General features: G+C 45.6%; 3 protein-coding genes across 8 annotated transcripts; 1 reads left to right on the top strand and 2 right to left on the bottom strand.

The window, feature by feature from the left end:
- Nucleotides 1-29,760: 29,760 nt before the first annotated feature.
- MED8 (mediator complex subunit 8) lies at nt 29,761-37,555 on the bottom strand. The gene is made up of 7 exons (XM_066625321.1): nt 37,368-37,555; nt 35,311-35,429; nt 34,431-34,575; nt 32,410-32,550; nt 31,670-31,751; nt 31,252-31,500; nt 29,761-30,236 (listed from the first exon to the last, which is right to left on the bottom strand). The coding sequence occupies exons 1-7, from the start codon at nt 37,371-37,373 to the stop codon at nt 30,172-30,174; spliced, it is 807 nt and encodes a 268-aa protein (XP_066481418.1). The 5' UTR covers nt 37,374-37,555; the 3' UTR covers nt 29,761-30,171.
- On the top strand, nt 37,490-132,182 carry SZT2 (SZT2 subunit of KICSTOR complex). 5 transcript variants are annotated; one of them, XM_066625313.1, is made up of 72 exons: nt 37,490-37,529; nt 44,615-44,740; nt 44,929-45,102; nt 45,455-45,625; nt 54,633-54,764; nt 58,215-58,374; nt 58,717-58,823; nt 60,111-60,321; nt 61,769-61,939; nt 65,448-65,679; nt 66,350-66,479; nt 67,260-67,402; nt 67,651-67,803; nt 68,623-68,737; nt 69,988-70,193; nt 72,226-72,450; nt 76,108-76,186; nt 76,965-77,056; nt 82,443-82,611; nt 83,055-83,175; nt 83,251-83,364; nt 83,799-83,999; nt 84,077-84,177; nt 84,674-84,815; nt 85,400-85,528; nt 88,365-88,569; nt 88,858-88,970; nt 89,279-89,507; nt 95,488-95,641; nt 95,735-95,827; nt 95,974-96,055; nt 98,390-98,668; nt 98,898-99,033; nt 99,159-99,275; nt 99,366-99,429; nt 99,645-99,830; nt 100,063-100,356; nt 100,487-100,673; nt 103,951-104,028; nt 104,273-104,411; nt 104,889-104,994; nt 105,398-105,521; nt 105,952-106,104; nt 106,775-106,877; nt 107,059-107,176; nt 107,322-107,433; nt 108,092-108,210; nt 108,380-108,544; nt 109,233-109,320; nt 112,094-112,267; nt 112,445-112,627; nt 113,117-113,277; nt 113,878-114,035; nt 114,388-114,485; nt 115,603-115,735; nt 115,889-116,016; nt 116,132-116,241; nt 116,371-116,553; nt 116,646-116,916; nt 117,281-117,360; nt 122,107-122,232; nt 122,604-122,806; nt 123,100-123,193; nt 123,383-123,463; nt 124,100-124,174; nt 125,769-125,982; nt 127,751-127,934; nt 129,594-129,716; nt 129,986-130,475; nt 130,697-130,813; nt 131,232-131,300; nt 131,582-132,182. In XM_066625313.1, the coding sequence occupies exons 1-72, from the start codon at nt 37,500-37,502 to the stop codon at nt 131,723-131,725; spliced, it is 10,677 nt and encodes a 3,558-aa protein (XP_066481410.1). In that variant the 5' UTR covers nt 37,490-37,499; the 3' UTR covers nt 131,726-132,182. The 5 variants fall into 5 exon arrangements, with proteins under 5 accessions (XP_066481410.1, XP_066481411.1, XP_066481413.1 ...); XM_066625314.1 differs by lacking the exon at nt 131,232-131,300; XM_066625316.1 differs by lacking the exons at nt 125,769-125,982; nt 129,594-129,716; nt 129,986-130,475; ... (1 more) ...; nt 131,232-131,300; nt 131,582-132,182 and having other exon boundaries at nt 127,751-127,901.
- On the bottom strand, nt 129,011-139,483 carry HYI (hydroxypyruvate isomerase (putative)). 2 transcript variants are annotated; one of them, XM_066625319.1, is made up of 8 exons: nt 139,246-139,483; nt 136,277-136,382; nt 134,642-134,756; nt 134,167-134,245; nt 133,944-133,993; nt 133,645-133,714; nt 133,252-133,386; nt 129,011-132,999 (listed from the first exon to the last, which is right to left on the bottom strand). In XM_066625319.1, exons 1-8 carry the CDS (start codon nt 139,442-139,444, stop codon nt 132,926-132,928), a joined length of 828 nt encoding a protein of 275 aa, XP_066481416.1. In that variant the 5' UTR covers nt 139,445-139,483; the 3' UTR covers nt 129,011-132,925. The 2 variants fall into 2 exon arrangements, with proteins under 2 accessions (XP_066481416.1, XP_066481417.1); XM_066625320.1 differs by having other exon boundaries at nt 132,921-132,999; nt 133,270-133,386.
- Between the last annotated feature and the right edge of the window lie 2,898 nt (nt 139,484-142,381).

The raw sequence follows: 142,381 nt of genomic DNA, 5'->3' as shown, positions 1-142,381 counted from the left end.
GACACCATGCAAGAAGCACAGTTAGGAGCTTTTCTGCAGCACCATGGCAGAGGTAGCTGTGGGAGTGTCACATGAGGTGGTACTCTAAGTGACATCTCTGCTGCTGAGATGTAGGGAAGCTAAGGACAGGAAGCTCAGATGCAAGGAAGATGAATGATGGGTACAGAGTAGGCAATGGACTGAACAAGAGAATTCTGTAGGAAGGCTAAGTAGAAGTTGAGGCTTGAGGAAAAGGAGACATCATATTGTTGCAAGAAGAGGTTAATCAAAGGAGGCTATGAGGAAAGTTCACAGCACTTAACTAAGAGTGCCTGCTTGTGTAGTAGAGTGCTGGGAACTCTTGAAAATGAGGCTAGGTAAGCAAACACAATAGTATGCTCTGGTAGGAGAAAGGTGTGTAAGGAATGTCATGTATGCTAGAAAACCCAGAGATTCAGAATTGGTGCTTTCTGAACCTATTGGATTCTTGTAGCTGTCTTGTAGAGATGAGTGGTTGGAGTTTTATTCCAGACATTTTAAGTAGGAATAAAGCGATGTCACATTGAGGAGGTCTGCTTGATCATTGCCTGTTCTGCTTCCCAACACAACACATTAGCTGGTGACAAGGGTACAGTTGTGTAGCTAGGCCAGGGTTGCAGGGATGCTGTGACCCCAGGCAGCACTCTGTGGGGGGCAACAGTGTTGCCCCTGCCACAGTGAGGCCACCTACTTTGCCCACATTTTTTCCAAAGTGGACAAAGCAGCCGGCATCTCAGAGTGGCACGCAACCACTTGGGGTTGTTGCACACTATCCCAGAAGCCAAACACTTCATCCACTTAAAAAAAAATGTGGACCAAGTGAGTGGCCTTGCCCCCACCCCACCCCACCCCCGCAGCCATTCACTCCATCTGAATGTCTGTAAGGGGGCAGGAACCAGAAGAAATTGTTGCGGCATCATCACGTCACTGCAATTACTTCCTCCTGGGAGGCGAGGCAGCAGATGTGACTTAGGGCAGCAGGGTCCTAAACGATGCCACTGCAAGGGTGGATTACTGCTGGGAGCTGAACTGTCAGCAGGAAGTATTGCTTCACTATCAAGTACTGCTGGTAAGCAGCCTGAATGTGGCCTCCATCCTGGAATTTGAGCAGAGCCTATGCTTAAAATTGCAGCTTTGAAGCATATTAGGGAGTTTTAATATCAATCAACTTTCTTCTTAGCATATAAGAGACTTCCATTTTGGCACATATAAACAGAATGATCTGGACAGAAGTGAGCCCTTCTCCTGACAGTCTGTGGGGTCCAGACATTTGCCATATCATCATCATCATCATCATCATCATCATCCAGGTATTTCTATACCGCCTTTCTTGGTCCTCAGATTTCTCCTCGGATTTTATTCAAGGCGGTTTACATGGGCAGGCAATTTTTAAATCCCTGTAGGGATTTTTACAATTTGAAAGGTTCTATCTTTCAAGAAACCACAACATTCAGATGTTTCTTTCATTTATCTGGTCGCACATGATGTTATCCGTTTCACTCAACACTCAGAAACGTGTTCGAGAAACTTGTGGAGTTACTGAAGGCCCATTTCTCACCAGCACGATAGATCATTGTTTAGATATCCTAATTTCACCAATGAAATCAACTGATTGGTAAGGGCACTGTAGTTCATATAGAGCTGTACCATGTCTCCCAGTACTTTCATTTATTTATTACACTTACATCCTTCCTTTATTCTATCATGGAACTTATAGAGCATTCCCTAGATGACATATTGCCAGTAGCATCGCTAGGGGGGTGCAGGAGGTGTGGACTGCACGAGGTGATACCCTCGGGGGGTTGATACCACTTTTCGCCAAAGTTATGAAAACCTTGGTATTTATGAAGAATACTGTCATGCTACATATCAACGGGGAGGTAATTTCATGCAGAATGTAAGGAAACAAACCATGTTGAATTGTCTGTATTCTTTCAAACGTTATGGTCAATGAACTAGAAAAAGAAAACACAACTGCCTTATGTAACAAAAAGTGGATTTTCACTCAAAATTGATCAATGAGACTGATTGTTCTAAGAGCCAATGAATTGTTGTTATGACACAGCAGGAAACCAAGTAGTTGTTAATGCAGGTGAGGCCTCTGTATCTACAGATTGTTTATCCGCGGATCTGGCTCAATGCAGGGCCTCCAGACCCACATTGAACCAGCCTTGGCCCCACGTGAGCCCTCCAGAGCTGCACTCCGGTTGCCTCCGGAGGGCTTTCAGAAGCCTCTGCCCGCTGCCTCTGTGGGCTTTAGAATGGCCATTTCGGCCAAAAAAAACAACTACTTCTGGTTTCCTGAGAGAAACCAGAAAACGGAAAGAAAACTAGTTTCCTAAGAGAAATGGAAATGACATTTTTACACTATGTAAGGCATTCTGAGGTCCCTAAGGAAACTGCAAGTAGCTTTTCTTTGTGGTCAAAATGGTCATTCTGAAGTCCGCAGAGGCAGCAGGTGGGCACACACTGCCTCCGCGGGCTTCAAAAACCTCTCCAGAGGGGACCAGAGTGCAGCTCTTGTGCCCTTCGGAAGGCTTATGCAGATCTGATCATTCACAATTTTAACTGGGCTGGCCAATCTCAGAAGGGTATTCCATGGGGCAAGTGGTTTAACAGAAAAGGGCTTGGCTCTGATAGTTATTTGTAGTGGTGTCATTAGGGAGCACTGGGCCACACGGATAGGGGGCTGACACCACCACTACTGGCCAAAATTTTTAAAATCTTGGTATTTTTGAATAATATCATCATGTTATATATCAATCAATGTGTAATTTCATGCAGAATACAATGAAACAATTCACACTGAAATATCTCTATTCTATCAAACGTTATAACCAAAAATCCAGCAAGGGCGGGGCAATGGTACATCACCTTGCCCACTAGGGCATTGCCCCACCCACTGCATGGGAGGAAGTCCATAGGAGTGATGTGCTGGCCTCCCACACCGGAAGGACCTTAGTTATGCCACTGGCTATTGGATATACAGGGGCAACAGAATGCACCAGACTACTTCCAAGGACGATTTATTGCTTATAACTTGCTGAAAAAGTCCAAGGCAGAAAAACTTGTACTTTTTATTTCTCCAGTTTAACTGAAGAAAGAACTGTCACTGACCTGTCTATGGGGCCTCTCTAGGTAACCTCAGTGCATGTAAGGAAGCAGCATATGCCTTCAGGAATTTGCGACCCAGACTATTATTATTGTACAGTATTTCTATACTACTTTTCTTACTGACTCTCACAATGAGTGAGAGTCTTGCAGACAGAAGGCAGATCACATAAGCAGCCTGTCACTCAACCCCCATCTTTACAAATGGGGTTTTTACCACTGATGTTCAATGAGAAACTCATAGAGCTCTTCTCTTCAAGATGTTTTCCTTCCTGTGTGGTCATCATTCTTTCTCAAGCCTCACATTCACACCCCAGCCTCCTCCACCTCGCCCAAGGGAGGGGGCCTCCCCAGCCTCACACTGGGCAAAGATCTAAGATGGCACCCCCCCATGCTGCCCCCCACTCCTGGTGCAAAACCAGCCACTCACCTGAGGCTCCTCATTCTTCAAGGGAGGTCCACCATCCAGTGATGAACAGCAACTCACGGCTCTGTTTTCTCACAAAATTGTATCAACTGTGACAGTCTCCCTTCCAAATCATGGCCGGGATTACTCCTCTTCAGGCAAGGCACAGCTTTAACCTCCAGACCAGACCTTTTGCCCTGGTGTGTCTTGTTTTTAAATGTTAAACCTGAGTTTGGAAACTAATTGCTAACTCATATTATGCTTTGAATCAGTGTTATGTGGTCCTTTAGGCCAATCCCTATCAGGAGTTTCATAGCTACATTCCAGACCAACTGCAATTACCAAATGCTCTTCAAAAGTAGCCATACTTTGAGTGCATTGCAGTAATCCGATTTTGAGGTCACCAACAATGATTGCTTGTATCACTGTGACCAGGTCCTCGTTTCGCAGGAGAGAGTGCAGCTTGCATACCAGGTTGTTGGAAAAAGGCATTTTGGGCCACAGATGTCACCTGAAAATCAAATAACAACACCAGGTCCAGGAGTGCAACCTAGCTATAGACCTGATTTCTTTGGGTGGAGTGACTTCCTAAATCTCTTCTCAGCCATGACTTTGTTAGGTTGCCTCACATGAGCCATGACTTTTCAGGCTCAGACACTGTCTGAGTATCAGGATAATTGTGTTATATAGCACAATTACTATTTAGCAGTGATCTTCAACCTTTTTCATGCCACGACACAAACAAACAAAGAAACAAAGTAGGAGACTGGGGACACACCACTGATCCTGCCCCCCACCTGATCCACCTACCCCCCTGCCATTGATACTGGTTGTGTTAAGGCTCAATTTTTTATAATTTCTCTTTAATGAATGCCTATGCAATGCCCTTATATATGCAAATATATAATGTTGCTTTCTTAATGTTCTTTTCTTAATGTTCTTAATGTTGCAACACAACCACTTGCTTTATGTGCCAACATATACAGATACCAGCCTAGCATGATGAACTATTTTGCTCAGAACTCATACACACCAAATGGACACCAGAACACTGCCTTTCTGAGCATCAAGGTAAGTTCCAGAGGTACTCTAGCCAAGGCTTAGACTGTTCTGTTCCTTCCAGTCACACCCTGAAGATTATCCAATTTGTGTGACTTCCTGTCTGTATTGTCCCCATTGAATGTAACCTTGAGAAGAGGGCTGCTATCCAGTGTACAGTTTTTAAAAGGACCCCTAAATAAAACAACAACAACAACAACAACAACAAAAAAGCTATGCAGTCAGACAGCCAGCAGCAGGGTGGGGGCTATCCAGTGTTCTGCATCGAGTGCCACATGTATGATTATATGCCTCTGGGGCATAAGTCATGGGTGTGTCCTCGGTGCAAGGAGCTCCAGGCTCTCAGGGAACGCGTCCGCTCCCTTGAAGCCTTGGTGGCCGACCTGGAGAAGCGCAGGCAGCCAGAGGAGGACCGTGGGGAGACTTCCGGGGACGATCAGGCTTCCTCCCAACCTCAGGCGTGCAGCTCCTCGGCTGCCCGGGTGGGAAATCTCGGGACTGGAGGACGTCATCCTGGAGAGGGAAACAATCCCCTAGGGGGGATCCCTTCTCCAGGGGATGGGCCCGTATCCGAGCGCACTCGGGATACTCCTCGGCGGGAGGGGGGTCGGGGGCTTCTTGTAGTGGGGGATTCGATTATTAGAAACATAGAGAGGGGGGTTTGCGACGGATGTGAGGACCGCATGGTGACTTGCCTGCCTGGTGCGAAGGTTGCGGACATCACTTCTCGTCTAGACAGGCTGGTAGACAGTGCTGGGGGAGAGGTAGCGGCTGTGGTGCATGTCGGCACCAACGACGTGGGCAAGTGTAGCTGGGAGGTCCTGGAGGCCAAATTTAGGCTTTTAGGCAGGAAGCTGAAAGCCAGGACCTCAAAGGTAGCGTTCTCTGAAGTGCTACCTGTTCCACGCGCAGGGCCAGCTAGGCAGGCGGAGATCAGGGGTCTCAATGCGTGGATGAGACGGTGGTGTAGGGAGGAGGGGTTTAGATTCGTTAGGCACTGGGGAACGTTTTGGGACAAGCGGGGCCTGTACAAGAGGGACGGGCTCCATTTGAACCAGAATGGAACCAGACTGCTGGCGCATAACATTAAAAAGGTGGCAGAGCAGCTTTTAAACTGATCCCTGGGGGAAGGCCGACAGGAGCCGAGGGGCATCCGGTTTGGGACTCCTCATCCCTATGGGATGAGGATGGGGAGGTTAGAGAACAACAAGACAAAGGCAGGGTAGGAGAAGAAATTGGGAAAGGTAGGGTGATGGGATGTGATAGACGGTTTGGCACAATGAGAGGATGCGGGGACAAAGGAGCGAATAAGCAGCCCATCCTGGGGCATTCCGTGTATAAATGCTTTTATGCGAATGCCCGAAGTCTACGAGCAAAGGTGGGAGAACTGGAATGTCTGGTGACAAGGGAAAATATTGACATAGTGGGCATAACGGAAACCTGGTGGAATGCGGAGAATCAGTGGGATACCGCAATCCCGGGCTATAAACTCTACAGGAGGGACAGGCAGGGGCGTGTTGGAGGTGGGGTGGCCCTTTATGTTAAGGAAGGGATAGAATCCAGCAAAGTAGAGATTGAAGGTGGGTCCGACTCCACCGTAGAATCTCTGTGGGTTAAATTACCAGGCTTGTGCAGCAATGTAATACTGGGGGCGTGCTATCGTCCTCCAGACCAGAAATCGGATGGGGACCTTGAAATGAGGAAACAGATCAGGGAGGTGACAAGGAAGGACAGGGTTGTAATCATGGGGGACTTCAATTATCCTCATATTGACTGGGTCAATTTGTGTTCTGGTCACGATAAGGAAACCGGATTTCTTGACGTGCTAAATGACTGTGGCTTAGATCAGCTAGTCAAGGAGCCCACCAGAGGACAGGTGACTCTGGATTTAATTTTGTGCGGTACGCAGGACCTGGTTAGAGATGTAAACGTTACTGAGCCATTGGGGAACAGTGATCATGCTGCGATCCGTTTTGACGTGCACGTTGGGGGAAGAATACCAGGCAAATCTCTAACAAAAACCCTTGACTTCCGACGGGCGGACTTCCCTCAAATGAGGAGGCTGGTTAGAAGGAGGTTGAAAGGGAGGGTAAAAAGAGTCCAATCTCTCCAGAGTGCATGGAGGCTGCTTAAAACAACAGTAATAGAGGCCCAGCAGAGGTGTATACCGCAAAGAAAGAAGGGTTCCACTAAATCCAGGAGAGTGCCCGCATGGCTAACCAGCCAAGTTAGAGAGGCTGTGAAGGGCAAGGAAGCTTCCTTCCGTAAATGGAAGTCTTGCCCTAATGAAGAGAATAAAAAGGAACATAAACTGTGGCAAAAGAAATGTAAGAAGGTGATAGGGGAGGCCAAGCGAGACTATGAGGAACGCATGGCCAGCAACATTAAGGGGAATAATAAAAGCTTCTTCAAATATGTTAGAAGCAGGAAACCCGCCAGAGAAGCGGTTGGCCCTCTGGATGGTGAGGGAGGGAAAGGGGAGATAAAAGGAGACTTAGAGATGGCAGAGAAATTAAATGAGTTCTTTGCATCTGTCTTCACGGCAGAAGACCTCGGGCAGATACCGCTGCCCGAACGGCCCCTCCTAACCGAGGAGTTAAGTCAGATAGAGGTTAAAAGAGAAGATGTTTCAGACCTCATTGATAAATTAAAGATCAATAAGTCACCGGGCCCTGATGGCATACACCCAAGGGTTATTAAGGAATTGAAGAATGAAGTTGCAGATCTCTTGACTAAGGTATGCAACTTGTCCCTCAAAACAGCCACGGTACCAGAAGATTGGAGGATAGCAAATGTCACGCCTATTTTTAAAAAGGGAAAGAGGGGGGACCCGGGAAACTATAGGCCGGTCAGCCTAACATCCATACCGGGTAAGATGGTGGAATGCCTCATCAAAGATAGGATCTCAAAACACATAGACGAACAGGCCTTGCTGAGGGAGAGTCAGCATGGCTTCTGTAAGGGTAAGTCTTGCCTCACAAACCTTATAGAATTCTTTGAAAAGGTCAACAGGCATGTGGATGCGGGAGAACCCGTGGACATTATATATCTGGACTTTCAGAAGGCGTTTGACACGGTCCCTCACCAAAGGCTACTGAAAAAACTCCACAGTCAGGGAATTAGAGGACAGGTCCTCTCGTGGATTGAGAACTGGTTGGAGGCCAGGAAGCAGAGAGTGGGTGTCAATGGGCAATTTTCACAATGGAGAGAGGTGAAAAGCGGTGTGCCCCAAGGATCTGTCCTGGGACCGGTGCTTTTCAACCTCTTCATAAATGACCTGGAGACAGGGTTGAGCAGTGAAGTGGCTAAGTTTGCAGACGACACCAAACTTTTCCGAGTGGTAAAGACCAGAAGTGATTGTGAGGAGCTCCAGAAGGATCTCTCCAGACTGGCAGAATGGGCAGCAAAATGGCAGATGCGCTTCAATGTCAGTAAGTGTAAAGTCATGCACATTGGGGCAAAAAATCAAAACTTCACATATAGGCTGATGGGTTCTGAGCTGTCTGTGACAGATCAGGAGAGAGATCTTGGGGTGGTGGTGGACAGGTCGATGAAAGTGTCGACCCAATGTGCGGCGGCAGTGAAGAAGGCCAATTCTATGCTTGGGATCATTAGGAAGGGTATTGAGAACAAAACGGCTAATATTATAATGCCGTTGTACAAATCGATGGTAAGGCCACACCTGGAGTATTGTGTCCAGTTCTGGTCGCCGCATCTCAAAAAAGACATAGTGGAAATGGAAAAGGTGCAAAAGAGAGCGACTAAGCTGATTACGGGGCTGGGGCACCTTCCTTATGAGGAAAGGCTACGGCGTTTGGGCCTCTTCAGCCTAGAAAAGAGACGCTTGAGGGGGGACATGATTGAGACATACAAAATTATGCAGGGGATGGACAGAGTGGATAGGGAGATGCTCTTTACACTCTCACATAATACCAGAACCAGGGGACATCCACTAAAATTGAGTGTTGGGCGGGTTAGGACAGACAAAAGAAAATATTTCTTTACTCAGCGCGTGGTCGGTCTGTGGAACTCCTTGCCACAGGATGTGGTGCTGGCGTCTAGCCTAGACGCCTTTAAAAGGGGATTGGACAAGTTTCTGGAGGAAAAATCCATTATGGGGTACAAGCCATGATGTGTATGCGCAACCTCCTGATTTTAGGAATGGGTTAAGTCAGAATGCCAGATGCAAGGGAGCGCACCAGGATGAGGTCTCTTGTTATCAGGTGTGCTCCCTGGGCATTTGGTGGGCCGCTGTGAGATACAGGAAGCTGGACTAGATGGGCCTATGGCCTGATCCAGTGGGGCTGTTCTTATGTTCTTATGTTCTTATGTTTCCCTGTATCACCTCCTGCTTGTATTTGTATCTCCCCCCCATTGAAAGCTATGTCTGCATTTTGCTTGTTATACTGTAAACATCTGTATTTTATCTGTTTGTATGTCACAATGTAACCTCCTACTTGTACCTGCTTTTGTTATTATGCAAAATCCCATGCATCCCATACATCTCAGGATCTAGCCTTGGGTAACATCCCATCATTCCACAGTCTGGTTTCCCTTAATTGTGGGCCAAGAACAAGCACATTAGCCTCTACTCCAAAACCATTTAGCCACCAAATCATATATCTGCACTCTTAAACACTCTTAAACTCAAATCATATATCTGCACTCTTCCCCTGGGGGCTGGGGATAAGAATAGGCCCTCAGTTTGGCTGTACTTGTCATAAGAGGCGACTAAACAGCCACCGGGTAGATGGGACTCGTTAGCCTGGGAAGGCAGCTCATCTGAGAGAAGGAAAACTCTGATGCCAAACCCCCACTGCCTTGTGGCTACATCCAGTTATGGAAAAGGCTTCAGGAGTCAACCTCGAGGCAAAATCCGGAGCCGGAGTCCCTGAGGCAGTTCATGGCTGAACACAGTCATGTTCTGGCAACTCCTGCGACGCCGCTGGAACCAACCGTATTGGCCTCTGCCTTTCCATTGGACCATTTCAGTGACATGCAGAGGGGGAATTTGCTGCATGGGTAACAGCCTATCCTCCATACCTACTTTACCCAGGCTTCGTGCACTGGAGAGGACACTCTGTTCCAGAACCACCATTCAGAGCGTGACACCATAGTCTTCCAAGACTGAAGGATGCCAACATACACTCTTAAACAGGCTACTCTAGATCCCATTCTTCCTTCCTGATAGCATAGTTAATGAACCTATCCCCAGAGCTGCAGTCATGTCGTGAGAATGGATGATGGCTGGATCCCAGAGGATCTCCTCTATGGAGAACTCGTGCAAGGAAAGCGCCCTACAGGTAGACCACAGCTGCAATACAAGGACATCTGCAAGAGGGATCTGAAGGCCTTAGGAGTGGGCCTCAACAAGTGGGAAACCCTGGCCTCTGAGCGGCCCGCTTGGAGGCAGGCTGTGCAGTATGGCCTTTCCCAGTTTGAAGAGACACTTGGCCAACAGTCTGAGGCAAAGAAGGAAGGCCCATAGCCAGGGAGAAAGACCAGGGACAGACTGCACTTGCTCCCGGTGTGGAAGGGATTGTCACTCCCGAATTGGCCTTTTCAGCCACACTAGCCGCTGTTCCAGAACCACCTTTCAGAGCGCGATACCATAGTCTTTCGAGACTGAAGATTGCCAACACTACCCCAGAGCTGCACATAGCAGAACTCTTAACACTCCTTAAATATAAGAGGATTTAAAACAGAAAGTTGTTACTCTTCTGTATACAATTGTGTTGTAACTGGACAGTCTCTACACTACTCAGAAACCTCTGAACTTCTGCAAAAAAGCTCCAAATTCCTCTTCAGAAAGCAGGTAGCTATACATTGCACTTGGAGATATTTTGCTATCCCTCTTTGCCACTTTCCCCCCCCCCCCCTCATTTCCCATTCTCTCTCCCTGTCTCAAGTGGATGGCTGCTGGGGTGGAAGAGCAGGATTCTTAAAGTTCTTTCCTCTAAAGTGACCTTTTTCCTTATTTCTTCAGATTGCACCGAATATACTCTGCATTACAAGTGACCACCACTGTACTTTTTGGGGAAATAAACCTACTTTTATCATACAACATTTCTATGTTTGTTCTTTATAATAAAACTGTAATCTCTGAGTAAAGTTTTCTATCTCTTTCTTAAGGGAGGCGGAGGGGGACTGTATTTCTGCAGTACAATCATTTGTTACCTAGTCAGATTCCTTGTTCCAATGGAATTGTAGAGTTCACTAATTCCCCTAAAATTAGTGTTACTCCATTGGTAACACCTGCCCCATTTCTCCCCACCTCTTGTGTCTTCACAATAACCCTGTGAGGTAGCAACCCTGAGCAGGGCCAACATTAGGAGCTGCAGGGAAAGACAGTGAGAAGAGGCTGTGCAGGATTATATCAAGAATTCAGTTTTGATAAGGCAGTACAATTATTGGATTGGATCCAAGACCTCTCTTGAAAGATCTGCACTACCCCTCCCCTGGAACTCCTACTTGCTTCCTGATGGTGCACTGCATATTACCAGTGCCACTGATCCTGAGGGTTCTGGCTCTGCCTGGTCAGTTGGGCCCTATGATGCACTGAGGACCCACACCTGTGCGGTACCTGACTCTTGCCACCCGTGACTGAACTGCAGGGGTTTGCAATACTAAATGAGTCAGAAAAGCCCCAAAATGCTTGGCTGTCTTGGGAATCAAAGGGTTAAATGAAGATAATGAAGAGAAAATTCCCAGAGAGGCATTACTTTTCCTGCAGGATGCCACAGGCCAGGACTGGGAAAGAATTTCAATTTAACTGAATCTACAATTTTGTGAAAGGGCAGGCTGGGAACCCATACACAGAGAAAGAGGAAAGTACAGAGGAGTAGAACAGTTTACTTGAGGTGGTGTCTGGTGGTTTTCACAGCACAGTGGACCCCTGCCTCTCAGCAGCGAGACCAGGAATGCAATACTTCCAACAATAGTAGGAGGTTTGGCTCAGTGGGCAGAGTTCCAAAGCAGGCTTTTCCACACTTGATAAAGCCCTCCTGCCCGCCCTGAGCCTCTCACTGGTGTTTGTTGCCTCACATCTGACCTCCCAACCCAGAAGTAACTGGCGATGGTGTCATTGCCAGTTACTTCTGGTGGTACTTCAAATAGGTGAACCATGTGAAGTAGCATGGCAGAGGACAAACCTTGAGAAACACTGGAATAGAACAAATGGAAAGATTTGAGCCTGACAGAGAGAGAGTGAGACAATGGTCTCGCTGTTGTGGACAGAAGACTCCAAATTTCTCCTGCATCCTAAACAATGTAATTCAGGGCATCCTTTTTGAGAAGTAAACCCCACTGAGTCAGTATAACTTTCTCCCAGGAAAATGTACATACTGTAACATTTTGTCACCATAACCCTTATGTAATATAAAATGCAAAGCATGTGTTTATTTCAAGCGTATCCTCCTACACTTTCTATGGGGCTACTGGCTTTGCCCCTTCCATCCCACAGTTCCTATATTACAAGTGCTATTCTGTAGTCTTCTGTGTTTAGTGCTAGTCCAGATGGTGACAGTGTCCTTTACATAAATGCAAAAGCAATAAGGTATAGCAGTCCCCTCCTAAATAGTCCTGGCCACTGAGAAAGCTGCAGGCGCTCAGTATATGCTGACAAAACGAGGTCAAAGCTCAAACAGAGTGTAGGATGCCAGGACTTGATTTCACGAAGAAACAACCAATGTATTGTGTAACCAGAGAAATTACTGTTGGGACAATACTCCCTCTGTCCTGCCAAAATACGCTCAAAGCCAGCAGCCTTTTCAGGTCTCAGGCTGCTTGTCAGTAGCAAATATTGAAACCCCTTTCCCTCTCCTACTGGTTTGCCCCAATAGGGAAGTGCTCAGAAAATCCCGCCATTTTCAAAAAGCATGTTATTTACTTTTGCTTCCTCTCAGGTCCTATACTACAACCTTATCTGGTGTGCCATGATTTCAAAAACTGGAGAAGCCCGTCAAGGCTCTTGCTTCATTGAGGCACGAAATAAATTATACCTGCCTCAAAAAAAAAGTTTTGTATTGTTTGCTGTAAGAGTGCCATGCACCAGGGGTGTATCCAGTCTGGCTTACTACCAGTCTGACTGGCAGTCAGGAACTGTCACAAGGAAGCTAGGGAACCACTCCTTCACCCAGTTTCTTTCTGATGCCATTTTTCTCATAAGGCAAATGCATGTATCAGAGCTAGCAACAAAAAGTAAGCATTATGGCATAGCAAATTCTGCAGCTGTAAACAGTGTAATGTAAATATTTGACAATGTCTGTGGCTGCAGTACATTGAACAGTAGGATTTCAAGCTGCTGCAGGCTGAGGTGAAACTGGCCTGCAGCTGGGACTGGGAGTACTACCTGCAGCTGGGACTGGGAGTAGACTTTATGGAAATTTGGAGTTTCATCTGTTAATGAAGGGCCCAATCCTGAACCCTTGCAGCATCAGCACTGATAGCACCAGCACTGGATGCTGTAAACGTGCCATAAAACACATTTACGGCACCAGGAGAGTAGGGAGCACTGGCGCTGGGCTGTGCCAGTTAGGCACTGGCAGGAGGAGGACATGGAGTCCCCAACATGGAGTCTCTCAAGTCTGCACTGGCAAAATAGCTGAACATATGCAATGGCAGAATCAACCACCAACTGTTGGAATTATTGGACAAAGCCCTTTTCCCCCAGCAAGAATAGCGGTCTTGGTTAATTATAGACATCAGATATGGATGCTGTTTAGATGCCTTATGCACAGTGCTCTTGCAATCTCCACAGAAGTTTCATCTTACATTATTATTATTATTATTAACAGTATTTATATACTGCTTTTCAACTAAAAGTTCACAAAGCGGTTTACAGAGAAAAATCAAATAACTAAATGGCTCCCTGTCCCAAAAGGGCTCACAATCTAAAAAGATGCAAAAGAATACCAGCAGACAGCCACCAGAACAGACACTGCTGGGGTGAGGTGGGCCAGTTACTCTCCCCCTGCTAAAAAAAAAGGAGCACCCACTTGAAAAAGTGCCTCTTACCCAATTAGCAGGGGTTAATCTTACCATTAGGTTTTAGTATTGGCACAATTGGCATAGTCCTCTGCATCTCTTGAACTAGTTAAATAACTTGTTTGATTAGATGTTCAAGTTCTTCCTCAATTTTTTTTCCTGCAGGACCGAACGCACCTCTCAGGCTGGCAAGTGAATTGGTGCAATGGTTGAGTTCAGATACTGAATGACACTGAATTCATTCTATTATAATTCTGTTCGTTCGCTATAATGAATGAACAGTTTCTCAGGAAACATCCTGGGAAATTCACGGACACTGACAATTCACCAACAGCTTGTTCACTTGTACCCAGGGCATGAATGCCTTACAGAGGAATCCTAACCTGCGCCAGTACAGCATAAGAACATAAGAACATAAAAACAGCCCCACTGGATCAGGCCATAGGCCCATCTAGTCCAGCTTCCTGTATCTCACAGCAGCCCACCAAAAGCCCCAGGGAGCACACCAGATAACAAGAGACCTCATCCTGGTGCCCTCCCTTGCATCTGGCATTCTGACATAGCCCATTTCTAAAATCAGGAGGTTGCGCATAGAAACTTGTCCAATCCCCTTTTAAAGGCGTCCAGGCCAGTCGCCATCACCACATCCTGTGGCAAAGAGTTCCACAGACCAACCACACGCTGAGTAAAGAAATATTTTCTTTTGTCTGTCCTAACTCTCCCAACACTCAATTTTAGTGGATGTCCCCTGGTTCTGGTGTTATGTGAGAGTGTAAAGAGCATCTCCCTATCCACTCTGTCCATCCCCTGCATAATTTTGTAAGCAAAGCCACATGGATGGCACTGTATCCAGTGCAGGTTAGGAGCAGGCTGGAGGTCACTTCAGAGTAAAGGTATATTTTTCCCTTTACCCCGAGTAAGTCCATTACCCTCCCCAATGGGGCTACTCAGATCTGCGCCAGCTATTTACAAATTTGGGGGATGCTCCTGTGAGAAAATATGATGGTAGAAACTGACATCCCAGAACCAAAGTCGATTTCTGTGTTGCACTCATGGCCATTAATGAGAACTGTTGCAATGTTTCAGAACCCTGAAGCTCTTCGTTATGGACATTCAGAATGTAATACAACTTCTGTGGTCATGTGAATAGCCAAGAACATAGGATGCTGGTTGATGCCGGTTCCTTACAGATCCTTGAACACTAATGGATTTTGACTGCCATGCTCCCTGACAATGGCACTTTGCAAATGAAGCACTGATTAAACCCTTCACAGTCTGTTGGCACTGTCTGCTCATAATGAGTGGTTAGTATTCTGCTGCCCCTTTGCTAAGAGCTCTGTGCCTGGGTGATAAATGGATAACAACTGCATTAGTACCTCCACTACTAATTTCTGTGGCATGTGGTGATGCAGGTTCACTTGCCAAAGTCCTTTTTCGAGTTCTTGCAAAATGTCTAAGGGTGCAATCCTAACCCCTTATATCAGTGCTTTGCAGCACTGGCATAGTGGTGCCAATGGGACATGTGGTGCATCCTGCAGTTAGGTGTCACTCACGGAGGTCTCCTCAAAGTAAGGGAGTGTTTGTTCCCTTACCTCAGAGCTGCATTGCCCTTATGTCAGTGCTGGAAAGCACCGACATAAGGGGTTAGGATTGTGCCCTCATTTGACACAGACAGGAGTGTCATTAGAGTGTTTCATCAGGAGCTCCACACAGAAAGTGATCTTCAAAACACAGATGTATCAGTAGGGTTTGCATCATCTGGTGCAAGAGCTCATTGCATCACCTCCATGATGAACCTTCTCCCATAACAGACCATACAAAATAAATTAGAATACCATAAGTACAGTCTAAACGCAGTGGCATTGCTAGGGTTGCTGTAGCCCCTATTCACTTTATTATATTATATTAAAGATTACCCAACAAATAAGTAACCAACAAAAAACCAATGGCCAACTTGATGACACACACAACTGAATAGGTGTTCTTGTATTAGCTCTGATACATGGAAATGAGAGTTGACTTAGGGCCCAATCTTTGCGAGCCCTTACTGCGGGCCCAGCACCAGTGAAGGGCCTGTGTTCTGCCACACAGCAGTCGCACGGACCTCTGGGCAGCAGAGAGGTGAGTTGGGGTGTGGGGAGAGGTGGGGAGGAGGCATTCTGGGGCAGGGGGGTTAGGTGGAGGGTGGGAGGGAGGTGTATCGGGAGAAAGAGCAGGGAGGGGGGAGGGCGGAACTGGCAGAGCTCAGCTCCACCAGATCCTGAGCCAGGCTGTGCAGTATGATACAACTCTCCGATTCTGTGCCGGCTGAACAGCTGCCGCAGTATCGAGTAGCCCCATTGCAGGGCTACTTCCCTTACTCGGGGGAAGGGGATGAAAGTTGCCTGCTCCCAAGGAGACAGCAGCAACTGCCCAGGGCGTGTTGGATACTGCAGCAGCCATTTTGGCACTGTGGCAGCTCCAAGCTCTGGGCAGCTCTGGATTGGGCTGTTATACAGGTGGGGCCCTGGTATCCACAGAGGATCCATTCTCAGACCCCCATGGATACTGAAAATTGTGAATGATCAAATCTGCATAAGCCTTCCGAAGGGCACAAGAGCTGCACTCTGGTCCCTTCTGGAAAGGTTTTTGAAGCCCGCAGAGGCAGTGTGTGCTCCTACTTTTTAGAAAATTAGAAGGTCTACTGGGACAGGCTTGTGGTATTTATAATTGAAATATGATAAAGATGGTTATGTGGACACAGTCTTCTGTCTTATCCATCTCCTTGCATTTGTCCTTGAATTTTTAAGTTTGTCATTTGTTAGAATATTTGTACTGATATGTTTTAATTTTGTAAGCTATTTTTGAGGCCACTGTGGCTGAAAGCAGCCTATAACTGAGAAAGACAGAAAAAAGAGCCGAACTGGAGATTTCCCAACCCATGCAGTTCATAGCCAACCACTCCATTACACCAGTTCTTGCACACAGCTCTCAAGGCATGCACGTGAGCTCACTGCAGGGCAGATATTTAATGTGAAAATAAGAAGGAAGGGCAAGGAGGAGTTCCAGTTTCCAAAGACTGTTGCTCACAGATAATTGCTGGGAACAAAGCAATGTTTGTTTCACACTTATGAAATTGTTTCCTGATAAAGAAACATACACTATACAGTACTCACTCAAGAAAGATAGACAAGGAGATACTGTTGTGATGGTTGCATGGGGGCCGGCCCCTCCATACGACAGACTGCAGCAAACTGCAGTGAGCTTCAGGCATCCTTCAAGCCACCCCCCCCCCCAACTCAACTGCACAGTCACACATAGGCTCACCACAAACCTAATCCTATTGGCAGCACTCCTCTCCTCCATTTCCTCTTCTGCTTGCTCCTCCTCCTCTTGGAAGCAGCTTTGGGGGAGGGGGAGCAGCAGCAACCATTCACTGCTGCTGGCTGGATGCAACATGTCCAGAAGGACATCTTGCTGTCTCGTTGCACAAGAATTTGGATTCTTCTAATAAAACAGACAGAAAAGGCTTGGGCCACACAAAAACAGGTATTTTGCTATACAACAAACTTAAGCAATTTATTACCTCTGGCTAAAATTACAGTCTCTCTTGCTAGTTACATCGCCCAAGGAATCCTGGGTCCCAACACTTACTGTACAGTAAGTGGTGTCTTCTGTGTACCAGCACAAGGTTTCTATAGACCAGGCAAGAAACCTCAGAGCTTGAACTTAAGTAATCTGGTTTTGATGATGTCATCGTTACCCGACTGGAGGAGTGAAACCCACCTGGCTTCTCGGTCAAACCCCCTTTACCTAGACAGCGACTGGGCACCCAAACCTGTCTAAGTGCATGTCAGTCTCAGTTCTTCAGACAGGAAGAAGGACTCTGAATACACATGGCTGGCTGATAATAGTTTTTCAGACAAAGAACAAGAATGCTGCAGAAAGATTTGCTAACAGCTCTAAGACTGCTGGACTTAACGCAGAAGCTTCTGGGGTCCAAAGAGTGCAAAGATAGGAAAAATTAGGCAAAAAGTAGGGGGAAAGGGGCATTCTTCAAAGGAAACGTGTTCAAATAGACAGTTTCTCTTAAATTCCAGATCACTAGAAGTGAAAAAATTCCCAGCACAATCATTTATGTGTCTGTTTTTTTTTGGGGGGGGGGGGGGAATTAGCCTTTGCTATGTGGGAGACAGAATATTGGGCTAGATAGCAGTTTCTTGTCTAAGGCCTAATACCTGTGGGTCATGCAAACAACAATAAGCACATTATTATCCAACCTCATTGTCAGATAAGATGAAATCGGCCCCCAACCACATGCAAAATTCTTAGTACTGCTGCCAATGCTTCACTTGTGGAAAATTATATCCCCACTCCTAAAAGACAAGAGATGTTTAATTTAAAGTTTCTGTCCTATCAATTCAGCTCAAATGGGCTGCCAAGACAGTTTGCAAACTAAGAGTACAATTTTCATAAAACAACCGACATAATAGGAAATGTAAAAATAGACTAAGGGTGGAGTCCTAACCTACTTTCCAGCACTAAGGTAATGCAGTTAATGCAGCTCCCTTACCTTGAGGTTACCTCTTGGCTGCCACCCAACTGCAGGGTGAAGCACATGCCCCATTGGCACAGCTATGTCAGTGCTGGGAAGTTGGTTACGATTTGGGCCTTATCCAGATAAACCCAAAAATAAATTGTAATCCTAACAACAGCAGCTAAAATATCCACTCAGTATAAAAACAGTTGATTGGTCAACAGTACTCAAATGCTGGGGGTGTGGGAGAGAAATTGGGCTCTCCAGAGCTAACTGGATTATTTACAAGTCAGTGTTCAGTCAGCTCAAGTTTACAAGCAACTGTTCATTATACTTCAAATAGTAGATGGGCAGAGCAATCCTAGCTGACCCCTGATCCCACGCAAGTCCCTTGCGCTGCTTCCCGAGTTTCACGTGTACCGTAAAGCACGTTCATGGTTATTTGGGAGCAGGCTAGGCCAGCACATGTGCTAGCCTAGCAGCGCCAGATTCATGCATGGATGGGGTAAGTTTGTGCCAGCCTGGGCATGCTGGAGCAGGAGGTGAGAGAGGGTGGCGGGAAGACAGAATGAAGGTAGGGGGCATTTTGGGGCAGGGGAGGGTGGCCCGGAAGGTGGATCGGGCCTAGGAGAGGAGTGGGACCAGCCATGGCAGCGCAGGTCTGATCTTAACCCCAGTCCCTGGCCAGATCAGTGTTTCCCGGCCAGTCGGATTTTTGCTTGTGAAACTGCAGTCACAAATCTAAGTAGCCCCATGGGGCTGGCTGGTGCATGACACAGGGTAAAAGGACAAAAATTCCCTTACCCTGAGTTGCACTCTAGCATGCACCAATCTTGCACTGGATACAACACAGGCAACTCAACCTGCCTGTTTCATTGCAAGTTAAGATTGCACCCTAAATGCACAGTCTTCCAATACAAGAAAGACATATATAGGTAGTTCTACAAACATTTACCCCCATTCAGAGGCGTAGCTAGGTCATTTGACACCCAGGGCCCATAAATATTTGTCACCCCATACAACATAATTAATTAATAATTATACTTAGAGGAGGTGTGGCATTAAAATATGAATTAATTAATTAATTCACATTTTAATACCAGCCTTCCTCTAAGCAGCTCAAGGTGGTGTACATGGTTTCTCCCCTTATTTTGTCCTCACAACAACCCTGTGAGGTAGGTGACACAGAGATAGTAATAGTCATGACATGAAATGAATAATAATAATGGCAAAAAATAAATGCAGTGAATATTTACCCACAAGCAATGGTTGAAATTCTACATCAAATGGTATATAACATGATGGCATTATTCCTCAAAGCCATGATTTCCAGAATTTTGGTCTCTAAGGTGTCACGTCACCCTCCGGATGTCTCATTGGCTTGTTTTGAGTTAAGGCAGTGGTTCTCAAACTTTTAACCCTGGGACCCACTTTTTAGAATAACAATCTGTCCAGGACCCACTGGAAGTGATGTCATGACTGGAAGTGACATCATCAAGCAAAATAAAATAATTATAAATAATTAAATTAAAGAAAAACAGATAATTGACTAAGGGGAAGCCAGCCCTGTTTCACCATTTGAATTTTTCTGTAGCTTGCCTGCAATAATACCCCCCCCCCCAAAAAAAAAACTCAGTGAGATTTTCAGCCCTCCCCAGTGCCTACCTTACCAGCTCAAGCCTCTGTTTTATTCACATTGGGACCATGCAGCCAGCCTTGCATTCCCCTTTGCCTGATTTGACCAGCAGCCAAGGCACGTTTGCTTACCTACGATAAAACGCGACAGTGTGGCTTACTTTCGCTTTCCGTAGTGTTGGAGAGAGGGACTTTCCATCTGCTTGCAGGGAGGAACTTCCTTCTTGAGTGTTTTTTTGGGATTGCTTTCTTTGGATTGGAACCATTCTGGTGTTGTTGGATTCCTGTCAACCTGCCCTTTCTGATGCACTAAGGCAGGTTCGCCAACTCATGAGTAAACACACAATATGACTCAGTTTCATTTTCCATAGTGCTCCATGCATATTTTTTTTTGTTTCTGGTTTCTTGGTCATAACTTTTGATGCAAAGGAGATATTTTACCCCGGATTTTTGCATTGCATTCTTCTGGAAATTCCACATGCAATGGTATATAGCATGATGGGGTTATTCGTTACCTCCGTGATCTCAGCAATGTTGGCTCATTTGTGGTGTCATCCTCCCAAGGCTTGTACCTGGGGTGGACCCCCCGCCCCTCGCTAGCTACGCCACCGCCCCCATTTAGTTCAGCAACCTTTCAAATGCTTGGTTACTTGGTATTGTATTGGCAACCTTCAGTCTCGAAAGACTATGGTATCGCGCTCTGGAAGGTGGTTCTGGCACAGCGTCTAGTGTGGCTGAAAAGGCCAATCCGGGAGTGACAATCCCTTCCACACCGGGAGCAAGTGCAGTCTGTCCCTGGTCTTTCTCCCTGGCTATGGGCCTTCCTTCTTTGCCTCTTTGCCTCAGACTGTTGGCCAAGTGTCTCTTCGAACTGGGAAAGGCCATGCTGCACAGCCTGCCTCCAAGCGGACTGCTCAGAGGCCAGGGTTTCCCACTTGTTGAGGTCCATTCCTAAGGCCTTCAGATCCCTCTTGCAGATGTCCTTGTATCGCAGCTGTGGTCTACCTGTAGGGCGCTTTCCTTGCACGAGTTCTCCATAGAGGAGATCCTTTGGGATCCGGCCATCATCCATTCTCACGACATGACCGAGCCAACGCAGGCGTCTCTGTTTCAGCAATGCATACATGCTAGGGATTCCAGCACGTTCCAGGACTGTGTTGTTAGGAACTTTGTCCTGCCAGGTGATGCCGAGAATGCGTCGGAGGCAGCGCATGTGGAAAGCGTTCAGTTTCCTCTCCTGTTGTGAGCAGAGAGTCCATGACTCGCTGCAGTACAGAAGTGTACTCAGGATGCAAGCTCTGTAGACCTGGATCTTGGTATGTTCTGTCAGCTTCTTGTTGGACCAGACTCTCTTTGTGATGCGTTTGTTTAGCTCAGTACATGGGCAACATCAAGGGGATGTATGACGGTATCAAGCAGGCCCTAGGTCCAACGCAGAAGAAAATTGCCCCTCTGAAGTCTGCCACAGGTCATCCTCTGAGGTCATCCAGGATCGGGTGCAGCAGATGGAACGCTGGGTGCAGCACTACTCTGAGCTATATTCCAGAGAAAATGTAGTCACCGAAGAAGCGCTGAACAACATTGAGTGCCTGCCTTTGCTGGAGGAGCTTGACAGTGAACCAACCCTAGAAGAACTTCACGTGGCACTGGACTCCCTTGACTTTGGCAAGTCACCTGGAAAAGACAGCATCCCTGCTGAAGTCCTAAAGTGCTGCAAAGAGATCATCGTCACTGAGCTGCATGAAATCCTCTGTCTCTGCTGGAGAGAAGGCGGAGTACCTCAAGACATGAGGGATGCAAACATCATCACGCTGTACAAGAACAAAGGCGACAGGGGTGACTGCAACAACTACCATAGCATCTCTTTCCTTAGCATTGTAGGAAAGTTGTTTGCCCGAGTTGCACTAAAGAGGCTCCAGGTACTTGCAGAGAGCATTTATCCAGAATCACAGTGCGGATTCCGAGCCAGCAGGTCCACCACTGATATGGTATTCTCCCAACTGCAGGAGAAATGCAGGGAACAAGGACAGCCACTCTTTATAGTCTTCATAGATCTCACGAAGGCTTTTGACCTGGTTACTTGGTAATATCATGTTTAAGGATGATAAATAACGTTTTAATTTTTTTCAAATTCATACTGAGGGAGCTTTTTTCATTCTGAAGGCCACTCTGGCTAACTCATTTCTTACAAAACTAGTACCTAGCAAGATAGGAATGAAGCTCAAGCTTTAGCATGCTAATCAGATCAGCAATAACTCAATTAAAGAAAAGTATTTTCCTTCTTTTATTAAGATGTCCTCATGTTACCCTAATCCAGCTCTCAGGGAGTTTGAAAACTACTGTAAGTCCTTGCGGGGGCGGGGAAGGCAGTGGCAGGATCCCCAGGATCACGCTGCTCAGAGGGCTGCAGGGGTGAGGGTGCACTTACCAGAGCCTCCTGCAGCCTGTGGGGAGCCCTGCATGAGTGTCTGCAGGGCTCCCCGAAGCTGCAAAGTGAAAGTGGAACAATTGTGCCCTGTCTCTGCTAAACTGGAAGTGGAGCGTGATTGCTCCACTTTCACTTTTGCAGCTTCAGGGAGCCCTGCAGACACTCATGCAGGGCTCCCCACACACCCAGGAGGCTGCAGGAGGCTCTGATAAGCATACTGAAGCCCCTGCAGCCCCCTGAGTGGTGGGATCCTGGGGATTGCATCACTGCCTCGTCCCTGCCACCTGGCTGCCCCCGCCTCTTAAGGGGGCAGAGGCCAGGATTCACAGGCTGGGGTGTCACAACACCCCAGTTTGAAAAACCCTGCCCTAATCAAAGTGGAACTATAGGCAATGTAAAAGCCATTAGATGTAAACCAAACCCAGATACAGGCACTTGGTTTCCAGAGCAAAATAAATGGGACCTACATCTGCCTACCACTGCAACTATAGCTAAATATGTACACTGCACTGTTAGCAGATAAGGGGACATAGGGCCTGAAGCCTCATTTTTGAGTAAATGCCTAAGTGCAGTGGAGACACAGGACATGCTCCTATCTAGTACATTGAACTAAGAAGCAAATAATCGAATGGAAGAGCACCATTCTTCAGCAATTGCTGGATCAGCTCAGGAATCAGCCCTTCCAGCAGATACAGGAAACTGTCAGCATTTCACTAGTAGGGTGGTAAGATATTTGAGGAGGGGGTGTGGCAGAGTATCCCCTACTATGTTTTGCTGCTTTCTGATGCCAACTTCTCCTGTGAACTTTGCTGGGTTCAGTATTCACTCAGCTGATATGCAGGGGGCTTATTAATGCTGTTTCCTGACAATACACCAGTTCAGCCTGATGTGGTTTATCTCCCTAACATCTCTTCTAGAATTCAAGGATGGATATAGCCATGGAGATTAGAGAAAATGGAAGGGGCAAGAGCCAATTGGAAAGATTCTTCTGGAAGTCCTTACAGTCTGTGTGGGATTTCACCATTCTGAATAATTTGGTGTCATCTACACCTTTCACTCTTCACTGCTCAAATTATTTATATGGTAGCAACATTTTCATTGTTATGATGGAGTGAATATGTAGAAGGAGGTTTTGTATTTGCAAGTATCTCTTAAATACAAGTGTGCAGTGAGCTCTGTGAACAAAGGCACAGGTCTATACACACTGTGTTGATCCTGTGATTTGTGCCCAGGTCACCCAGTGCAAGGACAGGAGGACAAATATGCCCTCATTGCAGCAGTGTCCCCAAGTGTATGTGTTACTTCTTCCCTGTTGAAACTAATGGCAGCTATTCACTTACATAGGATAAAGAGAGGCACTCAAGGCAATAATTGAGCAATTGAGCAATAATTGAGCAACTGACTAATACCGTATTTTTCGCTCCATAAGACTCACCTGACCATAAGACGCACCTAGTTTTTAGAGGAGGAAAACAGGAAAAAAAAATATTCTGAACCAAATATAGTTTATTAAATATTTTATTACACTAACAGAATAATATTTAACCATGTAAAGTGAACAGCAGTCAACAGTGGCATTAAGAACCATTATCACCGTCATTAACAAATGGAGAGACTTAAAGGTTTGAGTACTCTAGTTTTCTGGAAACCCCAAGAACTCAGAATTTATGAAGCTCACAAAAGCAGGTGCACACAAATAGGGGATCACATTATCTTTCTGCTACAATGATGTTCTGCTAAATTCCAATCCACTGGGCCTTGTGCCCGCTTAAGGCTGATCAGTCCCCCTTGTGCAACTCACCAGTGCAGCAAGCAAAAGTGAGTCCAGTTCCAGTCCACAGATGCCAAGTAAATTAGTCCCATCAATCAGAGTTGCCAAATCAGAGTCCAGAGCCAATAAGCCAAATTACAGTCCAAGGTCAGGTTCCAGGTACGGTAGGTCAGTCAAATCCATCACGGTATCCAAGTCCAGTCACAATCCACAGTCAGATTCCAAATTCAATAAAGTCAGTCTTCTCTCCTACCTCCAACCTGCATTCCTTCAAAACCCACAAACCCTTTCTGCCTCAGGTACTCCTTATATCCCTGAGGGCCCTATTGCCTTCCAGTGGCTGCAGCTGTGCAACACACTCCGCTGGATGCCCAGGCCTTACCCTTAAAGGGGCCACTGCTGACACCACATCTACCTCCTGGCCAGTTCCCATACAATACAATACAAATGAACAAGTGGAAAGTCCAACCACAACTTGAATTCTCAAGACACAACAAACCTCTGGATTTATGGTGAGAACCGAGCCTTACCTGGGGCTTGTGCAATAAGCAAACACTGGCATTCTGACCAAGGAGACAGTTTTTTCTTTGTGGGGGGGGGGGGGGCCTTACATTCAGATGCTGGATGAGGTGAGTGAAAGCACCCCTCCCCTGCTATGTGAGTGTGGAGGGGGGGCAGAGCATCTGTGTGTGTAAGAGAAGGGGGCAACCTGTGTGTGTGAGAGAGGGGGGAAAGTGTTTGTGTTGCAGAGAAGTTGTGATGCTCCAGGCTTGGGGGGGGAAGAGTCTGTGATGCTCCAGGCTTGGGGGGGGAAGAGTCTGTGATGCTCTAGGCTTGGGGGGGGAGCAAGAGTCTGTGATGCTCCAGGCTTGGGGGGGAAGAGAGAAGCTGTGATGCTCCAGGTTTGGGGGGCAGAAGAGAGAAGCTGTGATGCTCCAGGCTTGGGGGGAGAGAGGCTGTGATGCTCCAGGCTTGGGGGGGGGAGAGAGAGGCTTTCCTGGGAGTAAGCCCCCCTGACTCTAATGAGACTTACTTCAGAGTAGGCATGCACAGGATTGGGCAGCGAGACTGCCACCCCACCCACACTTTCCTGGGAGTGAGCCCCAGTGACTCTGAGACTTACTTCTGAGTAGACATGCGGGCTTGCGAGGCTCAGGCTCTGGCGGGCTGCAGCGCCTTGGAGCCCTGCTCATCGCCCTCGCGCTCCGTCCGGCGCTGCTACAGTCCGCGCGGGCGCTGAGGGAAGCTCAGCCTCTGACTGCCTGGGGAAGCCGAGCAGAGCGGGCAGGGGGCGGGGCTGGGGGCGGAGTTTTTTATTTTTTAGTATTCGCTCCATAAGACGCACACACTTTCCCCCCCACTTTTTTGGGGGGGAAAAGTGCGTCTTATGGAGCGAAAAATAAGGTAATTCAATTTCTCAGGTGTGACAGTGTTTGGAATTGACATTATCAGAGAATCACAAGAACAATTTAGTCATGACACGTTCACTGCTAAACAAAAAATTAAAAAAAAATAAAACAGATAATTTCAGGGGGAAGTTAGAAAATGTTCAGATTTCAGAGGATTAGGTTGAAAGATGATGTACAGCTGTTTAAAAAATGGTGTCAGGAGGTTTTCTTCCCCTTTATTTAATGGGAAAATAATTTAAATGCATCTGTCTGAAACAGGGCATGTTTTTGAAAGTGAGTGTACTGCCAAGACACACTTTCCATTTGTGAAAATCCACTGTGAACTTTTAATGATGTTTTCCATTTCCCATGTTACTCAATACAGACAAAAGGAGACAGCACTTATTGCAGAACTATATTATTAAAGCATGTCACCTTATCAGTTAAAACTACAAGTATGTTATTCCTTCTTTGAGCATACTCAATATAGCAATGATACAGTCAACACAGACTCCAGAGCATGGGCAATGCTGCAGGCTCCTTCCCAGCTCCCTTCTTTGATCTCTAGATGGCTGGCAGCAGGTGATGGCAAGACATCAAAGGGTGGGGAGCATTCTTTTCATGGCAAGTGGTTTATAAATAAATAGGGGGAAAGTTGTGAAGGATGGATGGTGTGTTCTCAGGGACAAGGCTTGAATGCCAATCCCACAGCAGATCCGGAGGCAGGTGAGTGTCTGGGAGGAGGGCTGAGGCATGGGAAGACTGCATGTATCCTCCTTGTGCCTCAGGGCTCCTGAAGAACTCAGAAAAGCATTTCTAGTTTTCACAAAAGCCAAAGTTCCTTTCTGATGGCCCAGGAGGTCTTCTGAGACACAGGGAGGCCACATGCGGCCTCCCTGTGCCTCAGACAACCTCCTGGATGCCCCCAGGGAGTGTTAAAAATTTTTGTGCCTGATCTCTTAGCTATGCCACTTTTACATTTCAACATATTAATCAATCCTTATTAAACATTTCTTAGCACTGACATCAACTTCTGTGCGGTCCCCAACTTTTGGAGACAAAGAATTGGAACAGAAAATCAGCGATGACATGTAGTTGCATGAAATTTAAGTTGTAACATACACAGTATTTGAGACTGTTCTGCTTATGTGGTGCTCAAGTTATAGCAAGAGTCTTATACATTTCCAAGGTTTTTTCAACCGTGACTGACTGTGTAAGGGCACAATCCTAACCCCCTATGTCAGTGCTTTCCAGCACTGGCATAGCGGTGCCAATGGGACATGTGCTGCATCCTGTAGATGGGTGTCACTTACGGAGGCCTCCTCAAAGTAAGGAAATGTTTGTTCCCGTACCTCAGGGCTGCATTGCCCTTATATCAGTGCTGGAAAGCACTGATATAAGGGGTTAGGATTGTGCCCTAAGAGACTCAACTCTTTTCTTCAAACGAAGGGGATTTTGATCCTGGGGGAAAAAAGAGAAGGCACACCAGTTTCATTAATATTGGCATACCACTTTTCAACTAAAAGGTTCACAAAGCAGTTTACAGAGAAAATCAACTAAATACATAGTTGCCTGTCCCAAAAGGGCTCACTAATACAGATTTTGTAGATGCCGGGGGGGGGGGGGCTCTGTTAAAGGGTTTCTGAAAATCCAGTATAGAGAGGTCCACCGTACATGCTGATAGCTTCAAAAAATTCTAAAAATTGGCAAGGCAAAACTTCCAACATGTAAGTTAGACACTCTATGACCTATATACGAAAGTGTTGAACGGTGACACATCCCTGTCAGCCAAGGCAGTTCCTCTTAGTAGTTAAGCTGGTTTCACACCAATTTCTTCCACTCCTTGAAACATAACATAGGCTGAATGGATTTACAGTTAGTGTAACAGTCATAAAATTATGTGTCTCATCCCAAATCGGATTGCTTTGTTGGACAGGTGGGAGGAAGAAGCTGGGAGTACAATATAATTTCTTGCTAGGTTTTCACAATTGCTGTGAATGCACTGGAGAAAAACTTTTTACTTGACAGTATATTTGAGTAGGAAGAGCACAGGGAAAGGCAGGTAAGTCTGTATTAAACCTAAAAAGCTAGTAAAATTGATGCTGTAATAATGCCTAGTTCAGGAGAAATGCATTGTAAAGTTGGCTCTTGTGCTGTTACAATATGCTTTAGCACTGTAGATTCTCCTGGCTGACTAGCTCAGTAAGTAGGCAGAAGTTTAATAGCTAGTGGGCAGGGAGTTATGGGAGACTTACAGTGGCCCTGGTTACAGTGGCTACTCTTTCAGAGTAGCATGGAGTATTAATTTTCCCAGTGACAATAGTCCAGAGATACCATGCACTTTGTGAATCCTTATGCACCGAATGCTTAATTACACTGACTGAATTACACTTAATTCTTGCTCTTCTGTAGAACAATACTCTACACAGGAACTCTCTCCAGGGCAGCATGTATCTTTATGTCCCAGCTTTAAGTCCAATGAAGGACCTACAACCTTGGTGTGTTAAGCTGTACTGAAAAGAGATGAAAGGATTATTATTAATGTTTAAATACCACCTGTCAACAACAGTTCATAAAGTGATTTACAAAGTGAAATAAGATCAGTTGTTCTGTGTCCCCAAAATCTTCCAAAAAAAAAAAAAGGCACTAGCCAACAGCCACTGGAAAAGATACCATGCAGAGCCGAAGAGGGACAATTGTTCTTCCCGTTAAATAAAAGAGAACACCACTTTAAAAGATGCAAAGACCTTGCAGAGTGGATCATATTGTTGGGAAGACTTCATCTGAAACTACAAAGCATCTTGGAGCCTACCGAACAAAACTGTACTGAAGTCAGCAGTAAAAACTATTTCTATATCAAGCCCCACTTGTGCTTCACCCTTCACCTGTCAGTTTATTTTCTCATCAAGTAGACTACTATCCTTCTGGATAGCCTTGGATTCAAGCCCTCACATCTGGAATACTTTAGTGAGCGACACCAATAATAATATGGTGCTTACTTGAAGCAAAAGTTGTAGCAGGATGTCAGAAACAACCAGCCCCTCTGGTGAAATTTGGTGCTGGACCTCTACAACTACACACAACTTGATCAGTCAAATGCTGCAACCCCAACCTCCCAAAGTTGGGAGGAATTAGAATAAATTAATCAGGAATTAAAATAAATTAAGCAAACTGGGCAATCTACTGGTATATACTGTGCATGTTTGGGCTGAAAATCAGGTTTCTATCATATATAAGATGCTCTGTAAAAGTCTCCAAAACAACAGTTATGAGTGTTTCCCAAATTGTGGGTCATGACCACATGATGTCATGACCTGATTTATGGTGGGTTGTGAAACTGACAAGCTGATAGTTGACAAGGAAAATGTTTAGAGTCCTATGAAAAGTGAAACTAGGTTGCATGTGTGTATTTACTCATGAGTAAGCAAAAATGCGTCAGTTAACTTTGAAGGGCAGGCTGAAGAGAATGCAAGGCCACCAGAATGATCCTGATCTGATGAACATGGAGCTCAACAAATGCTCCAGAAGGTGCTTCCCCCCACCATAGTAAAAATAGTGGCTTGAACAGCTGGTAAGGTGAAACATTTTTTTAGTCTCGTAAAACTAGGTGGGTCTTGATAAGAGTGACATTTTTTTAAAAGTAAAGCCTGGTGCAAAAAAGCTGGGAACCACTGGATTAGATTAATTATAATTAGATTTGAGTGGAAGTGGAATGTGAGAGACTTATGAGTGGTATCCAATGAATGACCGCATAATCCATAGGTTCCCAAACTCGGGTGTTGCAATGCTCCAACCAGGGAAGCCTTGTTTTTGTCGCAAAACCAGGAGGTGAGTTAAAATCACTTTTGGGAGCTGTTCTGAGGTGTGCGAAGGGCTACAGAGGGGGCTGTGGGCTCTCTGCACTCTCCAGGGAGGCAGAGCAACCCCCAGGTATGTTAAATAAACCCCTCATTTCATGGCAATGGCAAGATCATGGAGGTCTTGTCGCCCACCACCACCAAGACTTACAACAGTCCCTACTTTCTTCTAAAGTTTGGGAACCGCTGACCCAATCCAATGATTCAATAAGAATGAATGTTTTCCTCACAGATGGAGAATACTCATTGATAGACTGCAGGGCTGAAATCGCTGAAGATTTTACCTTTATTTTGCACAGTAAGGGTCATGGCTGCTTTTCTTTCTGTTCGCTAGGTAGCTCCCTCAATCACAGTGAGTTCTCCCATTAAGTAGAACTCCTGCCCTTCCTGCAGAAGAGATTTAATATTTGGGTTTATCTTATTAATGGCTGGAGGGAGTCGTCATTACCTGCCATGATCAAACCAGGATCAAACCAAGATTGGTGAGCTTTCCCAAAGGCAGTATTGTTAAGCAATCTATCCAAAAGACAATCACAGATAAATTCTTGATCTCCAGTGACTCAATAAAGAAACACAAAACCCAAGGTTATGCAAGGCAGAGCAACTGATTTTTTTTAATTAAACATCAAACTTCTTAAGAGTGCATGTTATGCTCTCCATCTTCCAGAACTAAGTTCAAAAGAGATGAACTCTAAAAGGCAACCAGACTTATCAGACTTTTTGTACAAGAATAAAAAGTAAAGATCTGTTCTTCCTTCAGATGTCGCCAGGCTGCAGATGAATTGTTTCCCAAGGCAAATGTCTCTGTTACTCTATATGAAGAATATACCATACTTTCTCAAGTCCCAAATGATACGCGCAACCAATTAAATAAATGAACTCAATGTCATCTCAGGTGACAGAGAACTTCAGCCATGGATCTCACTGTTGAGAGTGGGATGAAGAAATGACTCTGAAAGGAAGTCCTGGAGCAATAAGGGACTAGAATACTACCCATTCACCTTTGATAGGGATGCATTGAAGCAGATTTGATATTTGTTTTTATGCCACTGGGCATCTTACCTGGAGAAAGAAAAGTAGGAGTTAGCAACATGATAAGGAAAAGGCTTACACTTCAGGAGACACATTCAAAGCTCTGAGAGATCCCCTCCAGTCTGTCCCCCGGAATCAAGCCAGATTCCTCCTTGCATGCACTTTATGGGGGAAATGGAGCCACTCTCACTGGTCAGAATAATTTCCATCTGTGCAATCGCTTCCCCATCTTCATTGTGTGCAAGTGCATCTGATCTTTTTTAATTAATAAGCATGTAACCATATTCCATTCAAAGCTCACAGCTTTCTGAGAAACTACAGCATAAATGCTAATCAGTAGCCACCTCCTGCCCACTGGTGGTTTCATCAGCCTTCGTGTAGGCTTACAGATAGCAGCCAAGTCAGCAGACAGTATACATACTCACATATCCTGTCTAGAGTTTCCCCAAATGGCTTTATTTCTCCAAAATATACATTTATATAAAATGCACGTTTAGTTTTCCTCAAATATCTCTAATTCCTATTAATACATACTCTCCTACCCATTTCCTCTCTTGCACTCCGAGGATTCTCTAATACAACATTTCTCAAATTGTGGGTTGCAAGCCGATTTCAGGTGGGTAGCACCTAGCTCAGCTGCTGTCGAAAATACAGAGCTTAAAATACAGGGTACAGAGCTGCTGGGCAAGGCGGGCTCCCAGTGAAAGAGAGGCATGGTGCTTTGCCCTGAATAGATGGGAAGATGGGACACTGGAAAGGGGTAAGGGCTGTGTGGTTGGAGATGGATACAAGTCTGCATTCTACTTTGACTTCCGAGCTGGAATGTTTGAATTCTGAGCTATACAAAATACGCGTAACACCCCAAGCGCGCTATGTAATGGGAGCTTTGGTTGATTGCAGCTAAGGATTGAAGCCTAAACTGATGATGTCACTTCCAGCACTGATATCACTACTGGTGGGTCTCAACAGATGGTTATTCTAAAAAGTGGGTCCCAGTGCTAAAACATTTGAAAACAGCTGCTCTAATATCTAATGCCATATTTACCTTGCTGACCTGCTTGTGCCATCTGAACTCCTCCAAGCATGGGCTGTGACTGATTTGGTGCTCCAGATATTTGTACCTGCTGCATGGCAGAAGCACCTGCTAGGATACTGCTGGTACCTGGCTGACCAGACTGAACAGGCCCCGCTACACCTGGTGGACGTCTGTTTGACAAACCTTTTCCAAAGGCCACAGCTGCAACCAGTGCATTGGTATCAGCAGGGTTGAATGTCTGCTTGTTCTGTCGCAAACCTGTGGGATAGAAGATGTTTCACAGAGTTTCATCAGCCACCATATTATTTCAGTATACAATCTTTCCATCTTCCCTTGTTATCATTGTACTGGCTTTTTGTTGTAAGATCTATTGGCTCTGGACTGGGACCCAATGCTCCCTGCCATCCCACTTCTCCCAATGACCTACCTCCACTATCAGATTCTCGATCTTCTTTACTGATCTTCTCCAGTAGGTTCAAACACATTTTGTTTAGGCATTGGATCTGTTTCTGCAAAAGACTTGCAAAGTGAACTACAGTCTGGAGATTTTATATTACCTCCCCTCACCTAATTTCAGCAGTTCCCAAACTTACTGGGGTCATGGTGACCTTCTTTTGTGGCAGCCTCTTCTTCCCAGCTTTCTCAGGCTCTGCCATCCTGGATCGCATGAGATCTCATGCAACCCAAGATGACAGCACCGGGGAGAGCCAGAGGAGGCTGGGGGGGGGGCAATCATCCCACAGCACCCCTGTGAGTTTGCCATGGCATCCTCAGGTGCCAACAGCACACAGTTTAGGAACCACTGCCCAACCTTCTTCAGAATTACAGCAAAACTTTTTCAAGCTCCATATTTTCAAGAACACAGAGACATCCATTTATATCCGGTATCCAACAGTATCCAACTGTTACCACCAGTTTGATAACATCTAAGATATGATGGACACTATCTAATAAGACGTATCCAGTATAATCTTGTTCTTGGTTTTGATGTTTCTTATGAGGGTCACTATAATTCTACTTCTGTTCCATCTAACAATCTAACTTGAACAGATTTCATTTCGTCTCAAAAAATCTTCCCAGGAGACACACTGGATGTGGTCTATGCCCTTCTGAAACATGCATGCAGCAGCAACATGTTGTTATGCATAAACAGTAAGGACTCCTTACCTGTGCCACATCAGTGCCAATACGAGCTGCATCTGTGCTCAGCTGCTTCTCTTGCTCTTCCACTTCTGGATCAGGCTTGGTTCGCAGATGATCAGGTACAACCTCATGGCTGAACACTGGTACTCGTCCTTCTGTCTGCCGCTGAAATACTCAGACTTTCAGTGTTAAGTCATATTTAGTGGCAAAGCCCCATAACAGAACAATGATCTTGCAGGGCCTGGTGGAACCTAGAGAGCTACTACTGGAAATTTTGATTCAGAGTGCCTGTACCAGGAGGTCTGGTCTAGAGGGTAGAGCCTCCATCTGCCTGAAGATAACATCCACAAGGTCGCCAGTTCGAGGCCACCGGCACCGCGCGACCTTGAAGCAGCTGACAAGCTGAAGCCGAGCAATTCCATCTGCTCTGAGCGTGGGAGGATGGAGGCCAGAATGTGAAGCCAGATCGGAATGAAACACCTGAATGTAGCGGTTCTTGAAAGAAAGAACCTTCTTTCAATTGTAAAAATCCCTATTTAATAAGGGATTTAAATAAAGCCTGCCTATGTAAACTGCCTTGAATAAAGTCTTGAATAAAGACCAAGAAAGGCGGTATATAAATACCTGTTATTATTATTATTATTACCTGCAAGATTTACATTGTTCAATTTCCCACTCATAACAAGACTAAGCAATGAAGATTTTGTGAACAACTTCATACTTGGGTTTTTCATCAGTCTGAACTAGAAATCTGTAAGCTACCTGATGCTATAGTTTGTGGAGAACTGATCGGACAAGGATGTTTTAAGACAAGTTCTAAAAATGTCAGTTTCAGAAATCCCTGAAATCCAGAAAGTGTGTGCCTTAGAATATCACACTCACACATCACTTCTGGACTGTATAGTCTTGACATTCTCACATTTGATATACAACAGGAGTCATCAGTACAGTGCATGTGGATGCATGTTTACACAGAGTTATCTGGCAGCACTCACCTGCTGCCATTATCACCTGATATTGCCTGAAGATTTGTACTGTGAAAGGGGATGATGGAGAACAGATAAGAACGAAAGGTGCAGCATTTTCCACTCCTCTTGTCCATGCTTTCTTTACGGCTTCCTCCCCTTGAAACATTAGTGGGCACTGAGCCAAGCACAGCTTTAAAGAGCAGTCCACTGAGCATGATAAGCAGACACAAGGTGAGGAAATTATGGCAGTGGTGGAAGAAGCCACAGAGAACGACAGGGTGAATGGTGGTGGGTGGGTGCAAGGTCTGTGCCTGCATATAGATGTATGGAAGAGGTGTGCATCTGTGCATAAAGATGAAAGGTGTGTGCAAACATATAGGGGGAAGGTGTGTGCATGTGTTCGAGATCTCATTTTGTGCCTGTTCCTTCCCCCTCAGCAGCCATTTTAAGGCAGCCATTCATTCTAATTCACATACTCATTAAAGTTACTCATGCAGTTTTTGAGGGTTTTGTCTTTCCACAGCAGCCCCCCAGGTTGCATGTCAGACTATTCCTGAGGGGCCCCCAACCCCCAGGAGCAGTTTTTGAGGGCATGGGGAGCTGTCGTAGCAGGGAAGATACTTGTGCAAGAGCTGTTGCACTTACTCTTCTTAGGATGCAAGTGTTTTTAAGCAAGGAAGCAATGAAAATATGATACACCTCCTGCAGTTTGAAGTAGTACAGTTCACTCTCACACTTCATTCTGCTATCAGGCCTCTCATAACAGAGCACAGAGGGACACAGCAAATCTCAGAGAGTGATGAGACAGGTGTTCTAGTTCCACTAATTTCCACAATCCAGAAAAGCTGAGGAAACTCAACACTTGTCTAGTTTATATATAATTCACATCTGAATTCTAATTAAAGCTATCAATGAACCTAAGAAATGCTTTTGATATATGGCAAGGATGATACTACATATATTTGTTTTGCTGCTATTTTAATTTCACCAGGCTCATCCTGTCACTCCCCTTTATCCAATGGAGCTACGAAAGAATTCATAAAATTGAAAAACTGGAGTTATCAGTCAGATTCTTACCATAATCTCTTCATCTCGATCTGGAGACAGCACTAAGGGAATTATGACCTGATTGCGCAGCAGTGGAGTCTTCTCATGCTTCAACACTTTATTCAGGGTGTTCAGCTGCCCAGAGAGTAGTGCAAAGTTATCAAGCACTGAGGGCCTGAGGCAGGGAAAAGAACAGAAGGCATCTCCATCTATGGTTCAGGAGAATTACAATCTAGATAGCTTTAGCCATCAATAACAGTCACAAATGATTATATCAATATAAACCATAGTCTGACAGATCAACAAAGCAGAATACCACAATTCCCTCTAATTTTAGCAGATACTGCAGCAAACTAAACTAAGAGCATATGTTTATACTCCCATACACAGGATATCTTTGAGAGTTGTTGGAGTATGTGTATGCCATCAGGCAGGCCGTAGAGATCCCATCACATGACTAGGTGGGAGGTTTCAAAGCACCCTGATTCCAGGACACCAGCCAAATTGCAGTGTAGTCTGACCAATATAATAGCTCTTCACAAACACTTCCATTCATGGCAAATATCAAGCCAAGTGGAAGATACTGGGGCTCCATACAGTCCTTGACAGCATGCCTCAGACAAGGCTGATTCAAAATAGACTGCTTTGTATCCCACTCAGAAGTTGTGCTACTGAATTCTGTAAGGCTTACTCCCAGGTAACTTAGATTGATACAAACTCAAGGTCAAAATCTGAAGTTTGTGCTCACCACTCAAATACACACAACCAGGGTGTCCTACAGGGAGCCATGGTGAATCTGTGCAACATAAAGCCTCAGCTGTATGTTGAAACATGACCTCAGTTATCTGGGATGCTCCAACAAAGGGCCCTAACCATGACTGGCCATGTAACCTCCCTCTCAATTTCTTACCAGGTAAGACGGTCATATTCATTTTCTAGCTTGTAAATGAAGCTGACTAAGGAATTCTTCAGGTCAGCCACTTGACTGATAAGAGCCTCCAGAGATAGTTCAAGCTGCTTCTCCTCCCTCTGGAAAAAAAAGAAGACGTTTAGCTCATCAACTACAATTACAAGAGTTAACAGCCCCTCAGTTATATGGCTACTCATCTCTCCAGTGACTATCTCTGTAGCATCCCTGACCAAACAAATTTTTTTGTAACTTAAAAAAGAATGTTTTTACTCATTGAGGCTTAATTCTTAGTAAACACGTTCAGAATTCCCACAGACAATAACAGATCATCCATTTAAACAAACACCTCATAAGTAGATGTTACGTCATATCTATTCAAAAAACCCCTTCTAATACATATGACTGCTTTTGCCTAGAACTGTAAAGCATAATCTAATCAAGTAAAAGGGGTGACTAGGAAGATTTTTAAACACTATTTTTAATATATACGTACAAAAACGATGGTGACAGTCACCACCACCTAAAAAAATACTGCTCTTCTTTTGGGGGAACACCTCTTCTAGAAACAATACTTCCTTTGATCTATACCAGGGGTGCCCAAACCCCTGGCCTGGGGGCCACTTGTGGCCCTCAGGTACTCCCAATCTGGCCCATGGGGAGCCCCCAGTCTCCAATGAGCTTCTGGCCCTTTGGAGACTTGCTGGAGCCCATACAGGCCCGACGCAACTGCTCTCAGAGTGACGGTGACTGTTCGACCTTTTTTTTCCCCAGCCCCCGACACAGTGTCAGAGAGATGATGTGGCCCTCCTGCCAAAAAGTTTGGACATCCCTAATCTATACTCATGTTATTTAAAAACAAATGAAGAATGCTTTTTAAGAACAATATAACCCAGAGCTGCAGAAAAGCTCCAACACATAGAAATCTATACCATTGGAGAGAATTTTCTTCACGCCCTGTTAAAAAGGCCATCTCACCAAAACACACATGGCTTTTGTATTAAATTCTATCTTCCCCTACACTTTTTGGAGTTCACTTTTCACCCAAGGTTGCAATCCTGTGTGAGCTCCATTAACTCAATGGGTTCTGTTTCTGAGGAGACACGCATAGGCTTGCACTGCAAGTCAGTTAATGCTCTAGCTAGCCCAGCATTGTCTGTTCTGGCTGGTGACAACTCTCCAGGAACTCCAGTTAAAATGTTCCCCACCTCCGTGACTCAAAAAAAGATATAATGCTCTTATATAAAAGATATATATAAAAAGATATAATGTTTTTTGTTCATCTCAAAAAAAGATATAACGGAAGTGGAAAAGGTGCAGAAGAGAGTGACCAAAATGGTTACTGGGCTGGGGCCCCTGCCTTATGAAGAAAGGCTACAGCGTTTGGGGCTCTTCTGCCCAGAAAAAAGGCACCTTAGCAGGAACATAACTGAGACAATTATGCAGATTATGCATAATCTGTAGATTATGCAGACGATTATGCAGAGAGATATTCTTTTCCCTCTCAACACCAGAGCCAGGGACATCCATTAAAGTTGAGTGTTGGGAGAGTTAGGTCAGACAAAAGAAAATTTATTTCCCCAGCGTGTGGTCGGTCTGTGGAACTCCTTGCCACAGGATGTGGTGAGGGCGTCTGGTCTAGATGCCTTTAAAAGGGGATTGGACAGATTTCTGGAGGAAAAGTTGACCACAGGTTACAGGCTGTGATGGGCATGTGCAACCCGGCTTTAGAAGTAGGCTGCCTCAGAATGCCAGATGCAAGGGAGGGCACAAGGGCGGTCTGTCGCTGTCCTGTGGCTCCCTCAGACACCTGGTGGAACACTGTGATGCAGGAAGCTGGACGAGGTGGGCCTTTGGACTCAGCCAGCAGGGCTCTTCTCATGTTCTTAGATGCTTTAAGCAAGAGACACTGGAGCTGAACCCAGAATCTTAGGCTGCAGCCCTGGCCACACTCCTGGGAGTAAGGCCCATTGACTAGAATGGGGCTTACTTCTGAGTAGACCAGAACCCCATAGCCGGGAGACCTCCACAGAAAGCCCCCCCACCCCCGCTCACTTCACCTGCATGGCAACGGAGGCCGAAGACACCCAGGCGCTGCTTTCCCGGGGGCGGGACCTGGCGAACACTGCTTGCTTCCTCTTCCGGGTCAGGCGGCGCGAGGTGGAAGGTCAGGCGGCGGGAAGGCAGCGGCTATGGCGGCCTCTGAGACAGCCGACTCGGAGGTACCGGCCGCTCCCTCTGCGGGGGCTGCGGGACGCCCTTGGGCTGCGCGCGTGGGCGGCGGGTGAGGGCTTCCCGGGCGCGGCCTGCAGGGGCACCGGCGAGCGCGGCAGGAGGCAGGCAGGGCGGGGAGCGGACGTCCTCCTGCTCCGGTCCTGACCCTCCTGCGAGTCGGACGGAGGGAGGAGGCGGGAAGGGGCAGCACGCGCAGTCCTGAGGGCCCGATCCTGCCCTGTGCCTCAGAGGCCGGTCCCATTGGAGTCAGTGGGGCTTCCTCCCAGGAAAGTGTGGACAGGGCTGCAGCCTCAGTCCTCTGCCTGTCTACTCAGAAGAAAGCCCCATTCTAGTCAATGGGCCTTACTCCCGGGAAAGTGTGGACAGGGCTGCAGCCCGAGACCAGTGCTTCTCTGCCAGGGGTGCGGGTACCACCAGTAGTGCTTGAGGTGGTGCCTGGTGGGACGTGAGGCAGGCCCAGAGTCAGGCTTCTGGAGGTGGGTAGGTGACTTTTCCAGGGTGGGTAGTTGTGCTGGGTGTACCTGCTGCTGTGCAAAATTAAAGGGTATGTTTGGAGAAACATCCAAGACCCATGAATGAGTGTGGGCAATATCCACCCTGGCCCCCCCCCTCTAGCCACGGCCCTGACTTGAGGGACTCCAGGACAGGGTATCTGCTGCTCGGCAGAAAGACAAACAAGCAACATGATGTGACCGACATTGTTAGGAGCCTTGGCTTGGTGGGCACAGCTCCAAAGCAGGCTTTTCATGCACTCTAAAAATTCCTCCTGTCCACTCAGAGCCTCTTTCTGGTGTTCCTCATGTCCCATCTGGCTCAGATGTCTTCTGATGATGACATCACCACCCATTACTTCCAGTGGTGGTTCCAATAGGTGGATCACACAGAGTGGTGCAGCAGGGGATAAACATTGAGAAATGCTGATTGAGAGCCCAATCCTGTGCATGTCTGCTCAGAGACAAGTCCCACTATAGTCCATGGGGCTTACTCCCAGGTAAGCGTGGATAGGACTGAAGTCTTAAACCAGTTCTCTGCCTCAGATCAGGCCATTTATTCTCCGACCTTTCATGTACTCGGCCTTGGCCATAGGGCATTATAAGCAGAAATCATCTTCATCACAGGCAACAGTCAAAAAAACTCAATACTGGGGGGCAGGGAAAGTGTTTCAGTGTAATAATAATAATAACTTTATTTTTACCCCGCCTTTCTCCCCGAAGGGACTCAAGGCGGCTTACAACACATTAAAAACATAATCTAAAAACAAATAAAAACATATTAACACATCATAAAAAACAGCAGTCAGAATAAAAACTAGGTAAAAAGAGCATAGAGCAGCAGCAAGTCATAAAAGAATCAGGCCTGTAAAAATATTAAAAGATGTTAAAAAGATGTTAAAAGGCCGAGAACTCAGAAGGCTTGTTTAAACAGAAGGGTCTTCAGGCCTCACCGAAAGGTCTCAAGAGAGGGAGCCATTCTTAAGTCAAGGGGAAGGGAGTTCCATAGCATTGGTGCCACTACTGAGAAGGCCCTATTTCTTGCAGCCACCCCACGTACCTCCCTAGGCAGCGGCACTTGTAAAAAGGCCTTCTCTGATGACCTAAGAGGACGAGCCGGATTGTACGGGAGTAGGCGATCTCTAAGATACCCTGGTCCAGAGCAGTATAGGGCTTTAAAGGTCAATACCAGCACCTTGAATTGGGCCCGGAAACGAATGGGCAGCCAATGCAGCCGCTGGAGAAGCGGACTGACAGAGTCGAACCGCCTACCTCCAGTAACCACACGGGCCGCTGCATTCTGCACTAGTTGCAGTTTCCAAACCGTCTTCAAGGGCAGCCCCACATAGAGCGCATTACAGTAATCTAATCTCGATGTCACCGAGGCATGGATCACCGTGGCCAGGTCTGCATGATCCAAGTACGGCCGCAGCTGGCGCACCAGCCGAAGCTGAGCAAAGGCCCCCCTAGCCACAGCTGCCACCTGGGAATCCAGGAGCAGCTGCGAGTCCAGGTGGACCCCCAAGCTGCGGACCTGCTCCTTCAGAGGGAGTGCAACCCCATTCAGCGCAAGCCGATAGTCCAGCACCTGCATCAAGGATTTCCGAACCAAGAGAGCCTCTGTCTTATCTGGATTTAATTTCAGCTTGTTAGCCCCCATCCAGATCCTCACTGCCTCCAGATAGCGCTCCAGGCCCTCAACCGCCACCCTGGAGTCTGGAGAAAAGGAGAGATAGAGCTGGGTGTCATCGGCATATTGATGGCACCCCACTCCAAAGCCCCGGATGACCTCTCCCAGCGGTTTCATGTAGATGTTAAATAGCATGGAGGACAGAATTGAGCCCTGTGGCACCCCGCATCTCAAGGGCCAGGGTGTCGAACAGGCATCCCCCAGCACCACCATCTGGGACCGACCCTCCAAGTAGGAGCGGAACCACCGCAAAACAGTGCCTCCAGCTCCCAACTCGGCCAATCGGCCCAGAAGGATACCATGGTCGATGGTATCGAAAGCCGCTGAGAGGTCCAGCAGGACCAACAGGGACGCACTCCCCCTGTCCAGTCCCCGGCGTAAGTCATCCACCAAGGCGACCAAGGCGGTTTCCGTCCCAAAGCCCGGCCTGAAGCCAGATTGAAAAGGATCCAGATAATCCGCTTCATCCAAGACCCTCTGGAGTTGGGACGCCACCACCCGCTCAATTACCTTGCCCAGAAACGGGATGTTGGAGACTGGCCGGTAGTTATCCAACACAGTGGAATCCAGGGAGGGCTTCTTCAGGAGGGGGCGAACCACTGCCCGTTTCAAAGCAAGTGGTAACATCCCCTCCATCAAGGAAGAGTTGACCACCCTCCCTGTCCACTCAGCCAGCCAGAGAACTTCTGCCTAGATAAATCCTAGTTGTAGGGGAAATGTATGTTCTTGGCTGTGAGTAAACAAGAGAAATGCTTAGTTATGGGTGCCTCAAGGCTGTTGGTATCTTGGACTCAGTGTCACTGCACCATGTCGTCCTAATACTCTCTTTGTACACAGTGTTGGGATAGTTGATGCTTATGGCATATGTTCAAGTTAACCTGCAGCTCTATCCCTTGTGTGTTTTACCATTAAGCAAGACTTGTTGACTTAGGGCCCAATCCTATCCAACTTTCCAGTGCCAGTGCAACTGCAGTGTAGCCCCGCGGTAGGGGAACAAACCTCTTACCTTGAGAAGGCCTCCATGACTCACCCCTGACTGCATGATGCAGCGCACACCCTGTTGACATGGCTGCATCAGCGCTGGAAAGCTGGATAGGATTGGGCCCTCAGACAGTCATTCAACCCAGTAGTCTGCCTCTAACAGTAAGGTGGCACTCTTGAGGAATATTGGTAATGCTGTAAGAAATTGGGTACTATGATATGTTTATTGGTCCACCTTTTGTCTAAGAATGTGCAAATATTACAGTTCCAAGAACTGTCAGACTACAATCCCATGTATCCTAATTTTATTATGAATAAAGAAATAATTCATTGCAATAATGTGGACATAGTCTATTACATAGCCTTCAACATTTACAGTAACTGTAGTGATTAACATACTTTCCCCCACTGTTTAAAGAGAAAATACACTGTAATAACCCCTGCCAACTGGGTAAGAGGCACTTTTTCAAGTGGGTGCTCTTCTTTTATTTAGCAGGGGGAGAGTAACTGGCCCTCCTCACCCCAGCAGTGTCTTTTCTAGTGGCTGTCTACTGGTGTTCTTTTGCATACGTTAGATTGTGAGCCCTTTTGGGACAGGGAGCCATTTATTTGATTTTCTCTGTAAACCACTTTATGAACTTTCCATTGAAAAGCAGTATATAAATATTGTTATTAATAATAATAGTAATAATAATAATAGTAATAAAGTAAAAAAAACTGATAACACAAAGAGCCAGTGTGACATGGTGGTTAGATTATGGAACCCTTAGGAGCTAGGAGACGCAGGTTCAGTTCCCCACTTGGCTGTGGAGCTCACCATGGGCAAGTCACTCTGTCTCAGTCTAACCTCACAGGGTGGTTGTGAGGATAAGAGAGAGTGGTTGTGAAGAGCAACATGTGCTATTAAATAACATTAAACACTCACAAAATCTTTAAAATACTGTATGATTGTGCATGAGAAGATTTTTTAAAAAGCCCTGCTGGATCAGAACAACAGTTCATAAAGTTAAGCATCCTGCCTTCCACAGTGACCAGTTATATATCTAGACGTCTCTGGAAAAGCTCACTACCATAAAGGTAGTCATCTTCTCCCAGTGTTGCTTCTCAGCAACTGATATTCAGAGGTATACTGCCTTTGAAGTTAAAGGATAAATCAATAAATTGTCATTCATAAATTACAGCACAGTCCTATGTATGCCTACTTGGATGTAAGCTTCATTGAGTTAAATGAGATTTGTACCCAGGTAAGTGTAAACAGGATTGCAGTCTTAGTGTAATTCCCTTTAAAGAATCTGTCTCCTAGTCCTACATCAAAATTTCTCCAGTCGCATTCTCTGTCTTTTTCTACTAGCCTGCCAGGTATGTCAGTTTTTCCATTTCAGCAACCTGGGGACTTGTGAGTGTACATGTGTAGGACAGTTGGCACCCTTCAGTCTCAGAAGACTGGTATCGTGCTCTGAATAGTGGTTCTGGAACAGTGTCCTCTCCAGTGCGCGAAGCCTGGGTAAGTTAGATATGGAGGATAGACTGTTAACCCATGCAGCAAATCCCCCCTCTCCACATTGCTGAAATGGTCCAATGGAAAGGCAGAAGCCAATACGGTTGGTTCCAGCGGTGTTGCAGGAGTTGCCAGAACGTGACTGTGTTCAGCCATGAACTGCCTCAGGGGCTCCGGCTCTGGATTTTGCCTCGATTTGCCTCCTGAAGCCTTTTCCATAACTGCATGTAGCCACAAGGCAGTGGAGGTTTGGGATCAGAGTTTTCCTTCTCTCAGATGAGCTGCCTTCCCAGGCTAACGAGTCCCATCTACCCGGATCCTACATGTCTAGGATCATGCTGTAAATTGTCACACAATGGCAGCTCCAGTCAAAAATGCCATGTTCCCTATTCTGTATTTTTTGCTCTTTCGTTTCTTAAAGAAGTTGTGGAGTGATGCAATCTTCATTCTGTTCTGGCAGTATGACAGAACAATTTGGGTAGACTAAATTCCCTGAGAATTTTAGCTAGTTGTGGCACTGAGTATTTAGTTTTGAACTTCGTTACTGGGCTACCCATATTTATGTACTGTCCTAGCTAGTACTATTGTGTGAGGATTTTGAATTTCTTTTTAAAATCCAGTCCTTTCAGGGGGGCGGGGCGAATGCAGTGAACTGAACAGGCATGATTTTTGGAGCTCTGTTTCTCACCTCTAATCTGCAGATCTAGGAGATCTGATGACTTTGCCAGGAGAGGATTTGTCATCCTGACAGTATACCTGAGTAGGTTGGAGTCCGGCGGGGGTGGGGGCTTGCTTCTCAGGAGTTGACCGTTCAAGGCATAACTGTGAAACCCCTGTGGAGATACCATCTAATGAAAGAAGATACTTGGAAGAACAAAGTAAGTGCTGATTGTGTTATGCAAATCCCGGCTTTAAACAACTGACTTTGGGAAAAGGAGAAAGGGAGGGAGGATTCCTCCACCTCACCGTTGATTTTTAAATCTGAGAAGAGACATTTGAGTTTTTGGCACTTTATGAAGTATAATTTTATCAATATAAATTTACAAATCTGCAACCATGTATGAGATATAAACTTTATTGGATGTTGGATTTTGGACTATTTTGATTGCGGAAGGACTTCTTATCATTGAGTTGTGAGTCGACTATTGTTTGGTCGGTGTCTGGGAAATTAAATGTTTGCATTCCATAGCAAAGTGATTGCCTATGGCATCTAGTGGACGAAAAGAAAACTGCAAGGGGAAAATTATGGATTCATCAAGAACAGATTGGGAAAATTTAATACAACAAAAGCTGGAATATTTGCTTGATATGAGTCGACAACAAGTGATCCAAACTTTACAAATCCAAATTAGCGTGGAAATCCTAAGCCAACAGATAAATAAACTTAATGAAACGGAAGTTAAAGCTACAACAACGAAGAATAATGATCTACAATTTGAAAAGACAATTCTAATTCTAAGTACCCAAAAGTTATTGGACCAGAACCGAGAAGAGATGTCAACTAATAAGCATAGCTGACCAAGAGATTGACCAAGAGAAGGAGATGACCGGCCAGGATCTGGATTTATTGGCAGGAATAAGAAGACTAAGAAGAGGATGTATATCAAAGCATGAATTCTTAAGAGACATTCTTGTGAAGTTTACCAGGAAAAAAAGATGGAAAAGAGAGGGGGGAAAAAGTTTAGAGATGATATGCGAGAGTTGAATTGCTATTCAAGATAATGACATGATTTGGTAGTGGTGTAATTTATTTGAGAGAAGAAAAAATATATCTAGGTATTTTATAGGTCAATTTTGATGAACTAGTTTTAAATTTGTTTGATATTGTTTTGGATTTTATAGATGGGGAAATGATATGAAAGTAGAAAGTTAAGTTTAGAAAGTAATGGATATGTAATATATGAGTGGTTTGGTAGATTTGTTTATAATTAGATTTATGATGTTAGTAGTAATTTGTATTAGAATAAGTTGTATTAATAAAAGAGTTTAAAATTTTATTGAAAGAAGGAATGTAAAGAATGATGGGAAAAGAAGGAGAGAGATAATTATGATGATGAAATGGTGAAGTACACAGAATATGAATACAGGGTTTTTAGAAATGAATATGTATTTTTTGTATATGTATTTATTTTTATAATTGTTTTCTTTCTTTTTGATTATATTAAGAGATATAAGAAATTATTGGTAGAATGAATTATTAATTAATTGGTATATGGTATCCTGCAACCTCAATGTTTGTATGTATGTGTTTTTGTATGTGCGTTTGTTTATGTGTTTATGGAAAAATAAAATTTTTTTTAAAAAAAATCCAGTCCTTTCAAAGGCTTTCTTAACAAATTATAGGACAACATTGGTGTCCTTAACTTTTTGCAGTCCTGCAAGATGACAGTTCTCTTTCTTTGTTCCTTCAAGGTAGAGGAGGCTAGGCAGGTCTTCCTCTTAATGAAGAAGGACTATCGGATTTCACGTAATGTGCGCCTGGCTTGGTTTCTCAATCGCCTGCATCAAGTTATATGGGCACTACCTGAATCAGAACTGGTAAGTGAGTTTCTACAGACTGGTTTTTGAACGACGAGCCCACCAGTGGGGCAAGTATGAATTATTTCAGTTGATGTCTCTTCAGGAAGCAAAATGGGAAAAGACTACTTGATTTTTACTTAGCATTTGCTTTAGTTTGCTTTTAGACCTCCCTCTTTTCAGTTGTGTGGTTTTCCCTTCTTTTGAAGGTGAAATCAGACAGTGAACTGGATGTTCTCAGCATACTGCCAAACAGCTGGCAACCTGATGAGCCTGTGCAGCCCAGGCCTTACCTCCTAGTGCCTTCCACACAGGTCACCTTCCTTGCACGCCAGTACCGTTTTGTGATTGAACTGGATCTGAGTCCTTCTACAGGAATTGTGGTGAGTGTGCAACAGAGTTCATACTGCTTGTGTGTTCCTGTGACCGGTTTCCTTTCTCTTGTGCTAGGAGTGTTTTGTCCTCCTAGGTCTGTTCAAGAATGATATCTGTTTTCAAGAAGAGCTCTTAGGAACTGTTTTGTATCCTGATCATGCATGAACTTTTGGGCATTTTGACTCAGTGATTTCTAGAACTGAGAGTATTGTATGTTCACTTTATAAGAGTTTTCAAAATACAGCATACAATGCTTGTTTATTTAAAAATATTTCTATCCCACTTTTCCACAGCTCAGTATGTCTCCAAGACATAAGTCTGGCAGAAGGTTTAATTTTCCTTCTATTTTCTCTTCTTTAGGATGATTCTACAGGAGAGATAATTTTTGATGAAGTATTCTATGCCCTTTCCCGGTGCTTAGTGGGGCTGTTAAAACCCTTTCAAATCCCAGGCTCTGATATTATCTACCAACCTGAGATCTTCATCACTATCCAAGCATACTCTTCCATCATTGGCCTACAGACACACCAGGTAGATCTTCTGTTTCTCCGGCATTTGAGAGATTGATTTCCTAGCTGCAAGCAATAACCTTGCATAGGGAGCTTGAGGTATCCTGTAATTATTTGCTTTAATACTGAACTTGCATGGTTGAGTGCCTATCATTGGAAGTGAAATGGAACCACTAAGATAGTGGTTTCTATATACTTTGGGGACTCCCTAGATATGCAGATATTTATTTGTGTATTATTTAAAAGGAAAATAAATATTTAAAGTCTGCCGAAGTGGCCCAGCAAGGACCTCTGGGGTTCTAGGATGTACAGGATGTTGAGGATACCAGTTGAAGGTATTTTAAAAAATACTTTTCGAGATGGGAGGAGAAGAAAGGGAATTGGTCCATTTGAGCTTCTAAAGTTTGTATTAAAATTCCCTGAGGTGGGGACAGGGCAGGGGAATACATGGATGTCATGAGGTTTGAAGACATCCCTGCTTGTATTATAAACTGGCCCACTTCACGCCAGCACTGTCTGTTCTAGTGGCTGTCTGCTGGTATTCCTTGGCATCTTTTTAGATTGTGAGTCCTTTTGGGACAGGGAGCCATTTAGTTATTTGATTTTTCTCTGTAAACCGCTTTGTGAACTTTTAGTTGAAAAGCGGTATATAAATACTGTTGTTAATAATAATAATAATAATAATAATAATAATAATAATAATAATAATAATAATAATACAGGTAGTTTCAAGTGACAGAAAAAAGAATGTTTCCCTTTCCTACTGTCCAGAAAACTTCTCTCTTTGTTGCCAGCTGCCCTGCTATCAATGAAGTGTTCAGGTTTTGGATTGGCAGCTAACCCTGAGAAGACTAACTGGTTTCATGTTATATAGTACAGAAGGCAACATTTTCAGAACTTGGGAAAGGGAAGAAAAATAGGTGTGTCTTTGCCTCCCTTCCTTCCAGCCTCAAAGAGCACACTGTGTCTGAGGCTGAGTGGAGCCATGAACAGGAACACTTGTGATAGGGGCTGAGCAGGGGTGGCCTGTGCCTCTCCAATGCCTGAATACCCCCCTCCGTAGTTTTGCCACCTGTGTGCTCTTACAACCCCATAGAGGGAGCGGGGGGGGCACTCTCTTGTCTGCTTGCTCATCCACTCCTTATCTACAGGGAAGACAAGCAAATGAGTGCTGCCCTACCCCATGATAGGCAGGGAGGGGATGCCCTTGCCCCCCCCAAACTTAAAGTGCAGTCTCCCTCCTCTGCACTACTTCTGTTTCAAATGAGCATCTTGGGTACCAAGAATGCACTGTTTCTGTTCATTTGCAACAGAAGCAGCATGGAGGAGGGAGGCTGTATGCTTAGGGCATTGTAGGTTGTGGGAAGGGGGATGGCTCTAGATAATCTCTTCCTGCCAAATTGATGCTTCATAAGCACCATGTGGGTGGGGAGGGATGAACTGGAGCTGCAGCAGCTTTTTCTTCCCCCTTCCTCCTCCAGCAGTGATAGAGGAGGAAGAGGGCTGCTGCAATCCTCTTCCAACTTGCTCTCAGTGATTGGAGCCCCAACAGTGTGGAAGGCTGGAGAGGTCATCAAATTGACAAACTTGGGGCTCTTCGGGCCATCTGTTGAACTTTGCTGCTCTATGCAATTGTTTCAGTTTGCTTCACGGTAAGGCTAGCTCTGAGACTGAGGATAAAATGCAGCATTTTCTTGAGGTTGCCCACTTCTTGCTGCTAGGAAGTGTTGCACAGAGTACAACTATAGTCTAGAGTCTGCAACCCTCTATAATGAAGAAAAAGCTTATCAAAGTTAATCCAACTGATAGTGTAGACAAGACCAGAAACCTTTATTGGCATGTTTAAAATACAAACAGTGTAAAGCACAAAATTGGCTGGAGGGCAACATAAATCAAACAGTTCACCTTCAACCAGGCCTTGCTGCATCAATTCAGCCATTTGGGACCAACATAGTAATACGTCTCTTAATAATCATTTTTATATATTTGGCCACCCCCCCCCCCCCAGAAAGCTCTTCATTAATCCCACCCAGTATGTATATAATTGTGTTCTGGTTATCCCAACCCCAGATAGTGGCCAAGATTGGTGCTAAGTAGCATATTCGAAGATCTTGGTATAGTGTGCAATATAATAACATGTGGGAAAGAGTTTCTAAATTTCCCATCCTACATGGGCAAACTCTATCTGCAGCTGGAATGCCTCTATATCTGCCAAATAACTGCTCGGATTGGATGACATTGCATGCCGCTCAGGTAAATGCCCTCTGTTCTTGGGGGCATTCCAAGAAGTCAAAATATTTAGGCCTCCTTCCAGGTAGAATAGCAAGATGGAGATGTACTGGAGAGCAGGTTTTGTGGGCATTGCTATAAAGGTCCTGTTGCTCGATGTCAAAGAGCCTTGGTTGGTTGTTTCAGGGTTCTGTAGGCCTGATCCTAGCAAGTCTAAGGAGAGTCCCATAGAACAGATTTTCTTACCCAAAAGAGCTAAGCTTGGAAAGAGAGGAGGATCGGGTAAGAGGACCCAAATCAGGCCATCTTGATCTGACAGGTGATACACTCTGAGCCAATATCTAAAAGTCCTAAGCCATGCCAGGGTATCCACTCTGTGTTGGCCAGCTTCCAAACAAAGAGTTGCATAGGCTAAACAACGTGGCACCCCTAGTATCTTACGTAAGAACATCGCCTGCACTCTCTCAATTGTGCAGTCGAAGGCCGATGACCAGACAGGGCTTCCATATAAGAGCTGGGAGATAGTTTTTGCGTTAAAGGCCAACAGTGCAGCAGGAATGTAGGAGTTACCCCTGGTGCAATGGAAACGCAAGATTGCTTGGGTCGAAACTTTGGCTAGATTTGCTGCCATTTCACGATGCATCACCCAAGAATGCTTGTGATGGAAATAGATCCTTAAATATTTAAACTCTCTTACCTGTTCAGTTACCTTCCCTTTGAATCACCAATAGAGAAGTTTCCAAGATTTGCCAAATACTACTATCTTAGATTTATCAAAATTTAGAAATAGCTCATTTTTCTTTAGGTAGTCAATACAGCCAGTTATCAAACATTTCAGACCTACCCTCGAAGTTGACAGTAAAACCATATTGTCAGTATATAGTAAGAGCGGGATGTGATTGGGGCCAAATTTAGGGCTGTGAGCATTGATCTCTTTAAGATGAGTATTGAGTTCATTTAGAAATAAGTTGAACAAGGTTGGAGCAAGAATACAGCCCTGCTTCACTCCCTTGTTAACAGGGATTGGCTCTGAGAGGTTACCTCTAAGGGAGACTCTAACCTGGCAGCTATTATCTGTATATAGCTTCCTAATTAGGATGAGGAGTCATCTGTCCATCCCCATATGTGAAAGTTTATGCCATAGAATGTCTCTAACCACTGTGTCAAAAGCGCCCTTGAGGTCCAAAAAGGCTACAAAGAGCTGTCCATTAGCCCGGGCTAGCTGTTTGTTAATGAGATGAGAAAGGACCATACAGTGATCTAAAATGGATTTACCCTTTCTGAAACCTACCTGTTCCGGGCCCAGAATATTGTTCACCTCGATCCAATCCAATAATCTTGATAATAAATGTTTTGCGTACATTTTACCGATAATTGAGAGCAAACTAACTGGCCTGCAACTTCCTGGTGTTCTTGTATCCCCCTTTTTAAAAATTGGTACTATAATAGCTTTGGACCAGGCCTTAGGTATTTGGGTTGTTTTTTGTTGGTTCACCATGGTTCACCATGGTGAAGAGTTGGGCAAGAAGAGGAGCCCACAAATCTGGCTGGGCTTTTATCAGGTCAGGGGGTAGTACATCAGGGCCAGGTGTCTTACGCGGATTTAATTGACTGATAAGCTCCAAGATTTCCACGATGGAGACTGGAGGCCACTTGGGTATATTGTCAAGGGCAAGCCCATTGGGATAGGTGGGTACCCTAGGGCTCTCATAAAAAACCGCAAGAAAGTGCTGTTGCCAGGTCTGATGGGGAATCACTGATGGATTATGCACTTCTTTTCGAGAAGCCCCCGCCATGACCTTCCAGAATTGTTTGCTATTGTTTGATCGAATGGCCTGCAAAAGATAATTCCATTGATCTTGAACAAAAGTCCTTCTTTTATCTCTAATAGCTGTGATTAAATGTTGTTTCAATGTAAAGTACTGGGCAGGCATCACTGCTTGCTCCGAGTCCCTGAATTCCCTATAAAGTTTCCTACAATTAGCCTTTAGGGCAAGGCATTCTTTGTCAAGCATGAATTGGCAGTCAGGAGAGTGCCCAGGTTCGTGCTGCTTTGGTGCCTGTCCCAAGGACGCCACTATGTCCTCGATAAGTTCCTCAAACAGTGCAATCTTTCCACCAGGGTCAGCTAAGTCTGATAAAATAGATCCCACTGTGCCCCCTAATACTGTCTTGAGTAACTTCTTCTGATTACTTGTGTGGTTAGGCTGGATTTTTGGGAGGATTTTTAGAGTGCATCTCATAGATCCCAGCGTTTTTTGTCTCAAAGGGTTAAATTCTAAATCAAAATGGCAAATCAGCGGCAGATGGTCACTAGACATGGGTTCCCTCACCCGAAATTCTGCGACATGCAGTAATATGGAGGATGGAATCATCATTTAATCTATTACACTAGAACCCAGAGGGGAGATGTATGTGAACTTCCCAGAATCATTCAGGTCCTGTAGACCATTAAGCCATAAGAGATTCCTAGTTACACTTAGTTTGGCCAGCAACACTCCTGCTGGGTTAAAACTGATAGTGTAGCAATCGGGGTGGTTCACCCCAGACAGCGTGCATGGGTGGGTAACAGGCGTGCCACCCAAGCCCCCGCTGAGCAGAGAACTGTGCTGCATTTGGTGGTGGGTGGCCCTACCCCCAAGGCTTCGAACAACTGGAGCTAGCGCTCCCTGGAAACACTGTGATGATTTAAAGTGATGTAAAGTGTAATTGGTGATTACATCATTGCATCACTGCTGAACCACTTCCAGGTGTTGCATGTTGCTATGTTGGGGTAAGTAAGGTGGTGTCATGTGGTGCAGGGGGGTGACGCCTGCCCAGGCAGTGCCCATGCTAGTGATTCCACTGAGTCCATCTTTTTCCATATGCTAGTATAAGTAAAGAAACTCATTTGACACATTTCTCTGCTGAGTTTCTCCTTTTCACCTTTATGCTTTTCATGACTTTAGCCTTCATTACCCACCGTTCCTTTTGTGAACTGTGGCCTTGCCTGAAGGCAGCCTCCCTGCATTACTTCCCAATAATGTTCTCCAGGGCTATTGTAAGGAACTGGCTCTTTCATGTGACAAACAGGCAGTTGGGCAAATCAAACTCAGTTTATAGTTGCAGGTTGGCCTAATAATGCATACAAAGAGATTGAAAGGTTGGATTAGGCTCACCTATGATACTTGCTAAGCCACATTGGTCTTAAGGGAAAGAAGACTGACATCCACTGCAGACAAATATTCCACTGTTGCAGTTGTGTCTGAAGTTCCATTCAAAGTGCCGCAGTCATGTCATGTACAGTAGATGGAGTTTGCTAACAAACTTGGGCTGTGCCATGTCTGCTAATATTAACCTTGCATCCTTTTAGCTATGAGCTAAAAGTGCCATATAATGGTACTCATATTGCCATATAATGCTGTCATTTCATGCAAGATGGGTAAGGCTGAACAAAGCCCACTGTTATTGATAAATGTAAGCTGTAGTCCAATGCATGCTTTTCTGGGTGTAAGCTCCAATGAACTCAGTGACATGCATCCTTCTGGCATGCATAGGATTGAGCTGTTACTAATGCATTTGTGTGGCATGACACTGCCTGTAGAGCTACAGGTGGATCTGTTGGAAGAGCAACAGTGTGTGAGCTAGATATATACAGTAGCAGTGGGTGTGGATGTGTGTGTGTTCATCCCCATCAGTAGGAGAACAGTTACCGATTCAGTTACTAGTTAAAGGCTTGGGGGCCACTCTCTTCTTCTTTGATTACACTTCTCTTTAGCTTCTTTTCCTGTTTTCTTGTTTTGTGTCTCTTTTCTGAATGGCCATAACCAGTAGCTTCTTTTGTTTTATTTGGCTCTGTGTGTGTGTGTGTGTGTGTGTGTGTGTGTGTGTGTGTGTGTGTGTGTAAAACATTTTGTATAACTCAGCTCTGCTGTAAATGAATTTTTTTCCCCAAAGACTGTGGGTGTCTAAATACATTGAAACGGTGTCCGTGAAACCTATATATTATATGCAAATGAAGCAAGTTTACTCAAATGTATCTTGTATACTGTTTCTGCTAGTCATAAAGCTGAGGTTCTCAAACTGGGGTGTCACAATGCCCTTGCCTGAGAGCCTCAGCCTCTGGTCCCTAAAAGGGTGGGGGAAGGGGGAAAGCAGTGACGCGATCCCAGGATCGCTTCTCTAAGGGGGGGGGGGCTGCACAGATCCCCAAGTCTTAGAATACTGAAAATAAGCAATTGCAAGCCATTTCCAATTTCATGACTGCAAACTGGTTTGCGATTGCTTATTTACAGTATTCTAAGACGCAGGGAGCCCTGCAGTGGATTGCATGGGACTCCCCACAATTCCTGGACCTTGCAGCAGCCCTCTGTGACTAACAAAAAACCCCTTTGCCCCGCATTAGGGACGCGATCCTGCGGATCATGTTGCTGCCTTCCCTCCTCCCCCCCCCCCCCCAAAAAAAAAGAAACTTACCTTGGGAGTTTTACACCAGAGAAGTTTGAGAACCTCTGTCAAATTGAGACAAGCTATGCAGGAAAAACCAGTGTAATCATTTAATGACTAGAAATCCCTCTCAGCTATTTAGCCTCCTGAAATTTCAGTAGGTCTTGCTCATGCACTTTCAAACTTACCTTCACAGACATAAGGGCTACAATTTTAATGGGTGGGAGAAGAAATCTGAAATTTTCTGATTGCCAACTTTTCCCCAGGCTTTGATTCCTTGTGGTTGCAATCACAATACTAGAATATACTCAACTCTGATGATTGTGAGATGTTGCCTGTGAGGTTTGTTGGGTTTCTTCTTATCTCCTTCCAACTTTTCTGTCCCTGGTTGCATGTATTGGGATAAGACAATTATTGTAGTGGTGATTCTCCTATTACAAACAGCAGTTGTCTTTCTGTTGCATAATATTCCAACAATTGTTTGCTGACATATGAGTTCTTTATTCACCTAGCCTTCCAGCTACAAGGATGGGCATGCATGTTTTTAAAGAATATTCCAACTATCTTTAAATCTAGCTAATAAGAAGGAACTGCCTACCAGTGTGTTTACATATCGTCTGCTGTTTTATCCATTTGATAAGGTAGACTGTTGCCTGTGAAAGCAAAATAAAGGCCTGGTGCGCTTGCTTACTGCCGGCGCATACTGTCGCAAATGTGCCATAAGTCACGTTTGTGAGTCTTACTGCAGGCCCAGTGCTGGAGCGAGCCCACGTTGGGCCAACTCTGACACTGGGCCCACGGTCTACCTCCTGACTTCTCACCTGAACCGCCACGCGACAAACAGGTGAGGAGGGAGGCATTCAGGGGAAGGATGGGGAGTGGGCAAGGAGGAGGCATGGCGAGGGGAGGGAGCAAGGCAGGAGTGGGGCAGAGCTCATCGCCACTGGATCTTGGGCCTTGCAGCCCAACACAGGACTCCTTGATTCTGCAACAGCTCTGTTTTCCTCAGTCATCCAGGAGAGGAAGAGTCAGTCGCTTAGTGGGATGGGAATTGTCTTCAGGTGACAAGGCATATTTTTACTTCTTAAATGTGTGTGCCTAATTGCAAGACTAATCCAAGGTTCTGCTGATCTTGGAGCAAAACAATGATGCCAGAAACAAAGCCCTTAAGAAATCCAGTGTGCCTTGAAGCTAATGTTGGCTTGGAGGCTGGCTAGATATATATATAATGTTGTTGTTTAGTATTGTGACATAGTAAACTGCCTTGAATACTAATGCAGAATTTTGTTGTAGGTCACGTTGTGTCAGCTGTATTCCCTCTTTCTGCTCCTCCTTCTGCTCCTCCTTCTGTTTCCTGCTTTAGTCCACATTACTGTTGGGTCACAGTCTCCCACTGTGAGATGGGAGTAGGAAGCCAAGTGAAGTTGTGCTGGGGAGCAGAAGGTACAGCAGAATGGCAAGCAAGACTTGAGGTTGCAAGGGCAGACGAATTATTCCTGTCCACCATCATATCCCATTCCCTTAATCTAGAGCCGGGGTCTCCAAACCCTGGCCTGGGGACCAGGTGTCGCCCGCGGTGAGCCTCTGTCCAGCCCACGACCAGACTCTGATCCCCTGAGAGCATCTGGCCCAGTTGACCAACACAACCAGAGTTGTGCTTGTGGGGTAGTGGAATGAGGGTCCATTTAAGTGTGTGCTTTATTTCTTGGGCTCTGTTCGTGCTTGGAAAAGTCCTGGACATATGAGCCCATTCGTTTATTCATTATCCAAGTTCAATCTCAAATGTATTTATTTAAATTTTATATTTATTTATTTTATTCCGGCCAGATATTTGATGCGGCCCTTCAGCTGAAAAGTTTAGAGACCCTTGATCTAGAGAGTTTTATTGTTGAGGTCACCAGTTAACTCATTATGCTGCTGATTAATGCAAACTTGGTGGTATCAACATTTCAAGGTTGTAATATTGGCTGAAGCTATTGACCTTATGTGTATTAGTAGATAATGGTGGGAAGAGTTATACAGACCATATGGCTCCTGACGTCACTGCATCAGCTATCAACTTTGTGCTTTGGGGGCCACATAGCAGTGTTATATAAAGTATCTTGAAGATAATTAACCGACCAATCCTATGGGTTTCCCTGCCATAGCATACAGCTACATGAAAATGGGCTGTGCTGCATGCTATAGTGGGGGAGGGTGATCGGGAAGCATGGTAGGGGTTTGGGCACCCCTGTTCTAGAGAGTTTGCATGCGTTTGACTGTTGATTACTGATTTGCTATAGCATTTCTGCATTTCTGTTAGTTTCCTCCTACTCTACTATATAGCAGAATACATGTACTGGAATGAATAAAGACTTTTACCGTCTCTGGCTCAGGTGCTGTTCCAGGGTTGTCTGCTAGATGAGACCAAAACGGAAACCTTCCTGCAGCAAGTTTACACTCAGCTATGCATCTTTGAAAACAAAGTGTCTGAGATGCTCCAGCAACAGTATGAGCCCAAAACTCAGGTGAGAAGACTATTGCACCTCCCTGATGCTTGAATGAGTTTGTTGGGTTTTCCTGCTTCTTACCCACTCAGCTTATGGGCCTGCTTCTCCCCACTTATCAGTCCATCCTTGGAACCTGGCCTGCAGAAGAGCAGTGCAGTATTGGCAACCTTCAGTCTCGAAAGACTATGGTATCACGCTCTGAAAGGTGGTTCTGGCACAGCGTCTAGTGTGGCTGAAAAGGCCAATCCGGGAGTGACAATCCCTTCCACACCGGGAGCAAGTGCAGTCTGTCCCTGGTCTTTCTCCCTGGCTATGGGCCTTCCTTCTTTGCCTCTTAGCCTCAGACTGCTGGCAAAGTGTCTCTTCAAACTGGGAAAGGCCATGCTGCACAGCCTGCCTCCAAGCAGGCCACTCAGAGGCCAGGGTTTCCCACTTGTTGAGGTCCATTCCTAAGGCCTTCAGATCCCTCTTGCAGATGTCCTTGTATCACAGCTGTGGTCTACCTGTAGGGCGCTTTCCTTGCACGAGTTCTCCATAGAGGAGATCCTTTGGGATCCGGCCATCATCCATTCTCACGACATGACCGAGCCAACGCAGGCGTCTCTGTTTCAGCAGTGCATACATGTTAGGGATTCCAGCACGTTCCAGGACTGTGTTGTTTGGAACTTTGTCCTGGCAGATGATGCCGAGAATGCATCAGAGGCAGCGCATGTGGAAAGCGTTCAGTTTCCTCTCCTGTTGTGAGCGGAGAGTCCATGACCCGCTGCAGTACAGAAGTGTACTCAGGATGCAAGCTCTGTAGACCTGGATCTTGGTATGTTCCGTCAGCTTCTTGTTGGACCAGACTCTCTTTGTGAGTCTGGAAAACGTGGTAGCTGCTTTACCGATGCGTTTGTTTAGTTCGGTATCGAGAGAAAGAGTGTCGGAGATCGTTGAGCCAAGGTACACAAAGTCATGGACAACCTCCAGTTCATGTGCAGAGATTGTAATGCAGGGAGGTGAGTCCACATCCCTGCATTACAGAAGAGCAGTGCACAGAGGATGAAAGAGGTGAAATTCAGAGTCTTTTTATAAAGAGAAGAACTTCTGGAGCAGTTGACTTTTGGGAAATACGCTTCTACAGTTTTAGCACACACACAAATGTAGTCCATTGAATTCTTTACTAGCCCATATGAACCTGTTTTGTTTATGATATGGAAAGGCTGAAAAGACAGAAGAAATGCTAGTATAGAATCTGCCATGAACTCCTTACATGGCTTTATACAAATAATTATGGCCTATATTATAGGGATAATATTGGCCTACCATACCAGGTGGTTGAAGGGAATATTGAGATAATGTATGCACATCATGTTTTGAGTAGCCTAAAGCATTATATAAATGCAACGTAATATATCTATTCCGGTTTTCTACAGTTTCCCTGCTTGGTTGCCTGGAGGTGATTTTTAAATTATCATAGGCACATGGATGACACTTCATGTCTTGTTTGAGTACAAAGCTTGGAGGCACTTGGGCAGAGACTGATGCTGCCCGCACTTCCTCATGCAGCTTGGAGTTCAAGGATCCTACTGTAGTGTTGCACACAAGTCATAGGTACTCAGCAGAGAAGGTCCAATGAATGTGCAGACTAGATCGCTCTTGAGGCCAAAAGGCAAATGAGGTGTATTGGCTAGAGAATGGGAGGCTTCTTCAGGTCCCTATCAGAACAAACTTGAACCTTCATAACAAAAGTCTTCTGCCAGCACATACTTGGGCAATATGAGCAGTAATTCTCATTAGTTGCATGTGTCTTAAGTAGACTTGCAAGACTTTTGGCAAGAATAAATTTCAAAGAAATGCTTGTGCATGTTTTCTTTTTCCAAGGAGAGAGGTACAGCTTTTCTCAGTATCACCATAGAATGCTTTCTAGGGCCCTACAAGGAAGTCAGTTTGTTCTTGTGCTTGTGACAAATGCAGAACGCCCATTTCTCACCTTAGATTAGAAGATAGAAGCCAGGGTACTTACAGCTGACAACAGCACTGAAACTGGGAGTGGGGGTGAGGCTGTTGGAGGGTTGGCCTCAGGCAGGGGCTGTGCCTGAAACTATCTGTGCATGCATTGACATTGGCAGGCAGCAAAAGTTGATGACTGGGATTTCCCACATGAAAGAGATGGCTGCCTGCTGTCACAAGCATAGGGAATGGGTTTTGATCTTTTGCTGATTCTGCTTTTCTCCTGCAGGCCTCATGCTGTGTAGCTGATATAAATACTAACAATACAAGTTAGAGCTTTCAGATTATCCCAAACAATTCCTAGTGTGAAGGCATGTGGCTGCTATGTACTCATCACTGTGTAAGATCACAAGGTTGAGGTTCTAGGCTTGCTTTTGAACTAACTTCAGAGGACAGCAGACTTCCTTCTGGTTTTTGTTTTTTAGGGATTTTGGACAATGACAGGTTTGGAAGATCAGAGAATGACACTTTGCGCTGTGCTGCAGTGCTCATGCGTTTCTTTGGGTAATTTTAGCAGTCTGGCTGCCTGGACCCAGGAGGCACTTGTTGAGCCCTTACGAATATAGGAACTCTTGTTGTTGTTGTTTATTTTAATTAATAAATGTGTAACTTGCCTTATCCTCTTAAAAAATAAAATGTCCAGGCAGCTTACCATAATTAAAATACAATAAAAATAACAATAAAATTACAAGACAATAAATGAACCCATAACAAAATCCAGATTCAAAGAGGAGAGGAGGGAGAAGCCAACCAAAAATACACCTAAGGGGAGGAAAACTGGCAAAATTGCAAGGTCTTAGTCCCCTTTGGAAGGCCACCAGAGAGGGGAACATTCTTAGTTCTTTTGGGAGAGATTCCAGAGTTGTTCTGCCACTACAGAGAAGGCCTTCCCCCTCACTGTTGCCAGTCTTTATTCAGAAGGCAGCAGCAGGCACAGGAGGGTCCCTCCGAGATTGTCTCAGGAGATGAGCCATCCTGTACCGGAGAAGATGATCTTTCAAATACTCCAGCCCTGAGCCAAAAATTATATAGCATCACTCACTTACACATCACTTTAGCAATACTGAGGAGTCAGGTCTCTGTCCCAATGAGCTCACAATAAAAAATTGACTCAAGGGAAGTATTGGAGGAAGGAGAAGGAATCAGACAGGAGGATACATTGTGCAATATGTGGTTATTCATATTCACATACTTAAGCTTAGTTACTTGGTAGTGCAAAGATGTGTCTGGATAGTCATTCCTCACAGGAGTGGGCTTCAGAGAGTTGCCATCTCCCCCTGATGACAGTGGCAGTCCTGGCTGCCTTTCACACAGTTCTTCCTAGACAGAGCTTGCTTGATGGCAATTACACAGAAGAAGGAATAAAAAGAGAAGAGGCTTTACTAGTTGGTTTGGTATGCCATGGACCTTAAAGCGCCTAAATTGAGTGATAAGATACAAGGGTGTAGCTGACAGGATTTTGGCTTCTTGTTGCAGGTGGACTTGTCCTCTCTTAACCAGGAGCAACTGCGTGACCCTCAGGAGCACTTGGGGAGAAAGTTGGGAGTCTCCATGGTCACGGCTGATGTTGGGCTTGTCAGCATGATTCGGCAGGGAATTCTGGCGCTGCAGCTGTTGCCCTCTAACTCCAGTGCAGGTTAGCCTGTGGGGCTTTCCTTCCGGTGAAATTGTCAATAGAAATGTGGGTTACTGGTTTTGTTGCCAACCCAAAGACCATCTGTCACATGTGAGTGAATTAAGGAACTAGAACATGGGTCACTAGGAGTGAATTTTGTGCGGTATAATCCTCATGTATTTTTAAGGAAACAGTCATTTAATGTTTCCTTTAGACCAAAGTAACCATTTCCCAGCTTCTTCCATCAGAACGGCATGTCTACCTGAGAATGTAGTTCCTGTATTCCATGGTGTACAGGAATGTAGTTCCTGTATTCCCTTACTCACCTGCTGCTAATGCTTGCTGTTGTTTTTCTCTAAACAGGAATTATTGTGATCACGGATGGTGTCACCAGTGTTCCAGATGTAGCTGTCTGCGAGACTCTGCTCAACCAACTGCGAAGTGGCACTGTGGCCTGTTCATTTGTTCAGGTGCTATGGGAGTAGATGGATGGCAGACATTGAACTTCCTTCGTACTCATGATAACTTAGTTGTGCATGTACAGAGCCAGCCTAGCCCTTTGAGGCAAACTAATCAATTGCCTGGGGTGGCCAGCATTCCTGGGGTATTTGCCTCAGTTGTGTAAATGTCTTGGAAAGAAAGCTACCACTTGCTCTTGAGGCACGGTTCAGTTTTTCATTGCATGCCTACAGGTGAATTGGGAATTCTGATTTACATTACTGATTATACCTAAGTATCTGAGAACAGAACTTTGTTAAATTGTCCTGACATGGAGCACAGACAGTGAATCCTATGCATGTCTATGCAGAAGTAAGTCCTACTGAGTTCAGTGAGAGTTACTCCCAGGTAATTGTATATAGGATTGCAATCTCAACCACTAAAGTTAAAAATGTATGTCAATAAGAAAACAGTATCATGGTCAACTGTTGATCATTTACAGCCCAATTCTGTCCCTCTCCCCTGCCTGTGTATGTAGTGTTGCAACAGTGGAGGTTGCTTTATGGCAGTTGCAAAGCAGCCTCTATAAGTGCACGCTGCTGGCCCATTGGTGGAGAGGCTGGAGAGGCCTCCCACATACTGGCGGATCTGCAAAGAGTAGGTAAGCCCGCTCACGGAGTTGGAGGGAGTTTCTTGCTCTCAAGAAAAGTGCGTACTTGGAGCGCTTGACGCCAATCCCTCAATAAGGATAAACCTCAGGACTTCAGAACAAGAGTGAAATTTTAACCACTCAATGACTAATACACCCACAAAAAAAGCAAGTCAGTGAGCAACTTATGTGGATAGAATGAGTAATAACTTTCTCTAGTGGCTAGATTAAATCTTGGGATGTTAGTTCCTGAGGTTCAGGAGAGAGTCATTTGAGGAATAAGTTGAAACAGATGTTGAAATCTGTTCTGTCTGGGTGGTTAGTTTGAATGGCAATGGTTTGCTTTTTAAAAAATGTAAATTTAAGTGTACAAAGCATGCCTATATTTATAAATGATCAGGATGATTGCATATTTATAGATGTATGCGAAATATTCATAACTACTTTGAATATTGTGAAACATGTAAGCAACCTTTTCTTCACCTCTATCACTTTGGAACCTGGGGCAGATGAAGAGTATGCTTATGCATGGAAGCTTGTTTTTTCACACCTACTGCCTTGGCACAGGCTCCCAAGAGCTGGGTTGAAATGGTGATATTTATGCCATAGGAGACAGAAACTCTGCCAGAGAAAGAATCAGTTTTTGTGTGCATTTTCTTTTCTCCCACAGGTTGGGGGAGTCTACTCCTATGATTGCAGTTTTGGTCATGTCCCCAACGTGGAACTCATGAAGTTCATTGCCATGGCCACATTTGGCACGTATCTTTCTACGTGTCCAGAGGTGGAGCCTTTTTGTTTGGATCTGAATGTCTACCACAGAGCTTTTTTGCTGTACTCCTTTCTGCGCAGTGGAGAGTCCTTGAATCCTGAGTATTACTGTGGTGAGTTTACTGTGTAGGGCAGTGGTTCTCAAACTCGTATAAAAGTTCCCCATTCCTTTAAGGGGCAGGGGAAGGGGAGAGGCAAGGAAGCGATCCCTAGGATTGTGTCCCTATGGGGGGGCAAGGGGGGTGCTTTCACTTACTTTATGTAGGTAGGGCTGCTGGAGGTTGCAGGAGGTGCAGGGAGCCCTGAACAGCCCTCTGCAGGCTTGGAATTGTCAGTAAAAGTGGGTGCAAAGCACTTGCAGGAGGTGCTTTGCACTCATGTTTACTGAAGCTTCCAAGCCTATGGGAACACTGCAGAGGGCTGTTCAGGGCTCCCTGCACCTCCTGCAACCTCCAGCAGCCCTACCTACATTAAGTAAGTGAAAGCACCTCCCATTGCGATGCGGGATTGCATCACTGCCCTAGCCCCTTCCCCACAAAGACTTACTGAAGGAGTAAAGCTCCCTCAACGTTTGGGAAACTGTGGTGTAGGGAATAGGGAGTGTTTCCTGGGCTTTTGTCTTTGCCTGTACTAAAGAGACAAGAACTTGAACTAGCATGAGAGGTTTCAATATGTGGTGAAGATCTTTTTAGGATAATGAACATGTTGGGTTTTGCATGAGGTGTAGGGATGACTGACAGCTCTGTGGGGGTAGTGTCAGTTATTCTTTGCTCCTCAAAAACTACGAGCTGTACAGAACTAAGCAAAATAATGCAATTATGAAGATAGTGAAAAAGGCTAGAGATTTTGCTCTTAGAATTCATTGGGGACTCTGTTGCCTCACTTCACATCCTTGCAGGACACTTCAGAACCTGCTTTCCATTCTGGGGCAACATTCTGGTTGGTGGATTTGATGGAGAACCTTCCCCACCATGTTTGCCACTTTTCCACAGTGACGTTATCCATGCATGTGCACAAGAAAATGATGAAGGAAATTGTCTTGACCAGTGCTAAATGTTCAAATTCCTATTTTTCAACCCTTGCTCTGCCTCAAATGGCATTGGTTATGGAGGAACCATGAAGTCTCTGCAAAATGTTAATGAGAATGTGCCAGAAATTTGCTGGCTACTGATAAATAATGCAACATAGAGGTTCTAGGGAGGTGTCCCTCTTGAAATTATATCTCCAGTTATACTTATCAAATGTAGTTTACATAGTCCGTTTGTCAGACTGGTTAATTTAACCAAATATGCCCCTTCAGTAAATTCTAGAGAGTGGAAACCGCAGCTCAGCTCATGTCATCAAAAACTGTGTTAGAGTCTAGAAAGCATTTCTCCCCTCATAGCATAGGTGAAGTTCTAGGAGCTTGTAGATGTGTGTGTGTACCAATGAGGGAGTTCCACTCCTGCATTTTGCTTTTGGTGGTGACCATCCCAAAGCATCTCAGGGTCTCCAGTTGGGGGGAAGGAGAGTGAGTGGTGTCCCATGTGGTGTTAAATGCTTTCCTCCTGTTGTTTGCAGTATCCCAGCACAGATTGTTCAATGAACACCTTGTTTCTGCAAGCAGCAACCCTGCCCTGGCTATGAGGCGGAAGAAACATACAGAGAAGGAGGTGCATGCTGACCTTATCAGTATCGTCTCTGTACGGTTGCGAGAAGGTTATAGTATCCGTGAGGTCAACATCACCAAAGGTGACTGCTTGGTATTTTTCTTGATATCTCTCTTTCCTGCCTAGCAAATGTTTCTTTCCTTCCTAGATGCTGGAAGTGTCCTTAGTGCCTAGTCTTTGCCCTTCCTTGCTGTTCTTTAAGGTAGGCAGAATTGAGTATTTGCAACTTGCCTTGCTGGGAGGCCAGAGCTTTGTGAAGTGAATCCCCAAAGGCCTGCCAAGGCAGGTAGGATATCAGCGGAGGCAGGGCAGAGTAGGGGGAGGTTCAGAATGAGGCAGTGATGGTGGTAGGGGGACAGCAGGAATGGGGAGGTGCTGTGGTGGGAATGGGCGGATTGAGTCTGGGAAGGGGGCAGGTTCAGCAGCAGCAGCAGCTGCCAAATCCTAACTTCCTTCCTGGGCCTGATCCTGCAGTGTGAGTCCACACAGTTTTGTACCAGCAATTTTGCTGGCACAAGTCTAAGCAGACTCCTCTCCACACTGCGGAGACTTGCTTCCGCATAAGGGAACAAATGCTGCCCCTCCACCGCAGGATGCAGCGTTAGTCATTTTGGCACCCTTGCAATGGTGGGAGGTATGGGTGGGAAACAAATAGAATTGGGCTCTAAATACCAGTTCCCAGAACTACAGTATGTGGGGTTGATATAGATCAGGGAGTCTGAAGATCAGTCTCTTAAACCTATTTTCTATGCTGGTGAGGCACAACAGCAGAGAAAAGTGCATGATTTAAAATTGGCAGGAGGGGAGAATCTCAGTGGCAGCTGCACATTTTAAGATCCAATCCCACCTTTCCCAGCTAAGTTCTGCTCCCAGGAGTCAGAATTAATAGGTCCAAAGAGACCCAGCAGCTTATGGAGAGATAAGTAAAAAAAAGTTTTTTACTTACACCTCATGGGCTGACTGATGGCCCCACCCATAGCAAGCAGTGTGCACTCTGTCAGCTGCGCTGCACACTCTGGCTGTCTCTGGGCTGGCAGGGACAGGATTGAGCCCTGGGTCTACTATGTATCAAGCTGCTCCCCGCTTGAATCTGCCTGATGTTTTTCTGAGGTCCTGATACAGGGTGCCCCATTCTTCAGAGACAAGTTGGGATAGCAACGGGGAATAGGGCTTTTTCCCCTAATATGGAAAAGTGGCTGCATGCATACTTTTGAATACTCTCCAGGAGTTTGAGAACTGCTGGTAGGTTTTGGTGGGACTGGGAGGGGCAATGTGCCCTGGCGGCACTGCAGCGATCATGGTGCCGTGGAGACCCAGGGGTTTGTCTCCCTACCAGGAGAGGGGTCTACGGGCCTCAGAGAAGGTCCAGGAGGCCAGCAGCCCCTCTGAGGTTCCTTCCCCAAGCTTCTTATCACTTGGATCTGCAGGTCAGAGCACACTTCCAGTTTTTGTGCGAAAACCAGAAGTGTGCTCAAGACCCACAGATCAGAGTGAGAAGAAGCTTGGGGGAGACCCGCAGAGGGGGCTGCGGGCCTCCTGGATCGTCTCCGAGGCCCCCCCCCCCACGTGGGGAGACAAGCCTCTGGGTCCCCACAGCACCACAATTGCTGCAGTGCCACCAGGACACCCATTCCCGGGCCACTCCCCTTAAGGGGGAAATGGCCCTTTTTACTTCCTATGAGCTCTTTCAGCACCACTGGCCTACACTGTTGTTGTTTAATTTAAAACTTTTTATGCCAAGACCTCTGGCAGTATTTGACTGATTTTAGTTACATGTGTTATTAGCTTCTGAATCTGCTTGATTTTTTTTCTGCTTTATTTGATTGTTTTAACCGTATATTGTGACATGTCTTGGTAGCCTATAAAATGTCAAAAAGGGGGGTACGGTGTTTTTGACTAAAACAGGTAGTTATTAAAGTTTTATTAAACCATTTTCCACAGGGGAAACAGTATAAAACATTTTCAATTACAGTTTAGGCTGGCAAGCAAGATAGATAGTTAGGTAATTCTCAGGCATAGAGCTAGTCTGCTTATTAAAGCAAAGACATTTATCAACTGCACTGGCATGCTATTATTTTTTTTTTAGAATTTAACTATAGCTTCAATTGCCACCCATTTAGCAATATATCAGTGAAGTTTTTTCACATCATGTTATTTATTCATGCAATTTGTATCTTGCCCTTCAGCACAAGTGTTCTTAGAGCAGCTAACACAGCATATCATAGCAGTCAATATAAATAGGGTACTCCATAGACTGGGTCAGTTTATCATCTTAAAACTGAAATACTGTGTAAATTACAGACAGCAAGCCTGCATGTATGTGCGCTTCTCCTCACAGAGTACAGAAAGAGGAAGTGCAGTAAGAGGAAGTGTGACTGAGGGTGCAATCCTGCCCTCACTTGGGTCAGTGCAAGTCCTTGAGCCTCCTCTGGAGTAAGCCACGTTGGCGCACAGAGGTGCGCCAACACACAGAGACTGAATCTGGCCTCCATGGTGGCTTCCTCTGCGAGTCTTGCATCAGCCTGGCTGGGCCAATGCAAGGCTCTGGGGTGGGTGGAAGGGAGGCATTCCTGGGTGGGGGGGAGGGCAATGGGTGGCCCACGGGGCGGGCGGATGGGGAACGTAAGACAGGGCTGGAATTTGGCAGTTATGCCAAATCCCAACCCCTGTTCCCAGGGAGATTGGAGTGGCTTCAAGCTGCTCCGCTCTCTTCGGGCTTGTGCCATCTCAAGAGGTGGCACAAGTCTAAGGAGACCCATTAGGGAAAAGGCACCTTACCCAGGGGAGTAAGGGAAAAAGTTTCCCCTTGCCTCTGGCTGAGCAGCCTTGGGGCCCTATCCTGCACTAGGTACAGTACAAGTCTCTTGGCTTGCCTGTTCCAGCACAGTGTAGGATTGCGCCCTGAGTCAGTTTTGTATCCACTTTTGCTGCTTCTCTAATTTTCAACGCTTCTGTTAGTTCCTTTCCAGTTAGAATTTTTCAAGAAATAGTCCTTTTCTCTGTGATCATGGCAAGTAGAAATAGTCTCTTTTGTATTTAAAAAACAAAACGCTGAGATCTTCAACATGGCAAACCCTGTTCCAGGCACCACATTCTAAGTAGAATTATATGCACGTGAATGCAGTGGAGTCTTCAGACCTGGTTAAAGCAGAGGAATGGGAAACCACAAAAGGGGAAATGCAATCAGACACAAAACATATAGTGGAGTAATCAAATTCCAGCATGTTTGGGACTCTACAGCCTTTCTTCAACAAAGTATTTATTGTCAAATGTAGTTATGTGAATAAGAAATTAAGGCAGAAATTAGTAATGCCTGTTTTGAGTTCGATCTGACACAAAAATACATTAATCCAACCTGGCAAAATATGACCGTCCAAGAATTCTTTGTACAAAAAAATAAACATCTTGCTCATGATTTGGAGGTAGCTCTGATGTGACATCTGTTAGAAACAAAGATTCAGAATGTCAGAAACAAGGCACGTATATCATCTCCAGGTAAACTACATTGAAGACCTTGGTGTGGGGAGTGGGATGGAAGAGGCAATGTTGAATTATAATCCGTTGCTCACAGTCCTATTGTATGCTTTTAGGTGGCACACAACTGGAAGTAAAGCTAGTTCTGCTATGGAAGCACAATATGAGGATTGAGTACTTGGCAGTAGCACCGTGGCCCCTGGACCCTTCCAAGCGTAGCACGTGGGTAGAAGTGACTATGGAAGGAAGCTATGACATTTTGCATGACATCAGCTGTACCATGCGGAAACCCATCACCAGCCTGTACCGCACGACTGTGATACGCCGTTTCTGGAACACACTGCAAAGGTGAATCTAGCTTGATGGCAGGTTTGTTAGGACTTGCTCCACTGTGTAATTCCTTTCCAAAGGTATGAGCAGTACATATGTCAAATTTTCCAGGTGAGGCTCTTGAAATGGAGAATGTATTTCTCTGTTAGGTATCATTGCTGTCTGCTGTTACTGTTCTGAAGAATTTTTTTCTATTTCCACTGCTGGACAGTATTCACAGGAGACAATTATATTAGTAGGTAAAAGTATCAGCTGTGCTTTCAGAGAAAGAAGTAGACATTAACTATCTCGGGGCAGGTTAGTGATCACATAATACAGTGGGCCCTCCTTATTTGTGGGCTCAGCATCCACAGATTTGAATATCCACGTATGTCAAGGCTGAGGCTGAAGGGCCTCAGACGACTTCCTGGAGGGCCTCAGAGGACTTGACTAGAAGTCACTTCCAATTCACCAGTGCAAACTGGAAGTGCCTTCCAGTCATTTTTGGGAGGCTTTTGAAGAGGCCTCTGGAAGGCCAGGCGCAGAGATAAGTAATTGTGGTACCACAAAGGACCCCCCCCCCCCCAGTTTCATTTATTTGCAGAATTCCTTATCTGTGCAGGGTCCTATAACGGATCTCCCGCAGATGCTGAGGGCCCACTGTAATGATATTACTCTGAAATTGTGGGGGTGATTTTTGCCTTTTCAGCATCAACCAAACCGACCAGATGCTAGTTCATCTGCAGTCATTTGACAGCGTCCCAGAGCACTTCACCATCCCTGAGAGCACCAGAAATGGAGTGCCACTGTTTTACATTCCTCCAGGATCCACCACACCGGTATGCTTTTCCTCTACTTGAGTCTTGCTTGAAAGAATGGAGACACAGTTGTTATATCTACTTACGCTTTGCCTGTCTGGAGAGTTCCCTTCCCCCATCGTAGAGAGTTTAGGGTCATGCTGCCCTTTGCAGATTGCCACTTATCAAAGTGGTGGTATCACTTCAATATCAGTGAGAGAACCAGACATTTAGTCTTGCTGGTGAGGGAATGAAGGAGTTATGATTAACAATAGTCATAGTGCACAAAAGAGTCATAAATGCCAGTCTTGTGTTGCAGTTGTGGCTTGTTGCTTTGCTAGGATATTGCGTGTGCCAGTGTATTCTTATTGCAGTCCGATGATGGAAGCCAGGCCCAGCAATGGTGTCTGTGAGCTTTCCCTTCAAATCTGTAACTTCTGATGAAGTCCTCACAAGGGACAGATCTGTCAGAGGCTACTAGGCAAGAAGGCTATGCACTGTCTCCAGGTTCAGAGGCAGTGTGCCTCTGAAGACCAGTTGCAGGTGTGGAAGGAGAGAAGTATCCCTTTCTTGGTATCTTTCTTCTAAGCTTTCCAAAGGCAACTGGTGGGCTACTGTGGGAAACAATATGCTGAATTAGATGGGCCTCTGGCCTGATCCAGCAGGATTTTACTTGTATGAAGATGACTCTGAGCTACTTTTGGGAAGCATGACTTCAGCCAGCCTTGTGCTTAACATGGCTCTGCCTTCTGGGAAATGAACATGGCAGTTCCGTGCCATAAAGGCAAAGACAAAATAAAGAACACTTTCTTCCCCTTTTAGGTACTGTCATTGCAGCATAGCAGCTCAGACTCCAGTCACTCACAATTTGCTGCTTATTGGAAGCCCATCTTGTCCATGGATGCCAACTTCTGGCAGAGGTGGCTGCACATGCACCGTATTGTTATCCTCTTGGAACATGACATGTACGTGCAGACTGGGCTGCTGTGGGGATCATGGGTGTGGAAGTATGCACAGAGAGTACAAGATTTGGGCTGTGGCTTGGTACCTTAACTAGTGCTGACATATGCCTCAGGGTTGATAGTCCAGGTTGTCTTTATTGGTAGCATTCCAAGATGTTGAGGAAAAGGGCCTTGTACAAATTTTACCCTAAGGGAGTGGAGGGGCAGTCTTCCCTGAGCCATGGATAGTAACTCTTGGATATATTTCACAGGCCAGTCCCGAAGCATTTGCACACCCCAGGCAACAATGGCCGCTACAGCACTATTCAGTGTCGCATCTCACACTCAGCGCTGACTTCTTTGCTACGCGATTGGAGTAGTTTTGTACTGGTGGAAGGCTACTCCTACGTCAAGCTTATGCGAAGGTAAGCAGCTTGATACAGAGTTGATAGCAGAGAGGGCTAAAGCTGTTACACTCTGTACTCAGTCAGTCCAGAAAGACTCTGGTTAGAGCAGGGGTGCTCAATAGGTGGATCGCGATCTACCAGTAGATCGCGAGGCAAAATGAGTAGATCGCGGAATCCTGTCTCTCCAAACTGTTACTATGTCAGTTTCGTCTAGTGCCTAGACGAAACTGACATATTTAGCTAAACTGACACTGAAACTGACACTTTAGCTGCTCTTCAGGCATGCAGCAACAAAACTGACGAAACTGACTAGACTCCAGCAGGGGCTCCATACATTAAAGGGGGTGTCTGTCAGATGCTTCCTTCCCCCCTGGTAGATCTCCGGGCCTTGCTGGGTTTCAAAGTAGCTCTCGAGCCAAAAAAGTGTGAGCACCCCTGGGTTAGAGTGTTTTGTTGCTGCAGCAACAGGTCAGCCCAGTCCCGTTAAGTAACCGGCCTCAAAGGAAATGTTCTTCTAAAATCTCCCAACAACCTGGATGTCCCTTGGTGCAGGCTGGTTTTGTTTTTTTTAAATCCTGTAGTAGTTTGCATTATGGATGTTGCTGCAGGTTGCAGCTAAAATAGGCTGAGTTTTATGGACTCTATACAGCTAGGCCCAATAGCCATTGGGACAGGACTTCAAAATCAACCTGCTCTTCATCTGTGCCAAGGCTTCCTGGCTGTGTGGAGATGTTATTGGGGTACTCTTATCTGAAGTGGTAATTTTGTCAGTGCCTGCCTCAAGGTGCAATAGCCTTGTCAAGCTACTCCACCTGCTATTTGTTCCTTGTTCTTCAGCTCTGAGGATCAACCTCCTTTTTCATTTTATGTGGTGCGGATCATTTCTAAAGCCCCGTGCATGGTTCTTCGGCTAGGATTCCCAATTGGAACACTTGCTAAAACCAGGAACAAAGTGAGTACTACATTTCTTTCCTTGGGTTATAGTGAGAATCTAGAAAACTGCAGAAAAATACATTTACATATCAATAGACAGGGGAGTAAACGTTTTTATTTTTTTTATAGATTTCGGTATTTTCCAAAGTGAGAGTGTGGTGTTATGTGTTTTTTTACTCAAAATTTACATGATGATTATAAATTATAATTGCTTTAAAAGTGTATTACGGAAGTGATATAGGTGGTATAATGTCAGCAGATTCAGATGCAGCATTACCCTTGATCATACACACCCATTAAATAATAAAAACAAAATAAAACGGTTTTATTTTTTCATAGATTTCAGAGGTTTTTTAGTTTTAGATTTTTAACAAAATGAGAAGTGCAGAAAGCATTAATGTGTTTTGTGTTACCACCATTTTCTCCCATCTCTGTGTATCAAGTATTGGTTGGTTAGGTAGCTATGTGCTACTTGGAGTAAAGCTTTAGCTCTACCAGTCTTGCATCTGAAGTTCTTCAGCTTACAGAGTTAGAAGCTTCACTTCCAAACATAAATAGTGGAATTGGTGAGCAAAGGTAGCCTCCTCCCCACCACCTCCCAATTGGCTGATAGACTCTTAAAAAGCACACTCTTTAAGCTGATATTTTGTGTAGGTATTATGTCTGATCTAAATCTTCATGGACTTGTTGAGAAAAGATAGACTGTTGTCTCTTTTAGTACTGTTTAGGCCAGGGGTGTCAAACATAAGGCCAGGGGGCTGGATGCGGCCCGCAAAAGCTTTTTATCTGGCCCTCAGGCTCTCAGCCACTGAGCAGTGCTGAGGTGTTACTGCTGAAAGGTGTTACTGCTGAAAGATACAGGAGAGTCATGTGGGCTCTCCTGTATCTTGAAGTATGATCAAGATTTGCATATTTTCTCTTTGTCATTTGCAGCTATGAGTTCCTAAGTTTGAAAAAGAGCTTATTTTTGGTTATGACCTGTTTAATGACATCACTTCCTGCCTAATGACATCACTTTTGGCCCTCAGCAGGCATCATGAATGCTGTTCGGCCCTTGCTAAGAAACGAGTTTGACACCTCTGGTTTAAGCTAACTGAGTTCTACAGGTTGTTGGTAAAAACAGGATGGTGAGCCTCAAGGATTCTAGTACTGAGTTGGCCTGCATCATGTCTTCCTCATATAGATAAGGGGGCTTCTGGCTTCCAGCATCTCTTCTTCATATGGTAGTAGGATGCTCTTGTACATGCCCACCTACATTTCTTCCAACAGATAGTGGAAGAATTGCGAGATCGGATCTTGCAGTTGCGTTTCCCCCACAGAGTGCAAAGCAAAGAGGCAACCCCAAAAGTGAAGAGGAAGATCCTTGGCAGCAGCTCGCCATCAAAATCACCTCCTGTGCCTGCGGCCCAGCCAACCCTTTCTGACAGGCCCTGCCTTATAGTGCTGCACAAACCTCTGGAGAAGCTCCTCATCAGGTATCAAAGATGGGACATGTGTGCGCGCTGAACATTCCTTTCCTTAGTTTCATTAGATCTGGAATATGGAAAGTCTGGATTGAGCGAATAACTGCAGACGAGACCCTGATTGTCACATCTGACTTATTAATAAATACTTATATACTGCTTTTCAACAAAATGTAGTTCACAAAGCAGTTTACATAGCAAAACAAATCAGTAAATGACTCCCTGTTCTGAAAGGGCTCACAGAGATGGAAAAGAGACACTAGCAATAGCATCTGGAAAAGATGCTATGCTGGGATGAAGAGGGAATTACGAGGGTCGCCCAGAAAGTAATGCACCACATTTTTTTCCTCAGCCTACAGTAATGGTACGAATGCGAAACTTTAGATATACATTATTTAAATTTTCAGGAGCGCGCACACAAATTTTTGGTTTTTTCAGACAGATAGTGTAGCTGCAGCAGTGTTTCGAAATGGCGTCTGTAAGTGATGTACGTTACAAGCAGCGTGTCGTCATTGAATTTCTCACTGCGGAGAAAGAAACTGTTGGGAACATTCACAAACGTTTGTGTACAGTTTATGGAGAATCTGCAGTTGACAGAAGTACGGTTAGTTGCTGGGCACAGAGGGTGAGGCCATTAGAAGGCAGAGCTCCAAGATTTGCAGCGTTCGGGGCGGCCATCCACGGCTGTCACACCTGACAAGACGCAGCTTGCTGATGTGCTCATTCACGAGAACCAACGCATAATGACTAGGCAGTTGGCGCTGAAGCTGTCAATCAGCAAAGGAAGTGTGAATGCAATCATCCGTGCTCTTGATTACTCAAAAGTGTGTGCACGATGGGTTCCGCGCTGTCTTACGGTGGACCACAAATCTCTCAGAAAAAACATTTCTTCTGAGTTGCTGAAACGTTTTGAAGATGAGGGGGAAGCGTTCTTGTCCAGGATTGTGACAAGTGATGAAACCTGGGTTCACCATTTTGAGCCCGAAACAAAACGACAGTCGATGGAATGGCGTCATCCTCAATCTCCACAGAAGAAAAAAATTCAAAGCAACTGCTTCCGCCGGTAAGGTCATGATCACTGTGTTTTGGGACTGTGAGGGCGTCATACTCATTGATGTGATGCCAAGAGGCAGCACCATTAATTCTGAAGCTTATGTGAAGACATTAACCAAACTCAAGAAGCGCTTCCAGTGACTTCGGCGCCATAACAACCCAGGTGAATGTTTGATTCAACATGATAACGCTCGGCCTCACACAAGTTTGAGGACTTCGGAACACATCACTAAACAGAGTTGGACTGTGTTACCCCATCCACCCTACAGCCCTGACCTAGCTCCCTCAGACTTCCACTTGTTTGGGCCATTAAAGGATGTCATTCGCGGAAGACATTTTGAGGATGACGAAGAGGTGATTCGCACAGTGCAGAAATGGCTTCGTGACCAGAACAAGGAGTGGTACCGACAGGGCATACATGCCCTTGTGTCTCGCTGGAGGAAGGCCATAGAACTGGACGGATATTACGTGGAAAAATAGGGAGTGTAGAAGAAACATCATTCTTTCTTGTGTGTAAGTTTCATTGTGTTCAATAAATAATTGTTGAAGAAAAAAAATGTGGTGCATTACTTTCTGGACGACCCTCGTATAGGCCTCTGAGACTTCTGGAACCTGCATTCATTCATTTTTGCAGTCCCTGGTATTTACTACAAGACCTATATTCTTTCCAGGATCTGAAAAGCAGTGCTAATTTTGCAACTCCTCACCCCTGCAAGAAAACAAGGCACCTAAATAAATTTATTTATTCACAGTTTATTCTGGATGCAGAATTTTTTGATATCTCAGAATTAGATTTTATAGTTTGGTTTGTGTTTGCCAGTGCATGTTTGAACCTTTCCCTCACACAGTAGGATGCTGTGGTCTTGTAAGGTGAAATTCATAGAGGTGGCTCACCGGTCCTTCAAAATGTGGTTTATTGTGGCTAATGATGAGCAGTCTGATGTGTATAGTTGTATATTTTCTGTGCTTTCTCTCCCTCTCCATTCCCTAGATATGAGAAACTGCCCTCTGACTACCGTGTTCCATGTCTCCTCCCCCTGGAGAATCCCCCCATGGCAGGACCCCTCTCTATGGTGGCCAACCGCACAGCTTCGTCCACCTTGGCTTCCTTGTCTCGCTATTTCTACCACCAGCGTTGGATCTGGTGTGTGCAATCAGGGCTTGTACCCGCAGTGCCCATCACAGCTGTGGCACAACTGCTGTCCACTCTCACAGAGTAAGTGTGCACCCTGGCAGTAGGGGTGAATTCAAGCTTACAGAAGTAGTTAGGGAGGTCAAGGGCAGTTATGCCATACTAAAATAACCCTTCCACCATCAGTGTGTGGTGGAAGGAAAGGCGTCCTTGCTGGCAAAGTGTAGATGGGTGTGAGAAAATGAGGTTGAACTTTCAGTGGGGGAAGGAGGAATTGTTGAGAGAACAAGGTGCGTCAGTGTGTGAATTTTTGAGGAAACTGGATGTTTCAGGGCCCAGTCCTGTCTGGGCCTTGCACTGTCAGAATTTGTGTTCAGGCAGTGCACTGCTCTTTACATGGGCATGAAAGCCGGGCCATTGTCATGCGCTTTCAAGCTGCTGCTACAAACGACAGTGACCCCTGGACGCTCTGTCTCTCATAAGAACATAAGAACAGCCCCTCTGGATCAGGCCATAGGCCCATCTAGTCCAGCTTCCTGTATCTCACAGCGGCCCACCAAATGCCCCAGGGAGCACACCTGATAACAAGAGACCTGCATCCTGGTGCCCTCCCTTGCATCTGACATAGCCCATTTCTAAAATCAGGAGGAGGCACATATACATCATGGCTTGCAACCCATAATGGATTTTTCCTCCAGAAACTTGTCCAATCCCCTTTTAAAGGCATCCAGGCCAGATGCCGTCACCACATCCTATGGCAGACCGACCACATGCTGAGTAAAGAAATATCTTCTTTTGTCTTTCCTAACTCTCCCAACACTCCATTTTAGTGGATGTCCCCTGGTTCTGGTGTTATGTGAGAGTGTAAAGAGCATCTATCCACTTTATCGTTCCCGTGCATAATTTTGTATGTCTCAATCATGTCCCCCCTCAGGCGTCTCTTTTCTAGGCTGAAGAGGCCCAAACGCCGTAGCCTTTCCTCATAAAGAAGGTCCCCCAGCCTAACAGTCATCTTAGTTGCTCTCTTTTGCACCTTTTCCATTTCCACTATATCCTTTTTGAGATGCGGCAACCAGAACTGGACACAATACTCCAGGTGTGGCCTTACCTTAGATTTGTACAACAGCAGTATATTAGCTGTTTTGTTCTCAATACCTTTTCTAATGATCCCAAGCATAGAATTGGCCTTCTTTACTACAGCCGCACATTGGGTCGACACTTTAATCAACCTGTCCACCACCACCCCAAGATCTCTCTCCTGATCTGTCACAGACAGCTCAGAACCCATTAGCCTATATGTGAAGTTTTGATTTTTTTGCCCCAATGTGCATTACTTTACTTACATTGAAATGCATCTGCCATTCTGCCAGTTTGGAGAGATCCTTCTGGAGCTCCTCACAATCACTTCTGGTCTTCACCACTCGGAAAAGTTTGGTGTCGTCTGCAAACTTAGCCACCTCACTGCTCAAGCCTGTCTCCAGGTCATTTATGAAGAGGTTGAAGAGCACCAGTCCCAGGACAGATGCTTGGGGCACACTGCTTTTCACCTCTCTCTATTGTGAAAATTGCCCATTGACACCCACTCTCTGTTTCCTGGTCTTCAACCAGGTCTCAATCCAGGAGAGGACCTGCCCTCTAATTTCCTGACTGGAGATTTTTCAGTAGCCTTTGGTGAGGGACCGTGTCAAACGCCTTCTGAAAGTTCAGATATATAATGTCCACGGGTTCTCCCGCATCCACATGCCTGTTGACCTTTTCAAAGAATTCTAAAAGGTTTGTGAGGCAAGACTTACCCTTACAGAAGCCATGCTGATTCTCCCTCAGCAAGGCTTGTTCGTCTATGTGTTTTGGGATTCTATCTTTGATGAGGCATTCCACCATCTTACCCGGTATAGATGTTAGGCTGACCGGCCTATAGTTTGCCGGGTCCCCCCTCTTTCCCTTTTTAAAGATTAGCATGATATTTGCTATCCTCCAATCCTCTAGCACCATGGCTGTTTTGAGGGACAAGTTGCATATTTTAGTCAAGTGATCAGCAACTTCATTCTTCAATTCCTTAATAATTCTAGGGTAGATGCCATCAGGGCCTAGTGACTTATTGATCTTTAATTTATCAATGAGGTCTGAAACATCTTCTCTTTGAACCTCTATCTGACTTAATTCCTTGGTCAGGAGGGGCCGTTCGGGCAGCGGTATCTGCCCGAGGTCTTCTGCCGTAAAGACAGATGCAAAGAACTCATTCAATTTCTCTGCCATCTCTAAGTCTCCTTTTATCTCCCCTTTCCCTCCCTCACCATCCAGAGGGCCAACCGCTTCTCTGACGGGTTTCCGCTTCTAACATATTTGTAGAAGCTCTTATTATTTCCCTTAATGCTGCTGGCCATGTGTTCCTCACAGTCTCTCTTGGCCTCCTGTATCACCTTCTTACATTTCTTTTGCCACAGTTTATGTTTCTTTTTATTCTCCTCATTAGGGCAAGATTTCAGTTTACAGAAGGAAGCTTCCTTGCCCTTTACAGCCTCTCTAACTTGGCTGGTTAGCCATGCGGGCACCCTCCTGGATTTAGTGGAGTCCTTCTTCCTTTGCGGTATACATTTCTGCTGGGCCTCTATTACTGTTGATTTGAGCAACCTCCATGCACTCTGTAGAACTTGAACTCCTTTTACCTTCCCTTTCAACCTCCTTCTAACCAGCCTCCTCATTTGAGGGAAGTCCGCTCGTCGGAAGTCAAGGGTTTTTGTGAGAGATTTGCCTGGTATTCTTCCCCCAAAGTGCATGTCAAAATGGATCGCAGCATGATCACTGTTCCCCAATGGCTCAGGAACATTGACATCTCTAACCAGGTCCTGAGTACCGCACAATATTAAATCCAGAGTCACCTGTCCTCTGGTGGGCTCCATGACTAGCTGCTCTAAGGCACAGTCATTTAGCATGTCAAGGAATCCAGTCTCCTTTTCGTGACCAGAACACAAATTGACCCAGTCTATATGAGGATAATTGAAGTCCCCCATGATTACAACCCTGTCCCTCTTTGTCACCTCCCTGATCTGTTTCCTCATTTCAAGGTCCCCTTCCAGTTTCTGGTCTGGAGGACGATAGTACGCCCCCAGTATTACATCACTCCTGAGGCCTGGTAATTTAACCCATAGAGATTCTATGGAGTCGGACCCACCTTCAATCTCTACTTTGCTGGATTCTATCCCTTCCTTAACATAAACGGCCATCCCACCTCCAACACACCCTTCCCTGTCCCTCCTGTATAACCTGGGATTGCTGTATCCCACTGATTCTCTGCATTCCACCAGGTTTCAGTTATGCCCACTCTGTCAGTGTTTTCCCTTGTCACCAGACATTCCAGTTCTCTCATCTTTGGTCGGAGACTCTCATGGTAGGTTGGTAGCAGGGGTGGAGAGGGGAAGGACAAGAGGAGTTTTGGGCAGGGGAGGGAGGGAAGGGTGAATCCATCGTGCCCCTTTTCGCTCCTCAGACTTACCTCAGCTATATAGCTGGCTTGGGTGCAAGGAGACTTATAGGCCACAAGGAGGCCTACAGAGAAGTAAGGGAAAAATATTTTTCCTTACCTCTTGATTGCCCTTCCCCCTGATGCAGCACACACCATGTTGGTGTGGCTGAATTGTTGCCAATGGTGGGGGATAGGGTTGGGCAGTAAGTATGTGAAGTGCTGCAGTGGATGATGATCAGAGCCAGTAAATGTCTGTGGTTTTCTTCTGGGATGTGCAGAGTTCGTCTGTCTGAGGGATTCCATTTTGCCTCCAGCGGTGATGGGATTATTAGCATGGTGCTCGAGCTGCCCATGAAGGTAGGCCTTGTTTGCTAATCCCTATTGTTCACCAACCCTGCTCTTCTATCTGTTAGTGCAGCATTAGAATCCTCCCAAGCAGAGGTCCAACTCTTTTGAGGCTCTGCATTAAGCCCAATGTACCTCAGTGACTCTTGGTAGGAAAATGGTCCCCATGTCCTTCTCCTTCATAGCTTTTCTTAGAGTGCATTTGGATTATTGCCGGGGAAGCTGGTGCTCCTCCAACAGTCTTATAGAAAGCAGTGCATGACTATGGCTTGAGGTCTAGGTATGCAATATGTGGAAAAACTACTCATAAGGTGAGTAACCCCTGCTAATTGGGTAAGAGGCACTTACCCAAGTGGGTGCTCCTTTTTTTAGCAGGGGGAGAGTAACTGGCCCACCTCACCCCAGCACTGTCTGTTCTAGTGGCTGTCTGCTGGTATTCATTTGCATCTTTTTAGATTGTGAGCCCTTTTGGGACAGGGAGCCATTTAGTTATTTGATTTTTCTCTGTAAACCGCTTTGTGAACTTTTAGTTGAAAAGCGGTATATAAATACTGTTAACAATAAGGTGAGTGCTTGACAAGTGAAACTTCGCATTCTAATCCTTCTGGCCTGTCCTCCATGAAAAGCACATTGAACCTTAGAGCTGAGGAGTGGCTGCATCTAATATTTTTAAGGTGACTGCAAGTTGTACTGCTTAGCTGCTTCTCTCCTGGCATCAGCACCCCTAGACAGTGTCTTAAGGAAGAGGTGATGAAGAAACAGAACTACTCTTACGGGTTTTCTTCCACAGAGTGATTCCTCAAGAGACAGCAGCAGTGAAAAGCACACCTGCATTGTCCAATATGTGCTGTTCCCACCACATTCCACGTCTACTAAAGACAGGTGAGGAGAAGAACTCTACAACCTGGGGAACTGCGAAAGCAGGCCTGTTGCTATAGGTAGCGTGCAGCAACAGGGATTCCTAGATGCTATTAGAGTTGTTGGATTCCTGGAAGATATGGAATTGAGAGAAACATTACCAGCATTTATTTCTGGAACAAGGGGGTTTCTGACTGAGAATGTATAGATGTTCTTCCAGCACAGATAAGATGGAAACATAGCATTGTGAAAGCTTGAAGATCCCTCTGTTATGTACACTTCTAGTACTTCATGTCTTGGGCAGACCTGTTACTCCGAAAATGAACATGAGTGAGTTCCCCACTTGTTTTTCCTTCCCACTTATAAACACTGCTCCAATCTACCTGGGTTGAAAGGAAGCTTTTCAAAAGCTTCTGCTGGCCATGTTTCCATTCCCTGGCTCTACGTTTTCTTTAAAATAGTTTTAGGATCACATTTTGGTCCTATTAAAGGAACAAAATAAATAAACTAATAAAACAATATTAAAGAAAATAATTATCGAATCAACCAAGTTGCTTCCCTAACAGAAGCAGGCAAACAAAAATTACCAGTAATAAAACAAAGAAGCAATAGAACTTGGATAATTCAAAGAGAGGGTAACTGAAACAGCAAAGTCAACTGCTCTCTTGAAAAGAGACCAAAGTAGGGACCAACTGGATGTCCTCAGGGAGAGAAGTCTAAAGTCAAGAAGCCACCACCAAAAAAACCTTGACCTGTCTTCCTACCCAACTGTGCTTCACTTGGCAGCGGAATATAAAGTGGGGTTTCTGATGTTGAGCGCAGAGTGCAGCCAGGCTGAGTCAGTACCCCAAAACAGATGAATTTAATACTTCATGCCCAACTATTAGTTCAGTGAAATGTAAGGGACTCACTACGTAATAATTGCATAGCAATAAACTGCTACTCCACCACTGGAAGACAAACTGGCATCGTAACTCTTGTAAGCCTAAGCTGGCATGGAGACTATTTGATCAAAAGATGGGGTATGAATCATCAAAATAAGTGTGTTAACATTATTTCTTCCATGCTGTTGATGCTTAGTTTTAGAGCAGGAGCCAGCAACTTACAGCCCTTGGGTTGAATCTGACCCACCACCAAAGGTCATCTGGCCTGCGCAGAGATCAACTTGGGAGGCAAAGCGTCCCATCATTTTTGCTATGTGTCAAGACAGGGAATGGCAGAGCTGCCTGCCCAGGCTTGTGAGTCCCTGTGTTGTGTTGTACCAGGACTCTGCCAGGGCAAGCAGCTCTGCCATTCCCTGTCCAGTGTGCGACAAATTGGGCAGGAGGTTTTGCCTCCCACGCCAAGCTCTGCACTGACACTTCCAGAAGCTCAGCAACCCAGAACATCAAGATGTCATGGCCAAACATCCTGCCCATAAGCTGGCAAAGGTTGCCAACCCCTGTCTTAGAGCAAAGAAGTGACCTCCTTTTACGTCTTGTTGTTGGAGGGGATGGGGGAGAGACGGATTCTTGTGAAAAACCACCACTGATTTATTGAAAGGGCTGTGGTTCAGTGCTAGAGTGTCTGCTTTGCATGCTGAAGGTTCCAGATTCAATTTCTGGCATCTCCAGGTAGAGCAAAGAAAAAAATTCTTGTCTGAAACCCTGGAGAGCAACTGCCAATCTGTGTTGACAATACTGACCTGTCATGGATATGTACATGTTAGGCCTTGGATTGGTGAGTCAAACAAATATACGGCTGTACAATGCTTGGATTTTTGTGCTGTTTCATTTCCTAAAGAGTCTAACAACTCTTGAGAAATGAATGAAACGTCACTCCCAAAATCTTCACACCCTATGGTTTGAATTTCCCCCCCACACACAATGAAATAGGTTGCCTTCACTTGTCATTCACCCATTTTCGCTGCTCCCTGGAAATTAAAGTGTCCATCTCCAGTACTTCACATCCCGGCAGTGGCTCTGTAGACCATTCTGTGGTCATAACAACTGGTAGAGAGTCTCTATTGTTTTCTGAGATGGCTTCACTCCTCCCTCCCCCTCCTAGAGCTTACAAGCACTTGGGAAATTCTTCCGACAGAGGAGTGGGCCGGCCCCTCCCTCTCTCCTCTCAGGGGATTGGTGTGGCTAAAAGCAGTCTGTTTAAGCTGGGCTTTTCTTGTTCATTTTTGGGCTCCCATTCTTCTTCATGAGATTCGCTAAGGCCCTGCAACAAGGTTTATCCGGGGCCGCAGTGGTTTACTTACAGTCTTAGGGTTGGAGTTTGCACAACATTTCCATTGGTATTTTGCCCACAGAACTTTCTTACATGGCCTGCCTGACCGCATTCGTAGCAAAGGAGATTATTGGTCGTTGGGGCTGAAGCATTTCCTGGGAATTTGCGGAAGTCAATTGGCTTTGTTTGCTTGGTGGTGGCTGTTTCTTTGTTGGCCGGCCAGGACCTCTGCTGCTCCCCTCCCCCTCCCTTCTTTGCTGGCTGTTGTTGAAAGCTTTTAGGCTGCCCATTTGGTTGGCTTCTGATGCTGGCTCGGTGATGCTGCCTTTGGGATGCAATTTCATCTGCTATCCTCTACAACTGCAGAGCGGTTGCAGGCTGTCTTTCTGCTACCCAGTCTGACAATGCTGGTGGTAAATAGGAGAAAAGGTGTTCTTTCGCCATCAACTCTCTCCACTGCTGCACAGTTTCTGCTCCTGCAGTCTCGGCTCAGGTGGTCAAAGCTCCCTCTAAACGCAGCTGGAAATTAGTATACGTTTCATCCGGCTTCATTTGTGCGTGGCGAAACTTCTGCCTTGCCAGTTGCTCATTTATGGCCAGATTCTCCTTGACTAAGGACTTAAACAGTTTGTAATTGTGCCTTTGTTCTTTAGGTAGTCCTGCAAGTATGTGCGCTAGTTCTGTACCCACACATTGTGAACGGAGCACAAGCAGCCATAACTTCTTAGGAACTTGCACATCCTCACATGCTTGTTCGAACATAGCAAGATAGGACATTGCATCCCCATCACGGACGTACCTTGGAAACATGTGTCGGCCCCATTGCTCTGCGAGATGCTTCCTTTGCCCTCTCCAGTCCTCCATCTGCATTTCTATGAGGCGCTGTTGCATGGCAAAAATCGCAGCCCAGTCTCCTGCTGAGGGCATTGCTGTTCCTGGGGAAGCTCTGGTAGCATTCGCATCCTCTGCTACTTGTGTTGACAGTGGGGCTGTTGGTGCAGAAGTGGGTGGAGGAGGTGTGGAAGCCGTTTGTACTGCAACCGGCAACGCCAGGTTCACAACAGCAGGCTCAAATGTCAGTTGTAAAGGAGGCTGTGCTCTTACCGTGGAGCGCGATGCTGGCTTTTGAATGACAGGCCACTCATCCTTTTGTCCTTTTACAACAGTTCCTTGCCATGAGCCTCCACTTGGCAACATCCAAGGGTCCTCATCGCTTTCTGCATCACTTTCATCAGTCCACTCCAACTCTTGTTGAAATTTGAGAGCAGACCTGCTGGCAGCCACAGTTGGCATGTTGTGCCTCTGCGGATTGCTCTGGTTCTCTGCACTCCATGACGCACGTGCTTTGAACCTCTGTCTCTCTTTCTCCATAAGTTGAGTTCGGCGCACCCCTGAGTGTCCTCTCGGGGGCCTCTCATCCTTCATGGTCATAGGTGGTGCAGACTCAGATCTGTAAGCCTCTTCCACTAGGCTTGGGGTTTGGGAATCCAGTATGTTGACTGGCATCGGTCCCACAGCCCCCTCCACCTCTTCAAAATCAAGCAATTGGTCTTTGAACATCATGTTGCTGTCTAGTCCCTGTGCTAGTCCCTATACTGTCCCTATGCTAGTTCTGCTTACATTGCTGAGGCAGAACAGTCCTTACTGACAAAATAACAAACCACTGAAATCTTTGAAGAGGTTTGCCTCTGCCTGAAGTGTAACCGCTTTTGGGAACAAAGTTCAGTTGAAATCCCAGCGCTATGCCACCATGTCACAAACTTAGGGGAGTTTGGGGTGCTCAGACTTCTTGGCTTTCAAACCCTAAAGCCCTCAAGGCCCCCCTGTCCCATAGTACTGCCACCACCCTGTATGTGCCAGTGACTCAGTCCAGGGACACTGAGACCCTCTAGGCTTAATTCTATCCCTTGCAGGCACTGAGCGCTTTCTCCAATTAAAGCTTCAGTCCTCAAGTTACTAGACCTCAATGAGCACTTGGTAGCTTGCTGAACGGCTAGGAAACGGCTGTTTCCCCAACAGACAATGAAACAACTTGGTAAAAGAGATTTTACTTTATTAAGTACATAAGGTAGCAAATGCTAGAGGCATAAACATCTAGGAAACATATCAGCAATAAAATAATAAAGCTAGTTGGCTATCACTATTAATCCCTAACTCTCACCCGGGTCAGCTTCTCTTGTAGATCTTTTAGCTCCAGGCTACCTGTGAGGCCAGATGCCCATGTTGGACAATGGGGCTCCCAGCGTGCAGGATGTGCACCCAAATCTCTGCCCAAGAAGGAGCACACACACCCCTTGGAACCCTCATTATTATACTTCTTATGCTAATAGTGCTGAGGTGACTTCATACTTATTTAGACTGTCCAATCAGAAACTTTTGAGGACAGAACCTTCTCGGAGTGGGTCTGGTTGCTATCCCTCCTAGTTCTTACCCCTCCCAACTGGAGATCCACAGCTGCACTTCATTAGCTTGATAAGGTGCCTTTCTGTCTGCAGAGGTGCTAACATTCCAGTGGGTTGTAATTCTTGTTGTCTGTCCTTTCTGGCCAGCTAAGGAGAGACAACAATCATTTTGTTTGTTTACTCACATTCTTGCAGCTAGGAACTGCTAGCCACTTCTCCGTTACTGACTTAGTTTGGTTCAGGCTTCACATGCTAACCAAGGCCTAACATGTACATATACATGACATGACCTAGATGGAGCAATAGTCTAACTAAGTATAGGACAGCTTCCTATAACCGGTCTCAGCAGAGTGATTCTGAGCTAGCATGAAGTTCATGCTTTTATTCTTTAAAGATAAGACTCCATTTTGACTGCTGTGGGAAACAATTTTCTCAGCTCCTCATTCAAACTACTTTGATCTAGCTTTCTTTCCACAAAGGCCATGCGCCCATTGAACTGAGTCACAGGGCACAGGCTAAACGATGACTTGCCCTAATAAACATTTAAAGGCAGGCTTTATCTTTCCTAACAGAACAGAGCTTTCTTAGTGATGGTTCCCTGACTAGGCTGGCCAGGAAAATTCATCAGATGAATAGAGAGACATGGTTATTTTGGCTACTGAGCAATTAATCTCTCTAACTGGAAAAGAAATGATCACATATGTGGATCAATAAGGGGTTTCACACCATCATGGTCATGTAGGAGCACCCAGGCATGCTCTGGCCATGCATAAGTTACCGTGTTTGTCTTAAAGTTTCTCTACAGATGATGACAATGACACAGAGGTGGAAGCCATTGACATGGATATGGAGCTGAACCTTGTTACAGAGTGTTGGGTGGAACCACAGAGTGGCTGTATGGATGGTGCATCAGACAGCTGGCGGCACCTGCATGGCCTGACCTACCAGAAAGTCCCTAAAGCGGTATGTTTCTGGGGAAGGTGAGGCATGGCAACTCCTGAATTAATGGCTCTGGAGAACAGGAGTTAGAAAGGGGTGTCTCCTGGGTACTCGCCTTTTGTCCCTTAGTTTGTAAGAATTCTGGCTGGAGTCACTGTCAGTATGCCTCCATACAAGGAGCCTTTGACATGACAACCAACTCAGCACAGTCTATTGTTGTTTTAAAGCCCACTTGCCATATCTGCCCACAGCTAGGTCATGACTAGAGATGGGCATTTACTAGACTTTTCCTACCAAGAGTTTTTCTGCATATGAAATGACTCCCAATTGAGTCAGCACTTCTACAACTATTAGCAGTTTGTCCTGGCAGCTCTGTTTCTTGAGTGGCATTTCTGAAACCAGGAAGCTATTTTGATCCTTGTGGTCTGATTGCCAGCCCTGTGTCTTCCTTCTGATCTCTATTCCAGCTCTATCCCCGAGATCTGATGTGCATCCACACCATGCTTGCCTTTGAGTATATCAGCCAACTGTGCCAGAACAAGGACTGGGTTTTCCCAGCATGTGACTCCAGGGCTCCTGCTGCTGAAGGTGATTTGACTAGCATGTACTTTGTAGGTGGGACTATATATGTGGTCAAGATTACATTCTTGATTTATATTATAGGTCGTGACCCTGGAGGTGGGTCCCGTGTGCTTGAGATTCCTTTCCAGTTTGACCTCATGAAGCTGCTTCCAAAGTGTCAGCAGATTGAAATGTTCTTCCTGATGCTGATGGGAGGCAAGTTTCCTTAGCTTTGAAACTTTTGCATATGTCCCCAGGAAAGAGGAGGGAAGTAAGCAGGACTCTGCTCCAGCACATCTGCAGAATTTATGTTCCTCCATTCTGAATAACCACAGCCCCCACCCATCTGAACTTAAGATACAGATCTGAAAGCATATGAGTTCTGGTATCTGTCTTGTAGGAATGAACTTCTTGCCATTACTGTCAGTGGAAGGGCTAGGGAAAGAAGAATGGGGAAAGGGAAATGCTGTTAGGACTACTGGGATTCCCTACAGAACTATTTCTGCTGCGTTCTGCTGGGGTAGGAAGCTGGAGGTTGTTGTCTTCCTTAGCTCCATGGGCCTCTCAGACCTTCCTTCATCATGGATTGGTATGCTGAACTGGAGCACCAGGGAAAGGATGTTCTCATAATGATGGTCTTTGTCTTATAGCAGAGGATGATGGGATTGCAAAGGACTCTTCTTCCTTGCCCAATGAAATGCTTCTCAGTCTCTTCCATGGCTGTTTCCAACATGACCTCAGCGACAGGGAGATTACACTGTCAGGAACAGATCATGCAGCCTTCATGGAGCAGGTGCTGCAGCGGGACCGAGATGGCCACCCATCCCCCTTTATGCTCCCAGTGTTCCGAGGTGAGAAACGCACATGCAGCTTGGCTCTTCCTTGCTCTGTTGCTTCCATTGCTTTTTACTTCCTTCCCTTTCCACAGAGCCCACAAAAGCTTCCGTGGCACCTGAGCAACAGAATCCAGTGAGCACCTACCATAGTGCTGGCCACAAGAAAACAGTTACTTCTGCAAGTGCCCCCCAGGTACAACAAACTACTTAGCTAAGTATCAAATTGCCAAGGTTACCCCAGGCCCCCTACACTGGGTGCCTTCCAAGTCAGAGTCCTCTGTTTAGAACATTACTAGTCTGCTGTCCTCCCTCCCACTCCAAATTGGTGAAAGAATGTCTTGCAGCATGTGTGCATCTGTGAATGAGCTGGAGAATCTGCTGTGCAATAGCCTGCTCTGTTCCTGGTACTGCAATCAGAAGCTTTGTTTTTCTTTCTTGTGAATAAGGTCTGTTTATTTTTTTTGCCCATGGAAATGCATCCTTCCAGTAGAAGGGGAGCTATTGGTCTTGCTCAGTGCAATAGTTCTGTTTCTATAAGACATTGTGTTTTGGGCTGGAGGAACCATGTGAATGAGTGATAATTGTCAATTTTTGCTACCCAAAATGTGTGTTTTCTGCATCTGGGTGGGGAGCAGAGTGCCCATGTCAGAAAGTCATGCCTCAGTCATGTTGTCTTTACCGTGTCTTAGATGCTGAACAGCACGGAAGTGTCAAGCAATGGGATCTCATCAGAAAGTGTGTCTGATGCCCTTTTTCCCCAATGGCGATGCTATGCCAAGCTGGTCAATTCACAGCATCTTTTCCTCACATTTCTACCAGCTTCATTCCCAGGTAAGGATCTCCCTTGACTAAAAATGGAATTGTGCAGCCATCAGAGGAAAATAACAGAAGTTGAGCCCTAGCCCTCAGAGTGGGACAAATACTTGCCAGCATTCAGTAGATAGGCACAGGGTTACAGAACAAAGGAATTGGCCTGAGCCCTGAGCCAGGGGAAGTTGAATTCTGACACTGGTGCAAACATTTTTATATTACATCATGCCACTTTCAAATATTTCTTTGTAGTCTTAAGGTATAGAAACTGATTTGTAGAAAGACAGAGGTGTTGAATTTTTCACCTAATGTCAGATGCTGTCCTTGTGTATTATGATAGAAAAATTGTGGCCTATATAATACATTACACTAATTGTTCTTGGTCTTATGAAGAGAGTGAGATGTACTGACAATGAACTAATTAATGATATCCACATCAGATAATGTCTTCCTTGTTATGTAACGTCTGTAGCTACCCCAATGGGTGATTTTTCTCACAGCTTCAAAGTCTTTTTTCATGCAATTCTCCCCTAGAAAAAGATCATTGAGACATGCTGAGCCTGCCTTGGGTATGACAGCCCTAAACTCTGGTTTTTCTTTTCCAGATATACAAAGATTGATGGCTTATGGGCAAGATAAACCTTCAAAAGAGACAGAACCCACACCTTCCCAAGGAGGGCAGGAGTTGGAGGCCATAGGGTTACTTCCTACCGTCAGTGTCACACCACCCAATGGTATTGACTTACGTTTGCTTTTGCAGCCCACCGGGTCCTGTGCATGGAATCTTGGGGAAGTGGGGGCAAGATGATATTACCACTCTGGTTTTAGGCTGTTGTGTGCAATGACTTCTTCATTATCTGGGCAGAAGGAAAAAAAATTAGAGTTGAAAATCCAGATAACTGGGAAAGGCAAACTGGTTGTTGTGCTGATCAGAATTACTTGGAAGCTGCGCTGTATGCATTCAGAAACCTTTTGATTAGACCAGGTGCAAATTGTAATAGTTCTGATGCCCACTTAAACGCTTTCAGGAAGTCCATCCCGCTGTATAGAAACATATTTTGGCCACACTTTAATATTTACCGCAGACACTTGCCCACAAGTGGATCTCACAGATAAACCGAGGGCAGGTTTTGAGTCAAAAATCATGGACCCTCGGATAAGTCAGAGGTTAAACATAGGGGGGTGTCTGAATATAGTTTTGTCTGATTTTTTACCCGAGGCCAGATCCTGAAAAATGATCTACCTGTAATTGTTACCTAAGAACTGTACAGTCTCTATTATTTACTAAAAACATAGTAAAAAATCATAAGATACATTTTTATTCTTTAACTTTTTTAATTCTGGTCTTCACAACCTTTTTGTAAACACTGTCAGAGTAAGTGCACTGTAAACAACATACCAGTAAAATAGTGGTTCTCAACCTGGGGTACATGTACCCCCAGGGGCACTCAATAGGATCTTTAGGAGTACAGTACTTGAAAAAGAATGGAATAATGGCAGAGAAAGGCAGGTGATGCTCCAGAATGCTTTGCAGGGCCAGCAGGGTAGGAAGGGAGGTAGCTGGCTGGCTGTGAAAGCCCCACCAATAGCTAGTTTTTGGTCATCATGTATGAACCAGTGATTAAAAACCAACACAGTAAAAAAACTGAAACATAATATGGAAAGTTTCCATATGTTTCCAGAATTTGTCAGACATATTTCCATAATATGGAAATCACCAAGAATTTCTCAGGACATTTCTGATGCAAAACATTGCAAAGGCATAGTCTTTAGTTCTTCAAACAGATAAAAAGAGAGAATACTGTGATGAATACATGAAGTCTGGGTTTTCATATGAAGGAGATGAGGGCTTATATAATTAATTACCAACATTTTTCTAATATGACGGGTACAATTTATGGAAATAGGCTGCCAAGGGATATGCAAGTGAAAAAGGTTGGAAACCACTGCAGGAAAACCATGAATAAAATCCACCTTTAATGTGCCTGGTGTGTTAAACCAGAAACTCTACATATAACATATAACACATAACTGGGAGTGTGCAATTCACAGCAGAGAGATGAGCAAGTGCAGCTGCATGTACTTGCAACCGTTTTTACTCAGAAGCAGACCTATTGCTTTACATGGGTGTTATTTTTAAGTAATGGTGCACTGAATTGTAGTCTGAGACTTTGTTTCAAAGAGAAATGAGGATGACATCCTGTTGTTGGGAAAAACAGATCTCTGCAAAATGCAATGTGGAAGGAAGTTGCTTTCAATGGAAGCCTTGAGCCCTTTTCTCTGGAGGAGAATAAAAGGTTAACTTTGACTGGAATTTCCTAGGAAGGTGACCATAGAAATTAACAGCCCTCTAAGGATCTCTGCATTGCTTCTAATGATTATGCAGTGCCTGCAGCTTGAAACACAGCTTGCTTGAAAGGAAACTTCTCTGGAGTTGAAAAGCTCTGCCCTCTGATCAACCTCAGAGATAAGATGAGGTGATAATTTAAGGTTGATTACTTGGCAAAAATTTCGCCCTGTGGGTGAGTATCTCTGGTAATTAGTGATGCTGGCAAAATTTTCCTAAGCTAGTCTTGGATACAAATTTTGGGACATTGTTAAAGCCTGTAACTAAGGAAAGGCGAACTTTACTAGCCCCACAATTTTTTTTTTTCTGATTTGGAATAATAGCCAAGTGGAAAAGAATTGCTGGCTGGTTCCCTTGCTCCTTATAGAACGGAATATTGCACCATGACTTCATTATACTAAATAAGGACCAACCATTTTTGAAGGAGTGCTCCCTCAAAAAGGGGGCATGTGAAAGGGAAACAACATCTGAATTTGTGCTTTTTAAAAGGGTGAACCTTCAGATAGGGAACACCCCTCTCAAGATGCCTGTTTTCCAAGTAATGGAGATGTTTCACCCTCCATTTGCCAAGAAGCTGTTCTCCAAACCTTGGATTGATTCCATTTCTTCCAAACTAAGAAGAGTTCATGCTGCACACATATAATGAGAGTGTATTCAGTAGAGTCTTCTGGCAGTTGGTGCTACAGACCAGGTTTCAGGCTCTTTGCTTCAGAGAGAAGGTTGCAAATGGACTTGGGAGCCAACTGATGGCAAAGATGTCAACCACAAAAAGGCCATTCCACAGGCCTGCCACCTTCTGATCATTGACTAATTTTATTAATTTGCAAACATCATTAAACAAGATTTTGTTATGCAACAATCACCAACACTTTCTTCCCTATGGGGAGAGGGAACATTTTTGTGCCTGTTTTGTAAGAAAGGGAGAGGAGAAAAAAAAAAAAGCAAAGTCTGCTTGAAACTGATACCTTTGACAGTCCTCCTGCAGAAATTGAAGCTCTAGAGAAGGGTAGCCTTGTTAGTCTGCAGCAGCAAAAACAACAAAGATTAACACATCTATTTCACTGCAACTCTCCAGTCATTCCCCACAGGAACTTGTCAGACAAAATGATAAGGAAATTCCCTGTTCCCTAGCAGCTGCTACCAAAAGCCAATCAGGAAGATATGTGGTCTCCTTTCTGCTCCCAATGCTGCCTACAGACATTGTGTCACATCCTTATCTACAGAAATTGGCCAGGATCAAGGAGATTCAGATGCTGCACCAAGAAGAGAAGGTCGAATCTCCTTCAGCCGCCAGGCATCTCAGCCTGACCTGGGTGAGAGCTGCCGAGCTCGCTGTCCTGTCTACATCTATAGTTGCTCCTTGGAGCTGCTGCGGGAGCAGATGATCAGTCCCAGGCCAGATAAGTCTCTGCGGGACATCTTTTTCAGGTGAGTTCCTGAAAGTGCACAGGAAGCTAAACTGAACTTCTGCATGTAGCAGGCAAATCTTGGACCATGAAATATTATTTAGATACTGGGGTGGATGCAGTCGCTTCTCAGTGTCCAGCAGTTTGGCAGGGGCTTGTATAGGCTTATAAACAATAAAGCAAAGCTGAAGTTGCTTCCCACACTTGAGCATGATGAAAGAACTGGAGAGCTAGGTTGAATGAGGAAGGGATTGGGGCCTTGCCCTCATTAGTCTCCTTTTTTATGAAGTTGGGTGCTTCTGTCTTCCAGAAGCCAGTCTGTGGAGTGCCCCACCAGCGCTCCCTGGCTAGATCCTAAGCACAAGGAATTGGTGAGTTACTGCACCTTACTGCAAGAACATTCCCACCAGTGCTACGTGAAAGGTAAGGGATAGGAACATCCAGCTTGGGGATGGGGGAGATGCAAGTCCCCTTCTACTCTTCTTCTGCCTGGTTTGACTTCATTCTGGAAGGGCAGGAGAGGGGGTGCTATTTGACTGCGGCCAATCTATATACCTCATATCTATAGTGACCATGGGGCTTGGTTCAGAAGTGGAGAGAACCTCAACCAGCAAAATTTTAGATACTTTAAAAAGGAAAAAAAGAAGTTTGTTTTCGCTGCTCTTTAATAGATTGTGGTATTCCTAGTTGCAACTGCATTGCCCCTTCATCTTAGAACTCTTTCTCTACAGGACTGTTTCGGAGTCTGCAACAGGGTCACAGCATCAGCAGCCCTGACCTTCTCATAGCCATGGATTACTGTGAGGAGCTTCTGCAGGAGATAGACATCACTAGCTTTCTGCTTACGCTGTGCAACCATGTGCGCTCCTTCTGTGAGCGCCACCAGCACCTGCCTACCAGCTTGGAGAGGGAAGCAGCGCAAGCCTCCCAAACACGGGGTGTACTAGTCTCTGCCTCCAGGTGGGATAGCCATTCACTAGAGAGGAATCAGAAAGAATGGTAGCCATGAATTATTACTGGCAGAATCTTGATATTTGGAATTACAATATATTTTGCAGGAATGTATCTGTGCTTTCTGGATACAATGAACTGTTCCCTTACAGCAGGGGTGTCCAGAGTTTCTGGCAGGAGGGCCACATCATCTCTCTGACACTGTGTCAGGGGCAGGGGGGAAAAATAATTAATTTACATTTAAAATTTAAGTTTACATAAATGAATATATTAAAGGTGAACTTATATGAATGAATGAATGAAGGTCTTGCAATAGCTCAAGGCCTATAAAAGGCCTTGCAGAAAACCAGGCTGGCCTTTCATTTGCTGCCACTACTGCATCACAGATGTGAAACAGCAAGCAGTGGAGGGAGCCCTCATCCCACAGCTCACGCGAGACGTCAGACAGTTGCCCTCACGCTGAGAGCAGTTGCGTCGGGCCAGTGTGGGCTCCAACAAATCTCCAGAGGGCCAGAGGCTCATTGGAGACTGGGGGCTCCCTGAGGGCCGCATTGAGAGGCCTTGAGGGCTGCAAGTGGCCCCAGTGCTGGGGTTTGGGCACCCATGCCTTACAGGGTACTTTTCCTTGGTTTATCTCTTTCCTACATATCCCTGATACATCAGAGGATTTCCAGAGTTCAGCTCTGTACACCAAGCAGAGTATTCCTTTACTGCTTATAGGAGGTACTGTTGGACCCAAGATTTGGGGACATTTCAGTGTGTCTTAAGGTTTTGAATGGGGAAGGAGACAGCATATGTACTGGAGTGAAAATTACAGCATTGGGAAGGACTGACAAAAGCATTAGACAGTGAGATCTGAGTTGCAACCAGTCTTGACATTTTTCAGCTTTCAAATCAAAACTTTTGAAATATGAAACAATGGAAAATGTAAGCTTTGCAGAGACTTTAGCTTAAGCCATTTCTGCCCAATGTTGCATTTACACAAAAGGGATCAAATGCTGTTGGTTTTATCCACTTGTGGGCTATCCACCCAATTCTATCCACCTGTGGGCTGGGCAGAAATGGGCTAATGTCAGGGTACATGCTGTGCACATATGAGCCTTCAGAATATTATTTTCACCTTTACAGCTAAAGCTGTGAGAGACATTGCTTGGAAGAATTGGGGACGTGACCTTGAGTCACTACCAACTAGACTCACAGCCCAATCCTATCCTTCCCCCTCCTTGCTAGTGCAGGCGCACCAAAACAGGTGTGCTGTATCTACCAGAGGGGGGCAGATCAGGAGGTTTCAGAGTTGAAAGGGAATTTCAATCCCCTTACACCTCCGTAAGCCTCCCACAGCACAATGGGTCTCCTTGGAACTGCAGTGGCACAGTGGGAAGGCTGCGGCTGTTCCTGTCTATTCAGCACACTGCTGGAACACCCTGTACGGCTGGCACTGACTGCTTTATAGCAGTCAGCACCAATGGAATATGAGTTCTGCTGCTGGCTGGACCCATTAGGAGTGGGCTATTAGTCGCACTCAGTTTGACACACCACTAAGTTTATTTATTTATTTACAAATTTATCCCTCACTTTATCCCCCCAATGGGCATTTTAACTCGGTCATTTATTGGTCCGACTCTATATCTGGATGATTCGTAATAGCTAGGACTTAGTCTTGGGTACATTTGTGATTTGCCTTGCTTGAAGGGTGAATTTGCATCTCTTGTGCATGTTTCAGCATCTTGAGAATTTCATCTTCCATTGCCCTTCACTCACACTTTTAAAAAGCAAACTTCTTATTGCTTTGCCTGGAGAAACTAGACATGGAAAAAGAAATGTAAATAGGTTAAATTCCACCAAGTAGCGAGATGGGCTAAAGAGAATTTCCAGCAGACAATGGGCAGCATTTAAAAGCTCTGCATAGCTTGCAGGAGTAGAATAAATTATGCAACGTAGTGAGAATATTAATATTTCTTTACCCAGTCATGAGAATGGAATTACTTTAATGCATAATTTAGATTTTTTAAATATCCTTAAACTAATCCTTTTCAACCAGTGCTACTAGTACCACTGGTGATACTTGACCCCACTGCCATGATGGCCTTTTGACACTGGCCTGAAACACTCCCCCCCCCCAAAGGAGGTGGCTAGTGTGGTGGTACACCAGTGGGCATGATATGACTGCATTTGGCTGACCCCCTTCAGTTTGAGGATGGAAGGTGCAGAGTGAAGGCCTAACTATGGGGCAAGCTGCCCACTCCTGTGCACAGCTGTCACTTTTGCTGGTACTGATAAAAGGTGTCACTTGTAAAATAAAAGGCTGAAAAACCCTGCCTTATATTCTCAGTGCCGGTGATTACCACAGTGACTGTGGTGACTTTTGTGCTGAAAAGTGCTGATTCTTTGAATAGAGTCAACCATTCAAGTTGCAAATGGAGATTAGTTTTCTGAAGAATGTAGTGACATTTCCTGCAGATTTGAGTTATGGAAGGCAAAAAGGATTGGATGCATGCAGTGTCATAGGTGACTACGTTCCTTAGGGCAAAAGTCTGAAAGCAAATAGAGAACCCTTGATGTTCTTCTTTCCAGTCTCTGCCACTTGAGCAGAATCTGCCAGACATTGTCCATTTTACCACCATGAGAACTAGTCTTGCATTCCTCAAAAAAGGAGGGGCAAAAATTATATTTTATGGGAAAACCAGGTTATGCAACTTGCAGCATTGGTGGCCCAAAATAGACTTCCAGGCCCTCAGTGCATAAGAAAGATCCTTCCAGTGAATCTATTTTTAAAATGAGCACATTCATATCTTAGCTTTGTAGTACAGTTAAGAATGGTCTGAAGGTCTACTTCAGAACTACAACCTGAAAATAAGGCAGCCTGTGCATCCCCGTTACAAGATATGCTTCAAAATAACATTAAACTTGACTGGTAATTTGTCTCATGTGCACCTGCCAAATGAAAGCTGCCTTGGGACAAGTAGTTGACTCCTGTAATGTTGCATGGCTTGGTGCTCCACCATCTTTGCCATTAGGCCTTGATGCCCAGCAGGACAATTCAGGAAATCACAGTAATGATGAGTGCTCTGTTCATTCAGAGGGAAAGGCAGGATACAAACTATTTAAATAAATACATTTCTCATTCAGGGATCTCTTGTATATATGTCTGCCGGCCATAGGCTAGTTCAGTGGTTCTCGCACATTTAGCACTGGGACCCACTTTTTAGAATGAGGATCTGTCACAATCCACTGGAAGTGATGTCATAACTGTAAGTGATGTCATAAAGCAGGAAAAAAATTTACAATCCTAGGCTGCAATCCTACCCACACTTACTCAGCAGGAAGTCCTATTTACTATCATTGTTAAAAGAATATACGTAGTAGCTTGTTAAAAGTACAGGTCTGTAACATTTCCCCAAATGCAGTCACATACCATGGTAGCATCAAGTTAAATATATTACAAATAAAATATTGAAATGAATGGGGACCCACCTGAAATTGGCTCGTGACCCACCTAGTGGGTCCCGACCCACAGTTTGAGAAACACTGGCTAGCTAGATAATGCATCCTAACATTAGTGTCACATGCTGCTCTTCTGGTCCTTATGCAGCAGCTGGCTAGGTTGGTGGTAAAGTATATGTATATGCAATGTATATATTTGTTCTTGGACAGGAACACCTTGTCCTGTTCAGGGTACCACAAGTAAACCTTGCCACTACTCATTTTATTTAAAATATTTCCACCTTACTTTCCCCATCCCAGTCAGGAAGTGCTCATCATAACTTACAAAGTCACAGAAAATGCAATAAAGCATGATGAAACAATTTAGAACTCACAATAAGTTTATTAATCCTAAACAAAACAGTAAAAGCACTGATTTATCCACAAAAAAGAAAGGAAAAAAACCCAGTGGTGTCAGCAGTAAGAGCAGTTCATCAGTCACCAAATAAAACCACAGAATAAATGTGTTTTAGCTACTATTGACAATTGACAAAGATGGAGTATATTTTCACTTATTGGGATAGAAAGTTCCCCATATTAGGTGCCTCCATAGAAAAAATTATCTTGCCTATCACCGCTCTCGCTCTCGCTCTCTCACTCAGTAGTGAGACATGTAAGGTGCTTCTCTCAGTAGATCTCCAGGGATGGGCAGTTTTATATGAGGTGGTGATGGTCTGATACCCTGGTCCCAAGCTGTTTAGGGCTTCAAAGGTCAGATCCAACACTTTGAATTGCACCCAGGAATGTACTGGCTGAAACTGCCATACTGACTGAAACTGCCATTGAAGCTGACAAAGCAAAGATATGATGCTCACAATGCCTTGTGCTGGTTAGCATTTGTGCAAGAGCATTAGCTGATGTTTCCAAACCATGTTCAAAGGCAGCCCCATGCATAGTGCATTTGTTGGAGTCTTTACTGCTCCAGTACTGGGCTGTCTGGCAACCATGCCAGGATACTGAATGGACTCAGTACTATGAATGGAAAGGGACCTGTGAGGGAAAAGAGAGGAGGAAACCTACTCCTGAACATGCTGAACTTACAGAAGGAGAGACTGAGAACAGGATATCAGGATGTTAGCTCATCTTGAAAGCTGATATAACTGGTTATATCTGTGCTTGCTGGAAGAATGAGAGGAGAGAATAGACTTAAACCAAGGGTATTGTGGGTTTTTTTTTCACCTTTCTAAATAATTGTACTGCTGCCAGGGGAGACTTGATGACTTGGGACCTTTTTTTAACTGTTAGGTTATAACATCTCATAAACCAACATTATCTATTCAAGTAGATGAATGTTGCAACTGATATACTGAATTATAATAATTGCATTTATATTGTAATAAATGTACTAAATTATTTCATACTATTAAGCTAATTAAAATAGAATAATTGTAACTCATAAACTACAGATCAATTTCCTTATGTACTCATGTTACTTCTTTAGTCATTCTTCTTCATCATGCTGTTTCCATTTGTCTGAATTGATAAATACATATTGATCTGCATTTAAGGCATTTATCGATTGATTCTCCTCTAATCTCTACACCGCATAGAAGTTTAAGAAACAACAACAGAGAGTCTTGCAGCTCCTTAAATACACTCATTTATTTCAGCTTAAGCTTTTGTAGGCTAGATTTCATTTCATCAGATACACAAAATCTCATCCTCACTTGATAGGCATATATATGCACATGGAGAAAGAGAATGGGAAAGAAAAAAATGATAAAACTAGAGACAAAGAGCTGTGAGATGGAAACAGTAGAGCTGGTTACCATAATTATGTAAAGTTTAAAATGTAAGAAAGAGGTAACACTAGATAAAGCAATCCTCCTGGCTATACTATTTAATTACCTTAAGTACTGAGATAGGAACAATATTTGTTATCGCAAATATAGAACATTCTACACAAGATTTCTTCCAGGCCTAACTATTCTGATTTGGTTGTCTAAAGTGTATTCCTTGAAGCAAGCATTTGCTGGGATTGAGGAGTTAAAATAGCTTGATGTAGATAGCTCAGCTTGCTACCCGCCTTCCTTCCAGCCCCACCTGGTTTATCATTTTTATATTGGAGAGGAAAGTCCCCTGTTAATAAACCAAGGGGTTTAGTCTCCAGACTTCCACCACTTTCAGCCTACTCTCATATTATGATTCCAGCACAATATGTTAAGCTCACATGTTCATGGTCAGCGGCGCTTACCATAAAACTTCTGAGGAATGGGTCTGCAATCAGGTTTTCTTGGTTTCTGTTCATTGACCCAGTTCCAGAAGACACATGTATAACAATATGTAGAGGCTCATTAGAACACTTCATCTATGCCTAACTATTGTTTCTTCTTGAGCCATCAAGACACAAGCCATATATAAGGGATAGGCTGGAGACAACATAGGCTGCTTCTGAGTGAGGAGCAGGAGGAGGTGTCTTGTTGCAATGAGGGGTGGGTTGCTTGAGCATTGATGCCTAGAGATGCTTGTGACTGAAATGACTCTTTCTTCAACCCATACTCTGCAGTGTTGAAGCAGAGGACATTAGTGAGCCAGATTCCCATGTTTCTGCCTGCCCTTTCCAAGAACCCAGCCAGACCTGCTGTCCAGCGTTTCCCCTCTCACTACTAGAGAGCAGCCAGCCCTGCCAAGTACACCCTGACTTGCATGAGATTATCCAGGTATGGGGGAGTCTGCTTCTATTGGATCACATAAAAGCAATAGCTTACACGACTGGGATATGTTCTCTTCACCTCCTCTTCCTTGCCTTCTAGGAGAAGTTCTTGGAGATTGGCAGCTTGCATTTTAAGCCAGTGCCATCCAATCCTCATTATTTCTTCTACTGCCCTCCTTCTGCCAAAAAAGAGGTAGGAGGATAGGCTTATGTTTTTACCTCTCTTCTGGGGGGGGGGGGCTTCTTGTGAGAGCTAGAGGCCATTAAGAGCCAAACGTGGAAGGTTTCAGTATTCGGACTTTGTATATGATGAAAAAGTGGCTTGTTGTCTCTGCTCAGGAGGAGACGTCTCGTGATCATGCAGATAGGAAAGGCAGTGAAGACATGGAGAGCTCAGAAACTGATCTGGCAGCTGATGAAGGTAAAGGAACTTTTCCTAACCTTGCTGTGCTGTGCTATTAAAAAGTGATAGATGCCAGGGAAGATGTCACACTGCGATTTGGTGACACAGGGCTCTTTTTACCCTCAGGTGGACTGAAGAATATGCATATGGGCTGTAGAAGGGTGCCAGACTCCTTTGAGATAATTACCACCGGGTCACTTTTCCTTTTGAGATTAGTAGGCTAATAGCACGGGCAAGGAATGTGAAGGATCCTGGCTCAGTGATGTGCTGGAGAAGTTGAAGCGGTATATCTGTGAGGATTAAGCCCCTGGTACTTGGTTATATAAACCAATTATTAATATTTTTCTCCCTTTGGCACAGGGATGCAATCAAGCTGTGCAGTTAAGTTCTAGGTTTCCTTGTACTCTTTCTGCCTATCCACTGAAAAGTTCAAAGACTGCTCAAGTGATCTTCCCTTACAAGTTGTGATCGGAAAGCCCATGGTGTGTAGAGCCAGTCTAGCACAGTATAATTTAATTGGAAGTTGCTCATGGACTTTAGCCCAGTGCCCCAAAGCAGTTGACTGTGTGGTTCAGAGCTTGTAGTACCCTCTGAGAAGGGCAGTAGAGCGACTGAGGCTTGACAGCCAAACAAACGAGCCCATCATGGCCACAGGAGTCGTGAAACCCACTTGTCTTTCATAGAGAGTTTTGAGAATGTAGAGCCAGACAACATACTTGTTTGCATGAATACCACAGCTTCACTACAGATTAAGAGAGGTGATGCAGGCAGAGGAGAGTGCAGGAATGTCAGGAGGGGAGTTTTAGCATGACATGTGTCCCATTGTACTGACAGACCTTTGGCTACTAAGAGGATACAATGGTCAGCTTGCCTTTTGGATGAGAATACCCAAACTCAAACTTGTTATCCATTACCACTTCTTTTTAGAGTTCATTGCAATTACCTCAGCACGGTTGCTGATCAATCTCCAGGGAGTGCTGAGAAGGACCACATTCACCTCTGAATCACTGCTTCTTGTTGCACTTGGATTACACCTACATGCATACAACATACTCTGTCATACGACATGCCACTGCCATCCATGCACCTGGTATTCTTTTCACTTCCACCACATCCATGATGTAGGCCACAATGCAAGCCTTCCCTCCAGCTGTGGGGCTTTCTGTTCACCAGTAGCCTACAAACTGAGTTTTCTGAGGAGGGAGAACATTCCTGCTTAGCTTTCCTCTTTCTCTCACCCTTGCATTCCTGTGCATTAACCTCTCTGAATAATGTTTTGGGTTGTGTAAAGCTAATGAGACAAGGAGGCTAATTGTTGTTTGGCTTAAAGGGCTAAACAGGCTTGTTTTAATCAAATCAAAGGAAAAGGTTTATTTAAAAAAAAAACAGGACAAGGGATAAAAAGACAATCAAATTCTCCATTTGAGATCAAGAAGCAAAGTTCAAAAGAAATTAAAATGGCTTCTAGCTAAAACTGAAAGAAAACCACTTACAATTGACATCCTTTTGGAACCAGAGAGAAAGATCTTAGGAATCAATACTGTCCTGGATGAACGCCATCACAGCTTCCATCATGGCTTATCTAATAATTCCTCACATATAATGTAACACAAATCTGTTTTATCTCATTGGGTAGAGGAGCCCTCCAACTTGTGTGAAATAAATGAAAGTTCAAATTTCCCACTCCCAAGTTAGGTTAGTGAACTGAAGCAGGTGTGAGCTAAACTCAGCAGGGATCCAGGAAAGTTTTGGTCAAGGCTATTATTCTCAGGGACGACTAGACAGTCAGTGAACCCACAAAATACCCTTGAGGAGTAAAGACAATGTGTGTGATACACAACCCAAATGTGTGTGATACGCAACCCAAAACTCTGGACAGAATGGAGAATGAGACAAGCTGATTTCTAGGTCATCTGTGTTCGCGGAGTGCTATCATTTAGCGAGTTTCCTCAGGAGAGGGGTGCTTGCTCGTGGCACATGCAATCTAACCACTGTCAAATCTTTTGACTCAGTATTTTCTTAATTATGACTATAAATCTGTGCCCAGTTGCAATTTGCCACTTCTGAGGTAATAATGACTAAAATAGTCAATCATGTTTGGGTGAAAAGACATCTCTTTTTAATTCAGTATTGGTTGTGTTGACATAGACATATATCTGAATGCATAATCTTACAAGATGTCTCTGCCATTTGATTGCACAAGTCACTCTTGCATTTTTGAGAGGCTAAATGCACTTCACCCAAGCTAACAGCAATCTACTTTGAGTCAGCACTTCCAGAATACCTTGAGTACAGCTTCCTCCTGCACTTCAGCTTTTTTTGCACTTGACCAATGAACTCCTTCTCATATAGGGAATGCATCTGGCTGCGGCATCGGCACAGAGAGTGACCCAGAATTGGAGGTGGAATATAGGGAGCGACTGGACCATGAGTTCCTAGAAACAGACTCCCTGTCGGACTCCAACACAGTTAACCAGGATGAAGACTCCTTCAGCGTCCTGGGAGACTCTCTGGCAGAGCAAGAGCTGCTCGAGCAGGACATGCCACCCCTCTTCGTGCACCTGACCTGCTCTGTAAAGCTACGCAGCCAGCACAGTTCCATGCCAGTTTGCTCTCTGCCCACTTGCTTGGGTGAATGAAATTGTGTTTAGGGCTTGATGTTGGGGGTGGCTAAGGCACTAGGGCTAGGCTTGGTGTTGAGATGGCTAGAGCACTGGGGCCACTGGGCATGCATGATTAGCTTGAGCCTCCCAGCAAAGGGAGGAGGGTTCATATGGTTGAAGCTCAACCTGTCCAGGCCTTTAGCATAAGGGCAAAACTAGTGTTCTTTTAACTGAGTAATGTCTTTCTCTTTCCTTAGGAGAAGTGCTGGGATGCCTTGAGAGCTGTAAGGCACTACAAAGCATTGACCTCTGTGACCTTTGTGTGACACTTGACATCTTTGTTTTGACCCTTCCCCTGGAGATTGAAATGGTGAATGATTTGCATCACAATAGGTGAGGCTCCAGAATTGGTAGTGGGTTGTGGGAACAGTCTCTTGACGCTGTCTGAGGCTGTAACATGAAGATGGCATGCTGATGGGTTTGGCTAGCTCAGTAATTCTTCCCTCTCCATCTGGTAGGTACACCTCTGAGAGCAGTGTCTCTTTCACCCGTTCCCCAGGGCGGGCCTCTTCCTTTCGCTCTGATGAGGAGCTTATGCATACCTTGGACAGGCTACCATCAACTGTGGATAATGGGTATTTAATCTTCTTTATTCCCCCTTATGTTCAACTGCACAAATAGGGGAATACTGTGCCTGATCATATTGTTCTTGCCCCATTTTCAAGGCATCTAGCACTCTCAAACCTTCCTGGAGTGCACAGACAAGCTATTGAAGCCACTATGACAGAGGTGAGTTAACCTGAGCACTGGAATTTCTGACTCTGAAGGAATATTCCTCATGACTGCACCTTCTCTTTTTCCACCCTACTCCCTTGATCCTGGGCTGTCACTGAGTATCAGACTGGGAGCCTTAGCAGGGATACAGCAGTTGGAGGCAAACCCAGAACAAGATCTGTACTTTGCTTTATGCTCTTGACCTTGACATGCTGCCTTTACTGTCTCAGTTCCGCTGGCTCTTGGAGGATGAGATTGTGTCGGCATTGCGCCACTCGCAGCCAATCATCGCTGGCACCTTGAACCGAGTGGCAACCCATGTTTACAGTTCCCAAGGCCGCCCCAGTTGTCATTGTGAGGCTGTTCCTCTGCAGTTTGTTTTTGGGCCTGAGAGCTCTCTGGAAAGGTTTCGTGAGGTAAGATAGGCTTCATCCTTGTGGCTCAGTTTGCTTTTTCCATGCGACTACTATTAGAACCCTGTAATTCCCAGATCTTGCAGTACAACCTCTGGAGCTAACTGCCCCTCTCCCCAAGAGATGTCTATAACTTATCAGTGTTCAGCCACCCAGTTTTGCTTTATGCTACAGAAGATGCATTTCTACAGCTGCCTGTTGCGTGCTAGTAAGGCATCCCATTCTCTTGTTGCAGGAGTTCCAGAGAATGACCATCGCAGGCTATGTGCTCAATGCCGAGGGGAATGATTTCTACTATGTTTCAATCAGTCGTCTGCATGCCTCAATGAGTGTACCCAGTCCTGCGGTGACTCTTGAGAGCACCATGACAGGAGGCAGGTGTGAAAGTAGCAGCAAGACAGAAAGCTCCTTGCTCTGCTCCACTCCTCCTGAAGAGGCTCATGGACTCTGGGCATGGTCAGCAAGTGAAAGCAAACCTGGATTGGGGATGGGAGAATTTGTAGGCCTAAGTAGCCAAGTGCGCAATGAGGTAGGTGGCTGGGAGGGATATGATGAACTGATAGTGCTAATCTGCCTTGATATTACATGGGTGATGGCTGGGAAGGGGGCAACCTGAATTATCTTCTGGCTTGAAAGTGAGCTCTGCTGCCTTTTTGCAGGTGTCAGAGGACATTCTGAGTTTGGAACAGGCCTGTACTTTGGAGCCTGATTCCCCAGATGAACAAACCACTGTGTCTCAGCCACAACCCCTTTTTGGCTCTTCTGAGAAGTGGAACAGTGAGAAATCACCCTCAGCAACACCACCTGTGGCAAGTCTTGCAGATTCTGTGACCCCAGGCAGGGAAGGTGAGGAGCTATCTCTAACTGGACATAAGAGCACAGACTAGCTGATGAATAGTGAAGCCCAAGGGGGCAAAGGTTTAGTTATGTGGGGTTGCTTGATATCATCTTGCAAGTGTTACAGGTCTATTTTCTGAAGCTTGACCAGTAGAATTGCGTGTGAAGAACTCTAGGGAAGACTGTCATCTTATATCTTGGGTCAAGCAATGCTACTTATGTTCTCTGTGCAGGCAAACTTAGCTTTCCCCTTGGTCCTTGTAGCTGTATCCCTTTGCATGTGTTCTTTGCATACATTGCTCTAAGCTACCCAGGGTTACTTCTGCATTCATGCCTTTTCTCACATTGTTCCTGTTTCAACAGCCCTGCACAGTGCCAAACGGAATAGACCATTTCAGAGAAGCTTATGAAAGGCACATTCTGTTAATATTGCAAGATAAACTCAGTCTCTAAAACAGGACAAAACAAGGATTAGTGGAAACAAATAATTGCCTGAGGTTAAAAACTTTAGATTCCTCAGGACTAAGCTACTCAGCTTTCTTGTCTTGTTCAATTATATAGTAGAAAGCTAATAGTACTAATATTGTAAGACTAATCTAGTAGTTTAAAGTAATATATACATAAAACAGATTACCAGTGGTTGAAAAGCTTTACTGAACTCTGAGAGCTGCAGCACTCACCTTCTTTTGTAAAACAAAAGCTTCCAGCTGACTGAGAAGGTGCAGGTGATTGACAGCGAGTCTGGCAAATTAAAGATGAATTTTTGTCCTTATGCCAGCACTGGAGAATTGGTGGATGGTGGTTTAGGCTAACTTAAAAATCTATACCAATGTATGAAGTGTAATGTGGATCAGTTAAGTTTTTATATGGATAATAGCTCATGATGAAAACCATTTAAAGCAGATTAATTGCTCTCTAAGGTCAAATACTGAGCTTGGGTGGACTTTTGGGCCTTCATTTCAGTTTTATACATAGCTGCCTTCTGTATGCAAGATCTTTCTCAATTGTGAATTAGTATTTTCTAGTTGTTCCAAGTAATTCTATGAAATGAATTTTGATTCTTTGTATTTTTAAAATGTTTGATATTTCATCTTTCCATTTTAAGATGAGAAACTGAAGGTGAATTGCATCAAAAAATTTAAGAACAATCAATAATAATGCAGAAAGAATAGGCAAGGAGCTGCAGAGAAACACCTACTAGTAGGCCTAAGGTTGAAGTACCATCAATAAAGGGGCAAGATGAGTCTTCTGGGGCTCACAATCCCACAATCTAGGTGCAGGAACAGAGCGTCCTTTCCCTGAATTCCTGCCAGCTCTACTTCACATGGTAACAGGACACACAGAAAGGGTTCTGCATCTGATCTAAGTAGGATTTATGTGGGAGTAGATGGTCCTTTAAGTCAGGGATTTCCAAACTTTTCATCCAGAGGGCTGCATCAAATATCTGGTATGGTATTGAGGGCTGGAAAAAAAATAATTTAAAATATAAAATTTAAATAAATACATTAGAGATGGATCTTAGATGAATGAATACATGAGCTCAAATTGCCAGAATTTCTCCAAGCATCAACACACAAAGTAAAATAAGCACATACTCAAATGGACACCCAAATGGAGGCCTCCCCAACCTCAAAGACTTCTAAGGCCTTCAGAGGGCACAAAAAGTTACTTCCAGTTTTTCAGGAAAACTAGGAAGTGAGGTGTTTAGGCTTTTAGAAGATGTTCTCAAGGCTGCATGCAGCCTCACCGGTCCTCAGAATACCCTCCGGATGCAACCGGAGCATAGCTCCTGTTGTGTTCAGTCGAGTGGGCCAGAGGCTCTCAGGAGACCAGAGGCTGGCTGCAGGCCAGATAGAGTCTCGCTGCAGGCTGCATCTGCCCCCCTGGCAGGGGTTTGGAAACCCCTGCTTTAAGTAACCTAGTTTGCAGCCATGAAGGACTTGAAAGGTGATAACCAGCATTTTGAATTGTATCCAGAAACTGGTGGTGTTATACTTTTTTATAGTTACTGCCTTGAGCACTCTGGTTATTCAAAGGGAAAGGCAAAATATAAATCATTTAAATTAAGTCCCTCCAAACCCCGGCCCAGAGGCCGGATCCGAGGTTTGGAGTATCCCTTCCACCCTGTAAGCGGAGCATACCATTTCGCCACATCACCACATGCCTTTCAGTTTGATTGGGGACAGGGATGCTCTGGGCAGTTGTGTCTGCCTGGATGTCCTGTTGTACAGCCTTCTGGAACACCAGGCAACAGATGTGACTGCCCAGAGCAGTTCCCCAATCAAACTGAAAGTCATGCAGTGATGGGGTGGAACAGTAAGCGCCAGTCTGAACAGGAACCAGTTTTCAGTGATGCAGCAGTCACAAGTTTGGTGATGGCTGATTTAAATTTTAAAAAAACACATCTCTAGTACTTGAAGCCTCATGTTATGAGATAACCTTCCTGGTTTATCAGCCTGTGTGTTGCTACTCTGTGGAGACATATTCCATAGTTTTGTTTTGTGCAAGTCTGCCAGCCTCTCATTAAATGCTATTTAGATTCCTCTTTTGTGAAACTAGATTCAAAAACAGAAGGGGCTGTGCTTAAAGTAACAAAGAGTTCCTGTCTATACACTCCCTTCCTCCCTCTTTCTCTTTAATTTGTAAATACCTCCCTGAACTTCAGCAGCTGTTCAGTTTTAACCACCTCATTATTCTTAAAAGGCATTTGTTTCCTTTTGCTATTACACCCTTTGCCGTGTCTGTTCTTGCCTCTCTGCTTTGCTCTCTAATATGATAAATTACTTGTTGCGATTGTTTGTGCAGAAATGTGCTTTTTTTGGACTTATGAGTTCTCTGTGTTCTAAGACAGCATTTTCTCCCCAGGCCTGACTGTTAACAGCAAAGGCTCTTTCTCTCCTAGGGGGTGTTTGCTAAAGTGCCTTTCTTGTTTTGTTGCTCTGCTCCAATATTGATTTTTCTGTAATCAAAACCACTTTAGTGCTGATGGACTCATGAGATCAAAAGCTCTAGAAAGGCTGCTGTGTGAGTTGGAGCTCCATTTTTTCATGTAGTCAGGCCTGCTTAGCTTCTTACATCTAACAACTTGTGTAGCAGCCAGGGGACAAGAAACAGCAGCTTTTTTGTCCCTAAATCTCTTCTCTCCCACCCCCCCCCCCCCAAATTAACTGGGCTGTAAATTCCCAGTTAAGGACCTGAGATGGATCTCTGGCTTACCACAGGAGAGTAGGGTGGTGGACCTGGGAGCAACTTATCAAGGAGTTTCAGGCTTCTTTTTTTCCTGCAGGCTGTGGAAAGCAGCATTCCAGTCGTGTGCAGAGCCTGGTGTCTAGCCAGGGCAGCATGGATTCTGATCTTCTTCTTGGTGAGTGGATAAGCTGGGTCATCTTTGTATGGAAATCAAAAAGATAAGTTGTTCCTCATGAGGTGCAGTAGTGACTGAAATCTAGAACTAGAAGCTGTTTAATTCAAACCTAAGGTTTGGTTCTGGGTGGTCAGCAGGCTGGAAACAAATCCTCAGGCTCTCCAAGACCTTCTTTCTGTACTTAGCGCCCCATTAAGGATGAATGAACAGACCCATTCACAAGATTGGGGGTATCATTCTCCAGGGTATGATGGTGGTAGCAGTGATTCTGAATGTGAAGAGGCAGTGATGAATGACCTGGAACTCAAGTGCCCCCTCATGCCTGACTTCTGGCTTATCATAAAGATCCTTCAGGACCGAGTTGAAGTCTATTCCCACACACGGTAATTCCTGCTTTCTCGTGACTCTTAGCGTGGATTCTGATTCCCAAGAGGCTGACTATTGCTCTTATCTAGAGATATCTTGCAGTGACCTTCCTCCTACCCTTTCATTTTAACCAATAACTTTTTGAGAGCCCCTGACATCACTTGTGGACTCACTTTCCTATTCCAACAGGGGGCTAGTTAGGCTGTGACTGTACAAATTTTGGTTCAGGCTAGAAAAGAAAATGTTTATCCCATGTCTTTCTGGTCACATATCCCACCCCTCTGTGCTAATACGTTTCCAGTACCAGTCAATGTTCTGCTTTCCTCCCCTGCCTCCCCCGTTGCATTGGTAACTACATTTGATCCATTAGTCATGTAACAGCAAAATATATAATTTGTGCTATATATAGCACATCTGTTGCTCATTGAACTGGTAGCATCTCAGAACCACAAACCCTTCTGAGATCATTTCTGTTTCTGTTCCTCCCCACACAGGAGCTTGAGTGCAATGAAAACAGCACTGAATGAGGAAGGGGAGTGTGTGCATCTTCACCGTACTGTAGTGAAGAAAGTTGGTGAGATCTGCCGCATTGTTAACCAGGTATCATTCAGCCTATCAGGTTAACATTGAAACTATCACCTCTGTCCCTTAGATAGCAGGAATAGCTCTTGGTAGGCATACTTGTTAAATAGCAACTTTCTGCCAAAGTTCAATTCTGCAAGCTCGTTGAAAGCAAAGTAAATTCTGTAGTACAAATAATATTTGAGAAAAGTCAAGAAGCTGTATGTTTATAATAAATTGCAGATACAATGATTGACTTTTTCCTCTTAATCTGAATTTTGGAAAACTGGTGTTTTCAGTGAGGAACCTGTCTTTTGAATATGAGGTGGGCACAGATTGCAACCAGTTTGGGCTGCTACTCAGAGGAAAAAACAATTGTCAGGCCTATAAGAAATGAAGGAGCATGCCAGGCCATCTTGCTCTTCCCTTCCTCTACCTGCAGCGGCTGCTGTTACAAGATCTGCATGACAGCCACATTTGTAATTCTCTGCTGGTTGCTGAGAGTGAAGAGGACATCTGGAAAAGTGAAACGCCGTACACCTACCGGCAGCGCACTGGACCCGATGGTAGGAGCTTTAAGCAATATCCTTGCACAACATTTACTATTTGTTGCTGGCATACTGAACCTCACACATCTTAAAATTCTGCCTACTCACCATCACTGTGAGGCACTGGTAGGTGGCAACTGCTTTCATGTCCTTAGTAGTGGCATTTGAGATCCAGACACCTGACAGTACCTTATGTGATCACACCTGGGGAGTTCCTCCATTTGCTTTCTCATGCTCATCAACAGTAGTGTATGGGCCAAGCTTTTATTAACAGGAACAATATGGACCTGCATTAGGACACTTAAGAGTTGTTCATTGCTTTTTTAGCTCAGGGAATATGAGGAAGGAAAAAGCAGTGAAAGTAATTCTCTCTGCTGGGTAGCAGGGGCTGGCTGTTGGATGGCTTGATGGAGAGCTGAGCTGCTGCCTGACCTTCTCCCCTGTGCAGATTACCCTGGAGAGGAAAGCTACCAGCCCCGTGACTACCTTGCAGCCACCATGCAGTTCATGCCTGGACACTTTGCCTGTGATGCAGTCTGGAGCACCACCATCCATGTCCATTCACGGCTCAAGATGGGACCCAACATGGGTGTTGCACGTGGTAGGTGCCTGAATGCTGACAAAATTTTCTATTGGGGAAGGTTTATAGGGGTTGCAGCCTACTAGTTCTTATAAATGAGTTGTTAGGATTGGACTGAAGGATGGATTAGTGAAAAGTGTGGGGAAGAGTAAAGTTAGGGTACAGATTAGCTAGCGCTCCAGTAAACTTCTTAGAGGAAGGTTGAGGCATAAAGGTGATGATGAGAACAACTCATGTAACAAAAAAATGAGAAAATTATTCAAGAATGGACTTTTGAGGCAAGGAAATCAAGCTTCAGTATAAAAAACTGAGTAATTTGGCAACTTGCTAGAAGAGATCAGGTGAAATACTAGCTACCTTCTGTTAGGAATCAAAAGTGTTTGAAACAGTTCTTTAGTCATGTCTCTGCCCCTACCCCCACTATTCCCTGTTGAAGAGTACATTTGCTTGAAACTTTTTGGGATCAGATCTTGTCTGTGTAACATTTGATACCCTCTTTTAAAAAATGCTTTATAGTTTAATTATGATAATATATATGTCTGGAATGAGCAATAGTTGTAGAGATATGCTGAAATAATGGTTGGGATACAACTTGAAGGGGGGGCAGTGCTGGGTTAATGTTGGAGATGACAATGGGTGTTGCATTGGGCCAGATCCTGCAGTCATAAGCCATCTCTCTGTTCCCCTACAGCCATCCAAGCACTTCGCTCTGTGCTCAATGCCTTCTCAGTTGTCAACAGAAAGAATATGTTTGTTTACCAAGAGCGTTCAACCAAATCCGTTTTCTACTTGCGGTAAGGTTCAAAGTGTCCCCGCACAGCCCCCTTTACTAGTTCGTGCAACTTGGTGCTTCTCAACCCCCACTCCCCAAGTAGAGGAGCCCACTTGAACCAAGTCCCATTTCCTCTGCTGTTTTCTCAGTTATGTCTTTGGAACAGTCTTCAACTCCATTTCTCCTTTCTTACTGTGCCCCAGGCTGTCTGAAACCACTTCCAGTGGGAAGAGTGGAGAAAGCGAAATCATTCCAAGCCTTGCATGCCGCTCGCTGGCACTTTCACGCAGCCAAGAGCCCATATACACCGAGGATCTTAGTGTGAGTCTCTTGTTTCCCTCACAGAGATGTCCCTGTACCCTTAGTGCTAAGAGAGAGCAGTGCATGCAAAGTGAACTCTGTCTTCTTTCCAGAAAGCTTGACATTCAGTTGCATCTTCTCAGTCTTCGTTCATTCTCCTTGATAGGGCTCTCGCTCCTCCTTGGAGATAGCCTCTTGCCGCAGTGTGGATTCAGCCCGCCCTGTGAGCCAATTGGACAAACATATCCAGCTGGTGGTTCATGGAGTGGCACAGGCAGGTAGGTCACAAACATGCACTGTAACATCAGAGAGGGGAGTAGGGGGGATATGTAGAGGTCTTGTTTCTGCTAGCAACTTTTGTGCCCTCTGTGGTGTTTGAACGATAGAAAAGGCCCTGGGTGGAGTAGTTGTATTCTTGATAAGGGATTTTTAACACTCTCCATGTAAAAATAAATAAAATCAAACTACTCTTATTGTCCATCTGCCCTTGTGGAATTTGTTTAATGTTTAGTTGATGTTATTTTCCCTTTTGGCTTCACTGCTTCAAACTTTTTGTTTTACACATACCTTATATCTCTGGGACTGCCTGGCAATTGTGATACAGTTCACTGTTGCACATGTGGATCCTTTATCTGGAACTTTGCTAATGTAGCTGTGGCAAAGCAAGAGGCGGAAGGCAAATGCTACGAAGGAGGAGGAGGGTGATGGATAAACTGCCTTGAGCACCAGGTTTTGTTTATCCAGAGAAAGGCCATATAGAAATCCCCAAATAAATAAATAGTATTGCAAGAATGACTGTGTGGTCTGTCGAACAATGGAACAAATGTTTTTGCAGGGTGGGGGGAGAGTGAAAGACAAAGGGACTGTGCTACTGGATGCCACAGAATGCTGAGCTAAGCAAAGAGATTTTCTGGCAACCATCTTTCACCTTTCTAGGACCTGAGATCACAGATGAGCTGGTGAAGGTTCTGCGCAGGCGCCTGGATGAGGCCACCCTGGACATAATCACAGTCATGCTTGTGCGGAACTGCAAGCTCACTCCAGCTGATGTTGAGGTAATGGATGTCCTGCAAATTGGATGGAAGGAAGCTTTGACCTGCTTGCTCAATCAGTCTGATCTGTTCTTTCTCCCAGTTGAGCTTCTTGTTCCTTGGCTGAAATCTCCAGGCCTCAGGGATGGATGTATTCAGGTGCCTGACTAGTGACAAGATCTTCTTCCTGCAGTTCATACAGCCTCCAGGCAGCCCGCCCACCGAAGTGCTGCAGTTTACTCTTCCCCCGTCCTGCTTGCCCTGGCTCCCAGCTGTAGCCTGCTACCTACGTCAGAACCTGCTCATTTTTCTGCATACTCCCAAGTACACAGACAGCAACGTGGAAAACCACTTCAAGGTGAGTGTGGAGGTGCCTACGTGTGTTGTTGCATGTCTGTTTGTTTGTTAATCAATTAATTAAATCTAATTAATTAAATCTAATTAATTAATTTAATTGATTGATTAATCAGATTTGTGTTCCGCCTTTCTCCCCGAAGGACACCCCAAGGAGGCATGTTAGAGGATGCTGTGTTCACTGCAGTGTTTATCTTACTATGGAGAGGTCCAGAGAATGTGTCCAAAGAACAGTGACTGCTTTGTGCCTGTGATGAGGCACCAGACTAGGCAATGAGCCATAAACAGGACATAGCAACTATCCATCCATCTGCATGGAGACTTTTGTTGCCCCCCTAAGTACTACCACCCAGGTTCACCCTTCAAACAACTGGAGTTATGAGAACAAACATGAAAATGGAAGGAAAAGTCCAAACTGGACTGTATAAGTATTACCCAGGGCTCAGTGGATGCCATAGTATCCATCTCCAAACCCCTGGAGCCTGCCCTAGAGCAAACATCTCCTCCTGATCCAAGCCACTGAAAGTCAGTCATAGAATACAGTTTTTCATGGTTAAAGATAAACGCTTGTTCTACTGTCAACTATTTTCCAGTCTAATGAAGATTTAAAGTCTAACAGTGTTCTGGCCTGGGTTGCCTCAGTACTCTGCCATTCAGTGCTCTGGTTATGCTTCTTGTCTTATTTTTTTCAGCACTATTTCCACCAGAGCAGCAGCAGCAGCCCAGACCTGGATCTCTATCTGTACAACAAGCCTGGAGGCCAGGGCACTGGTGGCAAAGGTAATGAGATTCATTCTGCTCTACAGCAAGCTTTTGTTCTTCAGGTGGAACACACCCATAGACAATCTTCCCCTGAAACTCTGAGTATGTGCATGGAAAAAGAGGTGTTGAAGAGTTGTCTACCTGCTGCTTGACCTTTGTGACTTGAGCAATCAGTGGAAGGCCCCTGCACTCAAGTGCTCCTCCTATTTGGATAGTGCTGTGTGCAGCAGTGGGGTGAAGGGAGCATTGAGGACCTCTCCCAAAGTCAGTCATGGTGGCTGGTTGTAAGTTATGCAGACATGGTGGCTTCTCTCCACATTGTCACTGAAGCTAGGAAATGGGGCCATAGCTCAATGGTAGAGCATGTGCCTTATATGTGAAAGGTCCCAGCTTCAATCCTTCCATCTCCAGGTGGGGCTGGGAAAGACTCCTGTCTAAAACCCTGGAGAGCCACTGCCATTTAGTGTGGACAGTTCTGAGCTAGATGGAACAAGGGTCTGATTCTGCATAAGATGGTGGAAACCGTCACTGTCTGGTACTGCTAGCTTGTGGCTGGTTTGTCTGTGTGTGTTCTGTCTCCCTTTCCACCTTTCTTCCCTTTCCACCTTCACTATGGTTTGATTGTGCAAGCCACACGCCACCTTAAAGTGTGTCTGAACATTCTTCTATCACATAGGTTCCATGTTGGATCTTGTGCAGCACCTGTTTCCACCTTCTCAGTTTCAAGGTAGTTTCCTGTAGATTCCAGCATTCCACTGAACTTTTCCGGTGCTGCTTCCATCCTCATTCTGATTTGTGCCTGCTGTGGTTTTGGCTTTTGCTGTAGTACCTGGCACCTGCTGTATCACCCACTTTTCATATCTTGTATCTGTTGCTCAGATCTCTTCTAGCAGATATTTTCCTGGCTCTCATCTTTCTATTTCCTGGCCCCACAGAGACCCTGACTGGAGCTGGACTAGTTGTTTAAAGAATTCAGGGTGGCTACAACAATCAATGTCTGCAAATTTTGTAGAACTATTATTCGAAGTGTGTAAACTCCTGTGATAGACCCCCCCCCTTCGGTTGTTGGAACAAAGTCCCCCTCTGGTTTGAGGTGAGTAAGATAAGTAATTTGTGGAGCAAGATACGTTAAAATTTTTGTTGCTTTATTTAGTGACTCAGAGTTGGTAAGAGATTGTTCTTCCATCTAATCCTGAAGCTGAGGAAGAGACGTTCTACAGCTCTAGGATTAGGTGGAAGAACAATATCTTACTAACCCTGAGTATAAAGCATCAAAATATTTTTTTAAAAGGCACTTTGGTCCATTAGTAAGGGACAAAGATGCTAGAAATTGGTGAGAGGCCAATTGGTAAGGTGAGGTTACTGGGCATTTTGGGATATCCAATAGATGGTTTTTGCTTTTGAGTAATTGTCACATATGAGATCAAGCAGAAGTATTTTCCCTATGCCGTTGTGTTACTTAGTAGTGGGCTGGTGGTAGCAAGCCATCTGGCATTTCCTGTTGAGCAAGTACACTCTTTGCCTATGCTTATAACTTCCAGGCAGAGTGCGGATTAAGTGAGTTAATCTGTGGTTATTTACTTTATACGCCCTACCTTTCTGTCTCGGAAGAGGCACCTAAGGCAACTTACAATATTTTGAAGTAAAAGCAATATTGCGCTTCTATTGTTATCTTGCCACTGAGTCAGTAAAATAATGCTGGATATGTTTCAGGACCAGCCATGCCTTGAATCGGAGGATGTTGAAGGAAGAGAAGATTGCTGTGGTTTGCGTTTACAGGGAGGTTCATCGCCTACCTGAATTAGGCTTCCTTTCCTTTCTCTTATTGTGGTCTGGCAAGCAATAACTACAGCCTACATATCTTTTCCTCTTGTGCATGTATGTCTGATGTATAACATCAGACAGAGACAGAAACTGAGGCAGTAGGAAGTTGTAGGAGAATGCCGCTGCTGGAAAATTGTATTGAAGGCAGGAGCCCATGTGCCGTGTCTTTCCTAGATGCAAATGGCCTGGATGAAGTGGTGTGGTGTGCAGTGCCTCTGCCAGTGCAGAGCCCACGTTTTGCTTAGAGAAAGAATCCTTACTTCTGTCTGAGGACAATTTTCCTGATTTGGTGCCTAGAATGTTGTCAGTTCCTGCTGATGTTGTCCACAGATTTTGAGTCCTTCGCTCTTTGCACACCCATGAGAAGCCATGGGATTCTCAGTGTTGGTCTGAATAAGATGGCAAAATGTGCTTCTGGTGCCATCACTTTGCCTTTCTATTTTTTAACTGTAGGCATTGATTGATTTGATCATCCAGGGGTCAGGAGAAAGAGCTCTAGGGAACCCTTCAATTACGCAGGACTTGATATCTAAATTTCCCAAAAGGCTCTTGTTGCAATTGTGGTGCACAACCGTGTAAGCTGCCTCTTGGCAAAGTCAATGCAGGAGACAATTGCAACAGTGTTTGGAGACAGGTGATCTGCCTTCTGTTCTCTTTGCTACTTTTGCTGATTGGACTTTTCTGAGCCTTTGATGAATGTCCCCTCCCTCCAGGCCTCTCCCAGCAGGTGCCAGTCTCTTCTTTCCTCATGTATGAATGAATACCTAGCTGTGCTGACTTCCTTGGCTCTTTTTTCACCCCTCCTTGTCCATGATCTTGTTTCTGCATATGATTTTCTTTTCCTCCTGAGCTGCACCCCGTGGACAACTGCGTGTCTGTCACAAGTACCCTAAGGCTTTTGTCTCCTAGATCCTTAGCACTCGTGGAGGACTTCAGGGCTCAGTCAGCTCTTTTACTTCCCCTGCAGGCATTGCATGCATTGCACTGTCCTTTGTGGATATCCGTGGAAATCCCATCTCATTGACTCGCTGGGTGAGGCCACCCACTTCTCTGCTGAGCACATCATTCCTTCAGGAGGACGATTTTGAGAGCTTGACTGCTGTCAACAACTACCAGTCAGAGCCTGGCACCTCACAGCCAGGTGGGAAGATGGGGGTATCTGCGTGCTTGCTGGGCGGAGTGACAACTTCCTGGCAGAGAAAGACTTGAGCATCATGGCTCTCATCTTGCCTGTTTGGGAGCCCAGGTGGCCCCCAATGTTAGCACAGGGCCAGTTTTACCTTGGCACTCCCTCTTGATGCTAACTTCTCTTCAATAGCTCTCTGTCCTCTGGTGCGCCTGGACATCTGGGAGAAGGGCAACATCAGCTTGCTGCAGCTGTCCGAGAGGCTACGCAGCACCCTGCGCCATGCCCTGTGTGATACCCTCATGGAGTTCCGTGTGCTGCCCAATCCACTCTGTGTGGAGCCATCCACTGAGCCAGAGGATCAAGGAAGTATTGGTAAGAGCCTACTTTTGGGGCTGGCATAGCTCTTAGCTTCCATGGGATCTGTGAAAGTATTGCACAAGCTCACATCAGCCCATATGTAGAAGTATTTGAAAACGGTGTTGTTTATTTTACTTAAAAATAAGCCTGTTGTGTTCAGTAAGACTTAGCCTGTAATCCTGTCTTACTCGCCAGGAACAAACACCTCTACCCATAAGTGATTGTTTTGTTGCCTTTTGTGAAGTCTCAACTTGTTGGGCATCATATGGATCAGGGAGAGCCCACTGAAAAAGCAGCTCCAAGTGGCTTCAGGAGTCCTATTGTGCCAAGCCCATGAAAGCAAGGAAAACAAAGACCCAGAAGGCAGCCCTTCCCATAGAAGGATCCCTTATAGTAACAATGTCTTTCTGTAAGGTTTCAAAACACAAAAATGTTGTTCTGCGATCAGTTTGACTTGGTCTGCGTGCGTCTTAGCAGCGGTTCTGATGGGTGCTCTGTTTTCAGGAAACCTGCGCCGGACAATGTCGGAGACCAAGGGGCTGACTCGTCCAGCCATAGTCAGAGCATGTCCACCCTCTTTGAATTTTTCTGTGCCCACTGCAGTTGTAGGCGAGCCTGTCACGCCAACCAGTAGGATGGGACGACGCAGCTTCTGGGACATGCTGGTAATGACTCTATGGAAAGATGGTGGGTGGTGAAGGTTAGCCAAAAACCAGAAACTGTGGATGAAAGAACTGATACAGGCCTAAATAATTTGCAATCCATGAAGCCAATCCTAGTCCATCAGCCTTGGCTTGTGGCATGCCAGGTGCTTGGCAACTCCCTGTTTTGCAGTCCTAGACAAGCAACAAAACTTGGATGAGTGGCCAGATGTGGCAGAAGGGCTTGTTTTGGCACAGTTTTGCCATAAGTTATGCTGGCCTGGCATGGTGGCTAAGCGTATGGCCTATGAACCAGAAAATGTTCTGTCACAAGAGCCACTAAGGTAGTTAAAACACACCTCTATGTTTCTGTCTCCACCAATACTAGCACACAGTTAATATGTTATTACACTGATACGCCTTACAAGATTATGTGGAAGGTGTGAGCATGTATTTGAGTCCTTTGAACAGATGAAAAGATACAAATGCAAGGAGGAGAGAAAATCTTGTGTAATACAGACATTTGTTGGACAGGCAAGCGCCAGGGCCCTAAAACTCTCTGTACCAAACTGCAATAGGCATTGCAGTCAAGGCCTCTTTTCAGTGCCTTGCCTTGATTCTCAGAGTAAACCAGAGATGGTGGAGCAAGGAAGTCCAAAGACCACAGATGACATCGTGCTGGAGCGGCCTGAAGAGAGTCGCACCCGTCGCCGCCACAAGACTGAGAGTGTGAAGCAGCCCTCAAGCCAGGATCACATTGCGGAGCAGGGGCAGGCCCAAAGGCAAGCATCTGGACACTCTTTCTGTACCTCACCTTTACGGGAAAGTGGAGAGAGCAATTCTCCAACCCAAAGTCCCATGTTCTTTTGATCTGCTTGAATGCACAGCTTCTGTACGGAAAGCTCCTGGGCTCCTCACTCAAGAGTGGGGGCTGCCTTGCCTGCTACAAGGATCTAGTTGTTGGTGCTGCTGAGAGCAGCTTGGCCAAGGCATTATCATTGCCTTCTCCTGGGCATTGGGCTCCTACATGCATTTCAAGAGGGTGGGAATCTCATTTTGGCCTGGTTTTCTTTTCTGGATCCCACTTCGTTTTTCACCCCTGTGGACCTTGAGTAACAGATGTCCTTTTCACAGGCGCCGGGCCTGCCAGATAGAGGAGGGTGATGTAGGAACCTTGCACTCAATTTTCAGCCAGACCTGCCAGTCCTGGATGGCATTCATGAATCGCTTGGGTAGGTACTGTAGTCTGTATCCTGGTTTTTTTTTACTTGTCTTAGTCCAGAACGTTTGCTCTTGGAGGATTAGAATTGGTGAGCATGAACAAGAAACAGAATTTTTTTGTCTAATCTCTGTGTTTTGGGGAGAAAAGCTTGCAAACGCAAGGGCGATGTTAAAGGCTCAGAAACCAGAAGAGAGACTTGAATGAATGTGGTTTGAGCATGTGTGCCTGTTGAGTGCACTCTTCTGCCACATTGGCCCACTTCCACTTAATGATCTGGGGCAGACTTGTCAGGCCTGGGCCATGGCTCTTTTTTCGCACTGCTACCCTTGGTCTTGACAAACAGATCAAATACTATGATAACCTGAATGTTTCAATCAAACAAAAGCATATTGCTTCACTTATAGTTTGGCTATCTCTGAACACAGAGTTTGAGATAGAGGGTGTGGGAGGTAACATGCAGTGTGTATGGTAGTATCAAGTGCTGTGGATGCATGTCTCTCTTTGTCATACCATGTATGAATCCAGCTGTGCTAAGCAAAGGGGTTTTATTGTGGCTGTATTGCCTCCATTCCCCCTTCCTGCTCATGATCTTTTTTCTATGGTTGCCCTAATGCAGCGTTTCTCAACTAGTGGTACTCGTACCACTGGTGGTACTTCAAGTGGTTTCTGGTGGTACTCATGGGACCCTAGAACTCCACTACCTGTCAGTGAGACCAGAAATGCAATGCAACAAGCAGTAGTAGAAGGCTTGATTGGCAGAGCTCCATTGTATGCTTTTTGCACGCTCAAAAAAGCCCTCTAGTCTGCCCTGAGCCTCTTACTGTTGTTTGTCACATTGCGTCTGGCATCCCAATTCAGAAGTTAGTGGCAATGACGTCATTGCCAGTTACTTCTGGTGGTGCTTCCAATAGGTGGACCATGTGAAGTGGTGCAGCAAGGGACAGACATTGAGAAACGCTGCCCTAGTGCATCAACAATCCTTTCAAGTCTCTCTGTGAAAACTGGGTGCTTTGATGGTGCCAAAGAGCAGTAGGCTTTTCATCCCAGCCTTATCTTTGGAGGTGTTTTTTTTTCTGAGCTTTTGCTCAAGTTTTGCCACCTCTTTTGGTATTTCCTTCTCTGTACAGGCTGTCCCTCTGTGCAGCAGTGTGCCATGGAGAGCGTCTCTCGCTTCCTGCTACCCCCTATCATGCTGGAGGTGGTAAACATTGTCACTACATTGGCAAATGATACTGCTGTCAAAGTGTTTGAAAGAGTCAGGTGGGTACTGAACTTCCTTGATAATTGGCCTGCGGGGAAGTCACTTAGAAATCATTCTTAGCAGGGTGGAAAGAATGCATATGAGACAAGGGGCTTGATCTGTGGATTGGACATTGCTGTGCCGTCATGCTGTTCCTTGTCCTATTCTGGCAGCTGTCCCCAGGGTGTGACCTTTGTGCCATATTCCCTGAGCCCAGGCACAAGTGCCCGACCAGCTGTCATTCGACAATTCATTCTGCTGGGGCGAAGCTTCCACCAGTGGCGCTACAGCACTGAACAAGGTGAGTGGCAGAGTGGGAAATGTGGCAGCATACTCTCTTCTTACTACCTCAGAGTCCTGGCAGGAATCTCAAGAACTAAATTTCACTTTGTGTCTTCCTCCCTGTCTTCCTTTAGCCCTCAAGGGATTCCAGCGTTTTGAGGCCACTGAACTTGGCTCTGCAGAAAAGGGCTGTGATGTTGCTCCCCGGCAAAGATTTCTTTTCATGGAGATCATTGACAAAAAGGTGTGCAGCAGGCTGGGGTTGTGCCCAGCCCCTGCAAAACCACTGGGCCCAGGTAGAACTTTGGCACACTCCTGGTTTGAATCAGCAGACTACACCTCATTGACTCACTTGTTTCTCTTTCCCTTACAGTTGGTGCTGTACACCTACAATTGGTCTGTGGACCTGGGCAGTGCCCTGACCAGCTCTCTCACTCGCTTGCTACAATGGCAGAATGCCCGTGCCCATGTTGTGCACTGTCTGCTCAGCCAGAAACTTGGACTTTTCCACCACTACTGCTACATGGACACACCATGGCATGAGGACAGCAAACAGGTAGCCCGGGCTTTATGCATTCCTGAGCTGATAGGCAATGGGACCTTCTGCCCCCAACTGGCTCTCATGGCATTTCTCCATTTTGCTCTTAGGAGCAAAATCCTTTCCTGAACTCCACTCTGGAGATAGATGCCCTGATACGGAACTCCAGTGTCCCCCCAAGCAAGGAGCAACGTCGGCTCAGCAGCTCTTCACGCATCTTGCAACCTCTGCACTTCCCTCCTGACATGGTCCCCTTTGATGAGGCCCTTCGTGATGTGTCAACCAACCGATCAGTCCTTCATAGCTTGCAGCTGAGTTCACTTGACTGTGTGGCGCAGCATGGAGCTCAGTTCTTGGAGATAAAGAGCTCAGAGAGAAAAGGTAAGTAGAAGAACAGAAGTAATGGAGAATGTTCCTTGCAGTTGTGTCAAGGGTGGAGGGAGGAATTTGGATACTGCAGTTAAGGGGATTTTCTGAGCAAAGCAGTACCATTAGCTGCAAGAGTGTAGGATGAAGAGTGGGAAGGGAAGAAGTTGCATAGAGTAAAGTCAGCATGAGTTGCATCTGTGGGAGGTTTCCTGCAGGTGTCCAGTCTGTAGTGTGATTTCTGACACAAAAGAGCATTTGCAGCTCTGAGGGATCTTGAGTTTTCAGCAGAGAAAGATTGTCAGAAAAAGAACCCCTGGTTGAGGAAGGACCTGAGGCTCTGGTCCTGCTCCCCTCAGCTCCTGCTCCTGTTCCACAGAGCTAGAGAAACAGATGAAGATTGAGAATCTCTTTGTGACCTGGCAACAGCGATCTGCACAGTCCAACATGCCCATCACTGTGAGTTCAAGGGAGTCTGGGATGTGGGCAGTTCATAGGTGTGAGGGACTTGATGCTGGTTTTATAAGGGGCAGATGACCTTGTGTTAGAACAAGTGAGAGGGAAGTCATGGGGGAAGGCAAAAGGACAAAGACTTTTGAATTGAGCAGTGGGGTCCAGAATATGTGCTTTCAAGAGGGCTAAATGCATTTAAAAGGACAAATTTATGGAAGAAAAGTCCATCACAGGTTACAACATGATGACTGTATACAACCTCCAGGTTTTAGCGGTCACCTATCTCAGAATGCCAGGGAGGGGCAACAGTATAGGGGTATCTTGTCTTGAGTGCTCCCACAGCACTCAGTGGGCCTGTGAGATAAAGGAAGCTTGACTGGAAAGGCCCTTGGTCTGATCCAGCAGGGCTCTTCTTAGTTCTATCACATTTTGGGACATACCCAACTGGAAGCCATAGCCAGTTTTACTGCTTTCCTACCCACTGATAAAGCACACTGGCTAAATAAGACAAAAGTGTAAGCTTCTTTTATTCAATATGAATTAAACAGTTAACTCAGTGCCAGTTCACACATATGAGTGGCCCCATAGGATCCCCCATCTTGTTTAGGCACCAGCATTGTGTGGAGTTGCCGTGTATTATGCAAACCAGTTTTTCCCAGATAGGCTCCTCCTGTGATTGCAGTGATTGCATGATGCTTGCAGTGTCAAAGAGTACCACTATCATCATGGAAATTGTAACAAGGCTAACTGGGAGGTCAGCTCACACAGTGCCAAACCCATTTCTCACAGCCACTGTGTGCTGCCTTCAGATATTCGGGGGTGTGATGTCTCCACACTATCACCATGTTCAGGAATGGTGAAGTGGGATTTGGGGCAACTTGTTCACTTATAGGAACTGGCCCTTAGTCATTGTTTACTTTATCAAATGGTTACCAGGCCTGTGTAAACAGCAGTTCATTAAAAATGAGCACAGTACAAGAGCAGTATATAATATAGGTGCCCCAAATGGTTTTTCTGAAATGTATGTTGACAAGATAGTGCGATCTAGTTTTAGTAGGCAAAAGGTATCTTTTTTTCCCCCTAAAGTTATTATGAGCAGGAAGGTTTAATATAGTAGGAGCAGCCCACAGGGATAGAGAGCTTCTGCCTCTCTTCAGAAGCGTGTGTGGCCTCTGGGACACCAAGTGCCTCCGGAACAAAGTGCCAGGTAAGGCACCGCGAGTTTAGCATCTGTGCGAGTTCACCAGCAGGGCGAGGAGGCCAGGGCCCCAGATACCGCCCTTTCTCTTCCCTTGAGATGAGGGCTGCTAACCAGTGTAGCATTTTTTAGTACCCCTAAACAAAAACAAACAAAATAAAAAAGCTATGCAGTCAGACAGCCAGCAGCAGGGTGGGGGCTATCCAGTGTTTTGCATCGAGTGCCACATGTATGACTATATGCCTCTGGGGCATAAATCATGGGTATGTCCTTGGTGCAAGGAGCTCCAGGGACTCAGGGAACGCATCCGCTCCCTTGAAGCCTTGGTGGCTGACCTGAAGAAGCAGAGGAAGGCAGAGAAGGACCGTGGGGAGACTTCCGGGGACAGTCAGGCTTCGTTCCGACCTCAGGCGTGCAGCTCCTCAGCTGCCCGCATGGGAAGTCTTGGGGCTGGAGGATGCCATCCTGGAGAGGAGGGAAACAATCCCCTAGGGGTGACCCCTTCTCCAGGGGATGGGCCCATATCCGAACGCTCTCAGGATACTACTCGGTGAGAGGGGGGTTTGCGACGGATGTGAGGACCGCATGGCGACTTGCCTGCCTGGTGCGAAGGTTGCAGACATCACTTCTCATCTAGACAGTCTGGTAGATAGGGCTCGGGAGGAGGTAGCGGTTGTGGTGCATGTTGGCACCAACAACGTGGGAAAGTGTAGCTGGGAGGTCCTGGAGGCCAAATTTGGGCTATTAGGTAGGAAACTGAAAGCCAGGACCTCAAAGGTAGCGTTCTCTGAAGTGCTACCTGTTTCATGCGCAGGGCCAGCTAGGCAGGCGGAGATCAGGGGTCTCAATGCATGGATGAACCTGTGGTGTAGGGAGGAGGGGTTTAGATTCATTAGGCACTGGGGAACGTTTTGGAACAAGAGGGGCCTGTACAAGAGGGATGGGCTTCACTTAAACCAGAATGGAACCAGACTGCTCGCGCATAACATTAAAAAGGTGGCAGAGCAGCTTTTAAACTGATCCCTGGGGGAAGGCCGACAGGAGCCGAGGGGCATCCAGTTCGGGACTCCTCATCCCTATGGGATGCAAATGTCATACCGATCTTTAAAAAGGGAAAGAGGGGGGACCCGGGAAACTATAGGCCGGTCAGCCTAACATCTATACCGGGTAAGATGGTGGAATGCCTCATCAAAGATAGAATCTCAAAACACATCGACGAACAAGCCTTGCTGAGGGAGAATCAGCATGGCTTCTGTAAGGGTAAGTCTTGCCTCACAAACTTTTTAGAATTCTTTGAAAAGGTCAACAGGCATGTGGATGCGGGAGAACCCGTGGACATTATATATCCGGACTTTCAGAAGGCGTTCGACATGGTTCCTCACGACTCCACAGTCAGGGAATTAGAGGGCAGGTCCTCTCCTGGACTGAGACCTGGTTGAAGACCAGGAAACAGAGAGTGGGTGTCAATGGGCAATTTTCACAGTGGAGAGAGGTGAAAAGTGGTGTGCCCCAAGGATCTGTCCTGGGACTGGTGCTCTTCAACCTCTTCATAAATGACCTGGAGACAGGGTTGAGCAGCGAGGTGGCTAAGTTTGCAGTTGACACCAAACGTTTCCAAGTGGTGAAGACCAGAAATGATTGTGAGGAGCTCCAGAAGGATCTCTCCAAACTGGCAGAATGGGCAGCAAAATGGCAGATGCGTTTCAATGTAAGTAAGTGTAAAGTCATGCACATTGGGGCAAAAAATCAAAACTTCACATATAGGCTAATGAGTTCTGAGCTGTCTGTGACAGATCAGGAGAGAGATCTTGGGGTGGTGGTGGACAGGTCGATGAAAGTGTTGACCCAATGTGTGGCAGCAGTAAAGAAGGCCAATTCTATGCTTGGGATCATTAGAAAAGCTATTGAGACCAAACAGCGAATATTATAATGCCGTTGTACAAATCTGTGGTAAGGCCACACCTAGAGTATTGTGTCCAGTTCTGGTCGCCGCATCTCAAAAAGGATATAGTGGAAATGGAAAAGGTGCAAAAGAGAGTAACTAAGATGATTGCTGGGCTGGGGGACCTGCCTTATGAGGAAAGGCTACGGCGTTTGGGCCTCTTCAGCCTAGAAAAGAGACGCCTGAGGGGGGACATGATTGAGACATACAAAATTATGCAGGATTGAGAGATTGAGAGTGGGTGGATTGAGTGGATTGAGAGATGCTCTTTACACTCTCACATAACACCAGAACCAGGGGACAGCCACTAACATTGAGTGTTGGGAGAGTTAGGAAAGACAAAAGAAAATATTTCTTTACTCAGCGTGTGGTTGGTCTGTGGAACTCCTTGCCGCAGGATGTGGTGACGGCATCTGGCCTGGATGCCTTTAAAAGGGGATTGGACAAGTTTCTGGAGGAAAAATCCATTATGGGTTACAAGCCATGATGTATATGTGCCACCTCCTGATTTTAGAAATGGTCTATGTCAGATGCAAGGGAGGGCACCAGGATGCAGGTCTCTTGTTATCAGGTGTGCTCCCTGGGGCATTTGGTGGGCCGCTGTGAGATACAGGAAGCTGGACTAGATGGGCCTATGGCCTGATCCAGTGGGGCTGTTCTTATGTTCTTAGAGATGAAAATGGAATATCTGTTGCTGTAGGACTGTGTGTAAAGGGGACATTTTATGTGGTTCTTGGTCCCAGCAATCTTGTACTTTCATAGTACCTCTGGTTTGTTTAATTAATACACCTGAAACTTCAAGGCAGATTTCAGCAAAATCCATGGCACTTCTGGGTGTCAGACTATCTGTCCAGCACAAACAACAGGTGTAAGGGCATGTCTGCACCATCTGTTTTTCTTGAGATGCATCTCAGGACATTCTATAAGCAGCTGCTTCAGTCTATGCCTGGTTACCTTTGAGTTTGTAGTTTGAAAAGTTGGTGTCTTATTAAAGGAATATGCACTTCCATGCAGCCTTTCTTGCCATGGCTAGACACATAACAGTGTCCCATTGCTTGCCATGTGAAACAGCAGGACAGGATTGTCTGCCTGTGGGTAGATTTGTGAGAATGTGAATTAGCCTGCTGTTTCAGGCATTACATTTGGCCCTCATTCTTCTTCACATCATTGCATATGTATACTACAGACATGCAAAGAGGGACAAGGGAGGAAAAATGAAATGTAACAAAGTACATTGGTACAGGCAGACATGCCTCATTCTGACACAGGTGGAACTCATTATGCTAAAATGACAGGCACAGACACAGTTGAAGTAAAAGTGTAAGCCTTTTGAAGTTTGGATAATGGAGAGGAGAACAGAGGCAAGATGTTGATTTCATTAAATAAAGCATGCTTGCTAAATGTCACAACTTCAGTTCTTTAAGGTCTGTAGACAGGTTGTCATACTTGTACATGATACCTGTGGGCAGAAGCACAATCTTGTCAGCAATATCTGTAGCAGCCCATCCCTCTCTTATTTACCCCCTAAATTCCACTAGGTAGTATAATCATAAGGAATATGGGACATAGCCTAAAGGAATATGATGGTTACCTCCTATATGTATGTGTGTAGCTTGCAGATCTTGAAACCCTGAAGCAGTCATCACGCTTGGTCCATTATTGTGCCACACCACTGCTCTTCGATCCTGTCTTCCGGCAGCAGATCCAGGCTGACCAACAAGGCAAACCGGAGGGAAAGGTGAAGAAGTGGAGAGGGACCCAAATTTTATCATTCCATAGTGGCTCCTCTCCCATTTTTTCAGGATGGTAGGGAGAAAAGCAGTCAAGTGGATACAACAAGAGGCCTATCTCTGCTTAGAGAAATTGGCCCCCTCCTAGCAGTTGGGAATGGATTGGCAGGAGGCTGTCAGAGTTGGGAGTCCTAATAAAGAAGGGATCTTCTTGCCAGCAGAGCTGGCTAGAGCTACTCTGTGCATATTTCCTCCTTGTATGTAATCAAAATTCCTGCCGTTTGGTAAAAGACCACGGCCCAAATGTCACTCTAGAGCCCTTTCCTATGGGTTCTCTGAAAAAATAGGGTCACAGTCTCATTATTTGTGTGCCATGCAGAAACGGCATCGCTCGAATGACTCCACAGCATCCAGCAGGGACCGCAGCCACAGCTGTGACTCTGCAGAGGGGCTGCCATGTCGGACCAAGGACGAAGCCTGGCTGCTGGAGCTATGTCACACTTTCCTGCAACAATATATCCAGTACCTGCAGAGCATGGGCTTCATCCTGGTGCAGGTGCGCCCAGCTTCACCTACTCGCAGGTTAGTGGAAATTGAGGGGGAGTAGTCTAGATTTGGGGGCAAGAGAAAATTAGTGCCTTGGGAAGTGCATGGCATGGAAATGCTTGCTTTGGGGAGGATCTACTGCAGAAAATATTTGGGAAAATTTCAGTGGAAGATGCTTCAGAATTTCTGGTAGTAAAAAAAGAGACATGGTGGGATGTTAACTAATATGGCCTCAAGTTTATTCAGTCCCTCTTATATCTAGAAAGTAGAGTTAGAATGCCCTTCAAGAGCCTTCATCTTCCCCTCCCCATGTTACTTCTGGTTTGCAGCAGCACCAGCCGGATCAGAGCTCTGGCAGCAATGAGCAGCGAGGGCCGGGGCTCCTTCTCATACACCAGGCTAAAGGCTGATGGGAGCCCAAAGGTAAGCTGTTTTTGCTCAGGGAGATCTGTTGGTGTAGCTCTTCAGCCCATGTGGCCTGCTGGTTGGAGACAGGATTGGTGATTGAAGAGAGAAGGCTGGAGCATGTTTCTTAGATATCAGCAAAAGATATCTGTGTTCTGCTGGAGTACTGGTCCCACACCAAGTCAATGCAAACGTTTTTTTCCCCAGAGCACCAGCCCACCTGTCACCACATACCATTTGCAAAGGGCTCTACCTGGGGGCATTGTGCTAATGGAACTGGCTTTTCAGGTGAGTAGAAACTGCCTTCTGTCATGCCCTCTTTCCATGTAGAGCAGCAGTTTCCAAACTGGAGACCACTATGTCTGAGGAAAGTCCTCCCCATCGCGACAGGCACTTACCATTCTGCCTTGGCACAGCTTCTTTTCCTACTCCTTCTCTGCACAGGGGCACTCTGGACAGTTGCAACTATTGCCCAGCATCCCAGCAGTTGTGCAGCAGGATGCTCCGGGCAGACATGACTGCCCAGAATGTCCCTGTGCAGGGATCTAGTTGGAAAAGAAGCAACACCGTGGTGGAACAGTAAGCACCACACAGAGTAAGTGTGGAAGGACTTTTTCCAAACCCTGGATCCAGCCTGCTGGCTGGGGTTTAAGAGTCCTGATGTAGAGCAAGCAAGACCCATCAGGTGTTAAAGTGAGAACTTATGGGGTGCAGTGGAGCAGGGTAAAGATGTAGTGTAGTCAGCCATGGGTGGGTGGCACACATTAGAGAAAAAATGCAAGTTGAGAGAGCTCAGTCTGGATGGAAGCAACCATGTCATCGTTGAACTAGCTGTTCTAAGCAGCAGTGGACATTACACATGCCAGGATGTGACTGCTAAGGGCAGAGGGAAGCCAATATCTAATTTGTTGCTGCTCTTCTTAGGGCTGCTATTTCTGTGTGAAGCAATATGCACTGGAGTGCTCACGAATCCCAATGGGGCAGACTGTCAACTCACAGGTAATATCGTCGTGTTCTGATTGGCCACAGAATCTAGAATTGGGATGGGTTTAGGAGAAAATGCATGTGCAGAGATCGACTTGGAGGGAGTGCTGTGACTGAGTTTGAAATTTAAGTGAAACTGGACACAGGCATTATCATCATTATAAAATAAATGTGACTAATACTTGACTTTAAGTACCCTCTCCTAGATCCACTGTGACTAGTTAAAATTTTAAGAACATAAGAACAGCCCCACTGCATCAGGCCATAGGCCCATCTAGTCCAGCTTCCTGTATCTCACAGCGGCCCACCAAATGCCCCAGGGAGCACACCAGATAACAAGAGACCCTATCCTGATGCCCTCACTTGCACCTGGCACTCTGACATAACCCATTTCTAAAATCAGGAGGCTGTCAAGGGCAAGGAAACTTCCTTCTGTAAATGGAAGTCTTGCCCTAATGAGGAGAATAAAAAGGAACATAAACTGTGGCAAAAGAAATGTAAGAAGGTGATACAGGAGGCCAAGTGAGACTATGAGGAATACATGGCCAGCAACATTAAGGGGAATAATAAAAGCTTCTTCAAATATGTTAGAAGCAGGAAACCCGCCAGAGAATTTTCCTTCTTGTATTAATAGTAATACACCAAAATCATGATGTCTGAATTCATAGAGTCCTCTGGTCTTGATGCCAGGGAAATCTGTCAGTGTGTGACTTGCATTAGAAGAGGCCTATATCAGTTTGCCACAAATGTTGCATACCTTACGTCCTGACATATCTCCATGATCTTTATCCCATTTCTCATAGCTATTTCTCCTAGGTATATTAGAGGGCATGCATCGAGCTGTACTGAGTTTGTGCCTGATTCTTTTGAGTTTCAAGAATCCACCTTATTACAAACAGCACCTAAATTCCCCCGGATTATGCCCTCTATAGCATTAACTAAGTTGGAGTTCAAATTATTTATTATACTTGCGTCCCACTTTCTGGCAGAAAAATTGCCCTGTCACATTCCTGTACCCATTTAGCCCGTGATTGAAGTCAGCATAACAGACAAATGCTTAGCCAAGCAAGAGAGCTAACTCAACAAGGGCTGTACAAGTTGAGGCATGGTGCTTCCTACTGGTAGCCCAGCAAGAGGCTTTTCAACACTGGGGTTTAATGCATAGGGACTGCTAACCAAGTCTTCTGCTGAAGGAACGTTCTGGTGGCTTGAATGGGAACTTCAGTGTCCTAGGTTGGGTAAATTAGTAGTGAGGTGAGCATCTGACCAGATAATTTCAATCACCACTCACCTTTTCTCTGTATCCATTGCAGTCCATGACAGGTTACAAACCATGATGGGTATGTGCAACCTCCTTATTTCAGAAATAGGCTGTCTAAGAATGCCAGATGCAAGGGAGGGCACCAGGATGCAGGTGTCTTGTCTTGTGTGCTCCCTGAGGCATCTGGTAGGCCACTGTGAGATACAGGAAGCTGGACTAAATTGACCTTTGGCCTGATCCAGTGGGGCTCTTCTTTTGTTCTTATCCTCCTGCTTCCCTTAATTAATCATTATGCAATAACACTGCACTATTGCTACACTGTTAACTTCAGGTGTCTCTTCCCCCTAGCTTTCTATGCTGTTCACAGAGGAGTGCGACAAAGTGCGTGACCTCATGCACGTGCACTCATTCAGCTACGATTTCCACCTGCGGATTGTACACCAGTATCTGCTTGGCTCCCACATGGCACTGCGGCAAGGCTATCACCTCACAAGTTTCCTGGAAGACTTCATTGCCCAACACCCCGACATCCCCAAATTTGGACGCAATCACATTTTCCAAGGTGTGGGCTTATGGAGGCATCTGGGGAGACCCTTCGAAGCTATGGGTCATCTAAGTCTGTCCTGCGGCCCCAGTAGATGGCCCAAGGATCCTATTAATGTTATGACTATTGTGTGTATAGCACCGTTTCTATACATGGCAATGTAGGGTTTCATAGAAAAAAAATAGAATAAAAAATAACCAGACAGATCTGAACCCCCAACAGCATACAATCTAAAACTATCAGCAGGAAATCAGGTTTCATTCTGATTTCAAACTCAAGGTAGCTGCCACACTCCATTCCAGGTAAAGGTACCTAGTTACACAAACACAGGAATGTACCAATACTATAAAAGTGCCTATATAGATCATCCCTTCTTGACTAACACAGGCGCTGCTGAACCTTATCATCTACTCCTGATAAAAATTATAACACAGTAACTTAAAACCAAGTTATAGGAGACGATGGAGGCTGAAGGTTGAAGCTTTGATTAGAAAGCAAAAGGCAGTCACTCACACAAGGAAATGTTTTGTTAAGGGAAAACAAAATGGATAATATTATGTTATCCAACATATGTGGATAGCACAAAAAAACACACATCAATATCCTAGGTAGCTTAACCGATCAATATCTAAAGCTACAACAGTACTCAAAGGAACAAAGCATTGTCTACCCAAGTGACAAAGTAGTGTCCATTTCACGTGCGTCTTACAGCCCAATGTATCTAAATCCTGCTGATGCAGTTGCACCACCAGAGCACACTCTGTGTCCTAAGAGGGGCAGTTACAGAGGTCTCCTCCAGGTAAGGGAACATTTGTTCCCTTGTCACAGGGTCAGTCTCCACTGCCCCAATGGGTCTACTCGGACCTGTGCCAGCATTTTTGCTGGCACAAGTCTCAAGTGGACCCAGGTCATTGAATCAAGACCAGGAAGGGGGATAGGATATTGACAGGGTTACTGCCACCAATATCTGTTCCCTTCCCACCCTCAACGGATTCTGCTCCACCCTTGTCCCTGCCCCATTCTGCCTTCCCCTTGCACCAATGTACTGGCACCAGAGCTCTTGCAATGGCTGCTGTCACGTGGGCATGGCTACTGATGTTTTGTGGCAGTGGCCCAGCTGCACCCAATGGCATGTTTGTTTTGAAACTGCCAGAACATGTGTTCTGGCAACACAGCAGCCTGATAGGATTAGGCTGTTAGTTACTCTGTCAGATCAGAGTGCAATTTATATCTCCACATGGACACCCAGTACCCAGCAGCCGTATAGCTTTCAGAAAGTAAAAATCCAGGAAGTGGACAAAGAGGGCTAGAAATAAGCTTCCCAGCTGCTGGGATACAGCTCTCTTTTATATATGAGCAGTCTTGGAAGGTTAAGTAGAATGATATTGGAAAGAAAATACCATGACCAAAAACTGTCCCACCTCATTTCAGGTCTTGTTTACATGGTATACAATCCAAATTTGTTATGGGTATTAGGATAATAGCTGGAATTCTGGAGAAAGGAAAAGAGATAGAATCCACATCTACTTCCCTGGGCTGTCTGCCAGGCAGAAACACAAACTGAATGGCACATTAATCAGGGAAGACTGATTGCAGATCCCATTACTGGAACTTTGGCTGCAGTAAGCCAGATATAACTCACACAAGATGGGTGCAATCTAAACTTGTCAATTCTAAGGCAGGCATAATCTATTTCAAAATACAGCATATTTCTGTCATAGTGTCCCTGACAAACCCTTGTGCCAGGGGCCTTCTAGTAGCCTGAGATTCTGCTTTTCTCCCACAGGAACGCTTGCCTTGCCTACTAACACCATCACAGCCCACCAGCTGTACAACTACATAACAGACCATGCCAGCACTTACCGTATGAAACCACTACGCATGGCCAGGCCAGGCCCTGGCAATGAGGGCAAGAAGGGGACTCCTGGTCCTGAGCAAAATGAGTACGCTCTGGTCTCTATCTGGAACAGGTGAGTGGTTTCCTGGTGGCAGTGACAAATGAGCCTTTCAGCACCAGTTCCCAGCATTTGTCTAAGCCACCACAACTCCCATTTGTCCGTTTGTTCTGCGCCTTTTCCCCACCAGTGTTCTATGATGCCCCTTGAACAAGCGTTGGGTTCAGTACTGCTTAGAGCCTGCAGTTTGTTGTTCTTCCTAAAAATTGGTAGGTATTGTACAAACATTAAAAAAAAAATGCAGGTCTTGCCATAGGCTTACAGCCTAAAGCTTCAGTCTTGATTTGTATTTCCTTGGGCTTTAGCACCTCAGGCCAGGCCTTACAAAAATGTATTGTATATTAAATTACTGCAAATTAATCATGGCTTGATATCTTTTCCAGGCCATTTCTCCAGTGCAGATCTCTTTTAATATTTATAACACTTTCTGTAAATAGTACTGAATTCATTTTTTTTTAAAGTTTAAAGCTCCATCCCGCTCCCAGAGACAAAACTCCTCAGAGATGCCCCAGTTTGAGCACTCGGGTGAGGCAAGAGAGGTCATCAAATGCAGAACATTCATCTTTCACAAGACACCACTATATGCACATTGTTTCTGGTGCAAGAAGTAGACATTACAAACAGCAGCCTTCCTCATTATTACGGTGCTGTTACAGTGTGCTTTTTTGAGAACGAATGCTGGCAATAGAAGGTTGAATCCTAAGAAAGTTAACTAAGTACCCTTGAAATAAGTAAAATGAGTAAGTCATGACTGTCTTAATTCTCATTAAGTCTTAGCCCTCATTAATGAAGTGGGACTTCCTTTATTTGGATAAAATGCCTAGATGTTTACAAGAGAACATGAATACAAACTCAGTTATAGGACACAGATGGTGCTTGGGGGGGGGGTGTCAGTTTCTGGAGGCCTACCCCTAAGCAAGGTAACTCACACACAAGGATTCTGGCATCACACTTGGTTACTGAAACTAGCCCTGCCCACTCATTTTCTTCTTCCACTTTCATCCAAACTGTATCTCAGTGATGCTGAAAAATGAAGGCTATCACAAGAGACTGTGAAATTGCTGCATATCTGAAGCACATTACAATAATAATTATTATTATTATTATTTTATTAATTTGTACCCTGCCTTTTTGCCCAATGGGCACACAAGGCAGCTAACAAACAATTTAAAAATACAGCATGAAAGACAATTAAAAACAATTTACAATGATTAAAAAGCTAAAAACAAAACAAACCCCGTGGATTTTCAAATAAAAAGCAAGAAAAAAGCAAGAACACCAGCCAGCCTGTCAACAATTAAAAGCTTTTTGAAATAAAAAGGTCTTCAGTCCACACCGAAACGTTAGCAACGAGGGAGCAGTTCTCAGTTCTAAGGGGAGGGTATTCCACAGTTCGGGGGCCACCACCGAGAAGGCCCTCTTCCTGGCTGCCACCCCTCTCACATCTCTTAGTGGTGGCACAGTCAAAAGGGCCCCCCCAGAAGATCTAATAGCATGGGCCGGATTGTAGGGAAAGAGGCGGCCCCTCAAATACCCCGGACCCCAGCCGTAAAGGGCTCAATAAGTTTAGTTGAGCTACCTGCAGCAGACTAGCAAACTGTCCTTTGGCCGAAAGGGCTGCAACAGCCTTCTTCCCCTCGTGCCCATTCACCTACACAACACTTTATTTTACAGCTCAGGCTCCTACAAGGATTCAGAGGGTCTGCGTCACCATGATGAGTTTGATGTGTCCCTGCTTGTTTGCCACAGTGCAGCACCCTTTGAGGAGCAGAGTGAGTCAGAACGACACATGCTGCGGTGAGCAAAGCCAGGCATTTGCAGGAAGGGGGATCTGTCTCCTTGTGAGAAAAGTATGAGATTGGAAGGCAATGACTTCCTAGGCATGGTGTGGTGAAGGAGGGGACTGGCAGTGCATAACTGTTGGAGACTGGCTGCACTGGAACAGTCCAGGCTGCTTACTGAAATGTACTTGAAGAAAACCTGGTTGCATGTGAAGAGTGGGGAAGGGGCTGCTGGGCTACAGTGTGGCAGCTTGTGAGTAGGACAATGCTTTCTCTCCCCCTTAGACTCCACTTCTACGTGATCATGACAAGCCAAAGGGAGCTGTTCCCACGACTAACTGCAGATATGCGGCGTTTCAAAAAGCTGCCACGCCTGCAACGGGAGATGCTGGAGCCGGTTCTGGGGCGTGCGGCTTGGGAGGCAACCGAGAGCGGCTGGCAGCGAAAGGAGGTGCCAGAACCCTGGGAGGAGGTGGAAGACACTGGCGAGTTCTATGCAGGGCCCCCCCAGGTGAAGGTGGGCCCAGGACTTTTCTATACCTCCCCGTTGTTCCCACTGCTTGCCTCAGAGGTGACTGCTGCCCAGAAGCAACTCACCAGCATGGTGCAGCTCGCCAAGTGTCACTGTCGCCGTGACAACCTGTGGAAACGACTCTTCCTGCTGGAGCCCCTTGCCTCTGACAAACTCAAGCTCGGCAAGTTGTCACTGGGCGAACTGGAAGAGCTGCTGGATGCTGTGCACAGGAAATCCATTGCTGATATAGATCCCCAACTGGTGAGTGTCTGGACTGGGTCAGGGTCCGTACGCACCCAATCCGCAGCAAGTTGCAGATTCTGCGACAATCTGCAGCTTGTGTGGGGTAGAAAATGCCCTCTTGAAGCACCCCGCTATGGTTACAAAAGGCACATGTCCTTTTTACCATTCTGCAGGACAGTCATCTTTGTAAAGCACACTGCTGTTTTCTTAGCTTGCCTCTTCCTGTTTCCCCCTGGCAGAGCTGCTTCCTCAGCATGACAGTCTCCTGGTACCAAAGTCTTATCAAAGTGCTGCTGACTCGTTTTCCACAAAGCTGCCGCCATTTCCAGAATACAGATGCTGGCACCCAGTACCTGGTAAGACTCTTCCAAGATCTCCTATCTAATCTTGAATTAATCAAGAATGATTCTTGACATCATCCTGTATGTCCTAGGCTTGAGATTTTCACCAGTCAGTACCAGCCCTTCTGGACCCTTATAGGAAATAAATTTTAGCTGAGCCTGCAGAGGTTAGAGTTGTTTTCTCCTTTTTGGAAGTTTTCCCCACTTAATAGAATACCATTTTAATCAAGGGTTTTGGGGGGAGAATGGGGTTCAGTAGGCTTGTAAGTGTTCTGGTCTCCCTGCATTTCTCCATGAAGTTCTTCTCTGCCTTTTTCCCAGCAGCTTAATCCAGGCTTCTAGTGAATAGAACTATAGTGCCTTGCATCCTTTTGCATATCATGATAATAGGAGGATATCCCCCCTGATGTAGCACTCTTATCTGTCTCTGTAGGTGGTATTGAACCAGAAATTTACGGATTGTTTTGTGCTTGTATTTCTTGATTCCCATTCAGGAAAAACGGTAAGAGCTTTTCCCTCTGTAGGCCAGCAGTTCTAGGTGGGTTAAATAGAAGTGAGGTGACTCTGCCAGGCTGAAACCTTCTCTATCACAGTGGAGATACAATGAGGATTTTGGTTGCTACTGCTATGTCACAGTGGTTCTGCCCTAATGTGCTGGGTGAAGGCTGTTCTGAGGTTGTCTTATCTCAGTAGTGACTGGGGAGCCATCACAAAGCTTTGCTGCTCAACCTGTGGGAAGGTTCCCATGCCTTGCTGTAATAACCTAGCTATCTATCTTTGCAGAGCCTGACAGTGGTTTTTCGGGAGCCATTCCCAGTGCAACCCCAAAACAGTGAGAGTCCCTTGCCACAGCTAGTGTCCACCTACCACCATCTAGAATCTGTAATAAACACAGCTTGCTTCAACCTCTGGACAGGACTGCTCTAGTATTGGCTGGCCCCTCCCATTTGGGATATGCTGCACAGGTCGCTTTCCATGTTGCTGACACATGAAGATGCTGGCGGATATACCAGGTCCTGTGGATGATATGGAGCTACAGCTGGCCAGATAAGAAGATGGAACATTTTGAAAAGTTCTGACTGAGCTGCATGAAATCACAAAGGGAGGGGGAGTGCTTCAGAGATGCAAGCACAGCACATAGTCCTCCCAGGCTAAAAGGGCAGTTTGCCCCTTCCTAAATAAACTATCCAGTGAGACATCTGGGTGAGCAACATTCCCTCAGGCTCCCTGACGACAGGACTGAAAGACTCCTGGAGTTGCTGACTTAGCCCTGCCTTTTGGAATGACTCACTGGTTAGGTTTTAGCAGTGGGAGGGTATGGCACAATGATGGGAATGTTTTATATGAAGTGAATGTACAGTAAATTAAATAAAACAGATCATTAATTATAACAGTAAAAGACTGTATCACAGCTTCCCCCACAAGCTGTTGCATTTGTCCCTGGGGAGAAGCAGAGTAGTTTCCCACCTACTTGCCAAATAAGCATCTCCACAAGGATAGATGGGATTGCTGCCAATTCCTACCCCAGGCTTATAGGAAGGGCTGAGTTCTTTTCCAAGGCAGTTTGTTTGGGCTGAAATATTAGCTGGGGACACTAGGTGGTACCATAGAGCCAGTTTAGAAGCATGGGGCTTTCCTAGTTTCCTTTGCACCAAACTGTTCCCTGTTCTTTTGATAGTAGGTGGGAGCAGGCTTGCCAACATCATTGTTGTGGTGTGATTCAAGGGAGGGAACCTAATTTCTCACTCCTTTAGGTGGTTGTAATTGCAATGAGAAAGGATGGGGGTGCAGACAAATTGAACTCCAAAAAGAGCAAGGTAGGGTGCATGGTGAAGAGGGAGAACTGTAGGCATGAACACCATCTGTTCAGGAATATAAACTGGGTTGGGAGTGGAGCCTTAACAGCTCTGGGATGTGAGGGCAGTAACACCAAGCACAGTAACAATCTTGTTTTATTTAGGAGACAGCATCCTGCTGTGGGCATGTGCCTAGGGAGGGGCACTGTAGATGGCTGAGCCAGCACCAACCAGGCTTTTGTCTCTGTTGGCATGGTGGAAGGGACATTCTTACACATGCATTTTCAGATGCTCTTTGCTCCCAGTTTTTTTTTTGTTGAACATCAACTGCTTAGCTTCCACTATGCAGTACATCATGACTCTCCCAGTATGAGTGTAGCCAGCCTAGCCCCTTCATCGTGTCTCCTGCAAGGAAAGCCATAAATATGCTCATCAGACAAGTATGCAGTCTAGACAGCAATCCTGGGCCCCTAGAAGCTTTGCAGTTGCCTTAATCTGAACTATGATGCCCATACACAGATGTGCAAAAACAAAGACAGATTTCTCAAATGAGTTGTACTTGTATATCACAGAAGCTGCCTGGAGGGCTCCAGTTCAGTCACTGTTGCATCATGTCAAACTACCCATGACCCTTCATCCAGGACAAGGCAGACTCACCTTCCGGTGCATACTCACATCCTACATAGCCACTATAACCCATTGTCTCCAAGAGCTGGAAGAGGTAAGGGTAATTCAGTTCTCCAGGGCTGTCAGGCTCATGCCGTGCTGGTACCTGAGCAATCTGAATGTGTCCTACAGTGGAAGACAATATCGGAACTAAATGAGACATTGAGCTCAGGGTCCCACCCTGTCCATTCCCATTCACTTGCTTCCCACCATTTCTAGACTACAGCTGTTCCTGTGCTAGACCCAGAACCTGCCCTTCTGCTTTTATCTCTCCAAGGTCAAGGTGCAGGGGAACATAGCATTGAAGAGGGACCTAGCTAATTAGACACAAGAATCAGGAAGGAAGGCTGTGAAATTATATACTTGACAACTCCCCCCCCTTACCAATAATTGGGAAATATGTCTTTAAGTTCTCAGTCAGGTTTCCATCCATGATCTGGCAGTGGAAAATGTCCTGCATAGCAAATATTGGAATTGACAAGTCCAGGGTTAGCTCTAATGCAGACATCTGCTCTTTCCAACCTCTTCTTCTTGCAGTGTAAGCAGTTCAACCTCCCCCTGGACTCTAGTTGGCACAGAATGTTGTGCCAACCTGAGCTATTCTGGGCCCCATGGCCCCTGCTACAGCCAAGGGGAGAGACAAAATTCTGCTTAGGGAAATGCATACCAAACAAGAGACTCACCAGCTGCAGCTTCAGGTTAGGGCTTCCCACCTTCTTCAAAATGGCAGCAGCTGAAGAAGACAGGTTCACAGTATCACTAGTATTTAGTGGTGTTTCTGGCAGAGGACAAATCTACCTCCAAGTGCCTACACAACCCAGCATTCCAGTGCCTATTCTCTAGTCCCAGAGTAACATGTAGAAAGAGTTCCTGCCTGCCAAGGAGAAGCCTCATGTCTGGGCTTACCTTGCTGGGGGGTTGTCAAAAAGTAGCGTGGATCAGTAATCCTGCTATTAATAGGTTCCAACTGTCCAATCAAGTTTTCCTGCAATAACAGAGAGAGAAAATGGGCCCTATGGCTTGAGAAAGAAAAGCCCTATGACTTGCTTGCCTGGGGGTGAAATATGTTACTCTTGGGTTCTCTTTATGACCCACTATGCCTGAGGAAAGAGACTGTAGTTTTCTAAGCAATTCCCTAACCATAACCACCATCATAAATGTGTTGAATCCCTCCTCCTTTCCCAACCCCTAACCCACATCGTCCCTCTGTGCTGCTGCCTGGGGTTGACTAGTAACTGGGCTGTAGCTTATCTGAGCAGGTCTGGCCAGACTATTCAGGGCTTGTGGAAGTGGAATTCAGGTCTTTCGATACCTTATGGAAGCAGTGGGGGCCTAATCCTTTTCGGATGAAGCACCTAACTGCTGCCTAACTCAGGCCTACCTGTGCCAGGATGTCAGCTGCATATCTGAGGTTCTCAACGAAGGTGGCTTCCATCAGGGCTGCTACTGCATCCCGCTCCACACCCAGGGGAATCTGCCCAGCCATGATGTGGATCCTACAAACACAGGTCTAGATCAATGAGGAAGCAAGAATGTGCCAGCTTACGCGAGTAGGGACTGGAGAGCCTGAAGCAAGAATTTTGCCCAACTTGATGGTGGTGCAACAGTTGTCAAGACACTCTCATACCAAGTTTAAGATTGCTACCAGGTTCTTCTTGGCAGCCACTTACCTGGAGCTATTTACTGAACTTCCACCAGGAGCCTCACCTAAGAGCTGCACTTCACCACCACCACCAGGAGCCACACCAGAAACCTGGTTATTTTGGTTCTTTATTTTATGTAAAATGCTTTGAGAGGCCTTGGCATGAACACAAAATACCAATAAATAAACTGTATGGTAGAAGGCTGAAATTCAAACCTCCACGACCACATCCAGAGCTCCAACTGACCCTCTTTGCAGTGGGTTGAAGAGGTTTATCTCATCTCTTGTATCCCCTTATTCCCTTTTTACATTCTCTATTCACTGCAAGATCATCTGTTTCTGCCCTTCTTTGTTTCCTTCTACTACTTATGTCTTTCTGGTCTATGCTGCTCTTTCTATCCATCAAGTCTCCTTCCTTCCTCCCAGGTTGCTCAAAACCCATTTTCTTCCACAAGTAACACATGAGTGTGCAGGAAATGTTCTGCAATAAGTTCACCCTCCCTTTCACCTCCCACCCTTGGTCTTCCTGTAACTGTCCTCATCCTCTTTCTGCCTATTTATGTTCCAAAGGCTGTCCTCCCACAGGCAGCACACTGCAGATTTAACAAAGGAGAAAAAAAACCACCCTTGGAATTACTCTGAACGGTGGAGGGCTTGCAACAGCAGAAGTAGTAGCTGGGCTAAATCAGACACACATAATTTGGAAAGATCCTGTCTGTATTGGCTAATGCCCAGAAAAGAGCAATGGGCCCCCTATTGAATCACTTCAAAGTTTTCCTTGCCGGGCTGGGCCTTATCCACAGGATCCACTACTTTAAGGCTTCAACCTTAGGTATACTTTCCTGAGAGTAAGCCCTATTCAACACAAGGGACTTACTTCTGAGTAGACTGCCTAAGATTGCACTGTAAGTGAACTGTGGAATGGAGCTATGCCTGCTTTGTAAGAGAATGTTTACAGAGCTCCCTCATTCTCTCAGAGAAAGCTCCAGAGTCCCCTGGTTCCCTGCAAGGAACAAGGACTTACATGACGGGCAATCTCCCTCTCTTAATACAGCTGTCAAGATTGCTACCAGACAAGGCAAGGAATGGGCAGATATATCCACTTACTACTTCCATTCCAGAACCAGTGGGCTCTGCTATTGCATGGATTTGTAAGATCAAGGCAGGAACATACTATATGCCTCTCACCTGAGATGCTCGGCAGGAAGGAAAAACATGTACAATTCCCCAATAAAGTAGCAACTACAGGAAAGTCTACTTGCATTATCCTGCACTGAGCAACTTTCCCTGTGAGCACCACTGGATTGTATTATGTTCTACACAAGACAGAACCCATTCTTGGTCACCATTCATCTTAAATAATCACACTGGTACCTGGGACATTTTAGGATCTTTGCATACTTCACAGCCAAGGTCAGAGCCTCCCGGAATTCAGCCTGGCAGCCTGGTACTGCACCTAAGCCCTTCCCGCCATCATTTCCTGAGAAAAGAACAACAAGCATTCTCATGTAATGATTGAGCACATGAGGCAACAAGAGTCACCCAGCTCCTACAAACACAAAGGGATGGACATGGCAGGTTGCTCTGGGCCAAAGGGTGGCCTAATGCTGTGCTGACGTGTCTGTCCTCCTAAAACCGAAGTTGGGGTGTGCGCCATTCTATATAATGTGCCATCCTAACTGCAGTGAGTACACTATGTTCTTGTGCTGGGAGGGGGGGAGTGAGAGGTGCAATACAAGTCTATCCCCTAGATCAGGGGTATCAAACTCATTTCATATCAAGGGCTGAACAGCATTCATGATGCCTGCTGAGGGCCGGAAATGATGTAATTAGGCAGAAAGTGATGTCATTATTCAAGATATGGGAGAGCCAATTTTCACGTGGGCTGCAGTTACAGCAGTAATATCTCAGCACTGCTCAGCCGCTGAGACTGAGGGCCAGATAAAAAGCTTTGGCGGGCCGCATCTGACCCCTGGGCCTTATATTTGACACCCCTGTCCTAGATCCTTGACAGTCAGAAGAGTAACATTTCATCCTGGCATTACAGAAACAATTACAGTATTTTGTATCTAAAACTGCCTTTCATTTCTCTAGTTCAGGGGTCTCCAAACCTTGGCCTGGGGCCAGATGCGGCCCACGGCAAGCCTCTATCTGGCCGGCGGCCAGCCTCTTACCCCCTGACCTCTGGCCCCTTGGCCGAACGTGACAGGAACTATGCTCTGGTTGTGTCTGGAGGGTAGTCTAAGGGCCAGAGAGGTTGAATGAATGAGCCCGTTCATTCATTTATTCACTCATCTGAGTTCTATCTCTAATTTATTTATATAAATTTTATATTTAAAAAAATTTTCCGGCCCTCAACACCATGCCAGGTATTTGATGCGGCCCTCTGGCCAAAAGGTTTGGAGACCCCTTCTCTAGTTGACAGCATCAGCAACATGCTCCACTAAACTAAGGAGGGGTTATAACCAGTGTTCCCGCTAAGCTGCACAGGCTAGAATCAGAACCCTGCACAGCTCCCTTCACAGCACTCTGGAGCTTGGTGATTACATCATCGCTGAGCAGTCCACAGCTACCCCTGCACAGCTCTGTTAGGATTATGCACAGTCCTTGTAATTTTTACAAGGAACACAGGTTCAGGGAACAAAGTTTTAGGGTTTACCAAATAGGAACAAACCTGAAGTGCAAGGTATGCAGAATGCTTGGATTACATGGAGTAGGAGGAAGAGAGCAATGACGCAAAGCAAAGAGAACAATGACGCAAAGGCGTTTGGGCCTCTTCAGCCTAGAAGAGACGCCTGAGGGGGGACATGATTGAGACATACAAAATTATGCATGGGAAGGATAAAGTGGATAGAGAGGTGCTCTTTACACTCTCACATAACACCAGAACCAGGGGACATCCACTAAAATTGAGTGTTGGGAGAGTTAGGACAAAGAAAAGATTTCTTTATACAGTGTGTGGTTGGTCTGTGGAACTCCTTGCCACAGGATGTGGTGATGGCATCTGGCTTGGATGCCTTTAAAAGGGGATGGGACAAGTTTCTGGAGGAAAAATCCATTACGGGTTACAAGCCATGATGTGTATGTGCCACCTCCTGATTTTAGAAATGGGCTATGTCAGATGCAAGGGAGGGCACCAGGATGCAGGTCTCTTGTTATCTGGTGTGCTCCCTGGGGCATTTGGTGGGCTGCTGTGAAATACAGGAAGCTGGACTAGATGGGCCTATGGCCTGATCCAGTGGGGCTGTTCTTATGTGCAGTGGCCTCTGGAGGCTGACGCAGGACTCACTTGGCTAACCCAGCTGGTAAGCCTGCACCAGCTGAGTTAGGCCAGTGTGGGGATCTGGAGGGGCACGGGGAGGGCAAGAGGGAGGTGTGTGGGGGCAGGGAGATGGTGGGGCCGTGGATGGGTGGCAGGTCACCGGGGTGGGGTCAGGATCTGGTACTTATGCTGGATCCTATCCTTGTTCCTTGGCAGCCCAGGCTACTTGAATCTGCACCACCCCCTGAGCTGCAACTGGCCCCAACCCAGCCCTGGATGCAGGGCAGGCACCAGCCTGTCTGCTCCAGAGCAGGTTAGGATTGGGCTACCCAAGGAGGTAGATTGGCACATGTTCAATAACTGTAGGTACAAGTTGACTGTGCTGGGGAAAGTTTTTTAATGTTAGGAAGTTTGAGTTGGAATCAAAAGGGGTTGCTGCTACCTTTTTTTTTTGTCAGTGACTCAGTGTGTTTAACAACAGACAAAAAGAAAACAGTTGAAATATTTCCTTGCAGTTAGAGCTACAGTAATCCCTCACCCCTTGACTGAATGAATACTGAATTTAAGTACAATATATACAATAATCAATATACAAATACGGGATCACCTACAAAAGGTAATACCCCATACTAGGGAGCCTAATGAGGTACTCGGGTTCAGAAGTGGTACCAGCAAAAAACATATTGGGGCCATGGAAGGGACAAGGTCGTTTGGGGGCCAGTTTTGTCTCACTGATTAGATTTTCCAAATGAAAATATCTTTGGAATAAATTTTCTGAAAAAAAATATATTGCACACGAACGTTTCCAGCCTCAACATAAATGAGAGTGAACGGGGGGGGGGGGGGCTGTTCTTAATCAGTGTACAGATAAGGTATAAAGCGGGGGGGGGGTGCACTCGCTGAGCCAAAAGTGCCTCTGCATGTGTGTGTGTGTGTATACACACTGAGCCGCCCCTGTGCGTGCGTGTGCACGGAGCCAGAAGTGCCTTTCCCACCGGAGTGCGGCGGCGGGGGCGGCCTGTGCCGGGGCCCTTTCGCCCGGCGGCAGCCCGGGGTCGGCGCCGGGCAGCTCGGCGGGTACCTGGCGGGGTATTGAGCAGCACCACCTCCAGCCGGGCGCGGTCCGCCGCCTCGCGCAGCTCCCGGGCGCCGCAGGAGTAGGGGAAGCACAGCTCGGCCGCGCGGAAGCCTGCCCGCGACGCCGCCTCCATGCGCAGGGGCAGCGTCGCCTCCTCCCGAAAGAGCCAGTCCAGGTTGGCGGCGAAGCGCAGCGGAGCCATCGCGACGCCTCTCGGCCGGGCAAGGTCCGCGGCGCCGGGGGAGGAGTCCGCTGCAGCTGCAGCGCCGCGGAGCGTTTCCGGGAGCGCCTGCGGAGGCAGGGAGGGAAGGGCGTCCGCCGGGGCCTCCGCCAGCCCTCGCCTCTCCTGCAGCCCGGCTGGAACGCGTGTCGCTTCCTCCGAAGGTCGTGTGTGCAGGTGCGCGTCACCCGGCCCGAAGTCCCAAGCCATTTCGCCTGGTGAGCCTCAGGCAGGTGACCAGCTGTCCTCACCCCAAAAGAGGACCGGGCACCCCAGAAAGGAGGACACCCAAGAAAAATGTAGGACCTTGCCACATAAAACCCACAGACGCTCATATTTAGATTTCAGGTGGCTAATTTAAGCACTCGATTACTTATTACATTTAAAACTATATCTCATCTAATTTATTGCACGTTATATATTAATTACAAGAAGGCTCTGTGCTGCGTGCTCACCGAGAAAAGGAGGACGTTTCCATTCTTGTCCAGGCTAAAAAAGAGGACATGTCCTGGACCAAGAGGACGCCTGGTCATCCTGACCAAAGGTAACAAGTTCCTTCCCAAGAGCGAAGGTGTTCCTGCAGCACAATCCTGTTAATGCTTGTGAAGAAGGAAGCCCCACTGGGTTTACTGCCAAGTAGGGCTGCAATTCTATCCACACCTTCCTGGGAGTAAGTTCCACTGACTATAATGGTACTTACTTCTGAATAGACATGGATAGGATTGGGCTCTAAATGTGCATTGGATCATAGCCTTAGAACATGCCTGTTCAGAAGTAAGCCCTGTTGTTTTCAATGAGGCTTACGCACAGGAAAGTGTGTATAGCAGTGGTTCTTAAACTTTTTAGCCCAGGACTTGCTTATTAGAATGACAATCTGTCAGGACCCACCAGAAGGGATGTCATTGACCCATCCTAGGCTGCAATCCTATCCACACTTACCCAGGAGTAAGCCCCATTGACTATCATTGTTAAAAGCATATACATTGTATATTGCCTGTTAAAAGTACAGATCTCCTCAAATGCAGCTGCATACCATGTTGGCATGAAGTCCAATATACGAAAAATAAAATATTGACATGAATGGGGACCCACCTGAAATTGTCTCACCAATTTCCCAACCCACAGTTTGAGAAACAGTGGTGTATAGGATTGCAGCCTTAGCCCCCATCTGAAGGGTGATGTCATTTTGGGCCAATTGTCTGCAACTCTAGGCAATTCTGGGCTTCATTTTGTGATGCTTTTGCACTGTGGAAATAAAGGAAGACTAATTCTGGCCAGGGCCTCACTGGGAGACCTCCTAGGACCGCAGTATAAGTTGCCTTGAGTTCAGGGGCAGATCCAGTGTTTGTGTTTCGGGAGGGGCAGGGCCATCAGCACTACCTTAACTCCCAATCCCAGGTCAACCAAGTGGATAGACAGACAGAAAAACAGGTATGAGTCTAGAAGAGGGGAAGGCAAAATAAGAGCAGTGAGAGCACGTATGAAACGATATATGGATATGGAGCAAGCAATTTTTTAATTATACTATTGTTTGTTCCTGGAGATTCTCCACAGACTGGCAGCTGAGGACTTGCAGAACAACACTAGTCCACGGACCACCACTTTGAGTAACACTGCCCTAGAGGACACCATGTTCCTGCCCCTGCACTGTGCCTCTGGCTGTTCATTTTTGGAAATGAACTCAGGTTCATAGTGTCATTTTGACTTTTAGCTTCTGGTGTGAAAATGCCTATAAGGGCAGCACAGAGCATTGAATACACTTGACAGTCCTTTAGAGCAGGGGTCTCCAAACTTTTTGGCCAGAGGGCCGCATGAAATATCTGGCGCAGTGCTGAGGGCCAGAAAAAAATTTAAATATAAAATTTAAATAAATAAATTAAAGATGGAACTTAGATGAATGAATAAATGAATGAATGGGCTCATTCACTCAGCCTCTCCAGCCCTCAGAACACCCTCCAGATGCAACCAGAGCACAGCTCTGGTCATGTTCATTCGAGTGGGCCAGAGGCTTTCAGGGGGCAAGAGGCTGGCTGCGGGCCAGATAGAGGCTCACTGCAGGCCACATCTGGCCCCCAGGTCGGGGTTTGGAGACCCCTGCTTTAGAGGGTCTGCTTGGGTTGAAGGCCAGTTCCTCTCATTCACAATGCATGGCTAGGTGTGGCGACTGTCCATAAGGTGTCCTTCTCATAGTGAAAAATAAGTGAGTCACAATGCTGGAAGAATCTAACACCTAGTTAAATAGCAAGACCAAAAAACCCTTCCAAGATCAACAATAAAGATATTGAATATTTGTATATATTGTAGTTCTTCCTGACTGTTCAAAGCATTTCATATGTATTATCATTTAGTTATCCTTACAACAACCCTGTAATGTAAATGTTATTATCCCTGTATTGCCACTGAGAGGCTTGTCTAAGAGTATGTTCAAGGCAGAGGTAAAATTTGAACCAGGGAAGTCTTAATTTGTAGCTCAGTCACTTAGCCACTACACTACAGTGGTCTACATGGCACTGAGCAGAGGGTTGGACTACATGACCTCCAAAGTGCCTCCCAACCCTAACAGTCAATTATTCTTACATCAGCCCATGGAGTTCAGGCTAGAGTGTACTGCAAACAGAAAGCAGGCACTCTGCAGGACCACTAGCTCCATATCACTCATGCAGGCAAGCCAATCAAGGGCACGACAAGGGAAGGAGAAAGTCAGGCCCTTGCCTCCACCCTGCCTCAGTATACACACCTGTCTCCCCCTCCTCCCCAAATCCTCTATAGTCAGTCTCAGAGACTTGTCACTGAAGGCCGTGCAGATGGCTTTTTGCTCAGTCCCCTGCAAGATTTCATACCCTCCTCACCATGCACTTTGCAATTCCTGGCTGCTCTGCAGCACTGCTGTGCCCAGCCTCTGCTTTGCATTTTGCACAC

The sequence above is a fragment of the Tiliqua scincoides genome, chromosome 4 (genome assembly GCF_035046505.1).
Source record: "Tiliqua scincoides isolate rTilSci1 chromosome 4, rTilSci1.hap2, whole genome shotgun sequence".
NCBI lineage: Eukaryota > Metazoa > Chordata > Lepidosauria > Squamata > Scincidae > Tiliqua > Tiliqua scincoides.
Note: the sequence above shows the minus strand (reverse complement) of the source record. Positions and strands in the feature narration are given on the sequence as shown.

Excerpts from the sequence above, each read along its gene's own strand:
- MED8 (XM_066625321.1), bottom strand. Across the intron at positions 34,576-35,310 it reads GAATATGACCGTCTTACCTG|GCCCTCAGTGCTTGATAACT; the intron begins GTAAGAAATTGA and ends TCCCTGCCTCAG. Across the intron at positions 32,551-34,430 it reads ATCGAGATGAAGAGATTATG|CGGCAGACAGAAGGACGAGT; the intron begins GTAAGAATCTGA and ends TGAGTATTTCAG.
- HYI (XM_066625319.1), bottom strand. The coding sequence starts at position 139,444 with ATGGCTCCGCTGCGCTTCGCCGCCAACCTGGACTGGCTCTTTCGGGAG. Across the intron at positions 133,715-133,943 it reads CTAACCTGAAGCTGCAGCTG|GACATTTTCCACTGCCAGAT; the intron begins GTGAGTCTCTTG and ends TTTGCTATGCAG. Across the intron at positions 133,000-133,251 it reads ATGTGAGTATGCACCGGAAG|GAGACACGATGAAGGGGCTA; the intron begins GTGAGTCTGCCT and ends CTTTCCTTGCAG.
- SZT2 (XM_066625313.1), top strand. The coding sequence starts at position 37,500 with ATGGCGGCCTCTGAGACAGCCGACTCGGAG. Across the intron at positions 112,628-113,116 it reads AGAGGATCAAGGAAGTATTG|GAAACCTGCGCCGGACAATG; the intron begins GTAAGAGCCTAC and ends CTCTGTTTTCAG. Across the intron at positions 122,807-123,099 it reads CCAGCTTCACCTACTCGCAG|CAGCACCAGCCGGATCAGAG; the intron begins GTTAGTGGAAAT and ends TCTGGTTTGCAG.